The 144,179-nt window shown below is 36.4% G+C and overlaps 1 pseudogene; it reads left to right on the forward strand.

Annotated features, from left to right (window-relative positions):
• Positions 1-125,440: 125,440 nt before the first annotated feature.
• LOC120610171 (uncharacterized) lies at positions 125,441-125,559 on the forward strand (annotated as a pseudogene).
• Positions 125,560-144,179: the final 18,620 nt, after the last annotated feature.

Consider the following 144,179-nt stretch of genomic DNA (forward strand, 5'->3'; position numbering starts at 1 on the left):
ATGGGTTAAGACCAGATATCAGGTCCTACTCAGCCTTGTTACACATCAGTTTTGAAATCTTGGCCAAGTTACTCAACCTCTCAAACTTTAGCTTCTTCATCTTTCAAAAACGATGTCTCTCATTATCTCTGTGAGATAATGTGTAAAAGCACTTAGCAGTGTCTAAAGCATGAGTTAGTGCTCAGTAAATGATAGCAGTTATTGATACGTACATAGTAGGTGCTTGGTAAAAGTTACCTGCTATTATGAAGTCTTTTCTGACCATTGTAGTACATTTTCGTGCTCTCCTATGATGAGCCATATTAGTTGTGTATGTATCTTTCTCTATGTGTCCGTGATATATTTTCTCAAATAGATTAAATGCTCTGAAAGTTTGTACTTACTTTTGACCTTCCAGAGGGCACAGCCCAGCATCCAGCCCATTGTCCCCTTAGTTCTTGGTGATTATTGGAATGGGGAGTCCTGTCCTCCCTGATCCTTTATAATTGTCTCTCTGTTCTATTTTGTTGACTTTAAAGAAAAGAGTCTCTTAAAATGCACACTTGTTTCTCCCTTAATGCTCAGAGAAGGGCTCTGTGCACAGAGGGAACTCCAGATAAGCCAAATGAATGCCTCTTTGCTTGCTGATACCTTACATGAGGAAGTACGCAATCCACCAATCAATTTCCTCTTGATGCAGGGCCCAGATAATACTGCTCTAGAGCAAATAGTTCATCTCTGTGATCTTTTCTGAATAAGAAATTTCATTACAATCTTTAGTGAAAGCTGACCTTTTTCTTCCTTAATCTTTCCATCCATAAAATCAGAATCATAAAGATCCTAGGTACGTCTGTGAGAAGATTGGGAAAATTTCTAGCAGTTGCATCTGGCTGTGACATCATGTGAAAGAGCCCAATTATCAACATTAGCAACTTAGAGGATTGTTCCTAGTCTGCTTTTGTGATTGCCTTCACTTTTGGTTTTGATGGTTTGAAATATATCAATGACTGAAAATTTCTAGGTAGAAATCTCACAGGGTTTCAACTTTTAAAAAATTTATTATTATTTTTTAAATTGGGCTGAATCCTTGAGAAAACAATTCTTTAGATCTCAGTTCTAATGTCACATCTTTGGAAGCCCTCCCTGATCTCCCATTTAAGTCATGTCCCCTATGACACATGTTCACAGTGCCCTATAGTTTTCCTTTACAGTTTTTATCAGAGTTTGGAAATAGATATCGATTTGTGTGATTATCTGGTTAAGGTCTGCTTTCTCCACTGAACTGTGAACTCCACCAGGTCAGAGATGATTTTTCTTAGTGGTATCTGGTACATCATAGTCACTCACTAAAGTTTTGTTCAACAGCGAATCAGTGACGAGAAATGCTCTTTGTGAGGAAAGATTCTTTTGAAACCAGGAAAGGCCTGGTGGTTGCACTCTGTGCTTCCTTGGAAAGCCTGTCTTTTCATTTATAATCAGGAAGACAGGCCGACAGATAACTATGGAATGCAGCTGGTCTAAACTCAAAGAAACATCTTGCTGACACGTGTCTCTAAGCTCTCGGTAATGCTTAAGTCCATGCATTAAATTTCATAAATAGTGTCTGATGAGAAAAGTAATGATTCAGATCAAAATAGGAAAGGAGTCAGAGGGCAGTTTCCAGAACATGATGGAAATCACTGGCTCTTCCTGTAGGACTGTTATGTCTAGACAAGCCACCACGCAGACCATAGAGCAGTTTCACTATTGGATGATCACAAATACTTATGATATCCAGAGGAAACACAGCTCTCCTTTTCTCACTGAGTTTCTTGTCCTTACAAATTGTACCTCAGAAAGGTATCTGGGTATCTGGGGGAGTCTCATCTCACTCATCTCCCCTTTGTCTTCTCTCCTTATATATTTTCTATTCCTCAGCTGCCCCTGAGGGGCCCAGTTCTTTCCTGGTTAGATCCATGCCTCTTGAGATTCTGGATATGTTTCTTCACTTGATTCTGGAGGACACCTACAGGTCTTTAATGAGTGAAGCTATAATTCCTCGGATTCTTCAGGGTAGAGCAGCCTCAAGACAAAGAAACCTTTCTTGCTAATCTTGATCCCTTTCATAACATTATTTTGCTGAAATATTCTGTAAGCAAAGTCTCTCTTTACTCTGCCTACCAGCTGGAGGATATATACATAGAATAGTGTTTCTCAAGTTGTGTTTTGTGGAACACCAGTTCTAGGAGGTATTTACTTATTCCTTCACAACACATAATTAGTTAATATCTACTATGTGACAGGTTCTGTATTAACCATTGTTGATAAGATAGTGACAAAAAATAGTCATGGGCTCTCCTCCCACAGAGCTTCATGAGAAGACAGCTGTTAATGAGGTAATCAATTACATGTTAAATTTTCATGTGAGATAATTTCCATATATATAAAGTGTACAGCGTGGTGAGAGCATATTGTCAAGGGTAGGGGTTTGTAACTTTCTTATGTAAGGGGCTAGACAGTAAATCTGTTTGGTTTTGTGGACCAAATGGTCTTTGATCCAACTTTGAAATTCTGCTGTTGCAGTATGAAAACAGTCATAAAAAACATGCAAACAAACAAGCATGGCTGTGCTCCAGTAGAACATTATTTATGGATACTAAAATTTGAACATGTAGACAAAATCACTGGATGAATGGTGGAAAACTCAATCTACTATCCAACACATTTGGGGTAAGTCTTGGAAGCTGGCTTGTCTAGGATATTAGTCGACACTATGAAATATTTTATGTCATAAAATATTATTCTTTGTTTGACTTTTTCAACCATTTAAAAATGTAAAAACAATTCTCAGCTTATGATCTACACAAAATAGCCCATTAGCTGTAATTTGTCAACCCCTCCTCTAGAGTTTAGAGAAGGCTTTCCTGAAGGAGAGATGTTGGATCTGAGATCTGATATCTGAGTAGGATAACTGGGTAAGGCAGGGACAGTGGTGGTGGTGATAATGGTGGTAAAGTCCAGTGGGCAAGAACCACTTTAGTTGGCTAATGTTGTTGCAAATAAGGAATTCTACAGAGACATAAGGGAAACATCAACACTTTAAAGGTTCTGAGAAGTTTCTGCTATAAAATAAATCTATCTGATTTTGCTTAAATTTGTGTTTTTCAAATCTATTTGTCCATAAAACCCTTCCTGGGCAGAATACCTACTAACATGTAGGGAATGCATTTTTGGAAATGCAAGCCTTGGGAGTCCTTGGCTATAAAGGAACTCCAGAATATCCTGAGTACTTTTACATCAAACAATATATCCATGCCAATGACTCTGGAATCCATGTAGTATTTTCATGTGGATATTTCTGAGAATTTGTGTCTCTTTCTGAGGGTTCTTTTAGCCTAGAATTCAAAATGACTGTTTTTGCAAACAGCTTACATGTGAACTTTCCTGGGGACAAAGGGGTGGACTGTATGGCTCCCAGAGGTCCTTGTCTGCCATTTAACGATGGCATTATAACTAAAAGAACTGAATGTATTTTACCAAATGTTCAGTGGGGAAAACAATAACAGTAGATATTTAGCTCATGATGACATATAGCTCCTCGGGAGAGCTGTAAGAACCTATTTATTTTCAAGTCATAAAATGCTGATTTGAAAATCCTAATATCTGTAAGAGTTTGCCAAGTGCTGTTCCATTAATGCAGTTTCTCCCAGAGCACCCAAGTGAAAAATGGAAAATTTTTGTCTTATATGTATCTATATGTCACCAAATATCTAGAAGTTTTGAGTTGATTAGACCATATATTTGGATAGTAGATTGAGTTTTCCACCATTCATCCAGTGATTTTGTCTACATGTGTTCTCACCTTAAACATGTACATAAATGATTTTTTGTTGTTTTTTGAATACAGGACAGTGTCCTCCATCTAATTATTTAAAAATTCTACTTTACTACAGCCAGAGAAAATTGCGATAAGTTCTGTTTGATTAGCACTTTTTAAATGATGTTTATCTCTTGGTCTGGGATAGTTTTCCTAGGACAGGCACATTTGGGGTAAGTCTTGGAAGCTGGCTTGTCTAGGATGCTAGTCGACACTATGAACTGGAAAATTCAAGGGAAACATTCATGATTACAACCAAGTAACTGGATTTATTCTCTTTTTTTGCCTCAGTGTCTTTCTTTTCTCTCTGTCTATATCTTTTTAATTACCACACCTCAGCCTTGTATCAAAACAAGAGAGAAATAAATACACAATTAGAATCTCTGCTCCTTTGCATAGCACACTTGTAGAGGAAGGAACATTCATTATACATCAGAAATTTCCTGTAAATGGTGTATTTATCTCATTTCCCCTAGTAGAGTTTAAATCCTCATTCGGCCTCTGTGTAAATCTTGCTTAAAGCCATAGAATATTAAAGCTGAGGGGGCTTACAAATTCTCGGGCCAGGTTTTCTTGTTGTCAGAAGAGGAAATCGAGGTATTGAGGTAAGGACAGAACCAAGGCTAGCTTTTATCTCCTGACTCTAACTCTGGGGCTCTTTCTGGTCCAGCTTCTGTTTGCCACCTAGCACCTGCAACCCTTCTGACATGTCATTGATTTTCTATTTCAATGTAATTATTTAATAATCCCATAAGACTTAATTTTAAGAAATATGAGGATCTATCCCCAGCAGAATGAAACAATGATATTCTTCCTCCCACATAGGAGAAATGTCCTAATTTTTAAGCAGAAATAAGACATGCCATTTGACTAAGGGGAGAGGAGTGTGGGAGTGGGAATGGGAAGTCTTTTATAAGTAGCCAGATATCCAGAGTTCTATAAAACAACTGAGCCCAAGTAACAAAGAAACTGCTTTTGCTCTCTCTGTATATATATATGGCTGGAGGAAAGGTAGCCAGTAAGGGGTTTATGTTTATTGGTTAGTGACCTTCTTTACAGTCTTGTTCATGGGGCATCTTTGTTAGGTAAGGTAACAGCAGGTGGGAATAAAGCAGTTAGAAAGGAACAACTTAGTTTAGGCTCACTAATTTTTTTTTATCTGAGAAGAGGGTAAAAACACTTATGCTCCCTGAGTCAGCGTTAGTTTGAGGGAATTGGTGCTCATTTATCCCAAAGGACTTGAGTGCACACTCTGTATATGGTACTGTGCCAGACATTTTAGGAGAATAGGTAAAACAGACCCCTTGTCTTCAGATTAAATTAATTGGTAATTATTGAACGTGGATGTGTGCATACAACTGTCAGATAAAACACAAGATATCTAGGTAAATTTGAATTTTAGATAAATTTTAAATAATTTGTTTTTTTAGAATAAACATGTCCCAAATATTACATGGTGTATGCTGTGTGGGTTCTGTAATTTTATTTGCTGAAGCTGGTACTTTTGCTCATGGATGGGTAACTGGAAGTTTATGATGAAATTCAAAGACTTTATTGAAGTTAAAACTGGAATAAATCTTTGAGATTATTCCAAAACTTTTATTTTAGATGAGGAGAATTTAGGCTTAGATATGTGAGTTGCCCTGGTTCACACAGCTGGGAAGTGGTAGTGCTTGGTCCTCTGTCTGTTTTCTAACTTCCAGTATAATGTAGCACATTGATTTAAGTACTAGAATGTGTACCATGGACTAGTTTTGAGTTGTGTTTAAGAAAGCTTCAGAAGGGAGTTGTGTTTAAGAAAGCTTCAGAAGGGAAGTAAGATTTGAGCTGAGTTTTGAATGAAGATATTGTATAATGGTTTGGGGAAAGCACTCTGGTGGAAGGGCACATGTAAGCAAATGTGCAGAGGCAGGGATACATTTTTGTTCAATGAAGGAAGGAATGGAAAAGATGTCTCTGTGGGTCTAGATCAGTCATTGGTCTAATGGATTCATGTGAGATAGTAATGAAAGCAGAGAATACTGAAAAGGTACATTAGATAGCAGTTATATTTTATAGCAACTTGGCTACAAGTTTAAGGATTTAGATGTCATTTGTAATGCCATAGAGAAGAGATACTAAAGTTTTTGAGAGGGACAAGCCAACTCTATGTCATAACCAAACAATTTTGAAAGAAGGAGAACTGTTTTAAAAACTTTAACAAGTTTCGAAGGTTCTAGGGTTAGTTTACCACTCAGGTTGCTAGGCTGATTATCTTACACTTTTCCTCACACTTTTCACTTCTCCTAGAGGAAAAATAGCAATTTCCCAATTACCTTTAGAAAATGAGCTAATCGTGGGGCATGATGGGAATTCTTCACTATGATTATAATCATAATTCTGGTGGGGGAAGCTGACAGGGAGGGCATCTTATGAGTGTGTTTTGTCTCTGTTTCTGTGCTGTGTGTGTGCCGTGTGTGTGTGTGTGTATACCAAGTGAAATAACTGCTTGAAGCTTCCACAGCAGTGTGATCCAAGGGACAGGTGTAAATCCCTGTCACAAAGGAGTTCAGCGCCAAAGGAATATCTTTATGATTGATCCGTTAAACAAGTGTGATCCTGTCTGAAATTCTTGGACAAAGGAGATTGGTGAGGATAAATTAGTTAATAGGGTTTGGAAGGTCCACTGGCAGAAATCACACACACACAAAATGACCCCCTTGGGTAGGTTTGACTGACTTAATGGCTATGAAATAGGTCTTTTGCACTTTTTAGGAGTTCATTTAACTTAGAAGAGTAGGAGGATTTCTAGTAAAGGCAGACCAAAGTAATTTCTAACCCAGTCCTTAAAGGGTCCAAGGCTTGTCAATATTTAGGATCAGTATGAGGCATAGATTGACCTAAGGAACAATGAGAAGCCCCTCTTTTACCCTACCTTCAAACATCTCCCTACAGACTGACTAAAGGGATGCAAATTATTCTGATTGAGATAAGCATTAGTTATTTTATCAGAGTTAAAAGATTTGACAAAGATAGATGTATCCAGGAGACATGGCTAAGGAGGATGAGATTTCCTGGAAGTTTAAACAGAGATAGAAAGGAGATTCTTGCTTGCTTGGTAAGAGAACAGAGAATAGGCTGTCTGGCATTTGAGCAGAGAGGATGCCAATGGGGGTCAATGGGAGTTGAGTGTGAAGTCTGGAGCTGCCAACTCTGATGACATCATAATTTTCCTGTTGTGGACACTATTTCTCACTATCTTGATGCAATACTCAAATAGTAGATGTCCTCAATTTCCAATTTTCTCCAACCTTGTGGGAACTGTGCTCTGAGGTTAAACTTTACATGCCCAAATGAACAAATTTCTCTGTGGAAGAGTCCTGGATGGGATGGGGAAGGCAAGGGCCCCATTGAGAACTAGGGATGTGAAGGGATTTGCACATTGAACAGGTTGCAGCTGGTGCTCTACTCTAAAAAACAGGTGCCTCTTCTTAATACTGGAGCTGACACTAAAGGGTAAACGTAAGACACCCCATTGCTGTGGATCATCCCAAACTGAACTCTTGAGAATCAGCATCTGCACGTAATTACTTAGGGCACATAATTCTTTTATGGGTGCTCACTTAGTAAAGCATTTACATTTACATTCACAGCTCATTAGCTTGCTTGTGAATTTGATTTGAACATTTTAAGTGGGATTGTTTTTAATCTTTGGAGGCACTATAAACCCACAGTCACGCTCAACTGCCACAGACTGTTGGAAAGAAAACCATATAACTAGTTTGTTTTGCTTCCTAGCAGGAGTTTTATAAGAAAAGGGCTGAACTGACCATGGATATTCTAAGGGGAAATTTTTTTGTTTTTCTTTCTGAGCCCAAGGCTTATGGAGTTATTATGATCGAAAGTAGAGCTTCTTGAAATTCTAAAAGAGAAAGAACGAAATTAAACGTGACTTTTCAATTGTTATAAAAAAATCATAAAATAACAGATCTTTCAACCAGATGTTTAATTTTAAAATAGTAAACATTGCAGACTTTCTGGAGACTGTCAATGGTTTGAAAAGCCAATTCAGTCTCTTCCCTTGGGTTCTCACACTGCTTGGTAATGGCCGCTGTTGGTCATGTACCAGCAGTACATTTGGAAGTGCACCACCAAATGAAAAAAATTTTTTTGAAAACAGATACATTTTGCAATTTATTCATGGTGCCAGGTGTTCCTTAGTTATGCACTTTGTTAAGTGCCTGAGTTAAATGCCTGCAGTGTTCTTTTTTTCATGGGAAAACTACGAAATAAGAGATTTGCTGTTATGCCATGCTTGATGAAGGCAGTTTCTCCTTCAGTGTCTATGTGCATGTTTGATTTCAAATTCAAATGTAATCTTAAGGAGACCTTTCCTCGCCTTAATACTTGGTAGTATGGGATGTACATGGAGGAGGTACAAACTGTGGTCTGATTTTCAACATGTAGTAGAAAAGAGCATTTAATCCCTTGCAACCTTGAAAATAATTTGTTAGATTTGATTAGTGTCTATTTAGATAACCATATGCTTGGGGAAGTACTGGGACAAATGCTCTCCAGAGTTTCTTATCCAAAAGCAGTGCTTTCCATATAATTTTTACTAAAGTAACTTATAGGATTGTTATTAAGAAAATGAGAAAATGGCATTGGAGAAAGCAGTGTTAACACGAGGATCTGGCTGTGTTACCCTAGACTAACACATCAGTGATCAGACCAGAAGACACTGAGAGAAGTTGTAAAAGGTGGAGTCTCTTTTTCTATCCTCCGTCCTCACCAGCCCACAGTGCAGGCCCTAACCTCCACCCAGGCCTGCTGTTTGGAGTAGTCCTCAGCAGTGTTCATGCCTTTTGTTGATCTCATGCCCTCCCTCTAGCTCTGCATCTGGTTCCTTTGACTCTCAGATCATCACACAATCCTCTGACAATCTTAATTTTTTACCCTTTCTGCAACCCTAGGTAGCTCTCCCAATCAAGCCTGGAGACTTCCTCCCTATAGGAGTAGTTACTTTCAGGTACCCTCTGGAAGACTGAAGATGTTCCCAAAGCTTTGGATTTTCCCACAACTCAATCTGAGACTAGCACCCATTTATTGAAGGTCACTTTTTCTTCTTTAAAAATGCAACTACTTCAATAAGAGATTGCTATGGTCTGAATGTTTGTGTCCCCCCAAAATTATATGTTGAAATCCTAATTCCTAAAGATGATGTCATTAGAAGGTGGGGCCTTTAGGAGATGATTAGATCATGAGGGTAGAACCCTCATGAATGGGATTAGTGCCTTATAGAAGAGGCTCCAGAGTGATCCATAGCCCCTTTCACCATGTGAGGACACAGTGAGAAGGTGCTGACTATGAACCCAGAAGAGATCCCTCACCAGAGCCTGATTATTCTGGTGCCTTGATCTTGCACTTCCCAGATTCCATAACTGTGAGAAATAAATTTCTGTTGTTTATAAGCCACCCAGTCTGTGATATTTTGTTGTAGCAGCCAAAACAGACTAAAACAGAGATTCTTAATGTTAGAGACCTTCTGGCTTCTGGAAAATGCTAAAGATACAATTCCTATTTCAATTAGACTCCAAATTGCAGCATAATAACTGAACATCCAATGTCAGAGGTGGTCGAGTCTCAGATGTCATAATAATTGTTTAATAGTTCTCTTATGAGGGTATTTTCCCAGCTTAAAATCACCCTCTTGACCACTGGCCCCAACTCTCCATCCTCAGGAATGGGCCCATGGCTGTCATGTTTGTATAATGTGACCCAACACCTACTTGAAAATAAGAGATTGGATCAGCAGCAAACACCTGACCTAAGCTGGACCACTCAGAATCCCTGCCCTGGGAATTTGGAACCAGGCATGAGTCAGTCTGCATGGTCTGAGAGTATAACTTGGGAAACCAAGACGTGAGGACAGCCTTCTTCTCCCAGTCATGTTAACAACTGAGTAGCAGATAATGTTGGTCTTCTAAGAAATAAGGAAGAGATAGATGTGTAAAAAAAATCAGAGTAAAAATGATGCATGATCACTCTCTGGGTTTCAGAGACACTGCTCTATCTTTGCCCTTGGCAAATTGGAAACATTCTTGTATCCTTATAATAAATTCCCATTTCATGCCTCAGCCAACTCAAGTTTTTCTTTCTTCAATCAAAGCATTAAAGGATTTGATGATGTATTTTGCAATATAATAATTTTCCCCCATGGGTTTGAGTGCAGCCCAAGAGCTCCTCTACCTTACAGTAAAAGATCTCTGTATTTTGAAATTAATAAGGAATAAGGGTCCTTTACTGACAGTTTTGATCAGAAGCCCAGAATTTCTAGCTATGCCAGTGTCTCTTCTTGGTCCCTCTCAAGGTAACAGGCATCCCAAACTCGGCTTGGTCTCCATGGTGATGAAGAGTCCCCTGTAGTATCTGCCGGATGAGGGCCACACAACATTCATGACCGCAGACGTGAGCTTTATGCTGAATTAGTTCTGTGGGGAAGCGTCAGGAAAGGAAGCCAGGCTATTGAGGCTCCTTTTTATGCAATTAATGACTTTTCGTTTCTGCCTACCTTTTTTGCCAGTGCGGCAGAGCAAGGTGCAGAAAACTGCTACAGAAAATTAGCTGTAATTTAGGTAATATCTCGAATGCCCCGTCAGTCACTTGATTATGTGATTGAAAGGAACATTTCATTTGGAGATTTGCAATTTTCTGGTGCTGTTGGCATTACACAATTACGTTTCCTGTCATTTATCACATTGTAGAATACCAAGACAAATTCGCTTCTCCTTACATTTATCATATTACTGAGAAATGTAGAGACAGATTTAGCCAATTGCTTTGCACCAAATGATGCCCCTTGTTAGCTGGAGACATTCAGCAGCTTTTCTGTTCAAAGATCTCTCTTGAACATATTCGGCACCAAGAGGATTTTTTTCCCCCAATTATTTTGAAATTGAGATCTTCCCCTTAACTACAGCATTGCCTTCCAAAAGAAGGAACTGAGGCCTGTCTGCCCTTTGCAGCAGGTGCACAGATGAACTGAGACTGACAGTCCTGCAAAGGGACTCCTTTCTCCTTGGGTTGAAGCAGTGGTGCTGGGATGAGGGGCATTTAGCTAGATGACTTTATGCCTTTAGCTAGGCACATGGCTGGATGAGAGCTTTAAAATGCTTAAAATGCTTAAGTACTTGCTATACTCATCTTTAGAGCTACTTAAAAATTTTTCTCTTTTAAACAAAGATAGCTTAAATATTTTATTTAGGAAGTAGGTAAAGAGCCTGGAGGGCCTTGCACAAATAGCAAGACAGCTGGATTCCTATCCTCACAGCAGCAAGTCAAGACTGATCTGGGCTCCTATGACTGCCACAGACCTGATTTGGGAGCCAGGAGAACCATGACATCTCTGATGCTATTTGTGGTTTGAGGACAGCTAATCCAATCTCTTGAGAGATGGGGATGGTCAAGACCAAGTTTCTAGGAGTTGGAGCAGAAGCCGGAGCCAAGACAATGAGTATCAGCAGTGAGGTAAAGAAGAATAAAGCTCCGTGTATCTGCCTTACACCCAAGGCTGTCTGGGCTTAGGAATGTAGATGAATTCCACTCTACCTCTGCTGTAGGCCTGGCTCTGTTCTCAGTAGCCTAAAACTGAGGGAATTTGATTTGAGCCTTCCTACTATGAGGAATCAGTGTCTCCAGCTGGGCTGAGCTTGGGAAAGTCAGGATGGATTAGACACAGTTCTGAGAGCCCTTTTGTAGTCACCCTGGTACACCCCTAAGGCCCAAAGCACTGGCACAGAGTCCAAAGACCTGATGTCTAGTAGACATAACATCTGCATAGATATCTGGTTGGGTAACATTGGACAGTTTACCTTGCTGAGCCTCACAGTTTCTATACTTTAATGGAGATGGCCTTGGTTTGGGAGGCAAATGAGTCCCTATAGTATTTAAAATTTATATTAAATAAAAAAAGACATCCTTTTTTATTATCCCCATTGCCTTTAGGTACTCTGCTACACTAAAACATGATTTAAATATGAACCCTTTGCTTGGTATTGTGCATTTCTATCTCTCTCTCTCTGTTTTTTTTTTTTTAATCTCTACTCGGACACATCCCATCTAGGCTTTCAGACTTAGGTCTTGGTTGATGCCAAGTCAAGATCTGGGGACAAGCATGTCATTGTTGGTATCCACCCTAGTGACTGGACCGGTTTCTGATCAGTTGTTTGCTTTTTTGTTCTTTCAGTAAACTTGTATCAAACTCATACTGTGTCTCAGTTACTGTGCTAGACACTGGGCATGTGAAGACGAAAGGCACTACTTGCCATCAAATAGCTTGCTATGGTGTGTGCTTTGCTGGAGCAGGTTGAGTCTAAAAAATTATTCTTTTATATATTTGTTTGGAACTAACTCTACAGAATAATAACAAGCTTCTCACATACATGATCTCCTACGTGATCTCATTTAATCATGGAATATATCTAGGAGGGAGCATCATTACACATAGGAGAAAATCAATGATCACATAAATGAAGTGAATCACTCTAGGTTCCATTGTTAGTAAGTGGCAGAGTCAGTACTCACACTCTAAGTCCGTAACTACAGGTCTGATGCACTTGCAACACACTACAGCAGCCTCGGGGCTCAACTCTCAAACACAACCATCTACACACACACACACACCCTTAGAGTTTTTGATATGATATGAATGTTTAATTAGTGATCTTTCCTGAGGGTTGCATGAAGCTGTTAGCAAGACATTCTGCATGTTTTGCCAGCCAGTATTCCAAGGGGCTCTTACCAGAGCTGGGATAACAGATCTGGGTTTCTGTTTCTCAGTGAGATGTGGTCTAGGTGGCAGCAGCTGTGGAGCATCCAGTGTTTAGTGTGGCCATCTGGCCAGGTGTGTGGGGGTCAAGGTCTGCAGCAACAGATCTTGGAATCATTGCCAGAGGTGAAGTATGAACTTCCTCTCTCTGAAGAATATTGCTGGCCATTGAGATAAAAGTAATTACTTGTACCTGCTAATTGAATTCTGAACTTTAGAGTTTCTGACTTAAGTTAACATGACATGAGCCAATTTAAAAATTTAACTTAAAGAAAAAAATGGCAATGAACCAGGGCTTGGAATGCAGCAGGCGAAGTTCCTCAGGGCCGAAGCCAATTTTCACAACTTCTGCAGGCACTGGCTTCCTGTGGAACTGTCTTCTGTATGCCCTGCTTGTAACCTTGGCTAATGCAAAAGGTTACATGACTGTAAGGCAGGAAATTGTTTCAGTTTCATTCTGCGGCTTTTGCCCCCACCTAACTTCTCATGCTTATTTTTAGAGCTGGTTTTTAAAATTTATTTTATATTCATTGCCTTTGAATAATAATAATAACAACTAATATTAATAGATTGCTTACTATGTATTGAGCATGGTTCTAAAAAACATATATAACTGATTTCAATCTTTAGAACTACTCTACTTTACTCAGCAGCTGAGTTAACTGAGCCATAGAGAGGTTAAATAATTGGCCAAAAGCTACAGAGCTAAGAAAGTGGCAGAGCCAGAATTTAGATCCAACTGGACTGGCTCTGGAGTCCCTGGGTTGAGCCTCTCAAAGTATTGTCCCAACTGGAGGTACTGTCCAGCTTCTTCTGCCAAAGACATGCAGTGAGATCTGGTGGCTGGGGTCAGTCTGGACTCCACTGTCTTTTTTTTTTTAACTTTAATAATGGAGGCTGGAAAGTGCTCGGTCTGAGTTTGGCACATTACCTCCTAGCCTAGAATACAAATGTCCTGCATAGCATTCCATTTAAGACCAAATAACCCAGTCTTGGGGAAGAACTGATATCAGACTACAGATGGTTTGACATATGACTTTTGGATTTTATAAAGATGTGAAAGCCATACGCATTCAGTAGAAACGGCGTTTTGAATTTTGATTTTTTCTCGAGCTAGTGATGTGTTGTATGTTCTCTCTCACGAAGGTGGGCAGCAGCTGTGAGCTACAGCTCCCAATCAGCCATGTGATCATAAGGGTAAACAAACAATACTTTACAGAGTACTGCATTGCCAGAGTGTTTTGGATATTGTTTTCTGAGCATGTTTAAGGTAGGCTAGGCTAAGCTATGGTGTTCAGTAGGTTAGGTATATAAAATGCATTTTTGACTTATGATATTTTCAACTATGATGGGTTTATTTGGAAGTCATCTCATTGTTAGTTGAAGAGCATCTATATTGTGTGATTGTTTCAGAGGGGTCTCACGATCAGCTGTCATTGTCCCTCTGTTCATACCCCTTGGTGTAGAACTTGACCTAAAAGAATGGAAATTCTCACTGTTAGGCCTCTCAAGGCAACGTTAATATTGGGTCTTTTATTTTATTTTATTATTTTATTTTTTTTCTCCCTCTTTAATCCACCCCTTCCCCCACACACACTTCTACCCCTGCCCTGACCCATGGTTGTTACCGTTTTCCCTTAAGAACTGGATCTCTGAAGGCAGGGCGTCCCCTCCTACATGCTCCTGGCGTGCACCCGGGGACAGGCGCACCCGGGGTATGGTCTGTGGCTCTACCTTCTGCGTGCAAAGCAGATGTGCTAACCACTACACTATGGAGTCACACCCAATATTAGATCTTTAGACAAGGGTGAGGAAAAAATTCTCCAGGAACATTTCTTTTTTTGTTTTTTCCAAGGACATTTCTGAGGTTGGTGAGTGAGCTGCCTTTAGGAAAGTCTAGTGAGGGATTCCAGGATGGGTCTGCACCTGAGTAGTAACTGTATAAAATTCCCTGTGTGTATTTTTCTCTTTGTGTTGTTGGTAACTAAGGGATAGGACCTGTGCCACACCTGGATTGAAATAAGGAGGAACCATGATTGTCTTCTTCCCTGAGGCCAAAGTGACAGCAGCAGCTATGGCTACTGGCAGAGAACCCCTTGCCTTGTGAAGCAGTCATTTCTTGCAGGCACAGATGGAGGGAAGCAGCAGTGACAGCCTAGTAGGAACCAGAGTCAGGAGCAACCAGTACCCCAAGTGGCCATGGTCATGGTGAAGTCTTCTCTTACTAGTATTCCAGACCCAGTCAAGACCATGTCTGGAATACTGGCAAACATCCCTAGGTATTCTAGAACCTGTTAGGGGAGGAAGGCTCAGGAGAAAATTGGACTTTCTCCTAATTTAGAGACTAGAGTCCTAGAATATTTTCTATCGAAATAAGAATGACAATGACTATCTTCCAAACTAGTGATAACTGAACATGCAAAGTACACAAGTTTTTCTTTCACTGGAATGATTTGGGTGTGGCAGACGTGAACTGATAGAGTGGCTGGGCCTAGCTTGCTCAGTTGCTGAGCTGGAATTCACTGACCATTGCAGGAATTGCTAGGACTTAGTTTACTGAAACCTGCTGTCAGAGAGTTAAAGGTCTTAGAGTTAAGAAGATGCCTGTAACAAAAATATAGTTTTTCTATATAAAAGTATATTCTTTAAGAGGAATTCTCTTTTGGTATTCTCTTACCTTTTGATAAAATTTAAAAACTTATTATTAATAAAATAAAGCTTGGTTGTAAAATTCTGAATGAATGCTCCTTGTTGCTAGTTGGCAGAAGCCTTTGGAGAAGTGGATAATTAATTCTTGGAGCTGCTATTTCCTACCTATAAAATGTCGATAATAATATACCCCTTATGGATTGTTGGGAATGTTCAATCTTAGTCTGATCTTCAACTGAAAAGAGTCTTCATCCACAATTAGAAGAATGTTGCAACAATTTTCTCATTCTAGTAGAAGGCTTTTAATTTGGTCTCATTTGCAACATCTCTGTCTGCTTAAGTCCTGTCTCTTTACCCTGACAATCCAAACTGGTTAAGTTAGACACAATAGGCCACGGGACTATTAATGCCCAAGTTTAATTAAATGACAAGTCTAGTTTTGACAATACTAATTTACTTGCTGTGGGAAAAGTGCCAAACCCGAAGTTTAATTGAATTCAAGTATTACTCTGTTTATTCATCACCTACCAAATGGCCCTGTGTGTGTGTGTGTGTGTGTGTAACGGCGCGTGTGTAAAGATAGGTATGCATACACTAAAAACTATACACATTTGGAATAACAATACTTTTATAGGTCAGGTTAGAGCATAATTTTCATGCATGTTGCTAAAGATTTTATCCCACAGTTTTTACCTCAAACTGTGGGTGGCAGCAGAGACTTGGGAAATATCTTCTTTGTAATTCAAATTACTTTCGAGGTATATTAATGGCAAGAAAATATTGCATTAAGTAATAAGTAAATTGGATCTTCATTTTTGAACTATAATTGACAATATCATTTCTCTTCTCATTCTTGTAGTCAAAAGCGTTAACAGAAGACTATGGTCTGGAACCCTCACTTACATGTCTTTTAAATAGGCTTTTTATTATTTTGGGCCAATAACTTTCCCTTTTACCAGAGACAATAGTCCCTCTCCCTGGAACTCTTTTCTTTTTATTATGCCTTATTGCTTACATTTGACTTGTTGGCTTCTAGGTTTCTTTGGAACATCAAAGTGTGTCCTAAAGCTAATGTTGAATGAGTATATTAAAATTGACCTAGCCCTTGAGTTCTGTGTGCACAAGCCTGTCCCCCTTGATGTGAGAAATGACCAGGTATTCACAGCTTATAGGAACAGAGAATTTACATGACTTTGTTCCTTCCTGGGAAGGACGGGCATACTGGTCTTTTGACTTGGCCTTTAGCTCTAAGATTAAAATGAAAGAGGCAAAATGGACAAGAAAGCCCTCTTTTTACCCATTAAATATTTCTCCTTGAGCCATGAGAGAGTAGGGAATATATGAATGGTGGTAGGATGAGAGAGAAGAGGAGAAAAACAAAGAGGCAAGGAATTAAAAAAAAGAGAAGGTTGTATACATGCATATACAATTGCATATGCTGAGAGATCTTACGTAAGATCGTGTCTCTGTATGTAACACGTACAAAAAGGAATTAAAAGAAAAGGTAAACAATTGTAGTCTATAGTCTAAGGTTGCTTATGATCTACTGTTTGGTGAAATAAGTAGGCTGCATATTAAGAGTATGAGTCTACTTAGGGAAAATTAAATGACCAAAGCTTATATATGTGTTAAAATGCTCAGATGCATTTAGATAAATGAGGATAAAGGTCTGAACAGATATATGCCAGCCTTAATACGATATGCTCTTTGTGACAAGGGGTGAGCAATGTAGTGGAGGTGGTTATAGTGGTGCTGGGAAGATGATTAGCTCTTTATTGAACTTTGCATAGTTTTACCTTGTAAATGCTTATGGACTGGTTTTCATCATTTGAAAACATCACACTGAAAAAATAAAAATAAAACAACCCAGGTGACTCATGTGATATAATTTGATGCATACTTCTCTTCCCAGTCTAAGAGGTTTAAAAAGACTGATTGAAAACAGGATGGCAGTATCTCCTGGGTGAAGATTTTTTCCTAAAAACCAAATGAGTCATCATGGGCTGATTCGAAGATCTTCAATTTCATTGCTATTTATTATGCCTAAATTTTTCACATCAGGTTGGGTTATGCATAGTTATATGTATAATGACTACACATAGTAAAAAGATATTTATTGATCATTTTGCTATTTATTTCTCCAGTTGTAATTCTTTTGGTCCTATGATTATCTATGTTTCCATGGAGTATTATGGGCATTTCTAGTTCTGAAGCAGTCATGGGAAGGACAAATAAGAGCTTATAGGTAACTCAGATCATTTGATTTTGAGCTTCCACCAGCCAAACTCCTCTCCCTCCTTCCCTCCTTCTATCCCTTTCTTAATTATTTATTAAGCACTTATTATGAGCCAGACACTGTTGCTAGATCCTAGAGACACAAGACTCCACTAGCAATGCCTGGGGGTGAAGCTAGGATACTCAGCTCTCTCCTTTGTGGCCTCATTAATGTTTCTCCCTGCAGCCAAGACACTGAGCTCTATTCCCTTTCTCGTCCTAGCCATGCTGCTACTTCTGCAGCTGAGGTCCTATTGCTGAAGCCCACTCACTGCCCTGGACAGTGGCTCTGATTGCTGTTATCAGTTGCTTCTCAGTTTTCCATCATTAGAGTGGGTGGTTGAGCTGCCTTGTGCTATAAAGCTGAGTCCTCCCAGCACCTCTGCCTCCTTGCCTTGTCCTGCCCAGTTTGTAGCTCACCCTCTAGGGGAGCAACATGTCTCCTCCTTCCATGCTAAAGAGTTTCTTCCTTGGTTCACAAACCACTCTGATCTCATTATCACTGTTGTCCTGTATCAAATCCATTATCTTTTCACTCTTAGACTCTCATTATAAATACACACACACACACACACACACACACACACACATATATATATATATATAAAATTTATGTCCGTATACTGAAATATTAGTGTTCAAGTAATGAAACTTAGCTGACAGGGCTTTTTTTTTTTTTAAACCAATAGACCTTTCATTTCAGGTCTCCACTTCCCAGGTCAGGAGGTAAGGCTTGAAGATTAGTGAAATTTGGTATTAGAGGACATCATTTTGCTTTTGTAATCCACTGACTTCTCTTAAACTGGAACCGTTTAATTTTCTATTTCATCAGAGAATAATACTTGTTCACTCCTCTAATTTTCTCTGCTGGTGGAATTAAGAGAATAGGGAAAAATAGTTTGGACTAGAAGGTTCAGAAAAGGTTATAGGGAAGAAATGAAACTTAAGGACGGAAGGATTTGGATTCTAGGCTACTTTAAATTACAAATATAATAATATCAGTGACTTTTATCTAAAAATCTTGACTTGACTCTGCAAAGAGAAATGCCAGAGTAATTATTCCCTTCAGAAATTCACTATTGCTAGACCCCCAGAACTCGAGTGCTATTTTTGAGTAAGCTTCTGGACCCCTGAGTTTTGCTTGAGTGGATGTTGTGTGTTCTGTGAAAGCCTCCATCAAGTGGGGTAGAGTTGGTGAATCCGTATAAGGGTATCAGGTAGCTAGACAGAAAGCTTCAGTTGACATTCAGGTAAAGGCTACATGTCTTGCTGTCTTTCCTTATTCTCCTTCCAACTTGGTAAGTCTAGTTTATAAATTAATCCTAAATCTAGAAAAAGTAAAAATACTTCATATTTTCCAGTCAGGAGAGATATGAATGATGTCTTCTATGGCATTTCAAAGACAATATTTCTGAAGAGGTGGTAGAAGAGGAGGATGTTGGCATGGCAGTGGTAAGGGAAAAGGAAATAAAAAAGGCTAGGGAGCAGGAAGGAAGAATATGAACTCTTCTGGGCGAAGGTGTATATTATTTTCCTCTTTCCAGGTCTGTCATGATCATGGTCTCAGAGAGAACATCTTTCTTGAATGATGTACTTTAATGTACTTTTTGTAGTTCTTAGAAGAAATATTATAGTCACATCGAGCATTTATTCCCAATCGAGGACTGCGCATTTAGGTTCACATGTCAGACTCCAGCTTGGTATGTGCTCATTGAGTACACAGGTGGATGGATTACCTGCGTTATTTAATTTGTGATTTCTCTCTCTGTCTCTGTCTCTCTCTCTGTCTCTCTCTCTGTCTCTCTCTCTCTCTCTCTGTCTCTCTCTCTCTCTGTCAAGTGTATATAGTTGAATTTGTATAAGTAAATCTGTATTCGATGCACTTCCACTTTAATCATTGTTTCATTTAATTTTGGGGGGGATCATTTACTCCCTTGAGAATTTTTGGAAAGCGGTGTACCTTTTCCTGTGAAAAAAATGTACCTATACATCTACATAAACCAAATCTGATATATAATTTCAGCCCATTGTGAACTCCAGAGTGAGAGTAGCATCATGTCAGAAGAGGAAAATCTTCCTTCTATTTGGCTTGGAGAGAGCTGAGAGAGCAGATGGAGTGCCTCAGCAATGACTCATGCTAAATCAGGGGAGAAATAGGGGTTAAAGCACATTGACAGCTCTGGAGACCTGAGAGAAGCATGGTGCCAGGGGCCACAAGTGCTGAGGAACCTGAACCCTGGGAAACCTGAACAGACATGATCTAGCAGTGACCTCATTTCTGCAACCAAAACAAAACAAAAGACTGCTGTAGCCTGTTGTCCACCAAGTTCCTTTTTGACAACCATAAGTGTATTGCTTTGACATGTGGGGAAAGGAAGACAACGCAGGAATTACTCTAGTATTCGGGCCAGAGTAAAATGAGAAGGAAGGAGTCATCTGAGCCCCAGTAAAACTGGGTGAAGCCTGCGCCGCACACCTGTTGGATTGCAACTGGGCCTTTGATATTTTCCCATGGGTAGTTTCACCTGCTGTCCAGGTTTCATTCCATTACAATTGTTAAGAGAATCACAGCTATTTCTTCTCTCTTACTCTTTCTGTTTGTTTATAAGATTAAAGAATGTGTTTCTTATTTAATTTAATTACAAGATAAGAGGTATTAATGATGCTAAAGAAAGAATAGAACTTTCCAAAAGGAAGTTGCCAGCCATATGTCAAAGAAGAGAGAAACAGGGAAATATTTCAGGGCCCATCTGAACGTTTTTTTTCAGAGGAAAGAGTACCCAGTAGTAATATCCCTATAGAAAACTATTTGAGCCTAGTATCCTTTAGCATTAAATTGTACAGTCTACTTCCCCTATTCTAGATGTAAGTCTGCCAACAATGTCCTATAGGCCAAATCTGGCTTGCAGTTGAGTAACTCTGACACAGACCACATGGCCCACAAAGGCTAAAATATTTACACTTTGGCCCTTTACAGAAAAAACTTCTATATTCCCTGTTCTAGATAGAAGATCAAACAGCTTTCTAATATTTTTACTTTTCCTATAAGGGTAGCAGCTACTGGTTAGGACAATGCAAATTTCCAATCTGCTCGATAGTTATATTTCATATCATAAAACTATAAGTTGCCATTCTGGTTCTCTATAATAGTTTCTTGGGAGCTTTGTTAGCCTGAGTAGGTAACCTTAAGTTAAATCATCTCTGGAACACTAACGACTAAGTTTCTGAGCGTGAAATTGAAGATAAGACCAAGGCCTGAGATGAATTCATCAATCCCATGTCTCCTTGGTGACTCCTGGGAGCGGGTGCCACCTGGCATTCTCTGGATGGCTGCTCTCTGGGAATTGCTGGCCTTTCTCCTATAAAGGTTTACAGCTACATTTTCAACTTTTAGACAACTTGCTTTAGCACTTTAGATCAAGCCAGAGTCTAAATTGTTTTGTAATCTACTCCTTCCTTTTGAAAATATGTAAATGTAGCCAATGTCTTTTGTAGTTATCCAAATCGGTGCTAGATGAGAAAAGTACAGTCAACCTGGGATTCTCCAGGGAAGGCTTACAGTTAGACTTCAATTCATTCAGTCCTGCATTTCCCCAAACTATCTCCATTGGCTTAGTGAAGATTTGAGGACGTGTGTTCTTTTGATCACAATTAACTGAAGCGACTATGGGATATTTATATGAAGCTTTTGAAACTTTTATGTACAAATACTAATGGCACCTGGCAGTTTACTTATTGCATTTTAAAATTTGAACAATGTATTATTCATTTTTGGTCAGAAATCCATAATGCATGAACCACCTCTGTTGTATGCTTGCTCATGTACGTGTTTGGCTCTTCAATTCCCGAGGTTATCCCTGCGAACTGCTGCCATCCATTACATGCATAAACACTCCCTAATCACATGGCCTTCTGTGGGCAGTATGGCTTTTTCTGAAGAGCTCAGACAGTTCACAGGTATAATCCTATCAGTTCCTGCAAAATTCTGGAGTGTGTGTAGAGGCAGATGCTGTCACCTGCATTTTACCCCTCAGGGGAAAAGAGACACAGATCATTTGAATGGGAAACAACAAGTTTATGGCCTTTCAGCACAGTGGGACAGGGAATGAAAGGCAGATCACCAGCCTTTCAATCAGTCAACCAATCAGTATTTATTGAGAGCACATTCTTGGCTCAGCATGGGACTAGCTGCTGTGCCACGTCATTTTATGTCTTGCTTTTGCGATTTGGGAGTTCTACCATCTTGAAAAAAATATGTTACAGAATTTTTTTTGTGAATCAGTTGTAAATTGGGAGGGAATAAGCAGGAAGGAATTATGAGATGGGTAAGGTGTATGGGAGGAATAGAGAATTACCTTTTGAAGGCAGTATCCTCCTAACGTGATGATACTGCAGATTTCTTACTCTATCCCCAAGACTGTTTTCAGGGAAATGAATAAAAGCAGCAATATTTCAGTTATAAAATAAGTTATGATGATGGGCAAAATCTTGTGTTCTTAGGTATCTCTTATCCAATTAATTCTCTGACTGACCTTAACTATCAATACCTAAACTGTGACCACAGCTCACCATGGTAGTGATCGCAAGGCTTTCTTGTGCATTTTAAATGCAACAGGAAATTAAACGACTTGATTCTATGCTTTTGAAAAGATGGCACATCTTGAACCCCAAATATCTTGATATGATATCTTTTAACTCCTAGTCACATCTTAATAAGGATACTTTAAGAACAGCATAAAGATGAAGCCCAGAAGACATAAATCATAAAATTATGAGACTAATCAAAAATTATTTTGTATACTCATCTATTTTATAAATGAGAAACTGAGGACCAGAGACATGAAGTGTCTTGGCCTAGACAGCTAGAGGCAAAGCTATGAATAGAAATCTAAGGGTTCTGACTCTATCCAAGTCTACTTCTTCTACTTCTTTTGAACATTCACCCCTAGTGGAGGAAGCAGAGCAATCAAGTTGGTGACCACCTCCTGTTGTTAATTAGTTAATTAGGAAGCTTTGGGAATCCTCTTAAAAGAAACCATGGATCTCTCTTGCTTGCATGGATATTCTTTATTCAGTACTATAAATGTTCTCAGAGACTATGTTTTGGTGCTCTGAGTTTGAGAAAGAGAGCCAGCTTTCCCAGCTTTCCCTACTGCAAAACTCTCAAAAAAAAAAAAAAATTACAGCCATTAACTGAAACCTGGGTTGCTACATTAGCAAGCGACACCAACAGCTTAATGAGGTGTCCCTATACAGTGTGATCAATAGAGAGTTTGGGGGTGGGGCACCATATCTCTTCGGCAACTCACCCGCTTTCTAGAGAAATGCAGAGGACATGGTGGGCAGTCAAAGAAGCAAGGTGAATTAGTGTCAAGGAACATCTTTTATTCATGGGAGCAATACATTAGAGGGAACTTAGCATGGCTTAGTTTTGTCACAGGAATAAAATGAGAACTGGAAAGTTGCCACTTTGTCAAATTGCCATTTATGAGTTTTGCAGTACGTGTTCTGCACTTTGTGTGAAACTATCTGGTTTACTTAAGAGCTTGTTTATGAACTACAGTGTGTACATACCTATGGAAACTCCCCAAAATGAGAGATGGTTAGGTAATTTAGCATTTTCTCTTTTATCGATGAGATGGCTGGAGGGTGTATTTTAAATTCCCCAAACAGTAGGGGTTACTATAGGGAGGATGGCTATTGTTGGACTGGAGACTCTCTCAGCATTTAGTGAGGGACTTACACCAGTGAATAGTGCTGGAAGTTCTCCCAGCTGGCCTGCTGGCAGTTTCAGAACTATCCTCACTCCTGTCAAGCGGTGGCCTAGATGTTAGTATATAGACTGTAGTATGTTTCTAAGAGGCCCTACAGGCACAGAAATTCACAGCCATGCTGGAGAGGTTCAGAGAGACATGGACTCCCCTCCTGGTCCTACCATTCATGTTTCAGTGCCCCTGTTTTCCTCCTCTCTGAAATCATAGTAATGTTGTGCTGACATGGTTGCTAGTGAAATGACATACTAATCCATGTCAGTATACCTGGCACATAGGAGCACTCTTCCGTGCTAAGTCTTTTACCCTTTCAGATTATTAAAGATGTAGTCCTGGTACCAATGGTCACCCCTCTTCTCTGGTAGTAAGATGTTAGCCACTGAATACTTAGCACTAATAGCCTTAGTTTCCTCATATGTAGAGGCATAGCGAATTTGTGTTATCACATATATAACTATATGAGCTTTGCAGAGAGGGAGGGCGAAGGGGTTGAGAGACAATTTATATTCACATTCCCACTCAGTGAACATAAACCACAAAATAAGCATGACATGGGAGGTGTGAATCTGATGTTTCTCCATTGAGTCTCAGTTGCTGCATGCCTCACATGGTATGAGTACTCTGCTGTGAGAAGAATGAGTTTGGTACAGAAAAACACACACATATGTGGTTTATGCTCATATGTGTGTATGTGTAAATGCAAAATATTTGTATGACTATGTTACATACAGATATAAAATGTCTGTATATCTTCCCAACAACACGGCCCTTAAGTACAACCAGAAATACAATGAGATGTTTCATCAGAGCAACAGCAATCTGTTCTAATGCTGTGTCACACTTACTGAAAGATGGCATGCTGTTGTTCAATGAAGAGTCTTCTTTAAGTGTGTCTTCCAAGGTAGTTTTGACTGTGGGTGACTTGTCTTCTCTGACTTTACCATCTAATTCTCAATGAGAAAACTCCAATATAAATGTCTACCAGGCATCCAGGGTTATTGTGAGGATCAGGTGAGATAACAGATATAAAAGAGCTATGGAAAGGTTAAAGCTAGATACAGATGCAAGATACTATTGTTAATAGACTTCTTGATTATAATTTCTTTTTCAGGTTTTGGGTGTATGAACCAAGATGGAATGTTTGGGTCTACTCCTTTCTAAGGTTTGATTAGTTAGCCAAGGCTATCAGAACTCTCAGTGAAAAAGATTACAAAAGATCTTTGGGGAGAACGGACACCTTGCTTTCAGGTGGCCATGTCACTATTATTAGAGGACTGGGATTAGGGTAACCTGTGAGGAATTCTGATAATGGGCCTGAAGTGGAGTCTGGAAATTTATCCTTTTAATTAGCTCCATAGGTGAATCAGACAAATCACAATGAAAGGGAATAAAATTTGTGTGTGTGCATGTGTTTAAATGAACATCAAGAGAAGAAAATATAATCTTTGCATGAAACTCTTGAGAATTAGTTTTCTCTTTTATTGTTAATGTCCTACTCTAATTCCAGTACAGGAATACAATCTTTGAGGCTGATAGTATCTTTTTTCAGTTTTATTGAGATATAATCAACAAATAAAATTGTAAAGTGTACATCATGATGATTTGATATATGTATACTTTGTGAAAGTATTCCTCCATCTAGTTAATTAATACATTCATCACCTCACATATTTATCATTTTTGTGTGTGAGAACATTTTTCTACTCCCTTAGCAAATTTTAATTATACAATATAGTTATCAACTACAGTCATAAAGTAATATATTAGATCCTCAGACCTTATTTATCTTATAGCTGAAAGGTTGTACCCTATTACCAACCTCTCTTTATTTTCCCCACCCCCACCCAAGCTACCAGCAATATTTTTATGCTCTTTTGAGATAAGCCAGATGGGGAAAGACAATGTCTTTTTCATTGATTTATCTCAGAGGCTTGGGTTTATTATTTACTTACCAATTTCTAGGTCTTAGGAATTCCAGGTCCTATTAAGGAGCTTACAACCTATTTGAAAAATACCAGAAAATTGTTATTTGCCAACGTTGGAAGTTTTAGTGGTAATTCGAAAGTTATTAAAAATGAATGCAAAACAAAATAGCACCAATACCTTTTTAGAGATGAGCAGGCTAATGAGAAAAGTAATCATTTGGATTTGGGTAGTTTTGAATTTTCCTTATGTTTTGTATGAGCCCTTACCTAAATCTTAAGACTGTAAATTCTGGGATTTAATTATTGCAAGGCTGGTGAAGTTCAGCTAAATTTTGGCCACTAAGTTGGATGTTTTCAGGGCTTTGCTTTTACTATTGAAAGCTGTTGGTTATCTATGACTCCCCCTTGGTGTCATTCTCTTCTGGACAATTTCTGCAAAGAAAATAGGTGTAATAGTTGTTCAAAGAATATGATTTGAGCCTGACAGGGATTTTGGTTGGTCTCAACAATGTTGACTTAGAAAAAAACAAACAAAACTCAAAACAAAACCTATAGGAAACAGGTACTGTATTTCTGATCCATCCATATAACAGAGCTGAGTGAGGGAAGTGCATCCCATGATGGAAATGATGATTAATAATTAATCTAATGATGGAGATAGAGAAGAAGTGAAGTCACATTATAAGGTAAGGGAAATAAAAGTAGGACAAGAACCCCAGAATAGGCCAGGAACCCAACCAGCAAGGGAAGCAGTATCAGAAACAAGGGTCAAACGGGAGTCAAGTCATGCAACCAGAGTTCTGAGAAGTGTTAGGGCTCAGTCAGCAATCTAATGAGCTTCATAGTAGGTCAGAGCGAGGTACATACCCTGGCTCTACTGCTTGCTAACTGTGTGACTACAGTTGAGTTAGTCAACCTCTCTGATCCTCAAATTCTTTAGCTATAAATTTGTTAGTTATGAGGTGCATGAAAGAGCTGCTGGCATAATTACTATTTATATTAGTATTATTACCATGTAGTTCTCTGCCTCTCTTAATAGGAGACATTGACCAATTGTCCTGAGCATGTGAACGAGGCCAGCCTGAGAGGCAGATATAGACTGGCTGGTTACTCTGCCCTTGTTAGAGGTGGTTATCTGACAGGTGACTACCATGCCCCATCAGTCAAACCCTGGCAAGATCCACCACATTTGTGAAGCTCATATTACCATGCTCCATTTGTCTTAATTTCCTCTGCATCAATACAAGCTTGATTTTCTCATAAATGAAAGCATTTGCTTAGGAATTATTTTCCAGAGGAATTTAACCACTAATCTCTTTCATGATAGTAAAATCACCAGGAAGCCCCCTGTATCAATCAGTTAGGGTATCAGCAGGCAACAGATGGCATACTCAAATTGGATAATTTATGGAGAGTTTAATAAAGGAATTATTTAGAAAAGTGGGGCCAAGAATGTAAAGAATCAACTAGAGATAGTGCGGACCCCTGGGGCCAGTAGCTACCACATACTCTGCCCACCTCAACCTTGAAAAGAGAGGGAGTGGAGAGGTTGTCAGTGTCTAGAGACAGCAAGAGTTCCCCAACAGGAGCTGTAGTCTCTGTCTAAAGTATGAAGACCATCTGTAGCATCCCCGTAGGGAAGGAGCTAAGGAACAAAAATCCAGCCTCATCCTCTCCCCGGTCTCCTTGTGCTCCCTGTCAGCCAAACCCAGGGGAAAGCAAGACAGCAAGGGAGCCTGATGGGTTAGTCTACACAGGGCCGTGTCCTGGGACACAGAGTAGAGTGAAGAAGGATAGAGAGTAAATCTGGAGAGAGAAGTGGAAGATGACCAGGCTCACTCTCTCTTCAAGACTCTTAGCTGCCAAATGTTGCTATGGTAAGCACGTTGAGGTCTGTTAAGTGATAAATGCAAGATATTTATTACAAAAATAAATTCATTGAATCTTGAACCACCCTAGAACTTGATGGCACTGATTTAGAGTCAGATATGTCTTAATTCTACTCCGGCTATACCACTTATTATCTCTTACATACTCTTGAGCAAGACATTGAACTTCTCTTAGACTCATTTTCTTTACCTATAAAATGAGAGTAATGATACTTGTATGACAGAGTTGTCACAGGATAAAGTGAAATAATAAAAGTGAAAATATTTTGTAGTATATATATATATGTATATATATATACACATATATATAAAATATATAATTTTATTTTTATTCTAAATGGCCATATTGCATGCATACATTATAAAATAGTATATATAAAGACTATGCTTGCTGCCCCTCTATTGCCAAAGAATTACGCTCTATTCTGGGTGAAAAATTACAATTCTAGTGAACAAAAAATAAGACACTGAGAACTATGTGGTTTTCATTTAAAATATGACTTCGGTTCTCACTGGGGAGCCTAAAAGTTCCATTTGAAGTGAAGATTGTGCATTAATTTATACCTATGGAAGCCTTGCATGACATTTCTAAATCTGTCTGTAAGATAATGGGTCTAAATGGTTTATGACTTTTAAAAAATCTAATAAGTATAGTAGCTTTGTACCTCAGTGTAATGAGAAAAGTGATGTTTTGGGATATATCATTCCTCATTGAAATGCATTACTGTTTCCCACCAGCATAAATCTGGAGATTTTCTATAGGCTCATTTCTTAAATAAGAGTCTCTGAAAGAATAGACTACATGGGGCTATTCTCCAGTAGCCCTCCCAGCCCAGAATGGTCCAAACACAAATGAAAGTAAAGCCTAACACAGAATGGCCCAGATGCAGGGGTCTTTTGAAGAAGGCATTTCCTCCCATATGGCTATTTCATTGAATTCTGCCTCCCTCTCTCAAATGTGTTTCCAATGCCTGTGATATTATTAAATAGAATACATGTAGCTAGATTTTCTAAAGAGGAGCTCTCTTCATGCAGAACACTGAAAATAAAGCCAACACATGAATCTTAAATGAGGAATTATAAATACTCAGAGTATATTGAGGAGCCCCAAGGAAGGAGAGGTCACCAAATAGGAGACAGCTGAAGAGCAGTTAAGCCTCTGGTTGGTTAAAATGGGCATACTGCTCAAATCCTATCTAAAGGGGGAAATTGCTTAGGGGAATTTAACTAATTTGGCTGCTAGAGCAGAATCTGGGCTCACAGCCCAACTGCCTAGAGCCTTTAGTGCATTGTTCAGAAGTTCCCAACCTTTTTTCCCCCTTCCATATTGACTTGCATCTTGGATGATATTTACACGCTCAATACATACCCAGAGGCATAACCAGGATTTTATTCCTAATGCATCCTATTCCAACTCTTACCAAGGTGGAATACAAAAGAAAGGCATATTATTACAGGAAAAATCATGAATCTGTTTTAATACATATAAACTTTAATATATGAGTGTGGGCATCGAAAAATATGTTGATTCTACTTTCAAACTATCTCCAGGATCTCATTACGTTTCTCTACAGCTACTACCTTAGCCAGAGCCAATGCAGTGTCTTGCTTGGGTTATTACAAGAGCTTCCTAAGTAGTCCCCTTGCTGCTACTCCCTTTTCTCTCTCCAGTTTACTCTCAACATAGCAGCCAGGCTGGTTCTTTGAAAGTGCAAGTTAGATTATGTCACTCCTCTGTACAAAACCTGCACTAGCTCCCCATTTCATTCAGATTAAAAGCCATAATTTTACAATAATACACCCTTTCATTAAGTCTCACCTCCTACTGTTCTCCCATCCACTCTGCTTCAGCCATGAGAGTGAGTCTCCTTCCTATTCTTTAAATATGTTAAAAACACCCTGGCCTTAGGGCCTTTGCACCAGCTGTGTTTCCTCTCTGGAGCAATCATCTGTCAGACTTCTGGATAGCTAACTTCCTCACCTCCTTTCAGCCTTTGTTTAATTGTCTCTCTTTCCTCCAATTTACTATTTAAAATGGCAACTCATTCTATCCTCATGTCCCAATTTCTGATCCTTCTCATCCTATTCCTCTCTCCCCAAAACCCGTAGCATGTATAATTTAACATACTACACAATTTATTTACTATATTTATTATCTTATAGTATATGCTTCACCAGAGCAAGTGTTTTCAATTGTTTGGTTTATGATGTATCTCAAGCACAAAGAACAATACCTGGCACATGACGAATAATGAATAAATATTATTGATCAAAAAGAATTTGCTAATTCATTCAACAGGCATAAACTGAAATATTTACTCTATACTTGGCATTGTGCTAGATGCTGAGGTAGAATGATGAAGATCAAGTTGTATTTCTGCTCTCAGGAAACTCAGAGCCTGATGGTGAATCAGAGACATTAACCCAATGTCCAGAGCAGTGAGTGCTCTTGTTCATTTTCATGCTTATATTTGAGGAACTTGTCAATCTGAGATTTTAAATCAGGAAAGGAGATACTACCCAAATATTGCTGTTGTCAAAAGAAAAGAAAAGAAAACAAAACAAAACCTGGACATTAGTAAGGAAGGACTTTATTAAAGGGAGCTCTTGCAATAAGAAGATAAGCAAAGCCCCAGCTAGATACATCCCAGGGTGAAGGCGTAGGTGAGTAAAACTTATATGCAGAGACAGAGACTGTGAAAGGTGACTATGAAAAGAAGCGGGTACTACAAACTTCCAGGGAAGGTCTTAAAACTTAAAAAACTGCTCATATTTTATAATAATGGGAAAGTCATAGCAGGAAATGTTTGTGGTCAGGCACATGGGGTGCGGTGTGGGCCTGAGATGATTAGGAGAGTGACAGAGAGGGAGTTCTGGGCCTAGCTGTGCTAAAAAAGCCAGTCTGAGGTCATGTCAAGCACAAAGCTTGGTTAGCCTTGTCAGTGTTCATTAGCAAAAATTAAGATTTAACCATAAAACAATTGGTAGCTTATGTTTTCTTTATTAATGTCATTGTTCTCTTTGGGATTACAATTGCTGCTGTATTAAGAGTGATGCATTAAGGTGATTAGAAACAGTATAAATACTACTTTGTTTATTACGTCCAGTGATCCCTAGGTTACCAGCCATAGCAAAAGTGCTTTAAATGGTGTCAATGAGTGTCGAATTTATACTGTGTGTGCTAGGTGGTCTGTATTGTCATAATAACTTTTATCTTCACTGCATCAGAGAAACAAAAGACATTCCCTTGAATTCAGCAGTGGAACTGGATTTTAGAAATCATTACGGGTGTCCATTAGCTTTTCAAAATGGCCTTAATTTTTACCACCCAATAGTGTTATATGCTTGTAACAGACTCCATGTTTGTAACTAAACATTGTCATCAATGCTGTAGTACCAGATCCCTATTGTTAAGCATGTTTTATTGAGGGGTATACTGTGCATATAAACACTATGGGCAAAAGATGAGACAACATCAATTAACATAAAAGTGAATCTGTTCAATGAGCTATAAAACTGATGGTTCTTTTGGAGCACTTTAAGAGTACTGTAACCTGCTACCAAAGAACTGCATTTTTATAGTGAAAAATATTTCTCACTGGAGGCCTTTAACGAAACCACACTATCTTAGATTTTATTTGGGAAAGTTGGTAGCTGCTCTCAACTTTAATCATACATGCTTTGGCCTCCTATAAGTACATCTGGCATTTAGACTGTGAAATACCCTACTGGGTCTTGAATTCTCTGACTTACCGATAAATTCACTGAAATGTGAACCAACATTTAATATAAGTCCATAAAAAAATGTGTCTCCGTTCAGAGCTATATATTTGTTCTGGCTAGAAGAGTACAGGCATACTTCGGAGATATTGCGAGTTCGGTTCCAGATCATGGCAATAAAATGAGTATCACAGTAGAGCAAGTCATAATCTTTTTGCTGGTGGAAGTTCTTGCCTTTCAATTTGTCAAAAAATCCATATCTGTGAAGCGCAATAAAGTGAAGTACAATGAAATGACATATGCCTGTATTGTGCTAGGAGCAGGGAGAAAAGCAGGGATCAGGGTAGGAACAGGAATGAGAGGTAACATTTGAGGCATTCCTATTATGTCCCTGTTGCTGGGCTTACTGCATTACGTACATCATATCATTAACTTCCCACCCTATCTTGTGATGATAGGGCCCTTATTTTGTATGTGAAGAGACAGAGATTCAGAGAGGTTAATTAACCTCCAGGGATGGGTTTGATACTAGGCCTGTCCGATTTGAACCCATGCTTCACCCAATTCCAGCTTCAGTGCTATCATTTGATGTTTGAGCAAATCACATGGTTGCTTTAGTTTTCTGTTTTTCCTCTTGTAAAATGAAGATAAACACTACCACCAGTCCAATCCACTTCACAAAGGTGATGTTAAAATAAACCTGTGTGAAAACACACTGAAAAAGAGTTAAGAACTTTACAAATGCAAGTCATCGTTGTTATAGAATTGAATGGAGTTAATGTAATATAACTTGCCTGATGTATATTAGCTGCTGTCCTTTGGTTAAGGCACACTGTTAGAGGTGGACTCTTAGAGGAGCCCTGTTAGTCACTAAAGATTTAACACAGGCTCCAGAACACATGCTATGCACAGGAACAGAGATCCCACATGCTTGTTAGATGGATGAAAAGTACAATGCATCTATGGTCCACTAACTGAAACTGTTTCCAGATGAATAGAAGTATTTTTAGTAATTTTTTAGTAATTTTAGTAATTTAGTAATTTTTTTCTCTTTTTTTTTCCTGTCCTTTAGTTTTGGAGGGTAAGTGTTTATGACCTTGAGCAAGTTACTTGATCTCTCTACACTTGCATGCCCTTATTGGTAAAATAGTAATAATGATACCTACCTCTGAGGGTTTATCCATTCATTTATTCCACAAATATTCTAAATGCCTGTATGTGCTGGGCATTGTTTTAGATGCTGAGAAAGCAACAATGAACAAAACAGTCAAAAATCCCTATCTGCTTACATTCTAGTGATGGATAAATAAGAAAAATAAGTAGACTAAAGACCATGTTAGATGGTGGTAAGTGCTAAAGAGAAAAATCAAATGGAAAAGGGGAAAGAATTATAGGGATGGGAGGGATCTGCACTTTCAGACATGATGGTGTAAATACTAAAGACCAGTGTAACTCAAGACAGGGAGTCAGGATGCTATCCTGAGATAGAAGCATTTCTCATGTGGTGTGTGTGTGTGTGTGTGTGTGTGTGTGTGGTGTACAGGGGAATTGCAAATGAAATAACATATATCACTTGCAGTAGTTACTCAATACCTGTTGAAGGAATATATGTCTGTAGCTTCTGCAAGGGGAATTATGAATCCAGAAAGAATGACTTTGCAAGTAAATATGCAAAGCAAACAAAATGAAAGCACTATTTGCCCCAAACTCGTAACATTGAGAGCGTTAAGAAATCTGAATGAAATGTCTATAAATCGGTGGCCAAGAGCCAGCCTCCCCCCACTCTCCCTTCATATGCCTGAAGATTTGCTGGCTTAGTTATTGCTCATTTGCAAACTAGAATTCAAAATGGCATTGGGTAAATTTTATGACCTGCAGATCCATTAGAGGTACCAAGGGAAGATAGCTTTTAAGTTTGATGTCAAAGAGGACACTGAACTCCCTCAGTCCTTTGTTTGTAGTTGCTTCTATAATGGAATATTGAGCTTAATGAACCATAGATATGACCAGCTCTAGCACTCATGATTCTTTTCAGTGACCTACTATGACTTTTTACTAGACTTTGAGATGCAAATAGGTTTTAGCTCTTGTTACAACTCTAGTTGATTGGGAGCAACTGGGGCACAGTCCTGATCAATCCTAAAGCCTGTCTGGGCTCATGGGAAAGAGAGCTGTGATGATTAATTTTATGTGTCAACTTGACTGGACAATGGGGTGTCCAGATAGTTGGTCAAACATTATTCTGGGTGTTTCTGTGAGGATGTTTTTGTATGAGATTAACAGATAAATTGACAAACTGAATAAAGCAGATTGCCCTTCCTAATGTGAGCAGCCTCATCTAATTAGTTGCAGGCCTGAATAGCACAAAAAGGATGATCCTTCCCTGAGTAAGAGAATTCCTCCTATCGAACTGAGTCTCACTCTACAGTTCTTGGGACTTTTTGCCTCCATAATCATGTTAGCCAATTCCTTATAATCAATGTATCTACATGTCTATGTATCTATGTATCTATGTATCTATCTACCTATCTATCTATCTATCTGTATATATGTACGTATGTAAATGTGTATATACACACATACACATAGATATATGTGTGTGAATATATATATCCTATTGGTTCTGTTGCTCTGGAGAACTCTGACTAAAATAGGAGCTATGATTAATTAGCAATATCTCCCTGATAGTAGAAGTGGAAAGTGGCGGCTTACATTTTCTAACTCTATAAAATTTCTATGTATAGCCCACCACATAAGAATTAAGCCAAAGTATTGAATGTATTTTATTACAGGCTAGTGTTTAAAGACCAAATTCCCTGATATGAAATAACAGAGGTGTATGTTCTATAGCTTGATAGGAGAAATCTTCAAGGAGAAACTTAAAGTCTGTCTGACATTTGCAAAGCATCGGAGATTTGTGAATGGACCCTGGTTATGTTAGAGATAGACAGTAAAGTAATGGAAAATGGGGATAGATCAAGCTTTGATTTATTTGGCCATTTGATACCACCTTTGACAACTTTGTCTACCTTGACATGCCAATAAAGTTATTAAAATGAAATCCGAAAAAGCGTAAAGCATTAGAGCATAGCAGAGTTTCATTTCTAAGTCATAGTGCCCAGCAGACCAAGAGAAGCTGAGCCCAAGGCATAGAGTGACTGCTTTAATTCTAGGCTGCCACTCACCTCTGCTTGACATTTGGCAATGTATTTAAAACTGCTTTTAAGCACATGAAGGGAAATGAATGGGTAAATAATTGGTTGCCCCTTTAAAAATAGAAAATATCAGGCTTAGGTTTAATTAACTGTCATAAATTATTCTCAGGCTAACTGTTCAGAGGGGAACTACTTTTACCCTTTGCCACCAATGAAGAAAAATTGTCCAGGTCACTTACAATTTCACTTTCTAAAGTAGCAGTATGAGGTAGTGAGTTTCTTATCACTAAGCATATTAAGAGATGATAAAATTTCTGTACTATGTTAGGGATTGGACTAGAAAATTAGCAACATTGGGGTGCCAATCTATCTCCATTGATGCTTTCTGTAAAGCCACACATGGCAATGTTTTCCTTGAAAGACATAATAAAATAGAGCACACAACTCCTTTCTATTTTTGAAAAATGTTGCCCATTTCTTCAAGAACTCACAATTTATTTGAGGGAAATGAATGCTCATCATGGAGAAATAATGGATATCCAGAAGGGAATAGTCTAACTCGGTAATGTTTATTAACAAGGACTATGTGTAAGGACTGTGTGTAAGGCAATGTTCTAGACCTCGTGGAAAATACAAACATCAACACATCATCAAACCTAGTGAAAAGTAATGAGGCAGATTTTCAAATAATTATAATGTGGGCAACAGGTGCTAAGAGATTTGGAAATGATGGAAATAAAATGCTGTGGGTGGACAAAAAGTGGAGGTGTTAATTCTGCATGAACCAAGAGTGGTAGATGATAAGGAGGAAAGTTATGGAAGGTTTCCTGGAGGAGAAGGCACTTGAGCTGAGATTTCACAAATAGGAGGCTTTTACAAGTAGAACTGAGGAAAAGGGCAGCTTACGTGCAGGTAACTGTAATGACGAAGGCTCGGAGTTTGGCAAGCAGCAAGACATTAAATAGGGATGAGATTGGTTTGGAAAGATCATAGAGACTTAAATGTGCAGTTGAAGTAGCTGGACTTATTTTACAGAATTCTGGCAGTATTTGAGGTAGGAAGTAGCAAATTGAGGCTGTGCCAGTAGTGTGGAAAATGTACGTGGTGGATTTGGGGGAAGGACTGGTATCTGGCTCTAAGCTGTTTCCATAGCCCATGAAAATTGTTATTTGGCCTGGAATAGTTTTTTTATGGGATGAAGCAATTGCTATGGAGGTAGAATAGAGAGTGGTTGTAGCCATGTAGCTAGGCACTCAGAATGCAAGCACAATTTATCTGGGGAAATGTTAGTGTAAGGTTTTATTCTCAGGCTGTAAATGAACCCGGAGGACTTGGTATCAATTTAAGTCCTTGGCTGGGAGATGTTTGAAGAACACCTGAGGTGCTGAAAGTGAGAAGTACTGGTCTTGGCCAGAGTATGTTAGACCCTGGCATCCTAGCAATTCCCAATCTTCTTGCTAAGCTTCTAACAAGATGTGGCTGGATGAAGCTGTGTATGCACAAGGCACACGATGATGATTTGTATTGTGGGTTGATTATAAGCTGTCATTGTTGTGTATGTGCGCGTGTAGGTAAGTGGTAGGAATCTAAGAGAAGGCTTGTTTATTGGTAAATTTGGGATTTCCTCAGAGAGCTAAAATGATTGCAAAGAATATTCCAATAACTCAGAGTCCCAGCATTTGACTGTTTTTTTGTAAACATCAGAAAACTTCTGGGGTGGGAGTCAGTGTGTCCAAAGTGCCAAGCAATTGGGATATCATTGTGGTAGGTAAAGGATTAATGTTTGGTTACCTTGTTTTTTTCTTTCTTCTTTTGTCTACCCTTGAATAATCTGACTTGTCTCTAGGTACCTCATTCAAACTTTTTTGTTGGCAAAATGGAGAAGTTGAAGAAGGGGTTTCAGATGTCTCTGAAACAACCTGCTTTCTCTGAAATTTTAGTTGTTAGATAGAAGCATTCTTTAATGTCAACTCCACCATTTGTTACTTTGTTTCACCAGCCAGCTCACATCTGGACCTGCCGGTTTCATATTTGCCAGAGTGACAGCAAAATAAACCTTCACCAACTCTGCCAAACTCACAGGCTGTAAAAGAAAGAAAAAATGATATTTGGATGGTAAAGAAGGAGTAGCGAAGAGGAACAACTAGCTTTGAATGGCAGCCTGGAGCTCAGGTTGGGAGGGGCAGGTACTTAGAGAGTATAGCACAAACACTTGGAGATGGGATGAGGAGACATAGATAACTGGACGAAGCCTTTCTTAGAATGTGCAAATTTGTATAGGGAGATTACAGTGACATAAGTCATAGGCTCAATGGGAGGTCAATCCCTGGGCAATGTAACAGCTGTCATTCTGGTAAGGACAAAGAATTGGGGGTTATGTACTAGGTAGGTTATCAAGGCAAGGACCACATTAGAGGTTGAATTGATGCTGAATAACTTGCTCTGTTTCATAGATTCATCCAGTGGTAAAACTGGAAGGGATACTAAAATATTCTAGTCCAGCATTCTTGTTAAGCAGATGATGACACCAAGGCTCAGTCAATAAGTGGTGAAGTGAAGATTACTAGCACTCTTGTCTTCTCAGACTTATTTGTCATTTATTATATTTCTCACATTTTCAGAGTTGTATTGGAAAGAACAAAGAAAACCTGGAATGTTACTGACAAGTAACTTGTTATTGACCTTTTTGATTATCTCTTTTCTCACCTGTGTGGCCCGCCTCCTAGAACAGTTGTAAGGGTCAATGAGTGTGTGTGTGAAAGTTAAATTCTAAATTGCTGAGTAGATATAAATCACCTTGGTGATGCTGATAATTGATCGTAGAGATTTAACGTTGGAAGTGCACTTAGAGCATGCCCCATCTGGTTACATGCACTGATAAGAAACTTGAGGCCCAGAAAACTGAAAGGACACACATTTAGTGGATATTGCCTGAAATCTTTTCAACATAGGCTTGGTATAAATTAGCTTATAGTATACAGTGAGTAGCAGAGCTGCCCCTAAGATCCAGGTGCCCTGACCCCTAGCTCTGTGCAATGTTTTTTGACAGGTTAATGGTGACTTTTCAGTTTTAGGTCTGAAAATTTCTTTAGGAGTAAGACTTGACTCCATCTAAAAAGTGTCACTTTGACCTCAATTTCTTCATGTGGGGGTGGCATAGAAAGCAGGTCTCTATTTTCTGACTAGAGCTCTAATGTGATAAAGGCTCAGAGGAAACTGGTGGGTTTTCATGGGGGAAGAGACTGGTTCTAGAGGACGGACTTGAGTTGTTTTGGCTTAGATGCAAAAGCATTTTCAAATCGAATCATAAGCAGCGGAAGAAAACCCATCTAATAATTTGCCTCTATCTTCTTTTATTCATAAATCAATTGGATCAATAACTATTTGGAATGTGAAAGCCTTTATTTGGATGCTACCCAAAGAGAAAAGGGAATATTACAACTTTTTTGAAGGAAGAATAGCATGCTTTTTTAAGTTTCAAAAAGGGCAAGAATCAAAATAAGTCTTCTTGCCTTATTCTGGGGATTCCGCAATAGTAGCATGAAATGTGGAGTTTGTGCATCAATTAAAGTTTCTTACTGATTACGTGTTTAGATTCCAGGACCGGCATCAGATGTCATTCAGCCACGGCATGGAGAGTTACTTTTAACTGCAACTTGAAGTTGCCTTAGTTGGAAGAGATCCACCCCCACCTCCCCCCACCACCCCTCAGTTGAATAAATTAGTTCACACTGAAGAGTCTATTTCTGCTCTCATGTTTTCTTTCACCAGCCAAAAGACAATGCTTTATTTCAGTGCGGCCACTTCTTAAAGGTTAAAAAGAGAATTTCCAATCAAACAGGAGCTCTATTCCACATGCCTTTTGCACTTTCTTTGTTTTCCTATATTCCCCATACTTGTGTTATATGTGACTTGTGTCAAGGAATTGTCTTCAAAATATGTCCAACTGCCCCATCCAATCATGGGCTGACAGTATATATCTATCCTTACTGATTAGCATTGGAGAGAGACAGCTGTCTTTAGTAAACCGTAATCTGGCTTGAGTTCAATAATTCTGATTGCTTCTGCCCATGGACGTAAATGAGAGGAAAGGGAAAGATTTAAGCTTTGGTTAGGGCTGACTACAATTAAAATCTACAGACAGATGCTGCTTCCAATAGAGACAAGCATGCTTTTTATAACCAACTCAGATAGAACTAAGTGCTGCAGGGCACAGATTCAATAAAGACCTAATTATTTGGTCTATCCCAACAAGGCTAATCCTTTGTAGGGCCCCAGGACTGAGCCCGTGCTATTGTTTAGGTCCTTGGTACTATCTGAAAGCATTCTTTAACTTGGGAGGTTTTAGAAGTATAATAACTAAAAGAATTAAAGGAGAAAATAACAACAACGCTGGAGGTAACTTTATATAGGTACACTGAACTTTTTGTTTTAGTCTGTCAGCAGTCAATGTTAGGTATAATATACTGGTATTTCTTTTTGTGCTATTCTAGGGTAAACCAACAATACCTTGTCATTAGAAAAATGACTTAAAATCTTTAGCTAGGGGCACTGTTCATAATCCTGTTATTTCTTCCTAGTCAAGTAGAATAGAAAAAAGTACAAGTTTTGCATTCAGAAAGAGCTGAGCTTCCGTTTCTTTATCTGATAAATGAGATAAATAACATATATCTAAGTGTTGCTGTGAGAATTAGAGAAAATACGTAGTTTGTAATAACAGAGTTAGTTGTCACCATTGCCATTATTATTTTTATAATACTTGCCTACATTTATTCTTTAGTATTCCAGTACTTGAACCCCTTGAAGTCTTCATTCAAATGGTAATTTAATTGAGAAGAAAAAGATAGAATATTTGTTCTAAAGAATTGTTGATAATTAGTCAAAGCCCATTGTTCTAAACCAGTGGTTCTCAAAGTGTGGTCCTTGGATTAGCTGCATGAGAAACACCTGGGAACTTGAAAGAAATGCAAATTATCACCTACTGAATCAGAAACTCTGGGGACTTGTTAGAAATGCAAATTATCAAGCCTTGCATCAGACAGACTGAACCAGGAACTCTCAGGGTGGGTTCAGCAGTCCATGTTTTAACAAGCTCTCCAGAGGATTCTGATGTACACTACAGTTTGAGAACCACTTCTCTAAAACCATAAATTCACTGGCTGCAGTTGATCTTTCTTTGTTTGATGCTTCTGAATATATTACAACATAAATATATGCAAGATAGGAACCTCTTTAAAACAAAGTGGGAACCATCTTGCAGGTCTTTTGTGACCCTCTTCTTGATCCTCTCACTGGAAAAAGATAACTTCAAAGTCAGAATGCCTCTTGACTCAGATATTCTGTTGGTGGTATTGTCTTTGCCAACTAACTATGATTTCACATTATAAAGATTCAAACAATGCAAAAAAGAGAAAGACATTAAGGATAGCAGCAATAAACCCCCAAATATTCCTGTCCCTGGGCTATGATTCAGAGAGCAAAGTCTTTGTTTAAGAGCCTGGCTTACAATTATTTCATTACCTATTGTTTGTGATTTATAATGGTTTATCGTGACACCTCTGAAGCTGAGGTCTCTAATTGAAACCCCAAGAGACATGACTATAATAATTTAGTAACTAACAGTGCCTATGATTATCTGTAACTCATAGAGGTAGTTTTTACACAATGTTGGCAACATTCTTCCTTGAATACCCCTCCCAAATGTTTGCAGTTCACTTTTAAAGCATCTGAAGTCCCTTGGTATTGGGAAAAATGATTAATAGCCTCTATTGATTTTCAAAAGTAAGGAAATACGATGGCATGAAGCTATGAATAGGAAAGTTAAAATTTCCATTACACATTCACTTCTTAAAGGGTATTTGGAAATGACTTTCCAGGGGGAATGTCAGTGAGTTTCTAAATATTAAAAATCTTTTCATTTGATGTTTAAAGGTGACAAATGCTCACATTTATATTACTCTTCTTGCTTCCTATGGCACAGAACAATCTCTTCTGAATGTATCCAAACCAGATAAGTTATTCAGAAGACTCTTTCAACTTTTACAGTTGTACATATCGAACTAAAGGAGAAATGTGCATGGATATCTTCTGTTCATTATATGCATTATGTATTTTTGTATATATACCTATAAGTGGTATCTTTCTACACATAGCCTTCTAATTTTTCATAGTAATCCTGGAATACTATTTCTGGGGAATGGGAGTCTCTATTATAAAAGTAGGGGACCAGGGCCCACACCGCTTAGTAATGTCACAGATAATGTCACATTTGCAACTGGAACCTAGGTCTTCCAGTTTTCTCGAAGCAAAATAATTTCTGTGGGACTTCTGTGTTCTCCGAATTATGGGTGTGTCCTTATAGAGTTACTTGCTTCTGTAGTGACCTGGGGTCTTTGTGAGTTCTGGAAAATTATGTCAACTTCTAGGCTTGTAATTCATACCTGCTAAACATACATTTGGATCTCACATCCACATGTTATATAGCCATGGCATGTCTATTTTTTCATATTTATCTTAGAAGGCATTTATTTCTTCCCTACCAAGCCTGGAGTAGACAGAAAACTTTCTTGTAACTTTTTGGCCCATTGGGTGGAATTTTTCTAATTCCTTTTTTTATAGGTCAGGTCATGCTTTAAGAATTCTCACTTTCTGAAGTGTTGTCTTTTCAGCTCCTATCCCATAGGTTAAGACCACAGTATAATAATAGTGAATGATGACCCCAAAGATATATCTATATCTCAGTCCCTGGAACCTATAAATATTATTTTATTTGGAATAGTGTCTTTGCAGAGTGATCAAGTTAAAGATCTTGAGATGAGGTGGTCATCTTGGATTATTGGGTAGGCTCTAAATTGATGGCAAGTTTTCTTATAAGAGAAAAGCAGAGAGATATTTGAGACAGAAGAAAAAGTGAAAGACTCAGACACACAGAGGAGAGGACAATGTGAAGACAAAGGCAGATATTGGAGTGATGTCTCTATAAGCTAAGGAATGCCTGCAGTCACTAGAAGTTGGAAGAAGCAAAGAACAGATTCTCTCTTCAAGACTCCCGAGGGAATGCAACCCTGCTGACACCTTGATTTCAGGCTTCTGGTGTTCAGAACTGTGAAATAATAAATTTCTATTGTTTTAAGCTGTCAAGTGTGTGGTTATTTGTCACAGCAGCCATAGGAAACTAATAAACATGACTTCTGCTCCCTCTAGAGCTTTAAAATCTCAACCCCCAGCCCCTAGGATCTGTATTCAGGCATTATGTCACTTCTGTTCCTATCTCTCAGTTTAAGTCCAGGAACGCCATTTATCTAGAAAAAAATCTCCCTGAAACTGAACAACATGCTGTCCTTCTGCTCTGGATTTATGTCCCCCCGCCCCCGCACACTTTTTTTTAAATCACAGAAAAAAAGAATTTGTTTTGTTTTATATTCAGTTATGTACTTAAGATAGATTTTTAAAATATCTTATTCAAAATTTCTATGGTCATTTGTAGTGAGTAATTGATTTGTATTAAATCAGTCTACTATTTTTTTGGAAATAAGAAGTCCCTGTATTAGTTAGGGTTCTCCAGAGAAACAGTATAATTCTCTGCCGAGAAGTCCCATGATCTGCCTTCTGCAAGCTGAAGGAACAAGAAAGCTGGTGGTGTTATTCAGTCCGAGTCTAAAGGCCTGAGAACCAGAGTAGCAGGTAGTGTAAGTCCCAGGCTGAGTCTGAAGACCTGAGAATCAGGAGTTGCAATGTATGAGGACAGGAGAAGACGGATGTCCCAGCTCAAGCTAAAAATCAAATTTGCCCTTCCTCCACTTTTCGTACTATTCAGGCCCTCCTTAGATTGGATGATGACCACCAGCATCAGTGAGAGCAATCTTCCTTACTCAGTCTATCGATTCAAATGTTAATCTCTTCCAGAAACACCCTCACACAGTCAGAAATGATGTTTACCAGCTATTTGAGTACCTTTTAGTCCAGCCAATTTGACACATAAAATTAACCATCATAGTACTCTTAAATACTTTTTAAAGAAAACTATATTAGCTTATATGATTATCGTGTGAACAAATATTCTAAAATATTTTTGGATGTCTTTGCCTACTTGTTATTTCTTAACAAATTTATAAGTGAGTGTTAGTCTTGAGTTCCAAAGGAAATGTGACTTAATACCTCTTCTGTGAGGTGAAGAAGAAATAGTATTAGCAAGGTGGTCTATTAATTATGTTGATATCTTAATTTAACAACATTCAAGGGCAGTGAAGTGGAAATCATAATGGTTTTGAAAGAAGCTTAAATTTGAGTTATGTCACCAAGGTGGGAATGGATAACTGAAAAGTCAGCAGGAGGGAAGAGAGGAGTTTCAAAACAAATGACTGATTTAATGAGTTTAAACCAGGGCCAGAGTCTTTGGCTAGTTTCTACAGTGTTAATTCAGAGGTGCCAGTAAAATCTTATCAAAAAAATTTTTTTTCTGACTTGTTCACTATTATTTTCATTCTTCAATTTTACATAAGACACAAACTGCAATTATACCAGAGAAAAGTTGGCTAAATGAGAAGGTAATTCATACTAAGATTATTATGACTACTATCATCGAGCATTAGATAGATGCCTGAAACGAGGATGAAGGAAGGAAGCCCCAATAAATGCTGCTTTGAACTGTAGTGATTTCTGCACTATCTCATTTTCTTAATGCATTTGTTATCTATTGCTGAATAACAAATTTTTCAAAATTTAGTGGCTTTTAAATAACATTTATTATTTCATAGTTTCTGTAAATCAGGAATCCAGTCATAGCTTAATACTACACTTACTATTTCATGGTATCTATGGATCAGAAATTCAGTCATGGCTTAATTGGGTCTTCTGTTTTCTAGGCTCTCATAGACTATAATCAAGGTGTTGACCTTGAGTCTGTGGTCTCATATGAAGATTATATTGAAGAAGGATCTCCTTCTAGGCTCAATCACGTAATTGTTGGAAGAATTTGATTTACTCAAGGGTTGTTGGACTGAGGGTCTTAGTTCCTCACTGGCTAGTTGGCTGGAGGTCACCCTCAGTCCTTTACCGAGTGGCCCTCTTCATCAGGGAAAACATAAAAGGAGATCTAGAGAGAGAATGTTAGCAAGATGAAAGTCTCGGTCTTTTCTAACTTAATATCAAAAGTGACATCCCATCACTTTTGTCATATTTTATTCGTTAGAAGAAAGTCACCTGGTCCAGTCCATACTTAAGGAAAGGAGATTATACATGGTGTAAATATTAGGAGGAAAGACTTACTAGTAGCCATTTTGGAAGAATGACTAGTATCTCTATTCAGTCTTAGAGAGCAGTAACATTGTCTAATTCATTTACATATCATCACAGAGTCCAAGCAGAGTAAATTACCCATAATAGAAAAACATGACTAATTATTAGTATAATATCATCTATCTTCTTATATACACTAAGAGACTCATTCATATCTTAATGGACATTTTTTGTGAGTGTCTTCTGCAAATTTCGCCTCATCTTTCAGATCTTTATAAATTGGAATGCCCCTGGGCATAAGATTCTGATTTTTCACTTCTCCATACCTAACTCATTTCTTTGGTGATCTCATCTACTTTTTGCTTTAAATACCACCTATCACTTTCAAATAGATACCCTGACTTTATCTCTGAACTTTATATGTCAGCCACCTGCCTGTTCAACATCTCCATTTGATATTAAATAGTTATCTCAAACTGAGGTGTCTAAAAAAATGAATTTCCTAAACTGCTTCTCTCTTAGTCTTCCTTTTCAGTAAATAACAACTCATTCTTCCAGTTGCTCAGGCCAGAAGTCATCTTGACCTCACTCTTTCTTTCATATTCCAGATCAAAAAAAAACCCCCAAAAATACCTTTGCTTCTATCTTCTGCTTTTTCTACCCAAGTACCAACCAACATTTCTTATCTATATAATTCCAGTTGTCTATTAAATGTCTTTCTGTTCCCACTGTTAGCCTCTTGGTTGTATATTCTCAACTTAGAAGCTAGAGTTACTTATAAAAATGGAAGGCAAATCTGCTCAAAATTTTCCAAATGGTCGTATCACTTGGTATAACATCCTTACCATAGCCTATGAGAACTTACACAGTTTCCCCTTCATTACCTCTCTGAACTGTTTTTACTTTAACTCTCCCTGACTCCTCCACATTTCTAGAAATATTGATCTTTTTTCTATTTCTAGAACATACCAGACCTGCACCTCCAGGTCTTGGCAACTGCTTCTCTGTCTCTGGCATATAGTTCCCCAGGATAACCACATGACTTATTTTCTTACTTTCTTTGGGTCTTTGTTCAAATGCCCATCTATTAGAAAGATCTCTTATGAGCACTCTGTTTGAAACAAAACAGCACTTCCACCTTGATTCTGTCACTCTCTCTCTAATCTTTATTTTTCTTCATGACACTTTCCACTGCCTAATTATCTGTCTATTTCTCTCTCTCTCTCTCTCTCTCTCTCTCTCTCTCCCTCCCACTCTCTCCCTCCCTCTCTCTCCCTCCCTCTCTCTCTGTCTCTCTTTCATGTGCATGCTATCTGTCTAGCGATCTAGCTATCTATCTGTTTATTGTCTGTTTCTCTTCACTAGAAAGTAAGCTCCAGGAGTGTTAGGACATTGTTCACTGCTTAAAACCGACTGGCATAAAGTAGGCTCTCAATAAATATTTGTTGAATAAATGCATGGATGGTAAAATATTGTAGCTAATGTTGACTTTGTCCTTTTAGGTAAATAGTATCAAACTTTATCTCACTATAGAGAGAATGACTGCAAATTCAAACTAAATTGATGTAAAAGGGAATCCAGGCATTTATTGGAGATAGATAATGGCTGGGTGAAGAGAAAAGGGAACAGAGTCAAGAATCCTATGGACGGAGAAAAGCTGTTGGCTTCTGTAGTCAGGATTACTTGGTTATTATACACTGTAAGAACTGCGTTTGCAGTAAGAGCTACTCTTTTCCTGAGCTGGAATTGCAGGGCAACTCTAGGGAATGGAGACTCTGAGCAAAGATGGAGGCCATTTGGGACAAAGTAAGATTGCTCACAACTACACATCAGAAGAAGTGGGTCTGGGCCAGAACAAGTCTAAGCTTAGAGATGTAGGAAATAAGTATCTAGAGATCAGGACTTTCTGAATAGAACATATTATCTTCGAGGCTGGAATGAGATGGTCTCTATATGTCTAGTTACCTGTGATATTGTCTTTGTAGTGTTTACAATATAATTACCACTACTTTCTGAACTCTAGATTCCCTTTCTCATACTGCAGGTCTCAAAACTTGTATTATTATTACCAATGCAGCATCCATACTATTTTCCAGCACCTTATGATTTAAATTCTCTTATTGGCATATCAGCTTCTCTACTTTTACCCCACTCACCATTAAATTCTCAAGGAAATGGATGGAAAATGGAATCTCAGGAAGAAGGAGAATATGATGTAAAAAAGATACTACTAGATAAGATGATGCAAGACAAACTAGCTTTTTCTATCCTGATTTGGAAAGAGAAAAGACAGAATAAGAGTGGGGCGATGAGGTCAGACGCAGATCGCCTTATTTTATCCTTCTTAGGTTGGAACCCTGGGTGGTATGTGTATTGGGGTAAAGGGCACAGTTGAAAGGGTAGTAACATCTAAAAGGGATTTATGAGAATGGCTGAGGATTTTATGAATGCTGAGTCCATGGGAATGAGCTATTGGCACACTTTCCAGCCTCAAGGAGATGCCTTTTACTGGCCACATACAACATGCCTTGGAGGAGGCAGAACACCAGTGGCAGAGAGGGTAGGCTCTATAGATGAGCCGGAGCTGAGACTTCTAGATCCCCACAGTATGTGAAGAGGGTGCAAGGGGACAAAAAGTCACACACCCCACTGAGAGAGCTTGTAGACCAAGAAATGTTTGCTGAATCAGCGGAGTTCTGGATCTGAGAAGATGGATGTCTATCTCAGAGAGAAGGTGAATTTGCTCTTCCTCTACCATTTTTTTTTCTTTTTTTCCTGTTTGGGCCCTCAATAGATTGGATGATCCCTATACACATTGGAGAGGGCCATCTGCTTTACTCAGTCCACCAATTCAAATGCTAATCTCTTCCAGAAACACTTTTATAGACACACCTAGAAATCATGTATTATCAGCTATCTGGGCATCTTGTTATCCAGTCAAGTTGGTGCATAAAATTAACCATCACAGATAGTATCAAGAAATTACTATAAGAACAAGTATAGGAGAATATAGAAGGATGCTGGGTCTCAAATGCTTTTGTGGTATCAGGGAGGCAGAAGCAAAGATGTGCAAGTCTCCAAATAGCATTCTGTAAATTGTACATGAAGGCACTTCTTTGTCTCCTACCATCTGACAATCTTCTTATTGTCTGTCAGCTAGTTAGGATGTGAAGCCCTGAGTTTATTTAAATGGTTAGTAAGAGGTCATATTAATATAATCACTTTTTTATTCCTTTCAAGTAAAGTATTAGCACATATTCTGATGGCTCTAGAGTTCAGGAAAAAGATATTTAACCTGTGTGAGTTGCAATGTCGTCTTGGTGAATCTCAGAACAAGGGAGAACCTGTGATATTTTGTCGGTTATTACCAAATGCCGAAATGGAAAGCGATGATTACTTCTAATAAAAAAATTGAACTGTGCGATTTGTATCAAGGCAGATCTAATTAATATCTAATCCTTAAATGTATGTAATTGGATTTACATATTCACATCTTTGCAATTAGGAGTTGATATTTAAAGGGCATGCTTTCCATTTCCCATTTCCTTTATCACAAAAATCTAGTGGGGCTTTTTGTTGTAGAATTACAGAATCAAGGTAAATACCTTTGCCCGATAACCTCTAATCATGGGGAAAAAAAGATGTTAGTTAATACAGATGCTTTAGGGATACAGAAATATTCATGGTTGATTTAAATGATATTCAGCCCTGACATTCACGATTTATGTTTCACAATGCTCATTATAATTGCAACCGGTTTTATTTTAATTTATACATTGGAAATACTTAAGCATAAAGGTTAAGTTCTTCTCTTCTAAATCCCAGGAGTGAATAAGATTCATCCTTTATAGCACTTTATTCTGGAGAGTGCTTCAACCCTTCTGAACACATCAGGATGCCACTAAGTAAATTACAGATACATAGGTATCATTTAGTCCAGTGAAGTGGCAATTAACCCTAGGGGCCTGGAAGAACTTAAATCTGACTACTAGTCTATTTAAACTGCAGATTCTGTGCTATGTAGTATGATATTCCAGAAAATTAGGCCAGGCAGCTTTGTAGTAATGCCAGGTTAATATGCCCATAAGGAAGGACATAGACTGGTACTGTATGCTCTCGCTCTTAAAAAACACACCTAATTATGATTACACTGTAAGCTACTAGGTCTGAGAGAATTCTTGGATGAACTTTACTCTGTCGATTCATCCTAATCATTAAGTGAGAAAGACTTACTCAGAAATTAAAACATAAATGTCATTAGAACCAAGATTTAAAAAGGAATGATAGTATCCACTGTTGGAGAGCATGAGGGAATGGCAATAATTCCTTGGATTGCTTGTAGGGTGTAAATGGGTATAGCCTTTATAGGAAAATTGGAAAATTCTATCGAAAACCTTAAAAATGTGCTTTTGCTTAGACATAGAAAATTCCTGTTAGAGGAAATTATCAGGAGGAAGCAATTATATATCGTAAAGACAATTGCACTACAATATTCATGGCATCCAGTGAACTCTCCAAAATCTCCAGTAATGGAGATTTATTATATTATTGTATATTTATTATATATTACATATATTAATTATCAATGTATATAAATGTAATATGTAATATATAACATAATATAATACATAATAAAGACATTATATAATAAACATATAATTATTATATAAAATATAATTAATATATTAATATATAATTGATATACTTATTATATTATATATTTGTTATATTATGTTAAATTTAATAGAATTCCATGTAGTAAGGGAAAATGACATGTTGGTATAGAAACAGACTCAAAATACTTTTTAGTAAACATAGTTTAAATAGCTTATAAAAAGTAGTATATAAAACAGTGTATATTATGATAATAAACCAGGATGATAAATTAAAGATCCGTAGTGTTTATCTTTGGGAGATAGGCATATTCATGATTTCTCCACTTATTTCCTGTTTTTCTATAGCTTCAGCAAAGTTGAACTATGAAATGAACATGGTATTAACATGGTATTATACTACTGCAAATAGTAAATTATCTAAGAAAGATATGTCATATAGTACAAAATTTTCTGATAAAATGAGCTTCAAGTCACCAGTGAACTGGTTTCCAATCTTTTTTTCTTTTTAACAGAGAACAATTCTTGTTATGCAGTGAATATCTTGTGTTTTAATGAGCAGAAAGCTTTCTCTGCAATTATTTACTACTTGTTTGAATGATAGTTTAATTTCGATAAGGATATATTATTTTGCTATTCTGTTAACAATTATTGATTGATATGATTTGCAGGTTGGCCATTTTAGTTTTAAAAAGCTTCTTAGACATTTTCTTTAGGTTTTATAAAAGGGCATTACATTAATGATTATAATAAAGTTAATAATTTAGAGCTTTAAATGGCTAATTCATACAAATAAGTCTATTGGGTTCTTGTTTTCACAATAATATGTTTTCATGAGAACTGCTTTTTTATCAACTGACAAAAATACTAATGGTGTTAGTATCTATATATTACAGACTTACTTATTTTATTTAGATGACATAAAATCAATTTAATTATACCCCTTAGAAGAATTCTGAAATTGATATTTGTTCTGGATATGTTAAGGCAAAACATTTGAACTCTAACTTGCTCTTATGCACAGCCTTCTGTAAGTCCTTGATTTCTTTGCTTTTCTATAGAAAAGAGAGCTGTAGTTTTATCTTATTTAAAAGGATCAAGTTGTTTTGTAATTGGAATACATGAGATCATTTCACTGTTTTGACTTGAAAATATTTTGCTCTTCTTTTAGAGAACTAAGGTGGTGGTGTTCCTACTGGTACCTCCCCCAACCTAAAAATGCTGTTTAACTTAAAATTGCTGTTCAGCTAAATAATGTTGAACTGCCTTTGGTTATCCCAATTTTATTTTGTTGCTAGTGAAAATGATGCTAATTGAATCTAACCTGAAAATCAGCACTTTAATTACTAACATCATAGTCTATGTAGGATACCAACTTGGTTTGATCATTCGTACTGCCCATTCTATCAAGTTCTGGATAAGCCACAAAAAAATGAATTTCTTTCTTCATCCTTGAGAAATTACCAAAATAAAAGACTAAATAAAGAATAGAAAGATGATAAAAATTATATTTTATTTATTTAAAACATAAGCCCTACTAATGTGCAAGAAAAGACTAGAAGAAGCTAATGATAAAAACGCAGGCAGTAGAGAAACATGGCGGAGTGAGAAACATCCCCAGCTCTCTCCCACTTGAAACAACAATAAGCTGAACATCTAAAACTCAACAAAAAACACCCAAACTGAACACCAGCTTGTCTGAGCATGGTATCCGTGCATAAGAGCTACCACAAGTCAGAACCCCAGGTGTCCGGCAGTGGACTGGGAGAAATTAAGAAGCTGCCTCTCACAGTCACCGGAGCTCTCTGCAGGGGGAGGGGGAGGGGAGAAAGAGTGGTGAGTTCTCTGAATCGCCCTGCCTGGGAGAGTTGTAAGTTCCACGTGGCTGGTGGCATGGCCCAGTCATAAGGGCAGAAAGCAGAGAAATAGAATGGCAGAGAAACAACAGTTGATTTTTACTTGCCAGCCACAGTTGCAAAACTGAGGCTGAACCACAGCCACCAACCTCCAACCCAGAGGGCCTCTACCCCATATCCTCTGAGACCCATCACCACTGAGCACCAAGGGAATTTGAGCAAATGCTGTCAAGACTATTGTTGACAGGGACTGAAACTGAGGGTAGCAAATGTGATTAAATATCTACAAGAAAATAAAAAAAGCATTATTAAGGATTTATATAAAGCAGGGATCCAAGAGACTTAGATATCACCTATTGGAAACCAAAAGAAAAGCACCTTCTTTGCAACAGGCTAAAGACAGACCTTTATATAATAAATCTTCTTTCTGGAAAAACAGCAGAATACACTTCCATTAATGCTCAGGTGGAGAAATAGTCCATTAAACACCATGAATGATCAAGATGACAAGGCATCTCAGAAAGAAAGAGAAAAATAAGCTTAGAGACATAGAAATATTCAACTTAAATGACAGAGAATTCAGAATGGTACCTCTGAAAAAAGTCAGTGAATTCTGAAATGAGTCATATCAACAATTTCAGGAATTGAAAAGAGCCTAGATGAACAGAGCAAGGAGATTGAAACCCTCAAGAAGAACAGAATAGATCTTTTGGAGATATAAAACACACTGCAAGAGTTGACAAATGAAATAGCAAGCTTGGGAAATAGAGTCGACCAAATGGAAGAAAGGATCAGTGATATTGAAGACAGAAATCTAGAAATAAATCAGAAGGCAAAAGAGAGAAACTGAAGAATGAAAAATAATGAAAGAGAAATGGAAGGACCAGTTGATACCATCAGGAGAGGAAACATAAGAATAATGGGCATTATCAAAGGTGAGGAAAAGGAACAGGGACTAGAAAGCATTTTCAGACATATAGTTGATGAGAATTTCCCAAATCTAAGGAATGAGCTGGAGCTTGGAATTCAAGAAGTCAACAATTATCCAATTATCTCAATCCAAAAAGGCCTTCAACAAAACACATTGTATTAAAGTTATTAAAAATCAATGCCAAAGACAGAATTCTCAGGGCATCTAGGGAAAAGAAGCTGGTAACTCATAAAGGAAAACCCATTGGATTATCCTCAGACTTCTCAGTGCAAACCTTACAACCCAGAAAGGAATGGAATCAAATATTTAAATTATTAAGTGAAGGAAACTACCAGCCTAGAATAATGTATCCAGCTAAGCTCTCCTTTTGATATGAAGGAGAAATTAAGACCTTTCCAGACATACAGAAATTAAGGGAATTCTCCACTACAAGGCCTGCACTACAGGAAATACTAAAAGGGGTCAGCTCACCTAAAACAAAATGACACACACACAAAAACATAATTAGGAGTAAAGTGACTATCAGGCAAATAGAAGCAGAGGAGTGCAACCCTTGCGAAGAACAGGGCATTACAAGCTTAAATAATAAGAAGAGAATTGCTATAGCAAGATAGCAATGAACATTCAGCATATATAGGGACAAACTGAGACAACAAGACTGAAAAAGGAGAATTCAAAGATCTAAATTAGCAAAGAGAAATGGAGATAAGGCACACACAGAAGAAAAGGGATGAATATAAATATGTAAAGGATAGTTTTTTATCTATCTATCTATCTATCTATCTATCTATCTATCTATCTATCTATCTACCTACCTATCTATCTATCTATCTCATCTATATCTATCTATATCTATATCTATATCTATATCTATATCTATATCTATATCTATATCTATATCTATATCTATATCTATATCTATATCTATATCATCTATCCATATTTATATCTATACCTATATCTATATCTATGTCTTTTACATATTTGTAATGGCAACCACACACCAAAGATTCAGAACTAAAGTATATAACATAAAATAAGAAAACCAGAGGCAAAATCCACAAAAGCCAAACTAAATAAAGAAAACAGAAGCACAAGGCCAAGGAAGCAATGGAAACACTGAGCTACCAGAAAGCAAAAAATAAAATGGCTATAAGAAGACCTCATATTTCAATAATCACCCTAAATATAAATGGACTGAACTAATCAATAAAAAGGCACAGAGTCGCAGAATGGATCAAAAAACAAAACCCAACCATATGCTGCCTCTAGGAGATACAACTCAGCTCCGAAGACAAATATAGACTCCAAGCGAAAGGGTGGAAAATGATATTTCAAGCAAATGGCATTCAGAGACAAGCGGGAGTAGCAGTACTAACATCAAACGAAATAGACTTCAAACCAAAAAAGGTAAAGAAAGATATCGAGGGACACTTGATAATGATAAGGGAATCATGCACCAAGAAGACATAACACTTATTAATATCTATGCTCCCAATCAGGAAGCCCCGAAATATGTAAAGCAATTACTAACAGAACTAAAGAAACACAGACCAAAACATTATCGCAGCAGGGGATCTAAATACCCTACTGTTGGATATGGACAGATCATCCAAACAGAAAATCAAAAAGGAAATAACATCTTTAAATGACAACTGGACATAATTGACATTTACAGAGCCTTCTATCCGAAAACAGCTGCTTATACGTGCTTCTTAGTACACATGGAACATTCTCAAGAATTGGCCACATACTGGGACACAGAGCTAGCCTCGACAAATATAAGAGGGTGGAATCATCACAAACCATATTCTCTGATCATAATGCTTTGTAATGAGACATTATTTTATAAAAAAAAAAAAAAAGCAGGAAGAACCACAAATACATGGAGATTAAACAACATGCTACTGAAGAATAACTGGGTCAGGGAAGAAGAAATAAAAAGAGAGGTCAAGAGATACATAGAAATGAATGATAATGATAGTACAATATATCCAAACTTTCAGGACATTGCAAAAGTGATCATAAGAGTAAAGTTTATATTATTACAGGCCTATCTCCAAAAACAAGAACAAACCCAAATAAACAACCTAATGCTTCATCTTAAAAAACTAGGAAAGGAAGACCAAATGAAGCCTAAAGTCAGCAGATGAAAAGAAATTGTCAAAATTCGAGCAAAAATAGATGAAATTGAAAACAAACAAACAAACAAACAAACAATAGAAAAAAATAAATGCAACAAAGAGCTGGTTCTTTGAGAAGGTTAGTAAAATTGACAAACCCCTGACTAGACTCACTAAAGAACAAAGAGAAAGGACACAAATGAACAAAATCAGGGATGAAAGAGGAGAAATTACGACTGATGTTGCAGAAATACAAAGGATCATACAGAATACTATAAAAAAGTATATAACACCGAATTTAATAACCAATAAGAAATGGACCAATACTTAGAGAAATACAATCTTCCTAGACTGAATCAAGAACTGGAAAATCTAATTAGACTGTTTAGCAGTATGATTATTGAAACAATCATTAAAAACCTACCAAAAAGTAAAAGTTTAGGACCAGATGGCTTCCCCAGTGAATTCTACCAAACATTCAAAGAAGATTTTATACCTATTCTCTTCAAACTCTTCTAAAAAGTCGAAGCGGAGGCAATACTTCTCAACTCATTTTATGAGACCAATATTACTTTGATACCAAAACCTGGTCAAGATAACACAAAAAAAGAAAACTACAGACCAATATCTCTCATGAACACAGATGCAAAAAATCCTAAATAAGATACTAGCGAACCGAATACAGCAACATATTTAAAAGATTATACACCAAGATCAAGTGGGCTTCATCCCAGAGGCACAAGGATGGTTCAAAACATGCAAATCGATTAATGTGATACACCGCATAAACAAATTTAAAAAATAAGAATCATATGATCATATCAATAGATGCAGAAAAAGCCTTCAACAAGATACAGCATCCACTTATGATCAAAGACTTAACAAACTCAATATAATAGGAAAGTACCTTAGCATAATAAAGGCCATATATGACAAACCCTCAGATAACATTACACTCAATGGTGAAAAACTAAAAATCTTCCCTCTAAGATCAGAAACATGGCAATATATTATTCTATATAACATTGGAGGCCCTAGCAAGTGTAATCAGGCAAGAAAAGATATAAAAGGCATCCAAATAGGAAACGAAGAAGTCAAAATGTCACTATTTGCGGATGACATGATTCTCTATATAGAAAACCCTAAAGACTCCACAAGAACACTATTAGAAACAATAAGCAAATACAGTAAAGTTTTTGGATACAAAATCAACATTCAAAAATCCATAGCATTCCTATTCTCTGATAATCAAATGCCAGAAAAAGAAGTGCAAAAATAATTCCTTTTTCAATTGCAACAAAAAGAATAAAATATCTAGGAATAAATTTAACAAAACATGTGAAGGACCTATATAATGAAAACTACAAGACCCTATTAGAAGCAATTGAAGAAGATACAAAGAAATGAAAAGATATCCTGTGTTCTTGGATTGGAAGAATTAACATAGCTAAAATGACCATATCACCTAAAGCATTATACAGATTTAATGCAATCTTCATCAAAATCCCATTGGCATTTTTTAAAGAAATAGAACAAAAAATCATCAGATTTGTGTGATAGCACAAAAGACCCCGAATTACCAAAGTCATCCTGAGAAAAAAGAATGAGTCTGGAGGTATCACTCTGCCCAACTTCAAATTATACTACAAAGCAACAGTAATCAAAACAGCATGGTATTGGCAGCAAAACAGACACATGGATCAGTGGAACAGAATTGAGAGTCCAGAAGTAAACCCACATTTATATAGGCAAATAATTTTCGACAAAAAAAAAGCCAAAAACATATAATGGAGAAAGGAAAGCCTCTTCAATAAATGGTGCTGGAAAAACTGGAAAGCCACCTGCAAAAGAATGAAACTAGACTGTTGTCTATCACCACACATGAAAATTAACTCAAAATGGTTTAAAGACCTGAATATAAGACCTGAAACAATAAAATGCATAGAAGAAAACATAGGAACTAAACTCAAGGACCTTGAACTTAAAGAGGATTTTATGAATTGGACCTCAAAAGCAAGGGAGGTAAAAGCTAAAATAAATGAATGGGACTACATCAAACTAAAAAGCTTCTGCTCAGCAATAGAAATTGTCAACAAGGTAAAGAGACAACCATCTGAATGAGAACATGTATATGTGCAAACAATGCCTCCAATAAGAGCCTAATATCCAAAAATATACAAAGAACTCATACGAGTCAATAACAACAAAAAACAAGTGATCTAATCAAAAGATGGGTAGAGGACCTGTACAGACTCTTCTAGAGGGCATACAAATGACCAACAAATATTTGAAAAGATGCTCAACATCGCTAGCTATTAGGAAAATGCAAATCAAAACCACAATGAGATACCATCTCACACCTGTTAGAATAGCTATAATCAACAGGACAAGTAATAACAAATGTTGGAGAGGATGCAGAGAAAAAGGAACTGTCATACACTGCTGGTGGGACTGCAAATTGGGACAGCCACTATGAAAAACAGTATGGAAGTTCCTCAAAAAACTTAGAATTGGTCTGCCATATGATCCAGCAACCCCTCTACTGGGTATTTACCCCAAAGACTTGAAAACTCATATCCGAAAAGATATTTGCACACCGATGTTCATAGCAGCGTTATTCACAGTGGCCAGGACATGGAAGCAACCAAAGTGTCCTATGATAGATGATTGGCTAAAGAAGCTGTGGTACATATATACAATGGAATATTACTCAGTGATAAGAAGAGACGAAATACTGCTATTCGTGACAATGTGGATGGGCCTCGAGATAATCATGCTAAGCGAAGTAAGCCAGTCAGAAAAGTTGAAAATTACGTGATATCACTTATATGTGGGATATAAACCTAAAAGCAACAAATGGACAAACAAACAGAGGCTCATGGACATGGACTATAGACTAGTGGTTACCAGAGGATAGGGAGTGAGGGAGGAGAGGGGAGGTAGATGGAGTAAAGGGGGTCTAATATAGGGGGTTGGGGGATGGTAAAGTGGGTAAAGGGGGTCAAATATATGGTAGCTGAAGGAAACTGGACTTTGGGTGGTAAACACACAAAAGAATATATAAAAGTCAAATGATAATGTACACCTGAATATTATATAATTGTATTAACCAATGTTATCTCAATAAACCTAATTTTTAAAAATTAAAAAAAAAATGTAGGCAAAAGATTTACATAAAATAGTAAAAATGATCAAGAGAAAAATCAGAAGCCAAAAGATTGAAATGGGAGAACAAAATCTGAGATGATTCCCAAAATTGAACATTGTATTTGTCCCGATCTTTCTAATATTCAAAAGCAAACAAGGAAATATAACAGATCACAGTTCATTGTCCATTGAAGAGAGGGATTGTAAACTTTCAGGATAGAATTTTTTTTCTTGCAGCTAAATCTAAGAGAAATTTAATGTATATTTATATCTAAAGGATCCTGAATAATATAAGTGCCCAATTCAAATTCCACAGTTTCCAAGAAGTCTCTGATTTCTCCTTTCCCTTTCCAGTTTCACTTTTTTTTCTTTTCTGTTTTGTTCTTCTATAGCACTTTATCTGTGCCACTCTTACAGCGTTAAAATATTTGCCTTTATTATTGCTATTTATAATTATATTTTGCCATCCCTGTAGACTGTGATTTATCCTTTTATCCCCTTGGGTGCCTTTGTTCATAAAAGTAACTAATATTTGTTGAGAGCTTTTACAATGTGGCAGGCACAGGCAAAGCTTTTATGTACTTTGCCTCATTTTATCTCCACAATACTCATCTTTTTAATTTTCATTTTAGAGCCTTTATTTATTTTTTCCCAGTTTTATTGAGATATAATTGACATAAAATATTGTATAAGTTTAAAGTGTACAACATAATGATTTGATATATTGTGAAATAATTACTACAAGTTTAGTTAACATCCATCACCTCACATAGTTACAAATCTTTTTCTCTTATGAGAACTTTTTAAAGATCTACTCATTTAGCAACTTTCAATTATACAATACAACATTATTAACTATAGTCACTATACTGTACATTATATCCCCAGAATTTGTCTTATAAATAAAATTTGTGCTTTTTGACCACCTTCACCCATTTCCCCCACCCCCCATCTCCTGCCAATGGCAACCACCAATCTATTCTCTGTTTCTATGAGTTCAGGGTTTTTTTTTTTTAAGATAACATATATAAGAGATATCATACAGTATTTGTCTTTCTTTATCTGACTTATTTCACTTAGCATAATGTCCTTAAGATTCATCCATGTTGTTGAAATGGCAGGTTTATATATAAATATATATATGTGTATATATATATGTATGTATATATATAAAAATTATATTGTATATATATTTATATATAAAAATTATATTGTATTAATATATAAAAATTATACTGTATTAATATATTATATTATATTATATTATATTATTATATTATATCATCTCACATTTTATTTATCCATTCATCTACCAATGGACACTTAGGTTGTTTCCATGTCTTGACTGCTCTGTATAATGCTACAAAGAACATGGGAGTGCATATATCTCTTTGAGAAAGTTTCCTTTATATATATCCAGAATTGTAATTGTTGGATCACATGGTAGTTCTATTTTAAATTATTTGAGGAATTTCCATATTGTTTTCCATAGTGGCTGTACCAATTTGCATTCCTACCAACAGTGTATAAGAGTTCCCTTTTCTCTGCAGCCTCATCAAATTTATCTCTTGGTTTTTTTGGTAATAGACAGCTTAGGAAGTGTGAGGTGATATCTCACTGTGGTTTTGATTTATGTTTCGCTGATGATGTCAGACTATCTCTCTGAGTCCACTCTCCCTGTAATATGGTACTGTCTTTGTTTTACCAAAAAGCAAACCATGGTTTGAAGAGACAGGAAATGATATGCCCAAATCTCACATCTTGTAACTGGTAAATTTGAATCTGTGTCTGATTGGCTACAGAGGGGTTGCTCTTAAGGACTATGTCTAATTCGAGGCAATGTTTTCATCAATTTTTTTAAACAAAAACCTATGGAGACATTCTGTATGTTGATTAAAAAATTATTTTCTTCATTCCTGATCCCAATATTTGGGACTAGGAGAAAGGAATTTGGGTGAAGTAGTTTAGATCAAGGGTTTGGATGAATAAGTCAATGATAAAGTAGCAACCTGTTCTGTATTGAACAAATACACTCTGGTCTTTGAACAGTCTCTTAAGAAGCCTTAGACTTCAGAAATCAGGACTACTTTTTCTTATTAGTCAGATTATACTAATATATGCTATATTATCAAATGACCCTGAAATCTTAATGGTTACAACAACAAAGTTTTACTTCATGTTCACATTGAATGTCCATCATGGGTTGGCTATGATTCCACCCTGATGTTGTCATCACTCTTCATGATGGCAGATCAGCTTCTTCTTAGGTCATTGACAACCTGTGGCAGAAGAAAATTAAACATGGTGAACATGAACTGGCTGTAGAAGTTCTTACTTGGTACTGACATGCATTACTCCTGTCCACATTTCACTGCCCAAAGAAAGTCACATGGACACTCTTGAGTTCCACAGGGTAGGAATGTACAAACCTCTTGCAAAAAGAGGTAATGTAAGTCACGTGACCGAAACCTAACATCAATAAAGCCTGATGTATAATCTCCCCATAGGAAGGTATATCCCATGGACAGAAGCAAATGTTTTTTCAACAATAATAAAGTATACCATTTTCTTTTGCCTGGCTATAAGAGGCATAGATATTCTAACCTAAAGATTTGTTGTAAATTATGGTAAAACCATGGCCATTTGATTGGAGGAGGGCAAAATAATATAAAATCATAGTGTCAGTTTCACTAAGGTGGGTGAGAGAATAAGCTGAGGTCACTTTTTAGTATTTCATTTTATGTCTCTCCACCAACCCACCAAGCCCTCCATGCTGTCTGCCAGACCTGACTTTAAATTCTGCCTACATGCTTACCCGTGAGAATTCAAACAAGTCTCTGAGCCTGTTTTCTCAGATAACCGTAACTGTGCTCAATAACTAGCATCAAATTACAATATTTTTCCTAATGTCTAATTGCCACATCTGTTGCTATAATTTAGCTTATTTGTTTGTGCTCAGTATTCAGTGTATATTACTTTGGTAGCTTTTCACATATTTAGAAAGTGTTATGTTGTCGACTCTCCTCCCCTTCCCACAACTTTTCAGGTTTTTTAAACCATGGAATATTAGCCTGTTTTCCTTAATAGATCTTCAGCCTTAATTGTTACATTCACTTACCTCTAGATTCTTTATTCTTTCAACAAGTAGCCAAAAGGAAAGTATAACTAACATATCCAGGAAAATATGAGGAATATTAAATATACAATGGGGAGATAGTTTCCATGCACTGAAACTGTCTACATGAACTTTTGTTAACCATATTTTATTGCTGAATTATTATTCTTTTGATGTTCTAGTTAGCTGAAAATTGAAGCGGGGAGGGAGGACAAGAGAATAGGGCAGTTGAGAGCCAGAATTTACCTCCTTATCGACAGTCTCCTTCTCCTTGGGACCAGAGGCCCCTGAGTGGAGGTCTACCATTTGTTCAGTGGGGAAATCAATCTGCCTTTTGTTCCTGCTTCAAGAAGATGTAACAAAGGCCCCAAACACTGGCTATTGCCCTGACAACTGGGGAATTTGCCTATCTTGCTTGGGTGAAGGCTATTCTTTGTAGTTCTCTTGTGTGTTTCATAGAAAAAGCCACATACAGACTTTTCAGTGAGATAGATTTTATATACAGACAATTCTTTTATTAAATCGACCTAATTCGAATAGACAAGAAATGTTACATCTTAATTCTCAGGGATTTTAAAAAAAGGTTATAATAAACATTTACTTTCCTTGCTGTACATCACTGTGTTTATTGGGCAGATGAAAGTAATGTACCCTGAGACAGATCATTCTTTCTGTTGGCTGGATAAATGAGTGAGATTGTGATCCTGGGCCTGCTTTGACATCCTGGGTCACTAGGCCTCCAATTTAAGGTGGGGTAAAGAGTTGTGATGAAGGAATAATCTCAAAGATTTTGCAGACCATTGATCTAAGGAAATTGGCAAAACATTAAGTGAATAAGAACAAAGAAGAATTTTCATGTATCTGACTGAGCATAAACATATGTAAGGTGATGCTTTAGTATTAGTCATTGATATGGATCATGTGTCTATAGGGAATGGGAATGAGAGATTTCTGCTTGGGAGGCAGAAGCAGTTTATGAATTTGGTTTATGAATTGTCTTTGGGCTGGTTTCTTGGAAAATACAGAACCTGGCAAATTTTATTGTCTACATGGCAGGCATTAAAATTACCTTCTCAAGAAGGCCACATTAATGAGGTGTTTTTTATCTTTCTAGAGGATTTCAAGGGTTTGAGATCTCTCAATAGTTAAACAAAGTAGTCACTGGGTTACTGGGCAAACCTTTGACAACGGGATGCCTACTGCACTGCAAAATGTGAACGAAAATAAACTTTTTTAGTCTATTCGAGCTGATTAGTTTGGTTGGTTTGTTTAGTATTTCTAAACTCAGCTAATATCAGAAGCTTTTTAAAAATGCAGTTGCCCAATGACCTGGGACCCATGGAATCAGAAATTCTGAAGCCGATGAGTTGGAATCTGTATGTAAAACCTTCCTGGATGATTTTGACATCATCTCTCCATGGAAAGTTTAGGATTAGAGCATGTTGTTAATAAAATTTGCCCTGTTCACAGACCAGTTTATTGATGAATAGAGAAACAACAAGCAAACTCACCTAAAAATCCAGTAAAATGGTTCCCTATGTGTGAGCTAACACCGGTTACTACTAGAAGGGAAATGACTTAGAAGAGTAAAAGATAAATTTGGAGCTACAATTAATTTTGACTATCAATAGAAAATGATTATTTCTGAGCAGGACATTTTGGTTTAGTTCAAAATGTTTATTGTCTGCAATTGCCAGACACTGTGCCAGTTTCTATAGAATATAAATATAAGCTCTCTTTTCGTAGAGTTTACAATTCAATTGTTATTTTGAAAAGGTCTAATTACTCTTTTGAAATGTTATGGAGGTCTTGAGGTTATGGGATCAAGACCTATTCTCTTCGGATCTAATAGGTCAAATTGCCTTATTTGGTTGAGTGGAAGGAGGAGAGATCAAAATAACATTTGTTAACATACTCATGGTTGTACAATATTGGTACTCAAAACCATTGACTCTTCTTTGTCTACTTCCCACTTCTTGAACAAAAAGATACCAATGTCCTCTGCTGCTGGACATGGCCATGTGACTCAATGGCTGATGAATAGTTGTGCCATTGCTTATAAAGCTAAACAGGATTTTCATGCTTTGTGTTTAGTGCTTAGCAAAATACACCTGTTACCAAACGTATTAATCTACTACGTTAGGTATTAAGTTAATGAAGTTATAAAATCAAAGACCTTTGTTACCATGATGTCAAGGTTCTAGTAGAATAGAATGAGATCATCTTCCAAACTGCTCTGCTTATGCTTTGAGAGGTGGAAAAAAGCGAAAGAGAAGTAAAACCTATGGTCTTGCATTATTTCCTCACACTTTTATAGAGTGCCCCCCCATCCCCCATATGGAATAAGATTTATACCAATGATAATGGATTTACCAGAGAAAAGAAGGATATTTATCGGGCAGTTATAGTGTTTGATTTATTTGGATAGTTTCCTTACTGTTAGGTTTGCCCAAGGAGGAATGCACAAGGCCGAAGGGGTTCAGCAAGTTTTATTGTAGCAGAGTGACAGACGGGCTGAGATGTAGATGGCGTCAGCCCCGAATGCGAAGGGACCTGAAACTTTTATGGGGCTTGAGGTGGGCTTTTTCGGTGGAAATATTTCGGGCGGGTAAATTCGTGGGGAAGGGAGGAAAGTCCAGGGAAACAGGAGGTGAGCATGTAGCATTGCCAGCCCGGACACAAGATCGAGTTCCCACACAAAAGGCAAGGGAGGAGTCTAGGGATAGGGCCCTCTTGGACCTAATACTTACCTTCTTACTCATTTATTGGGCTTTCTACTCCAGAATCTTGCATTTATTTTCTCTCTTTCCCTGATAAATCTGTAAGAACCTTTGTGTATGCACTTTTCCTTGTTTTGCTTCCCAGAGTGTATTTAGTCCTATATAGTTTTTCCTCATTGTAATTCTTTTATCTCTCCCTGGCCCTGCCCCCTCCCCCCACTCCCACCCTGCCGAGTCCTTGCCGCATTTATTTTCCTCTTTGGCTAAACAGATTCTCTGTCTTTGAATGACATTGCATTTGGTAAATCCATTTAAAGATTTATGTTTCTTCAGAGAAATTCCAATCCACTGAGATTTTACTCCGTAGGTCCTCTGGAATATGCTGGGGATAGCTACTGCTTGTGCTGGCCAATGACTGTGGGCTGTCCCTCTGTGTTTTCTTGGTAGATCTCTTAATCTTTTTAATGTCACTCTGTTGAAATCCAATAGTCCCGTGGGCCTGTATTCTTTGAACCTTTTTCTCACAATGCCAAATTCAATAACATCACCTGGCACAGCCAAACAGCCTCTGAGCTTGTTTGGGTTTCTTTCATTTCATAGTACTTATTGCTTCTGTTTGTTTGATTTCTTGCAGAAAATTTAATACTGGCTATAATCTAAATTTTGCAAAGAAAATTGACTGAATTCAAATTACTTGTGTGTAACAGATACCATCACCCTGCTAAATTGCTATTTATACCAGTAAATATAAACTCAGATGCCTTTGGTTAGGCTGAGTATAATAATTTTAGAACCTCCACCTAATGCATAAACCAGAGAACTTAAATTGAAAACTGAAACTGTGTGCATGAGACAAACTGAGACTCCCTTCATTTTCTAAGTGATATAATGGTCGAAAATATATTACTCGCATCTGCTATATAACATTTCATGAATCAACTTGGCCGGTTGATCGACACAAAATGGGCTTGTGTGAAGAGAAGCTGTGGAACTCAATCCAGTTGATCATAGTCCCTATTTCACCACTGGTGGGGAGAATATCATGAGTTCAGAAAGAAAAAGCCAAAGCTCCATGCTGCACTCTCAGAATAAAAGTACCACTCGGAAAATAGCATATAAAGGAGTCCTAGTCAACTTCTTTGTCTTCCTGTAAGTGATCTTAAGATGTAAGACCTATTTTCTGCCAGGCAGTACCTTGACCATTTGATAATATTAATGTTATCAGAGAAGGTTAAGGAGAATTGTTCCTTTATTCACAACAGCTCTGACACTAAATGTGTGGATTTTCTACACCAAGAAATTTTTTAAGTTTCTGCAGACACCAACTAGGTATCCTACAACGTAAATGAATTCTGACACTACCTGGAATTAGTGTCAGACCTTATATGTTAAGGGGTCAGTACTGCAAGATGGACCGCAACTTCAGATGCCAATCACAGGTAGTGAATCTCCAGGTTACCTATACTTTCGTCTAACTTGGCTACAAATTGGGGGTTCCCACAACTCCCTCCTCAGGTTCAATGATCTGCTACAATGGCTTACAGAACTCGAGGAAACACATGTTTACTAGTATATTGTAAAGAATACAGATGAACAACCAGATGAAGGGGTATGTAGGGTGAGGTCCAGAAGGGTTCTGAGCACAGGAGCTTTGGTCCCTATGAAATAGGAATGCACCTGGCACATGGATTGTTCATCAACCCAGAAGTTCTCTAAACCCCATAGTTTAGGGATTTTTATGGAAATTTCATCATGCAGGCACGATTGATTATTACTCAATCTCTAGTCCCTCTCCCCTCCCTGGAGGATAGGAGGTAGGTATGGAGGGGGTGGGGCTGAAAATTTCAAGCTTCTAATCAAGGCATAGTCTTTCTAGTGACCAGCATCCATCTTGAAGCTATTTAGGATCCCACCAAGGGTCACCTCATTAAGACAAAAGTTATTCCTATTACCCAGGAAATTCCAAGGGATTTAGGAGTCTGTGTCAGGAACCAGAGACAGAGACCAAATATATATATTTCTTATTATGTCACAAAAGGACATTCTGAATTCTTCCTTATTTAGTATAACTATCTAAGAAAGTCCTCACTCAATTTAATCAAATATTTCTATTCCTTCCCCACCCCCCCACCCCCGTATCTCCTTATTCTGACACCATGGTTTTCAAACTCATTTTTATTTGACTTCCAGTGCTCCTCCTCCTCCTCCTTCTCCTCCTCCTCCCCGTCTTTCTTCTTCTTTCTTCTTTAAATGAAGCGCTTTACGTTACAGTGAAGTATGCTCTGGCTGGAGTGGAGTTGAAAGTCAAGGAGTCCCACTTATGCAGTACTCTCACCGTTTTCTTCTTGCAGTGGCTTCTGAAGGGCTCCGTGAAACCCTTAAGGTTTAAAAACCATACTGTTTTTGAAGATATAAATGATCCAAGTGTCTGTTGGCTAGAGGGAGCTTCCTTTCTTATAGTTTGCATAAATTACTTGCTTTTATTTTTTTGCTCCCACTTCTGGCTAAAATGCTAAAAAATGTGTCTGGGATCCCTTCAACAGCACGTTCTGGTGACGTTGGAACATTAGTTGGACCCCAGTTTTATATCTTGCTCTTAAAGGGCTGGTCAAGTTCTCCTGAGATGTGTTTACCAGAAAGAGCCAAAGGCTGAGTAGCAGCTCAAATCTGACATACTGAAAACCAAAGGAAAGTCCGGTTAGGAAATGCCGAGGTACTGACTGTGTCTTAAAGTATGTGTGTATGTCTTATAACTAAATTTTGAAAATAGAGTGAAGGAAATGAAAACAAGAATCTCCAAAAAACTCAAAAATTTCCCCTTTCTCAATCAGGGGCATTTCTACCTAAGTGTTAAAGGATTAAAAATGCTAGCAAATTTCCAGACGTCCAAGATATAAGCTGGAGTCTTGTTTTGTCTAATAGCATGACTCTTCACCACTTTAAAAAATATATAGATGAAAAATCTTCATTTTATATCATTGGTACAAATCCTATCCCATATTGGGGTGGGGGAGCACTCTATAAAAGTGTGAGGAAATAATGCAAGACAATAGGTTTTACTTCTCTCTTGCTTTTTTCCTCCTCTCAAAGCATAAGCAGAGCAGTTTGGAGGATGATGTCATTCTACTTTACTAGAACCTTGACATCGTGGTAACAAAAGTCTTTGATTTTATAACTTCATTAACTTAATACCTAATGTAGTAAATTAATGTGTTTGGTAACAAGTGTATTTTGCTAAGCACTAAACACAAAGCATCAAAATTCTGTTTAGCTTTGTAAGTAATGGCACAACTGTTCTTTTTCCCAGGCTGAACGCCTAAGATTATCTTCTAAACATCTCAGAAAATATTCCAATATGGTAAATTCATAGTTTTATATTTTTAAGGATTTTGTGTGTGTGTGTGTGTGTGTGTGTGTGTGTGTGTGTGTGTGTGTGCTGAAGAGATTTTTAGCAGTCTCAGAGAGCTAATCAACTTTCTCTGCATGAATGAACTTAATCTTCTTAAGCTTATTCCATTCTAGGAAAAACTATGCTTCCATTCTATTTCACATTTGGACCTGTATGAAAAGTTCAACTTCGATACCATGAAAAGTTTTACTCAAAGTGAGTGTATTAGGTGAATTCATTTGAAGCAATAAAAATAAATTCATATTTTTGTTCATTTATTCAATAGCATTTACTAAAGAACCTATTTACTAAATGCTTGATTGTGTGTTAAGTACAATATAGCATTACAACAAGATATTTTATGCCAACATATAATTTACCAAAAAATTTTTCTTTCCAGCTATGCACATTTGATTGGTATAGGAGAGTGTTTAAATGGAAGACTCGATTAAATGGCTTTATGAATAATCTTAAATTATTACAAGGTATTACCTTGATATTTGGCTGATTTGCACTTGTATAGTTACATCCATGGTTCACAGTTGTGTCTGTTTTGATTGGTTAGTTCTTTTGCTATATTGATTACATATTTTGGATCTCATTCCTGACTGTGGGTCATTTTTTTTTTTTTTGTATGAGGAAAGGTATAAGATTTATTTAAAAGGCTGTAGGGCCACTGTTTATATGAGGCAATACTGTTTTCTTTCAGGAAATTTCCATTTTATGGCAATTTAGATTTAATTTAGGGTAGCCATGATTTTTAAATATCTAGAAGAAATGTGAAATCTCACATTGGGAAAAAAATGAATTGGAAAACTCCCCCCAGTACAGTTTTCTTAGTTAGCCCAGTTTGGTTTATTCTTCTTTGTCAGTGAAACATTTCTCTTTATTCTCTCAGTCTCCTTCTGCTCCTCTTCACCAGATTTCCTCACTCCTTTCTAGCATAAAGAATCCTGAATTTGAAAACAAGAAAATTTGCCTCTCTGGGGCCTCACTTTCTTCACCTATAGATTGGTTATGAATGTTGCAGGTATGAATTTTATAGACCTCAAACTCAGGTATGCATAGACTATAACTTCATTTTCCTATTAAAAAAGATTACTTTCCATTTCAAGGCCTAATACTGTTTAGTTGAGAAAATTTAATACTGCTATTTGAGTAGTGTTTTTTTCTGTCATTTCATGCTAATAAATAATAAATTTAGGGTTTTAGCATTCCTTTTCATCTCTCCAGAATTGGTGGCAGGGTAGGTGTGATTATGTGCACTTGGGCATTACGAAGAGTGGAGAGAGTATGTAACTGCTGGCTTGTGGTGAGGTGTTAGCACATCCTGTTTGCCCTTGGTCAGTGACATCCAGACAACTCACAGTAATATTTCCATAGCCTTGGCCTGCCTTTACTCCGATTCTCGGTCTACTCGGGCATCTGTGCCTACTTCCTTCTCATCTTTAGGTCTTTTTGGTTCCACTCACTCTCTTGGCCCCTTCTGTAGACACAGAGAGACTTTTCCAACCTACTGTCCATGCATGATTAAAATTTAAGCTTTGGCTTTTTTCTCCAATATTTTGTTATGTAAAAATTCTAACAAACATAAAATTAAAAGGATTTCACATTGAGCACGTGTATTTATCACTCAGATTCTATAATTAACATTTTATTCTACTAACTTTGACAAATATCTATTTTTTTTTATCCTTCTGTGGTAAGGCAGAATATTAGCCTGCCCAAAGATGACCACATTGTAAAATCTGTGACCTGTGACTACATTCCTCTACATGGCAAAATGGATCTTAAAGATGTGATTTTGTTAAGAATCTTGAGATAGGGATATTATCTTGTATTATGCAGTTGGGTTTATTGTAGTCATAAGGGTCCTTAAAAGAGAGAAGGCAATGCTACAGTGGAAGGGAGTCAGAAATTTGAAGATATTGTGCTTTGAAGATGAGAGAAGAGGTCATGAGGCAAGAAATATAGGCAGCGTTTAAAAGCTGTAAAAGTCGAAAAGATGGAGTCTCCCCCAGTGCCTCCAGAAGGAGAAGGAACACAGCCCAGCTCACTCCTTGATTTTACCCCAGCAAACTTCATTTCAGACTTCTAATCTCCATAACAATAAGATAATAAATTTGTGTTGTTTTAAACTATCATATTTCATTATAGCAGCAATAGGAAACCATACATCCTCCATCTATTCATTCATCCATAGATCCATTGATTAATCGATAGATAGATCCATTTATCCATTCATCCAACCATCCACCCACCTTTTAAAATTTTTTACATATTTGAAAGTAAGTTATAGACAGTACATTTACCCTCCTAGTACTGAAGCATGCCTATCATCAATAAGAGTTCAATATTTGTTGGTAGTTTTTTTTACTTTTGAAGTAAAATAAACATATGATGAAATGAACAAATGTTTAGTGTACTTTTTTATGAGTTGCAAGAAAAACTTAAACCCATGCATCCCAAACCCCAAAGGAGTAGAGAATAAAATCATCGCCCCAAGAGGTTCCCTTTGTTCTTTTCCAGGTTATCTTTGTTTTACTTTTTGCCTCTTTTAGAACTTTATATAAGTGGAACTATGTCATATGCACTCCTTTGTGTACATCTTCTTTCTCTCAGCATGTTTTTGAGATTTATCCATGTTTTTGCATGTGCCAGTAGTTTGTTCCTTTTTATTGCTGAGTAGAATTTCATTACATGAATATACCACATTTATTTATCCAGTAGATGGACGCCTAGGCTGTTTCCATGTTTTGGTTATTACAAATATAGCTAATGTGAACATTTTTGTACAGGCCTTTTTATGGATGTATGTTTTCATTTTCTTGGATAAATACTTAAGAGGGAAATTGCTGGGCAAGTTTAGTTTTATAAGAAACTTCTAGAACTTGTATAATTTTACACTCAATTGCTCTACATCATCTTTAATTTTTGATGTTGCAAGTCTTTTTAATATTAGCTATCGTGAAGGGTATGTAGTCATATCTTATAATGATTTTAATTTGCATTTTCTTGATGACTAATAATGTATGCCAGACTTTGCCTATTAAAGCTAAAGAGCTCAGCTTCTTGTAAATCAAATACTTTGTCATTTATAAACTCAAGTGGCCCTTATATTCTTATACGAGGAAAAAATTATCTGGTGCTATACAAAGTAAAGATGAGGGTTAAGTCCTAGGGGAATCAGTCCTAGGTTAATAGCTGAGAGTTTTTTCCTGCTGCAAATATCTTTTCTCACTAGCTTACATGCTCATTGTGAGAAGTAAATGAGATGATGATTAAAATGTGAGCTGTTATTATTTCAATCTTGCTAAACTATGGACTGGGATTTTTTTTTCTTTTTGGAAAATGTCTCTTAAACATATATTACCACTTCTCAGTCTTGATTTAGGGACTATTTTGGTTACACTAAATAGAGTAAGAAAGAAAAATAGTCGATGCAAAAGAACACTAGATAGTTAAAATTGTCAATGTTTTTAAAGGTGAATTTGAAGAAGCCTGACAGAGCAGCTTAACTGAGAGGACAGAACATTTGTTAGTGTTTTCTAAAGAATGAATATATTGTTTGGACATGGGGTGCTTGTATATTTATCAAAATCCTTTAAGACCTCCAGTTTGGAAGAGATATACTAGCTTTAGATTTCGAGCATTTAACTGAGACCCAATCAAATGGGAGAACACTTTTGTTATATCATCAGTACTGAGCACATGTTTTTTCTTTTTCTTTTTTTATTCTCTTTGTATCTAGATTTGTCTTGACCCTTCTGTATTACAGAAACTCAGCTCTAGGCAATGTTTTACAGCACAAAGTGTTCACAAACCAATTCTATCTTCTGCCAAGTGAAGAAAATTCTGATTTTTAGAGGAAAAAATATCTATATCTATCTCCCTGGAGGGAGAATAATGCATTAGAAAAAATAGAAAGATGTTATTTTCCCTTTCCTTTTCTGACCCCCTTCCGTTTTTTTGGTCTCAGATTCTCTTTGATCTCAACAGGGCTTTTTCCTTAAACAACAAACACTCCTTTATCCATAAGGTCAGCTTCCAGCTTCCTTGTTTAAAGAAATACACTTTACATGTTGAGGAAATAGGGAAGCCAGTATTGTAGTCTTTTCCAAAACGCTTAAAGGAAAACAAAGAATGTATACTAGGAGAGGTTTCGCCATGATTTCAAATTGTTAGATCCCATTACTCAGCTTTGAGGCTATGGTTTTCCTTCTTGTGTGGCAATTTGAAACTTTTCAGTTAACTTTATGAGTGCACTCTGAGAACTCCATGTGATGTGGGCCTATGCTACAGTTTTGCTTATGAAATAAATTTTCTATTTTTAGAGTCTTCTGTCACATTCTGAAAATCTCTTCTCAGCTAAAAATTTCTGACTTTTGATCAATAGTGCATTTCATAACCTTTCAGTTTTGATTTATGCCTATGTTGTGCATACTTAATTGGTGTGTGCGTGTGTGTGTGCGTGTGTGTGTTTGAGGGTGAGGGTAATATCTGGAAAGATACATGCTTTTCTCCCAATTATTTTCAGGCTATTAAAGATGACTGACTGAACTATTTAAAAATTTTAAGAGGGGAGATCTATTAAAAAATAAGTGACCTTGTCTTAAACCAAATGACTAAAATTTCAAAACTGAGACTGAATATCAATGCTAAATATTCTCCCTATATTTTTAGAGCATTCTACCAGACTGAGGCATCACACAAGAATCTGTTTTTTCTGGAATGAAATGCCTAATTGAAGCCAAATTAGAAATATCTAAGTGTAAAATTTATAGGAATTTGTTGATTTAGAATCAAAAACAAAAGTTGTATAGATGTTCTATAGATACTTGTATGTAAATTGATATACAAAATGTCATGACAGAATTTCTGAATTTAAAAATGTGTTCACTCAAGTAGTAGTTGTTTTATCACATTTTATATTTGTATGGAATATAAAAAGTAATGTATTATCTTAAAAGTACAGTTGACATATCCTGTATTTTCAGACATGATTCCAATTCCAACTATTCTGTTTAGTTGTCCCAATAGGAAAACAAGTATTTATTAGATTATGATACAGGAAACATATTGTGGTCAATTGGAAATTAGGGGGAGGAAAAATTAGGGAAATAAATCTGCTTTCTGAGCTTTCAGCTATAAATGAAAATTTAATGAATCAGAGCAGAGAGATGCAGTCCCTTACAGAGGTGCAAAGGCTTCTGGCCAGAGGGACATTAGATTATTACTTGATTGACACTGTTAATGTGTAGTGATAAGTTGTTTAAAAACTCATGTTGGCAACTAATAGAAGGCACTATTTTCCTGTAAGCCTATTTGCTTTCTGATTTGAGCTTCCATTTCTCCCAAATGATAGAAATTTCCTTTCAATCAGTTCAGGTGTCTGCTTCTCTCTCTTCTCCAGGGAGACAGGGACAGGCCCAGAGCACCTTTGAAGGTGGACCAGCACCTAATACCTCATGGGTTAACACTATCTTGTCCCCAGACCAGGAAATTTATCTAGTGTCTGAGACAGAAAATCTTGTCTTATAACACTATATTCTCCTCGATCCATTGCCTGGGATCTATTCCTTCACGCTACAGAGCCAAAACGATTGAAACTCAAAAACCAAGACTCCTTTTCTCTGGACTTTTGCCCTGTCTTCTAATCCACAGAGGCAGCAACTACAAAATGCCTAAGTTCCTGAATGGAGGAAGGTTTAAGGGATAACAGAGAACACTGGGGAAAATTTTACTTATTAACTTCCAAAATATCATGTTGCCATTCATGTAAAGAACGTAATGTGTCAGTGGGATGGTATGGGGATGATGTGGTGATGTCAGTGGGGTAGGTGACTGGGTTGGCTATGGACGGACTGCATAGGAGAAAGACAAAGATCTAAATGACTCCCACGGAACCAATCTCCTGGTCTCTGAGCATTTATCTTTATTACAGTGACAAACACAACATTCTATCTGAACCTGTTGCTCTTAACCCTTTAAGCCACAGAATTATCTCTCCTGTTCTGATTTTACCATTACAAGTAACTTTTAGATAACTTCACTTTCCACATGTCTTTTTGTCGGGGAGACAGTGAGCTGGTCTGAATAGTGTAAATATTTGCCTCACCTGATAGATATGGTTCTTATTTAAAATGAAAATATTGGCTTTCTACTTTATATATAGTACTTCTTCCCTCAGCACTCATGTATTCCACATTTTTGATTTCCTCTGTCAATCCTTGACCTCTGGGATAAAATGCGATTTAGGAGAAAGCCAGATGCTTATACGTGGGTTCCTATGGAGCACCAGGTGGAGAAAACACTAGAATGGCTACTGAATAGACTTCTTGTGCAAGTAAAGGTCAGTTCAGGGTTTTTTAAAAAGTTTATATTTTGTGCTCATGTCACCTGATCTCCTTAGACCAACCTTTGCTGGCTTTTGCTCCCATTTGCTCACTCAGGACTGTAGCCCCTCTGTTATCTTTCCTCCAAGGCTTCTGGAAATTTCTAGCTACATCCGGTCAGTTACAACATGGCACATACCAAGCTGCTTCTCTTACCTGGTACATTTACTAAAGACATTGTTTGGCTCTTAATTTATACAGAATATACTACTATTTCTAAGACCAGCTAGTAGTTATATAGTGTTTATTATATGCCAGGCAATATATTAAGCATCTATGCACATCAGTTTATTCACTTCTCAAAAAACACTATGTTATGGGTTGAATTGTGTCTTCCCAAAAAAGTATGTTGGAGTATTAACCTTCATAACTGAGACCATCACCTATTTGTAAGTAGAGTCTTTATAGAAGTGAACAAGTTAAAACGAGGTCATTAGAATGATCCCTAATCCAGTATGACTGGTGCCCTTATAAAAAGGGGAACTTTGAATACAGGGACGCATATGCATAGAGAGATGATGCAAACACACAGGGAAAATGCCATGTGAAAATGAAAACAAAGATTGGAGTAATGCATCTGTAGGGCACAGATTGCCAGCATACCTCCAGAAGCTAGGAGAGAGGCATGAAACAGATCCTCCCTCACAGCCCTCAGAAGGAACCAACAATGCCAACACCTTGATTTCATACTTCTAGCCTCCAGAATTGAGACAATAAACTTCTGTTGTTTAAGCCATCTGCCTTTGGGTACTTTTTTATGGCAACCCTAGGAAATTAACACAGTCTCTGAGGGAGGTACTCTTAATTATCCCCATTTTACAGGTGAGAAAGCTGAGGCATAGGGAATTAAGGGATTTACCTAGCAGGTGAGTGTTACAAACTCAAGCTCTCTAACTCTAGGATTTATGTTTTTTATCTGTTATACCAAACTGCCTCTTGTCTCTATTCTAGTTAAGGACTTTTCCTTTTTAAAATCTTTTGACTTTCTTTTCACTGCCTTTTCCAGGCGACACTGCACATGTGGCTTTCTCTTAGTCTCCCATTGGGCATTGTGGCCTTGACTTACCCAGAGCTGCACAGTGGTCTGCAGTGCAGACAGGAGAAAGCCTCCCTCTCTGCTGTACCCAACTCTGTTGGAGGCTCTCTAAAGTAGCACTGTCTGAACCTTAGGTTTGGCAGAGTTTTTAGGGAAGCATCACTTTAGGATTTTAATTCCAACTCTTGCTCTCAAGCATCTGGACATGAATCAGTGGGGACAGGGTGTTGAACAACGACAAATAGGAATATTGGTTCACATTAAACTCTTGGTTTCTCTTCATTCTGTTGACTGAACTATAACTGGGTCATATATATGTATGCCACATGTGCACATGTGTACATGGAGAAAAATGTACACCGGGTTGTTGGGTGAGAGATGTGTGTATATGAGAGAGAGGCAAGAAGAGCGAGCTATTCATGATAAAGAGAATTTTTGGGCTATCAACATGTTTATTTAAAATTATGGGCATGTACTCATGGAGGTGTACATAAAGATAGTCACTAAAATGTTAATGGTGATCATTGCAGACATAGAATTTCAGGTGAATTTTTTTTCTTCTTATGTTTCTGTGGGATAAAGGGTAGTTATATTTTTCTTATAATAATAGTGTCTCCCATAAAGAGCAGAAACATGATAAAAGATAATATTATTTTCTTTATTTTGGACTTATGAATTGCTTGACCACAGATTTCTGAATCTCGTTCACTTTTTGATGTTTTTTTTTTCTTTAAAATCAACATGACAATCATAAGTGTGATGCACAGGATCAGTACTTGGAAGAGATTTGAAGACATGAAATTAAATGAATCAGCAGATAAAGAAAATGAAAATGCTCTTTAAAAGTCACATGGTTAGTCTCTCTTCTGTCTTCTTTATTTGGACAAGCTGAGTGACTATGACATAGAACAAGAATCCCTCCTCCCCCACCCATTCATTTTGCTTGCTCATATGGCTCATAACAACTAAAGCAGTCTGTTCAGGAACCTCTGCTCATGTTACTGGGCAACACACACCAGTCTTGCAGAAAATGAATACTGGCAGGTTGTCATCAAAATAATAAGCCCATGGTCCAAAGGAAATAAAGTTGGTGCATTTAATAAACAGTTATGGTACTGTTTTGTACACTGAAACTTCTAACATCTAAAAACCATCATGTTGTATATATTCCTCCATTTGGTATCTAGATTTAGAACATCCCTCATACCTATCTGGCTTTTAAGTCAGTGAATTTTGTAGAATTGTTTGCCAAGTAGCTGCTATGATATGAGTAAATTTATGCAAAAATGAAATCAGCCAGCTAGTTATTGAATACGATTTTTTTAAATGGAATGTACTGGCAGGAGAGATGAAAGGCAAACACAGAAGGTGAATAATAATCTAATAAAAGGAGCTATTATTTTTTCAGTTCAGGGGAAATAGCAATCTATTTTTTAAAGACAAAATTTCAAAAGTCAAAAGAGAAGTAAGATGAAACTTCAATTCCATTGAGACAGAAAATAAGTAAAGCATTTCCAAGGATAAAGAATTATTTGTATAGATGTAATAAAACAGAAATAAATACTTACATTGTTTAATTTTTGTTTAGTTAGATTCAGAAGGTTTTGAACAATAATGCAAAACAAAAATGTATAAGACAGGTTTAACTAAAATTTTTTAAGTTATATTAAGTACCACCTCCAAAATACCAAACTACAGCAAAACTAAGGTTCTAAGAAATGCCAAATTTTTAAGGGAAGAAAGTAATTGTTTTCAGTTGGGCCAAAAAAACCCAAAACCAAAACCAAAACAAAACACTTAGTTTTATAACAGTTCTCTGCTCCATCCAATTTCCTCCAAAAACAAAAAAGGAGTCTGGTACTTAAGGATGATAAAGGCTCAATATGTCAAACTGGAAATTGCATTTAATCTGTTTCATTAAATGAATTTTTCTGTGTGTGTCAGAATTGTCCGAGAATCTCTCTGATCCTTATTTTAAAGTTGAAAGTACTTACCAAGATTTTGTGAACTGCCTAGCTGCTTATATTCCTGCGTCTCCTCTGTCTCAGGCTTTAATTTCTCCATTGACTGCATCTGTCTGACTTGTATATTCCCAGATGTGAAACTTAGCCCCTTCATTACACACACACCCCTGCTCACGGATGCCTCACGCTTTAGAAAAAATTCTTTAGAAAAAATGTGGTGGTGCTCATGAAGGTGACATCTGTGAGGTAGAAAAGAATAACAGTAAACCTGAGGCTCTCAGCTTTTAAAATGTTTTTGACAACCTTCAACAAGTTCTTCTTGGTTTCTCACTCCAATTAGTTGAGGTATTGTTATCTGCTTTCTTCTCATCTATCCCCAGCCCTACGAGCTTCCAGGAACTTCAAAAAAATTTTTTTTCCACTGTTTTAGGTAGAGACGTTCAATTTTCCTCAATTTCAATTCCTGACCTCTGCTCCTGGGCAATCTCACCTAAACTCAGTCCAATGAGCTACAGAAGTAAAGGATCTTCAATTTAATGTCTCCCAATTTAGAAAGTGGAAGGAGCTGTAAATCCAAAATTAAATGTCCTCACTCTATTTTTTGCCATGTTTCAAGTCAATAGCAGTGAGAATCTATTTCCTACTCCCAGTTTTTAAAGTAGAGAAACAGAACTTTGATTCTCCCAATTCCACAGGAGAGGTAAACAACCATCCTCCTCTTTTCCATTTTCTTGGTAACACTGCTTGCAGCAAACACTTTGGGTTCTTAGAAAAGGTTAGGGCTTTTGGCTATGGTCGAGGGGTTGGATTTGTAGAAAGTGGGAACACTTTATTTTCTAATCTAAATCAATGCTTACTACATATGAATTGTTATTTACCCTTGCCCTTAAAACTGAAAAGTAATTACTAGGTAAATTATATAAAATTCACTTTTACTTTATAAATATAATAGATTTTTTTCTTTGGAACTATCTAAAACCATTGTGAGAGATAGCATGCTTCCCTAAGAATAACAAAATTGGAGAAGCTAAAGAAAATGCGACAAAACCAAACATTCTCTTACCATATGACCCAGCAAGTACACTCCTTGGTATTTACCCAAAGGAGTTGAGAATGTATGTCCACACAAAAATCTGCACATGGATATTTATAGCAGCTTTATTCATAATTGCTAAAAATTTGAAGCAAGCAAGATGTCCTTGAGTAGGTGAACAGGTAAACTATGGTACACCTAGACAATGGAATATTAGTCAGCACTAAGAAGATATGAGATACCAAGCCATGAAAAGACATGAAGGAACATTAAATGCACATTACTAAGTGCAAGAAGCCAATATGGGAAGGCTGCATATTGTATCATTCCAAATCTATGATATTCTAGGAAAGGCAAAACTATAGGGATAATAAGATCAGTAGTTTCCAGGGGTTGGGGATGGGGGAAGAGATGAATAGGCAAAGCATAGAGGATTTTTTGGGCAGTGAAAATAATCTACATATTATAATGACGGGCACATCATTATACATTTATCCAAATCCATAGAATGTACAACATGAAGAGTGAACCCTAAAGTAAATTACAGACTTCGGGTGATTATGATATACCAATGTAGGTTCATCCTTGGTAAAAGAATGTTTCATTCTGGTGAGTGATATTGATAAGGGAAGAGACTATGCATGTGTGGGGGTAGGGAATATATGGAAAATGTCTGTACCTTCCTCTCAATTTTATTGTAAACTTAAAACTGCTCTAAAAATAAAGTCTTAAAAACGTCACTATAATACCATTATCATACCTAAAAAGATGGAAGGCAAGGGAGACATTTTAGATTTCTCTTTTTAGTTAGGAGTGGGTCAAGTGAAAAGAAAATTTAAAAATATTTCACTAGAGTATTATTACAATGCACTTTATAATACATTTTTTATGACCATTCTCTGTTACGATTGCATCAATAAGCCAAGCCTTGTAGGGATTTAACAGGTATTTGCCCATTTTTCCCCTCATTCCAAATAAGAAATAATTTTCTTGGTCTAAATTGCCTGGATTGATAGGGCTTCTGTGAAATTGTTTTCCTGATATGTGTTGTTATTAGTTTGGGGGCTTCATATCCCCAAACTTGATGGGAGCTAAACTTCCGGGGATTAACTTGCAGGCCACCCTTTTGGCAAAAGATCCTGTATTACTGTTTTTTGAGTGTTCCCTTCAAGCTTCAGTTTCCAAATGTTTTTTGAGTAAGATGCCTGTTCAATTTTTAGACTAGACTGTTGGACTTCAGAAGTAAATTCCAGTTCCCAAGCCTGCTCACATGTTAATCTCTGGGCAAGCATCCAGTTTTCTAAAGTGGCTTTCTTTTGCTTGTTCAAGGGAAGCAAGGGCAGAAAGTCATTCAGGTTATGGTAGTAAATGGCCATCTTTGGGTTAATTGCTACAAAATAAATAAAATCGTCCTCATGAAATTCTCTCCCTAAAGTCCGTCAATTGGCAACATTATCTTGCTGAAGTATGTAATTTATTTCAAGATTTCCTGGGCTTTTCCATCAGAAATCACTGGGGTTAAAATATTAGATATATTTTATAAAGGAATTCCTTATGGATTACTGAGGATTAAATCCTCACTTTTGGTAGAGATTTTTCTCAAATATCTGGAGGTCCTTGGCTTTCTATTCCTATTTAAGGGCCAGGCATTGAGACACTGGCTGGGAGTGCTGTGTACATAGGGCAGTTTGTCAACTGATGAAGCTAATAATATCTTCAGGATTGGGCAAGGGTTTTATTGTTTTAATCATGTACTTCCAAATACCATTATCTATAATTCTTTTCGTTGGGCCATAGGCATTCTTGGAGAGGAATTCTCTAATTTCTTGCCTGAGGATTATATGTTTGGCTGCCAGCGTCCTCAAGAACCTGAGCGGGGAGAAAGTAGCTGAAGTTGGGTGTGGGTGGACTCAGGGTTTGGTTTGTAGATACTCAGATAAGTCTCTTCATTTCCAATGTAACTTTTCACTCTCATCTTTCTTTGTGTTCAATGTCTCTTAGTTTAGAGCTCCGGAGCCTCTCTGATTCAACTTATCCTGAGACAAAACTGTCTGTCTTCTGCTGGAGTGTGTGGAGTGTGTAAGTGCTCTTTTTCCTGAAACATAAGGAAGTTATTTTTCTTTTAGATCTTTAATTCATTCTTAGTTTGTCTCTTTGTAGCTTCAACTCCTAGTTTAGATATACTAAGATATGCAGGATACATATGTATACTCCTTTATGTGATCCTTTTTTTCTTTATTTAATCCTTTATAACCCAGAATCATTTCTCATCTTAATTGTTAATCCTTTTAATTTTAGAGTCCTTGGTTTTAATCAATTATTAATGTCATAGTTTTTTTTATCTATAAAATTAGGCTAAATTGCTAAGGTCCTTTCCAACAGAGGTTGTGATGTACGAAGCAGGCTAAAAGGGTCAGCACTGCAGTTAGACACCTGGATTCATATCACTGTTCCACCACTGTGTCATCAGTGTTCTCTGGTTGCAAGTAATAGAGTCCAGCTGGGCTTTCGTAAGCTAGAGAATGGGCAGAAAACCAAAGGAGGCCAGCACTAGGAATATCAGCAAAAGTCATACCCCAGAAATAACCTGGTGAGGAAGCCGCCACTGGCGCTGCTGCTACTGGATATTTGTCACCAGCACACTCTTTGATGCCACTGCCATTGCAACTGTGAATAATTTCTTAAGTCTCTCTCCATCTTTGTGATTGCTTGTGCTTGTGCCCTTAGGTCTCAAGGGATGGGGAGCACAAATTTATGTCTCCATTTGTATTAATAAGGGTTCTTCAGAGACACAGAACCAATGAAGTATTTAATTTTAAGAAATTGGTTCACATGTTTGTGGGGGCTAGAAAGTCTGAGATTTTTAGAGCAGGCCAGCAGTCTGGAAATTCAAATAAGAATCGATGTTGTGGTCTTGAGTCCGAATTCCACAGGGCAGTCCAGGTAGACTGGAAATTGGAGCAGGGTTTCTTCTATGCTGTGGTCAGGAGGCCGAATTCCTTTGCCTTTGAGAAACCTCAGTCTTTGCTCTTACGGTCTCCAACTGATGATGAAGTTTACCTATAGTAAGAAAGGTAATCTTTTTTACTCAAAGACTACTGATTAAAGTGTCAATTATATCTAAAAAATTCCTTCACAGCAACATCTAGACTATTGTTTGAACAACTGGGCACCATAGTCTAGCCAAGTTGACATAAATTTAACCATTACATCATTTAATGCCCATTAACAGGATTCCCCCCCTTTAAACATTTCCTAAGTTTAAGACACTGGGTAGGGAGATGACCAAAAAAATTTTTTTACATCTGTCTACTATAACCACTTTACTGAGTGATCTTGGGCAAGGTACTTCCTTCTGTGCTTCAGATTCCAATTCTGTAAAAGGGGATAAAAATAATAACCATATGATTGCTGTGAAGAGTATAAGATAAAATATATGGAAAGCACTTTGAGAAGTGTTTGGAACAAGTTAAAAGCTTAATAAAGTAAGATGCTATAATTTCTTATCTAAACACTGCAATGGAATATTTGTCACAGCTCATATTTGTCCCACAGTGTAGGATATTTGAGGATGGAACACCTGATGGAGGGAGGTGTGATTTGCTTTCATAACCAAAGGCCTTTAATTTGCACACACAAACAAGATACTAATAACTATAATTTATTGAGCCCTTACAACCAGCCAGTTACTATGCTAAATATTTTACATCTATTTACTCCTACAACTCAGTTCACACAATAGTCCAGGGAGGCTTGTGATTCCTCATTTTATAAAGAGGACACTGAGATTTAGAAAAAATATGCTTCACACTCAGAATCACACAACTTACTTGTTGCAAGGCCTGTATAAGAATTCAGGTTTGTTTTTTTTTTCTAAATCCTGCTCTCGCAACTACTCCTCTATGCTGCTTCTACTTCAATCCAGATAGAGGGGTCGTCTCTTTCTCAGCTTCAGTTCTTTGAATGTTACCTTGGGTTCATTGGTCTGGAAAATGAGAATTCTGAGGTCTCCCCTAATCATCAGATTCAGTACACTAAACTCCTGTGAGGAAGATCTTTGTCCTTTACATTAGACATCAGGCTTTTTTTTTTTTGGTTGTAGCTTTGTATGGTTAATACATTAAAAAAAAAAAAAAAAAGTTTAATACAATTTATTGAGTTTTCAGTCAACTCTTGGATGTAGAAAAAAAGAAAATAGAACTAAAAAAAATCTTTCATACAATTAGAACAATTCAAAACTAAAAATTTTAAAATATAAACTATTTGAAATGATGAATAAATTTGGGGACCTATGGAAAGTGTTATTTCATGTGTAGAAAAGAAATGAACTTTTAAATATTACTTAGAAACAGTTTTGAATGTTTGGTAGGTTGAATGCTTCATAATATCCATCATAGAAAAATAAAGATTAAAAATCACATGAAAGTCTTTCATTTGTAGACAAAAACATCTAAGGGCTAAATGTATCTGAAAAATGTCAAGTAGGAATTAGGCTCATTTTCCAGAAGCAATTTGAATCAAACATTTTGTTCCAGAAGTTGAGTCTACAACCAGTTGAAATGGAGAACAAAGCAATTTGGGATGGTATATAGTCAGATCCGGTCTTCTAAAACTTTATTGTATATATAAGTGACCTAAGGATGTTTTCAGGATGCAGATCCTGATTCAGTCGATTTGAGATGAGATCTAAGATTTTATATTTTCAATAACTCCCAGGTATTACCCATACTGCTGTCAATGGACCACACTTTTAGGAGCAAGAGCAAGCTACCAATTATGGTAGTTGTCCAAAATAAGAAGCCAATACTACTCAATAGTACTTCATCCTTTATTGTTTTTAGACAATTATAGCCATTGTGGTATTATACCTTATATCATTATGGTATTATAGCATATTTATAGCATATGGTATCATAGTATACACTGGATACAATTATGGTATTATAGTGTTTTTATTGTTGTTAGTCATTGTAGCTATTATGGTATTATATTTTTGGGAGCCAAAGTTAGAGATAGCTTTTAAGTTAACCAGAGACCATTCTACCTGGATGTCTGAAGGTGAAGGAAGGGAAGGAAACTGATATCTACTGTTCATTCTGAAATACTATTCATACTACTTGACTCGAAATGTCTCATTTCATTCCTATGACAATTCCATGTGAAGCATAGACAAGAACCCCCTTTTACAGATAAGAGAGCAAACAAAGTTTCAGAGAAAGTAGGCTTTCAAGGCTAGTAAGTGGTAGAATCAGGATTTGAACCTTGGTCTGTATGACTTGACAGCCATGTTTTCTCCAATGTATCATGTGCCAGTCACATTTGGATGGCACAACTGCTATTGCTTTTTCTTTTGACATCTTTGGCTATTCTTTATTTTAAAAGTTTTCTTAGAAAAAGAGAATCAAATTCAATTTAAAAATCTACCCCAAATTGTTCATTAAACTTCCCTCTTATATCCTATTTTACCATTTCATTCTGTATGTCAAAATTGTTCTCTTACCCTGCAAAAGGTGCTTTGTGCTGAGCTGACCAACAAAGTGTTATGATTTAAAAACTGATTTAAAAAACCATTCTTATCCTTTCTCCACAAAGGCCCAACTTTCGATCTTCTCTCAAGAGCAATTTCCAATTAGCCCCTTTTTCAAAGCTTATAAATGTTTGGTATTCATTTCTACCCAGGCCCTCTTCCTCTTCCCCAAATAAGAGGCTGAGACCTCTAATCCTCCATTGTCATTATTGTTCTTTTGGAAGTCTTAGTGAAGGGTTTGTCTTTCTATGGTGAAGGTGAAATCAAATATAGTGTATCTCATGCTCTGGCTGTTTTTACACACTTTAAAAACAAGTGGGGTTTTGGCAATTACATTTCACTTGATCTGTGCAGATGAAACCAGATTAATTCAGTACTTCTCCTTATTATTATTATTATTATTTTTGTTTGGCTCTCTTTACCCAGAAACAGAGTTAACATATTTTAAATTAATTGGATAATTGCAGAATCACCATTTTATGAGTTTTCCATACAAATTGCAGCTTATAATAAAGACAAAGATGAACAAATTAGTTATCTAGGACTTTTGAAACTCTTACTTTACTGGTCAACTTTTCCTTAAAGGCAAGCCAAAATGTAAAATCAACAAGATTAAGGCTTCTTGGGTTGCATATGGTGGAAACTTTGGAGACTCATCTTCTCATCCCTCTTACTCTGGGCATATTCTTCTGAGTTAGAATGGTATATTGTATCATGGTACACTGGAAAAATCAAGGACCATCAAGTGAGACAGACCAAGGTTCTAACTCTGACTCCTAAAATATTCTCATTGCTCTGATTGATGACTGTTGGCTTAGGCCAGAACATTACATACACTTTTATCTCAAGACTAATTATTTATTTTAATTAAAATATATGACTTTTGAAAAGTAATATAGATGAATAACTAATAAAAGTACGTATCTGTGAATATTCCTTAGCTAGCATTTTTTTAGAGACCGAGATTCAGCCAATTCTATTTCCTAAAATCAAGTTATAGGGCATTGAGTTAATAGATATTTTAGAAGTGAAGGATAGAAAGATATATGAATTTTGAATCTGCTTGTTCTTCTTTGCTAGGCCTCTATTTAGACTAGGTCTCTAGCCGTGGCATACACAATCTAGGAAATGGGTGTCAAGTGACTAAATATGTGGTATTCAAGATCATCTGCATATCACAGTTACCTGCAGAGCTACTGTAGCCCAGACTTACTGAAGGGGAAAGGAATATGGACCATGTGGCTGTCATTTTAGAAAAATCCAGGGTTACTTCTAATGTCAGGACTGAGAACTGTTGAATAAAAAGCCATTGAAAATTAGTATTTTTATTCTGTATCTTTGTAATGGATACGGGTCCTCAACAAATTGTAAATCTTGATTATTTTTTTATAGATAGGTTCTAAATCAGAATAGATGGTGATAAGACCATGTGGTTCAGTTTTCCTGTTCTGAACACATATGTCATAGGATTTAGCAATCTCTTTAAATTTAATAACACTAAAAACAATATCTCTCATTTATTGAGCAATTACTATGTATAGGTAAAATCATCAATGCTAAGATTTATTAAGCACTTGCTATGATGTTCATGTATATAATTTCTTCTAATTCTCACAACATTCTATGCTGTAAGCATATAATCCATCCCCTTTTTTCTTTTAAATTATTTAATTGAAATATAGCTAACATACACTATTATGTTAGTTTCAGGTGTATACCATAGTTATTCAACATTTATTTACCTAAAAAAAAAGTGATCACCATATGATCATCGTCTGGTAACCATCTGACACCATACAACATTATTACAATATTATTGACCATATTCCCTATGCTGTACATTACATCCCCACGACTTATTTATTTTATAAATGGAAATTTGAGCCTCTATTCCTCTTACCTTCCCCTCCTCTTAAAAAATTTTTAAATTATGGTTGACATTCAATATTATTTTATATTAGTTTCAGGTGTACAGCAGACTGGTTAGACATTTACATAATTAACAAAGTGATTGCACCTGATTAGTCTAGTACCTACCTGGCACTATACATAATTATTACAATATATAATCTCCATTTTTTACAAAAGAGAAAACTGAGTCTTAGAAAGGCCTAGGCTACTTTTCTAAGGCTACACAGGTAACAAGTGTAGAGTTCTAGCTCCATATCTTTATATACATTGTCTCTAATCTTTAGAACAACCCTACAAGATTAAGTGTTTAATATGTACCATCGTTTTACAAGTGAATATAAGTAGCTAAGGCTTTAGTTAAGTAACCAATGTTAGATGCTGGAAAGCAATCTAAAGTCAAGCCCAAATAATGTTTATTTATTATGCATAACATAATTTTTTTTAATCACTTTTGAGGGCTTGAATAGAATTCTTGAATAGAATTCTCAAATAGAATTCTTCCCAAACCAATGTTACTTTGAAAAGAAAAAGCTAGTAAACACTGAGTATAAAAGATTTTATATACCAAAGTAATTGAAATGCTTGTATATAAACTTTGGGGCTTATATAGAAGATGAGCATGGGAGTCGGCCTATATCTTCTGCTTTAAATTTCACATTTAACTTTATTTTAAATGTGTACATATGTTAAGCTATATAATTCTCTGGATTATTTACATTCTAGTCACAGTAACTATTGAAGGATACTGTAATTACAAAGTACAGTTTCCAAGGTGAATGAAATTGCTTGTTCTGTAATAGGTCTGTCGGGGACAGATCTCTGAAAATGCCCAAAAGAAATGCTTGTAAATCATGGTAGAGGCAAATGACATGTAACCCCCTGAGTTCATACATAAAGTGAGAGGTGGTCTTTGATTTGGAGAGAACATTTTCTTCTACTATTTGTCAAACTCAGAGAAAAGATTACAATCAGAAGTACATTTTCTTTTTTGACATTATTTTATATTTCTCATCATAGTGTTAGAAATTGCCTACTTTCTGTCACCTTCATGAGCTACATGAAGAGCAACTCTGGGCAACAGGATGAAACACAGCTATCTGCTATTATCTAATGTCTGCGAGATTTTGTTGTACATCTGAGCAGAGAGCAGCATCTTCCATTTCTACCGTACCATCCTCCTCCTCTCAGCAGCATACCGACATCCACCTACCATTTCTTAGTTCAACTTCATGAGTAGATTTAATGAATGGTGGACTGGTGGTTGAGGTGTGTATGACAGTGTTAAGTATTACAAGTAAAATATCAGCACAGGGAATGCAATTATAAGAAAAAGCTAGCAATGGCAAAGATGTTCACATGCCCTCCCTGATATTATTTTTCCTCCCAGTATAAAATGAATTATTGTGTACAATCAGTGTTTGTCATCTGGCCCTTTTCCGTGTGATCATCACTTTCTATTTTATATATATATATATAATTTTATGCTGGAATTAGGAGATCTTCACTTTTCTAAATTTATTTTCATTTTCACATAAATCTATAATTATATTTCTCTTTGTCCGTTCACTGTCTCATTCTAATCATCTCTATAGGAGAGAAGGAAGAAAGTTAACAGCTTAAATTCCTTAATCAGTTGTTCTGGTTCTTTATTGTTTCACAACAAACTACACTCATGATGCTTATGTCGCATTATTTTGTAAGTCAATAATTTTGGTGAGGCTCAGATGGGTGAGTTTATTCTGCTCTCTGGAGCAGCTGATTTGATGTGGAAGGTCCAGAGATGGCGTCACTTACCTACTTGATACCTTGGTGGGATGGCTGGAAGGCAGTGCTCAGGTGGGCCTCTTTCTCTTTCTTCTTCTCTCCCTCCCCATCTCTTACTTTCCAAAGTAGCCTCCTTGGTGGGTGTGGGTGGTACCTCATTGTGATTTTGATTTACATTTCCCTAATGATTAGTAATGTTGAGCATCTTTTCATGGTCGGGTTTTGCCATTTGTATACCTTTTTTGGAGAAATGTCTACTTAAGTTCTTTGCCCATTTAAAAATTTTTGTTATGTTGTTGAGCTGTAATTCTTTATAAAGTCTTTACATATCAGATATATGACTTGCAAATATTTCCTCCCATTCTGTGAGTTGCATTTTTTTTCACTCTGTTGATTCTTTTCTTTGATGCACAGAAGTTTTTAATTTTGACATAACCCAATTCATCTATTTTTATTTTTGTTACTTATACTTTTGGACTTTTGGTGTCATATCCAAGAAATCACTGCCAAATCCAATGCCATGAAGATTCCCTCTGTGTTTTTTTCTTTGAGTGTTTATATTTTTATCTCTTACATTTAGGTTTTTGCTCCATTTAATTTTTTTACATGATATAAAGTAAGAGTTCAACTTTATTCTTTTGCATGTGTATGTTTAGTTTTCCCAGCACCATTTGTTGAAAAGATTGTCTTTTTCTGATTGAATGGTCTTGGCACCCTTGTTAAAGATCACCTGGCCATATATGTGAGGGTTATTTCTGGGATATCTTCTCTTTTCTATTGTATTGGTTTATATGTCTGCCTTTGTGGCAGTATCACACTGTTTTGATTATTGTAGATTTGTAATAAGGTTTGGAATCAGGAAGTGCGGTGCCTCCAATTTTCTTCCTCTTTTTCAATATTGTTTTGCTCATTTGGGATCCCTTGAGATTTTGCATGAATCTTAGGATGGGTTTTTAAATTTCTGCCAAAACACTGTTGGAATTTTGTAGAGATTACATTAAATCTATACATTGCTATGGGTATTATTAAATGTACTAAGTCTACCAATTCATGAGCATGGGATGTGTTTCCATTTATATGTACCAAATTCTTGACACAAACTACAAACAAAGAGAAAAAAATTAGGGCAACTATATCTGGGAAAGAAATACAATGGTTTTGATTTTCTGCCATAGTGAAAAGGAATATTTGCAGTAGTAAAATTAAATGTCTTCTAACTTTAATCACTGATTAAAACAAAAACATTGCATATTAAATTTATTTATAAAATATTTTCCATTAGAAAACAACTTTTGAAATGTGTAAGCATTTACTTCTGGCAAATAAAATTTATCTGTTTTCTTGTTATTTTCCATAGTTCTAAACTATTCATAAACAGACGTTCTGAGACTTATCTTGATATAGTTATAAACGATGTTTACTAGAAGACTCCAAATCCTTTGAGAACAAGAACAATATCCCTGTTATCTTAGCACTTTCCCCCCATACTCATTTATTAATTACCGAATCGAAGAGGACAAATAAAATTAAGTGCCAACTACTTAATCATATCAGCAGTTTGTCTTAGCAAATATTATTTAATTATCTTACTGGATCTTTCAAATCTATACCCCATTCCAACGGAAAGACTTGTCTCAAGTTCTGTTTCAAGGGAAAAGTTTTAAGTGAGCACTTCGGCATTTCTCCTTATTTTGGGGATAACTAACAGGTTATTATCATTCGCCATTCCTGGGCTGCAGTCTGAAGGCAAAGCAGTATTTGCATTGGTAGTGTTCTCATTTTTACTCAAGAATAATTGCTTCATACTGCTCTTTGGCCATGAAGGAGTTGTTCTTTTAAGTGCCAAAATAGTTTACTTTACTTTTAAATAATTAAAGCACAATTATGAGGAAGAAAATGGGAGATGTACAAATTCTTTTCAGTTATTATGGATACAAATGATACCAGTGCTAAAAGACCAGGCAAACAGGAGGTTTCAGATGAAGAAAGATGGAGCTTTCTAAAAAACACCCTTGTACTTTGTCATTAATAGAAAACAGAACAAAATAAAACAATAAAACAAAGTCTACTTCTTCCATATTGGTTATAGCCTAGAAATTTTTGAAGACTAATTTTTTTAGCCAAAATTGTATTTCTCTTTTCTTATTGCATGATGTAGTAAAATCAGGAGAATACACATAAAATTTTTGAATCTCTCATGGAAAGATCAGCCTTCTCTTCCTATACAACCTTGGGGAAGCACAACTTCCTTAAGATTTTCAAGACAAAGGGATTTTGACAGTTTTACCAGATAATTAATATAATACATAAATGATACCAGTGAAATGCTACTCTCCTTTCCATTTCCCAGAGATGCCCTATATACGAAGTGTGATTTCTCAGATACCTACTGTTCAACTGGATGAGGTCTTGCCATCTTCAAAGGGTTCAAGTAAATGTCTTTTAGAAAAGGTATTAAAAACAATGTTATAGGATATTATGTACCTACCTTTGTACGCAAGTCCCTAAATCATATCACAGTATTACCAACTTCAACAGATACACAAATGGCTCTAAATAAGCTTTTATGCTAAGTAAATGTGAAATAGTTTCCATTTTAAATTTCATCCAGTATATTATTGCAAAATATGAACTACAGTCTAGTATTTTTTCTGATTTCTCTAATTTGCTCAGTTTTGCTCTGGAGCCAATCATATACTTCTAAGGAATGGTAGAATTTGGAATTCTAGTCTTTCTGTAAACAATTAATGAGAAGGGATGTAGGGTGAAGAGAAGCCAAAGGAAGAATACAGACATGGCTAATGAACTGATGGGCTTGTGGAACAAATTGAAGAACAGCGCTCACCACCTATAGAAAGACATTCTGCTTCTCAATCTGAAGGTCTATATTACCTTGAAAATGAATACTCTGAGCTCTTCCTTTGGTGTCTACAATTTATGGTGCATACATTCACTTGCAGTAGAGAACATGGGTCAAGTTTGTGAAGAGTCTAATACAGAGAGGCAAATTTGTTATATTACAAGTTCTAGCCCCAGTGACATAATAGTGACATTCCGAAATACTGTGTTGAGAAGAATTTCAAAGAAAGGTCCAGACTTACCATAAATGAATACTGTGACCGACTAACAATATCTGCATGAGTGATAGAGGGTGGAAAGGTGTTATGCATGAAGGTATTTGTTATCCTTAGTTTGGGGTGCTATGTTAGTTTTAGTACAAAGGAAGAAAATATTCTGAACGAGCAAAGTTCATTGAGAACATACACTTGATTTTGTTCTTTCCTATAGAATTTAAATATATCTCCCTTTAGTATGTTACAACACTTCCTAAGAATTTAGGAGATTGAAATAAAATTTACTTATTTAATTTTGATTGTTGAGGAAAAAATTTTTAAAAATGTATTTATCCCTAAAACCACTGGTTTCTTTTTGTTTCACAGAGATAGTCAAAAGCAGCCTGTGTGTGGGGGAACATTTGGTATGGCCACACTATTTTATACACATTCGCAAGTCTGTTCACACATGAAAAAGTACATACAATGAATGATTTTACTTAGTTCCATTTTTCTAAAGGATGAATCTTTATTTCCAGGTAATTAAATCTAATGACTTTTAATTGTAATCCTCCTAAATATCAAAGAATTGCTTGCACCTTGAAGGTTCTTGAACTTTTTCGAAATTGCCCTTTTAAAAAGGATCATGGGGCAGCTGCTGGAAGGTTTTCTTCTAGATTTACAACTCAGGCATAGATTTAAAGAGAATGTAATTACCAGATACAATCCCTAAACAGAATTGAATTGCTTCCTGAGTGCCGAGCTTGTTGCAGGTTGACCTTCAAGGGAACAGACAACACTGCAGCTTTGTGTCCTTGTTAGCTTTCAGCAGGATCCAGAACTCCCATTCGCCCCCGCTTTTTCTAGGCATGAATGGGACAGAGAAAGCTGGTGTTGCTTGTCCTTTGATAACTGACATCCACCTGGTCAGAGGACCAGAAATCCTAGTTATCATTGCTTTTCCTTAAAAGCAAAACAAAACTTAAAAGAGCAATTCTGAAAGATCGTCAGTAAATCACTTGTTCTGAAAATTGAGCCAGTCCAACAACTTCTAAATTCATCACCTATTTTTGCTTCTTGGAAGAAAGCAAAAATCATTTATTGTCCTTGAGGTCACAGTGAAAGATTAACCATAGAAAACCCTAAATCAGGAAATAAGATCTCCTCTCTGGGTTAGTTCAAATTCCAGAAATTGTCAAGTCTAATTCCTCTGCTTTACTCTGCAAAATAAGATTTCTCCACTAACAGGTTTTATTTGTTTGTTTTATTTCTTCACCAATCATTACATGTAGTGTTAGTTCGCTATACTCTTTTTTTTCTTTTTTTAATCTCTGGAAGTAAAACATTTTGGTATGTTCAACATCCTAATTAGTCCCTGGATAATTAGCTGGTGGGGTGGGCAGAAAAATTTTACAGAAATCTGTTGGCCAGTGGAATTTTCAGCCAGAACTTTTAGCTCCTCCCCAACCCCCATGTAAATATGCTTACATGCATGCTTGCATGTATATCACACACACAATCCTCTTGATTCCTTCATATCATACAAAGGAGCCAAATAAAATACAATGCCTACTAATATCCAGGCTTCTAATTGCTTTTCTAAGGCAGAAAATGAGGGCAGATAAGGCATTTGTAGTAATCAGAATAGAGAATACTCACTCACCTTTCCTTTCTGAATTGTAATCATTTCTGCATACCTCACTCCTTCCACTACCACTGCACCCTTATATCATTTCACACATATTTAATAAAAGTAATTGACCTTGTTATTTGTGAATAATCATTTTCACTCTCTTATACAAACACAGAGCCACACATACTCTTAGAGCTTTTTTTTTTTAACTTGCAGTGTACATAACAAAATGTGAGGCATCTGACAGGCAGCCTACCACCTGTGGGATCATTTTTAAACAGATGGTACAGTAGCAAATTAGTTCAAATGTAGACATCACAATATAATCCTTGAAAATGTTCATAGGTGTGGATTATGACAATCTTGATGATCCGGACCCATTGGTCAGTTGGTTCTGGTCAGAGCGAAATGATTTGCCTTGTGACAATTTAAAAAAAAAATAGCAACTTTCTATTTTGGAATTAAAGGTAGCTCTTGCAATTAGGAAGGAATTTTTCATGCAGATTCTGTACACTTCATCCTTTCTGGCATTTGCATTGCTTTCTCTTGGCAACCAGCTACTCCTTACCAACCTCTGTAACAGATTACTGTAGGCTCTTCACTGCCTGGCCTCTGTCCACCTTTCCCAATGCCACCTCTCCGCACTCGGTCCTAAGCAGGTCATGCTTCACCAGGACTGATCCACTCTCCAGATGAGCTGTGCTTGCTCTTGCATTTGTTTGGGCCTTCACAGATGCAGTTTGTATTCTAGGACATCTTTGCTGCCTTGCTCAATTGGAAAATTCCTGTTTATCCATCTAAATGCACCTTATGTGTTACCTCTTCTGTGAAGATTTCCCAGATACTCTTTATTAACTTACACCAGTGAGGCAGAGTAAGGAACTTGTCTTCTAATAATCCCTATCCCACAGTATTGAAATTGTACTTATTTTCCTTCCAGACACTATGAACTCTGAGAGGGAAGTGGCCGCTTCTTATCATCAATCATTTCCAGCACCTAGAACAGCATAGGGCATATGTTATATTGTCAGGAAACATTTGTTGAAAAAAAATTAGATTATTTTATAGCTGTGCTGAGATTGTAAGTTTCTTGTGGGTCAGGACCATGTTTCATTCAGTTTCCTCTACATAAAACAGCTGAGTGACTTTACATAAGTACCTAATTAATGTTGCTGCATTTAGTTGTGAGGAGGTGAGAAAAACATAAAACCAGGAGTCAAGAGAATAGGGTTCTAGTCCCTTCTCTGCTGACAATTCCATAGGCAAGTCAGGATAAGTAATATAACTTTTTCGAATATCAGTATTTTTTTATGAAAAATGGAGGAGGACCACATGTTTTTTATTTACCTTATAGGCCTCTCGTGAGGGTCAAACACATGTTCTAGGTTGAGAAGTGCTTCGTGAAGAAAATGGCGGTATACTATAGTGAGAATGAATTCGTGCTCTGAAGTCAAGCTACCTTCACTACTTTTTGGCTGTGTGACCTCGGGCACATTAGTTAACGTGACTGAGCTCCAGTGCCCTCATCTGTAAAATGGGGATAATGATAGTATCTACCCCGTGAGGTTGCTGTGGAGTTTAAATAATTTGTGTAAAGCATTTAGTACAGTAACTATAAATAGTAAGTCTTAACAAATGCTAGTTTTTAAAAATATGGTTTAATAATTTATATAAAAACTGTTATTAATTCTCAGTGATGAATTATTGTTCTACTCTTTAAGACCAGGAGAAAGACAGTCTGTGAGATCTGAAAAATAGTATGCCATACTCTTTCTTCCTCTTTCATGGATTCTCCTTTAGCCAGCTTTAGACTCTGTTGTCACAAGCAAGATAGTCCATAGCAGATACAGTAGATTCCCTTTCTACAGAGGGCAAGCTATTTGGATAGCACAGGCTCTAGCTCTGCCCAGTTTTCTCCGTGAATCCTCAGAAATATCCCTCTTTGAGGATAAGAGCCTTGTGACATAAAGAAAAAACTATATCTAGGAAATTCCTGGGACTGATCTATTCCCTTTTGACCTGTTGTTGCTTGCCACCTCAGGTCCCAGACAACTGCCATAGGCAGCTCTGACTTGTAAAATTTCTAGGACTCTTTCCACTTTCTCCAAGCTTGGAAACAGCTTTAAAGAGAAAAGTTAATCCAAAGCAAAATTAACATTTGTTAATCGCAAGACTTGAGGACACCATAAGGCGATTGAAACAAAAAAAAAAGTGAAATTCACTACCCCAAAGGTCTATTTGTTCTGGCCCATCACAAGAGTCTTCTGTGAGCTATCTGGCTCCTAAATCCTGGCTTAGGAGAATTGTCCCACTCTCTCCCTCAGGAGACCCTTTGATCATGTCCCCACTGCTCCTTGGAGTTTAGATTCTTCTTTCCCTGGGGTGCACTGGAACACAAACTTGCACATTATCTGGAAGCTCCCTCATCTTCACCTGTAGGTTAGGGTGTCCTCAGTGTTGGGCAATATATTCTCCAAAACTCAAATCACTCAGTCTTAAAGTCTTCAATGTGTGGGACATTAGTCTATTTATATTTTGAGGAAAAAAAAAGAAGACTTAGCAAATCACAGTTCTACCAAAGATACCCCTATTTTCTATCTCTGGGCAAAAAACACATCTGCATGTCTCACATGTCTCACTGAAAGTTGTCAGTTCTAAAATAAAGGGAGGGACTTAACCTAAGATCACATTCTATTTTACTTCTAAGTAGATACTGCCTGTGACCACTGTACCCTCCCTGCCACTCGATAATCTTTTATTTTGAAATAAAAATTCAGAATCCATCTCCAGAAAACAGAAAAAGTTACTGGAAGCTTTAAATGAGCAGTTTGTCACTCTTTCATTCCTCTAGTAGAACAAAATTTTACCATCAAGAACCAGGGATAGTGTTAAGCAACTTAACCTGTCATCTTATTCTGAGTAGAAAGATAAACTTGGTATCAATTATTTCCTCATTTATTCTTATTCAGAAATGATTTTAGATGGTCCTTAGATGAAAAAAAGAAAATGCCTGAGGAATGTTTTTAAACACTTTTGCCATTTGAGTATACCCCACATGACAGAAAGTGCTTACATACATCCTTTTTTTTCCCTGATATTCTTGGGAATTTTTTAAATAAGATGCATCGGGAATGCTGAAAATAATGAGATCTGCCAGTAAAAGCTGTTATTCCCAAAGGAAGTCTTTGCATATCAGGGGATAATCCTGATGCTAACTTTATCATTAGGAGAAGATGAAAAAATATTAGTGTAAGATGTTATTTGCCAGTAAAAGAAAATGAACTCTGACCCAGGAGTGGAGGGTGATGGGAGGGGTTTGGATTCAAATCCCAACTCTGCCATTTACTAGCTGTGTGAACTCGAGGAGGTTTTTAACTTCTTGTCTAAATTACCTCCTCTGTAAAGTGAGGCTAATGGAAGTAACTGCATCATAGGGTTGTGATGAGATTTAAGATAGATGGTGTTCATAAAGATGATATATATGCTGATATGATGCCAGCATGAACCTCAATGCTCAAAATGCCTTCACAATTAATTATTGACATCATTATTGCTGCTGCTGCTGCTGTTGTATTAGAGTAAGGAAAATATCTGGCCCAAAGGAAAAGAAACTTATTGTTGTGACTAGTAAGACACTCTCCCTTTCTGTGATCCTTTCAAGTCCAGTTCCATTTAAATATCTCATGGGTGGAATGTCCTGGAATGGGGTAAAAAGTTCCTGCTTTGGAGGAACTTGCCTTCTTCCCAGAATGCTTAGAAAACAAAACAAAATAAAGCAAAGCAAAACAAAACAAAACAAAACAAACAAAAGAAACAAACAGAAAAAAACAACAAGGCTCTTCTAAATCTTTTGGAATTGGTTCATACCACCTTGTGGCTATCTCTTTTAAAATTCTACTTTGTATTTTTTTATGTCCTTTGAAGTTCATACAAAACCAATATGTAGAAATCAGCTTTATGAGTATTGAATTTCTACAAAGTATTTCTGTTTGGAATTCAAGTCTCACAGAGCACTGATCCATGCTTTTTTATTACTATTAGAATAAATGGATGTGGTGCTTTATAATACTTGTTGAATAGTGGCTAAAAGACCATGAAAAAGCCAAATAATCTAGGAATGACTGTCTTAAAGTCCCCTGGGAAGGAGAGGAATGGCTTGCTAAGAGCCTTTAAAGACCAACAGGTGCTAAGAAATTTGTTTTGACCCATTAAATTTATACAGGCTTCACAGCTTTCAAGACTCTCTCGCTGTCTGCCATTACTGCTATCTGAATGCTAGAGGCTGGAAATGATTAAGTTTTCATGCATATATTAAGTGAGTAGGTGATTAAAATGAGAACAAATAAGATACTTGGCGGTTCCACTCCGGCTTTTGCATTGTTACTGTTCAATACTGTGTATGACCAGCATTTTTTTGTTGATAAGAACAAACACCAGAGAAAAAGGAATGGAGTCTACCACCCTTGTGGAGTCCTGGGGACTTGGGAGAGGCCCCTACTCCAACCTACCTCAACTAGCTCTGAGTAAGTGAACAGGCACAAAGGTATGTATCTCTATCCTGAGTTTCAGAAAACCTTTCCAGCACAATAATACCATCCTGATGAGGGAGGCTGCCAGAGGAATGAAGACGCAGATGCAAAGCAGTAAATAAGAGCCGGGCTTCCTGGGTAGTAAGTCATAGAAGGGCTGTGCTAGGGAGGAGGTGCCATGAGCAGGATAGACATTAAGTCTAATAAAGTTATAAATGTTTGAGTTTTTTAAGGGACTGTATAACTGGACTGCGGGCTCCCATTATGGTAGTGAATTGTGTGCTGCATAAACCTTTGTCTACACTGCTGTGTAACATTGCAAGATACAGCTGTTGAGGCCCTGGGAGCAGATGGCGGATGGTGGCCAAACACTTTCTAGGAAGAAACATCAGGTTTAGAATAATCAAAAAAAAAAAAGTTTTCATCAACAGTTGAGATCCTTTATATTCACTATTCCTCCAAATATAAACTCACAAAATTAAAAGGAACTAGAGAAACTAGGTAAATGTACTTCTTTTAAATGATTGGGGCCTAATTTCCTTTAGGTGGGCACACTGGCACATAAACAGTGATAGGATATTAAATCTTGCAAAATGTAAATTTTAATAATTTTTGTTTTCAACAATACTTTTTTGTTGTTGTCGTTGTTTGTTTGTTTGTTTGTTTTGGTGCCAAACTCTACCTGAGGAGCCTTGGTGAATTTCTCGATTTGGAAAATGGATTATACCATCTGTCTTAGTCCTTTAGGGCTCCTATAACAAAATACCACAGACTGGGTAGCTTATAAACAACAGTAATGTATCTCTCACAGTTCTAGTGGCTGTGAAGTCTAAGAATGAGGCATCAGCATCACTGAGTTCTGGTCAGGCACCTCTTCCTGTTTCATAGCCTGTGCCTTCTCCTTGTGTCCTAATGTGGTATAAAGGGCTAGGGATTTCTGGAAACTTTTTTTTTTATGAGAACACTAAGCCCATTCATGCAGGCTCTGACCTCATGACCTCCCAAAGGCCCTCCCAAAGGGCCTAATTAGCTCCCAAAGGCCCTCCCTTCTAATGCCATTACCTTTGGGGTTTAGGATTTCGACATATGAATTGGAGAGAGGGAGAGGTTCTCATTCAGACCATAGCACCATCTTTTCACCTTGGAGAGAATTCTGCTTTTCATGAAAGCTCATCTAAGGTAAAATAAAGTTCGAAAATAGGGAAGATGAGAATTAACCAAATAGGGTGTTAATTTTAGAGAAGAAATAAGTTCAAATGCCAGAGTGAAGAATAGAAATGAATATAAATATATTTTCAAATTGGCTGTAGACTATATTCAATTTTGTATTAAGCTCAGACATCATAGTTTGGTCACAAATTGGTCAATGCTACCTCATTCTCAACCTTTCACTCCGGATAGAATTGCTTATACAGCCAATTCTGGGAACAGGGGCTGGCTGGCATAAGCTATTGAGTGTGTCCCATCTTCTAGCCATAGTGACAGGTAAAGAGATTCAATTCAAATTAAACAGTTGCAAGAAAATGGAGGTATTCAGAGGGTTATTTGGAGGTCTGGTGTAAGTCCAAATGCATATTCAGACATCGATAGTGGACTTGAAAGTTCAAAACATTTAAGTTCCCAGGCTATTTAGAACAATAATAGAGACTTCCCTCATGCCTCAACTTTCATAATGTTAATAATTTTAGCAGCTTGGTTAAAATGACTCCATTTTATATAATCCTTGTTTTTACTCTTTCCTTCGCTGTATAGTGTTCAATGTGACTTCTATAAGCAAGCATCGAAAATTCTAATGAAAAAATAAAAGACAAGAACATTTACTCAAAAATGGATACTGATAACTCCAGTGCTGGTGAGAGTGTGGACAGAAGGTACATTATTGGTAAAAATATGAATTGCTGTAATCTTTAAAAAATTTTTTTAATGCATATATTCTTTAACCCAGAAATCCAACTTTTAGGAGTTTTACAACTAACTATAATAGTAGGTAAGGACAAGAATGTTTGCTGCAGGAAATATCTGAGAAGATTTGAGTATTTAGCTTAAGAAGAATATTTGAATAAATTATGGATTAGCAATATTAGGAACTAATATATTGACATTAAAAAGAACGGTTTATACCTATACATATTGACCTTGAAAGGTATGTATGATGCATTAAGTTAAAAAAAAAGTGAGTTGTAAATTGATATGTAGTACAATCATTTTATTGACAAAAATGAAAAAAATTCTATATAACTGTGTTTTCTTGTCTATGTTTATTTATGGGCATTGGAAAGATGTGGAAGGATTATGTTGGTTACTTTATGGGCATGGGATTGAAGATGAGAGAAAGATTAATCAAAACTTTCTGTCCCTCTATATCATTTGATCTATTGCAGTGAATACGCATTACTTTTGAAATAGAAAGTGAAAACAAACAGGTAGGCAGCTGAAGGTGTATAAAAGGTCCTGGTCATATTTTTTTTTGTACATATATTAGTCTTCCTAGAACTCATGTGACTTTGAGTCCTTACAAGTATTACAAAATGAAACAGGTTAAAATTGCATAGGGATCAAAAAATGGAATTAATGCGTATTACTCTATTTGTTTTTAGACATTTGGTTGGTTAACCCTACATAGGTGAGATATTCGGGTAGTTGCGAAATACAACATGATGTCCGCCATCCTGTAAAATCATGTAGTGTAAAAAAGAGAAACCTGATCTGCTCTCTAGCAATTTAAACTTTCAACTGGGCAGAATGATGTGACTGTACTAGTGAGGATAATTAACTGATGAATAAATCTGTGAGAGGTTGAATTGCGTCTCTTCCAAAAGAATATGTGTTGAAGTCCTAACTTGCCGTATCCGCGAGTGTTATTGTATTTGGAAATAAGGTCTTTGTAGAAGTAATCAAGTTAAGATGAGGTCATTACTTGATGAGACTGGTATCTTTATAAGAAAAGGGAAATTTTTTACACAGTGAAAAACACACAGGGAGAACTCCATATGATGGAGGCAGAAATTGGACTGATACAGCTACAAGCCAAGGAATGCCAAGGATTACAGACAGGTGTAAGGGTTCAGAAACAGGCCTCCCCAAAATATGCCATTTTGGCATATAAATTATTTTGAGCTGAAGGCACTCAAGACCCTTCAGGCACATGAGAAACTTTTACCTCTTCCTTAAAGAATTTAAATTAAGGGCCTTGCCCATTATTAAGGTTTTAACCAGAAATAACTTTTTACGGCCTATCTGCAGGGCAGGGGAAATTTCTAATTGCTGAATATCTGCTCTTCTTATTGTCCTGCCATGACTTTCTTCCCCTCTGAAGCCCTAAGATGAACCTTAGCTCGGAATGTCATATTCACCTCATTTCCCCTTTCTGTCTTTGAACCTTTCATGTATGTGGGGTCTCTGACTCTCTCTCTCTCATGTATATGGGGTTCCCATACATGTGTATATAATTAATTTGGTCATTTTCTCTTGTTAATCTTTTTTACATCTATTTCATTATTAGACCAGCCAAAAGAACCCAGGAGGGTAGAGGAAAGTTTATTCCTCCCTTGCACAGGTGACATCAGAACTTGAGAAAGGCATGGCCCAGATTCTCCACTAGAGCCTTTGAGAGAGAATGGCCCAGCCAGCACCTTGATTTTAGACTTCTAGCCTCCAGAACTGTGAGACAATAAATTTCTCTTGTTTAAAGCCACCCAAATTGTGATACTTAGTTATGGCAGTCCTAGGAAACAAAACCCAAATACATCACCAGAGAGAAAAGGGGAAGAATAATTAGCATGGCCAACAAGAACACATGAATTGCCCAAACTACATAACCAGTTATTCAAATATTATAATTAATGATATTTTGAGAATACTGCTCAAGAGGGAGGGAGGGGAAAGAGAGAGAGAGAGAGGAATAGAAAGGGAGAGAGAACTCTGAAAGAGTGTGCTACTTTAGGAAAATTGCATTGACATTTAATTAGTATTATATTGGATAACAGTTTGAAAAGAATATTCAAAACTTCAATAATTGGATGAAGATTTGCAAAATATTTCAACCAGATCCAGACTGACTGACAGTTTGCAATTTTCTGATGTTTGATAATCAGCTTGCTTGCATCCAAATATTTTGATGTTGTTTTCCTGAACCAAAAATCTGGTCATAATTTTCAGAGTAGGAAGGAAGTTTTCTAAATATTTAGGGAGGCAACAAAGTGGTGAGGCTCAGAGCAGTAGGGAGAAAAATCATGAGCATGGCGGTTGACAAATGGGTGGGGTATGGGCCATCAGTGTAGTTTTAGACATAGTTTTAGAAGGATGTAGAATTTTCCTAAAAGTGACCATTGTTATTTATTAAACATATTATCTTTGTATTTTAGTTACCAAAGCAAAAATGTATACATTCCATAATATTGTAATCTTCATCTACTAATGTTATTGCAATTTTTTTTTTTTTTGTCTGTTTGCTTGCTTTGAAGCTAGGGCAATAAATACTTACTCTTGACAGTACTTAAGTGCACTGACAAGTAATTAGTAATAAAAGGATCATAATTATATAAATATGGGGTTGGGAGTAGGGGTGGTTTTTTTTATCAAGATAGTAATCAGTTATTGTTAAAGTGCTTTATAAAAGGCACACTGAAAGGTTGAAGGCTAGTATGCTGTGTGCATACTTTATGAACTTCATACTCTATGAACCACTCTCAGTGCTAAATGTAGAAAAGTCAGTCCAATGAAAATAAGCAGAAGGGTCATGTGGCAGTAAGAGTAATTCTGCTGAGTGGAGAGAAATCCTACTAATTTGATGTTATCTGATGGACCAACTCAATCCCGAGGGCTCTGTCCTTATCCAATTACAGACTAGAATAGGCCACCTACAAGGAGTACATTTGCAGTTTTCAATTCTGTGAGTATGGAATTCTTTGCACACACTACTGGATTTCTTTCAAGTAATATTTCTCCCCAAAGTCACAAGTCACATCAGCATAGCTTCCTATTACAAATGAACCCAAATAACTTAAAGAATATTTTAGGAGCACTGCTACCCAGAGGAATATAAATAGACAATCACAAAGCCTTTTTGTGATGTGATGGTCTCAGTATTTAAATGGTTTGGAAGTATTATTTTTTAAATTAAAATGCGGTCCTTAAACTTCTCCATCTGGAGTTCCATGAAAGAAACAGTAAACAGCTCCAGGGCTGAAGGGAAAACTGGCTGAGAAGAACTCACTAAAAGCCAGGACTGTACTTAATGAGAGCGTTTTTTGCCATTACAAGATATTCATTGACTTTAACGTTAAACCCCCTGCATAAGATGAAATGTCACTGACCTTAAGTAATTTATTCAATGTGTCAAAAGCTTAGCTTGAAAATGCCCTTTCTGCAGGTTACAATCAGGTGATAAAATTCCCTTAAAACACTGCAAAACATCTCAATAACCTGGAGAAACATTTTTTTTGGATATCATTTATAGGTTTTGAACTTATCTAACTACAGTAAAAAAACCAACATAAGAAAATTTAACATTGATATAATTCCATATATAATCCAAGTCTACAGTAAATTACAGTAATGGTTCTAATAAAGTCTTTTATAGTTATTGTCCCTTCTGGTCCAGGATCCAATACAGGCTCACATATTATATTTAGTTTTTTTTTTTTTAATTGGAATAATGCCTCTTCTATTCCTTGTCTTTATGATCTTTATGACCAGGTTTGCCTGATGTTTTTTGCTTTGTTTGGCAGGAATATAATTTAAGAGATGTGCTCTCAGTGCATGATAGGAGGCAAATGGTGTTTGTCCCAATATTGGTATGTTAACTTTGATCACTTGGTTAAGGGAATGCACACCAGGCTTCTTCATAATGAAGTTAACTATGTTTCTATCTGTAATTAGTCACTTAATTGTAGCAAAGTATTATTATCTAAAATTCAATAGAACATGAAACATTGCAGTGCATCGAATAAACAACATAAATTATGAAAGAAAAGTAAAAGTTTAATTTGTCCTGAAAAAGTATAATGTTACAGGTTTTATTCCATTGTTGTTATTAAACCAGAAACAAGAAGTTAAAATACAGTGGTGAGCAGCATGTCTCAGAGGCTTGTAATCAGAGTCCTGTGATGAGTGTGTGTGTGCGTGTGTGTGTGTGTGTGTGTATGTGTATGTGTGTGCGTGTGAAGGAGAAGAGAGAGTGCCATCGTGGCATGGTGGGGAGGGAGTGGTTAAGATTTACCTACTCCCTACCGTACTCCAAGTCTACTTGCAAGTTATCGTTGCTGCCAACGCCACAAGACAGTCTGGACTTCAATTACCTCGTCTGTAAAACTAGGATATTAGTTCTTCCTTCTTGGGGAGAGCACAGGAGATGAAATGAGACATTTACTAAATGCAGTGTGTGTGCCAGGCACTGGCATGTGGTGGGGCATTTAATCCTCCCGTGAGGAAGGTACTGTCATCACTCTCATTTTACCGATGAAAAAATGTGGGAAAGGTGTGAGATGAGCAATGTTAAAGCAACTTGCCCAAGTTAGCAAAAGACAGCCGGAATTTAAACCTAAGGAGTCTGACTTCAGAGTCCATGTCTTTAGTGTTATGGTTTCACCTGATTGTCTGCAAAGTATTAACTCTCTTCATTAATTTTATTTTACACTCTTGCTATGTGTAGAATAATAAAAAGTCATGTATCAAAGATCAAGGGACTGGGACATATTAAGAGACTTTTATAGGGTTGTTTATCACATCCCACCACCCTTTTCACCCTTCCAAAGAATAATTTTTGCTGTTTCTCAGTGCCTCATTTTCTAGAACAGTGTTTCTCAGCCTTGCACTACTGACATTTTGGGCCTGATAATTCTTTGTTGTGGGAGCTGTTCTGTGCATAATTGAATGTTCAGCAACATCCCTGGCTACTTCTCAATAGATGCCAGTAACACCCAGCCTGCAGTTGTGACAATCAATTGTAAAATGTCCCCTAGGAGGGCAAAATCATCCACAGTTGAGAGCCACAGCCCTAGGTCATTGTTGGTTGAGGTTGTTGAGTCACCTAGCACTGACAGTTCAGTGTCTCTGACCTTAGTGGCTATGTAATCCCAAGCAAATCAAAGCTACTCTGGGGCAAATTTCTTTGCAGTTAAATAAATTCTATTTTTTAAATCTAATATACATGCCTCATGTGGACTAAAATGAGAAAACAATTCAAAAGTTTTTAACTCTTCTCCTACAGCTGTTTGAGAAGCAAACTATTACTGCTTATTTTGAATAAGCAGTGTCTGGACTACAGTCCTACCTGAGACTCTGCTCTAATCCTCAGTCTACCTTGGTGCCCTTCTTTGTGCTTCAGTTGTCACAGCCTGCAGGGTGCTGTCCTAAATCAGAAGTTATAAATGCAAATGCTGACGGGTCCAGGCAGCAGTGTGGAATATGAAATCAGCTTGTGAAAGGCAATGATACTGAGGCCCGTATAGAACCCAAAGTCAGGGCCCTGACTAGAAGCTTTCAAATTATATTTTTAAAACTCAAAGGCATATCTAGACTACATTTGGCTTGTGGTCAGTGGGTTAGGGACCTTTGGGCTAAAATGATTTCTAAGATCTCTTTCAGGTACAGAGTACTTCTTTCTGCTAGTTGAAATACTCTAGTTGTTCACCCTATGAAAGTCTTCTAAAACTATAGATATACGATCTGAAAATGACCAGAAAGTTTACAGATTTATTTATAATTCCTAGAGAGTGTTAGGTTACCCCATATGCAGATTAAGCTAGTATTTTAGGCACCAGCAAATTATGTCAATAATCCTAGCAGGGATATTGAAAATTAAAGCTAAATGTGTTTGTTTTATTGACTAACCAAGTAGCTCTTATTATAGCCCCATGTGTGATGAGAGTATTTTGTGCCATCATTTAAAAGATGTCAATGGAGATACTTTCATGTGTTCATTCATTCATTTATCCCATCAATACATGTTTATGTAGCACCTATTCTTTACTGCTTTACCTGTGCTGGCTTAATGTTTTTCTACAGATTTAGCGGTACACATTGAAAGAAAAAGATTTGTAGAATATATAACTGAATAGCTTGTTTCATTTTTGTGCATGAAGTTTCACTTTTACAATAAGCTCTGCAGTATCATCAAGAACCAAGTACAAATATTCGTATTTGGTTAAAGGGGAACAGAGGAGAGATATGTAGATCAATCACCCTCACGCAGGCCTTCACCAGAGAATGATTCCTGACTGTGCCAAAGCAGGAACCCAAGAGTTAATTTCAGAAGGCACTTAAAATCTGATATGAGAAATTTTTCTCTATAAAAAGAACAATATCCTGAGGCAGGCAATTATCTGCTGAAATGAAAACAGAAAGACAAGCCATAGGATAACAGCTAAAACCTCAAAGAACAGAAATATTTATCAGTGGTAATTTTAAAATAAAATACATAAAATTAATCTCAAGGTCTTCTAGGATTTTCTTTCAATTTATTTCTCTTTTTTGGCAAAAATTCTGCCAACCTGAGTTGTGGGCAGTTTTACTAGTGATGTAGAAAACAAGGGCCTGTCCTTTTCTCACAATTATCAGGGAAAATTGAGAAATATTCTTTATTAGAAGGCCAGATATATTTCTTCTGATGTATCCTGACTTTCTGGAATGTATGCCATTTCTAAATGCTAAAACATAAAGAGTGAAGGGGTGAGGAAGCTATGACTAATCGTGTGTAATTGCCATAAATTGAAGATGCACACCAGGGTAGCAGCAGTAATTACTTCTGAGGAGTTTATTACCAGTAATTTTAAACCCAAGGGGACACCGATGAGGTCAGTTTTCCATGTACAAGCACAATGACTGGTAACTGGAGTTAATGACCATTTGATGGCTCCTGGATAAAGCCTGGGAGAGGGAGAACACTTTCCATTGAGAAATTCATCGAACTGCAGCTGTGGAAGTTTCCTTAGGGATCATACAATCCAATCTCCTTGTAGTATAGAGAAGAAAACCAAGGCTTCTAGTAAAATTACTTAGGTATGTATAAAGCTTGATTTCCCAACTCCCTCCCAGTGCCTTTCTGCTTCTTCAGGTTGCTTCTCAAGATGGTCAATTGCCTCTTCTCTTAAGACAGATTCACACTGGGAACTCAGAACCTAATTAGATAACGATATCTATCTGGCATTCATAACTCTAAGCCTGAAATTCAGCCCTAATCCTTCCTAGGTCACTCATCTGACTGCTAATTTTAGTGGCTGTACCCCTAAACAAAGCATTTGTTGTGTAGACTAAATTTTAAAATATAACAGTGGTCCCCAATCTTTTTGGCCATCAAGGACTGGTGCTCCTATGAGAATGTAATGCCTGATGATCTGATGTGGAGCTGGGGTGGTGATGCTAGCACTGGGGAGCAGGAAATAGAAAGGTGAAGCTTCACTGGCTCACCCGCCCACTGCTCACCTCCTGCTGTGCAACCCGGTTCCTAACAGGCTACGGACTGGTATGGTCTGTTTTCCGGGGTTTGGGGACACCTGTTATAGCAGACAGAAGGCTGAAGTTTATGTTAAAGTTTTTCTGTCCTGAAGACATTTAAATCATAGCCTCTGGAACTTCAGAAGACATTCATTTTACATTTTTCCATTTACTGAGTGTCTTGACATCTCCCAGACTGATTACGGGACTCAGTGGAGGCTGACGGCATTTTCTTTTTCTGTCTAATCTCTTAGAATCAAAGGTACTCTCCTGGGTAATCACAGCATCACAGCCTCCTTGGACTATTGGATTTTTTTTTTTATCTTAAAGTTTATTAATAATATCCATAAAACAACATCTAGGACTCCAAACATGTTTATAAAAAATGGAAGTTTGCAAGTCAATGTTAGATAAATTTTAGTCTGTTAATATTAAAATAAAAATGGAAGATCTCAGGAACAATTTAAAAATCATTGGTTATTTATATTAAATCATTGAGAAGTATGAAATGTTAAACATACTGAATAAACATATACTGAAATTTAAATGCTATACTGATTTATCATAACCTCCTGAATTCAAAAATAAGAATTTTTATGTTTTTATTGTGCAATTCTACAGTATAGAACTGTTGTGAATGATTTATGTAATGTTTTATAGATTATAATGTTGATACATATGTAGTAGAGAGATTTTGAAAATTCAAAAACATATAAAGAAGGAAGTAATGAAAAATCACCCATACTAACAACATTTTAGAGTATATCAACACTTAGAGTAAACCAAAGCAATAAAAGATATTCGAAAATTAATTTAGCACATTTTACTTAAGTTACTATCATAAGATTCCAGCCTGTATAGAAGAAATATATAAGAATTACAACTATGCTTTGTTAAGTAAACCTATTTGTATGTAATTCATACTGTCTTATAGAGGATTTAGGATGTTAAAGAGTTACATAAAAAGATAAGATAGCAAGTGGAGTGAGTAGATAGAAGAAAAATAAGTATGGGATCATCAAATGAAGGTGACAAAGAACATCTAAAATGTTAGCTATAGGTGGCCACATATTTAGGTCTAAGAGTTCAAGCCACTGAGTTGAAAAGAGAAATTTGAGTGGTTGCATGATTCATAAAATCCATAATCTCTTATATGCTGTATATAGCTCATGTATATATGTGTGTGTGTCGATATTGACGTGTGTGTGTGTGTGTGTGTGACTATTGGCCATGTGTGTGTGGTTTATATATATATATATATGTCCCCTTTAACAATGATATATATTGTGTGCGTGTGTGTGTATTGGTTATATATACATATATGTGTATATATATATATGTACATACATATATGTATGTACATATATATAACCAATATGCATATTGGTTATATATATATGTATACATATATATGTACATATAACCAATACACACACACACTCATATATATCTCCTCTATCAGAGTATCCTGGATAATGTACTTATGATATATGTGATGATGAGCTTTTCTTTAAAATGATCCTTTGATAGGGATTAATGATCTCTCACCAAGAAATAATTCATGAAAATCAGTTCTGCTGGAAGAAATGGTTGACGGTGAGGGCCAATATAATTGTCTAGGTACTTCTCCCTAGCTTGATTCCTAGAGAGTGCTAGGTTACCCCATGTTCAGATAAAGCTAGTATTTTAAGCACCAGCAAATTATGTGTCAGTTAAAAAAAGAAAGGCAATATCTAATGAACTTATCCAATCAGAAAACCAAGAAAAAGGAGATTTTTAATTTTAGCATCATCATGTTTTATGTAATTTTTGAAGAATGATTTATTTCAAATTGCATATAGCAGGAGGAGATATCATAATCTCAGTTCTTATGGCCTTTAAAGTATTAACCTGACCCTGATTCAGGGGCATATTTTAGACTATCTAGAGAAAGCAAAAATACTTGTTCTTCCAATTGCACCGATTATTTTTCTTTCAGTAAAATTTTGATAAATACTAAGTGGCAATGAGCTTGAGATCCCACATCTCAGCAAGTAGCAGGAGTGTAGCTATCATCAAACTCATACTCCTTAAGAGACCACAGAGCTGGAAATAGAAAGGTGAAGGTTCGTGCCACACTCTGCACTAAGGGAGCCAGAGGAAAGTCTCCATTAGAAGGACTAGTATTCTCTTTAGACACTCTTTGAATTTACTGTATAGCATAGATTCTTTAGGCCTTTAAGTGTTACCTAATAGAACATGTCCATTTATTTTGCACTAAAAAAATGTATATCATGTATAACTGTATATCTCTGATGGTTAACTTTGCATGTCAACTTGACTGGGCCACAGGATGCCCAGAAATCTGATATAACATTATTTCTGGATGTGTCTGTAAGGATGTTTCCACAAGAGAGATTAGCATTTGAATTGGTGGGCTGGGTAAAGCCAATTGCCTTCCGCAATATAGGTAGACATTTTTCTATCCTTTGAGGTTCTGAACAGGATGAAAAGGTAGAAGAAAGTTGAATCAGCTCTCTCTGCCTGACTGATTGAGACATTGGTTTTCTCCTGCCCTTAGACTGGAACCTACATCATCATTGGAATTTATACTACCAGCTTTCCTGGGTCTCCAGCTTGGCAGATAGTGGGACTACTCAGCGTCCATGATCACATGAGCCAATTCCTTATAACCAATACACACACACACACACACACACACACAGAATCAATGAGATCTATCATCTGTCTGCCTATTATCTATCTATCTACTATCTATCTATCTATCTATCTATCTATCTATCTATCTATCATCTATCTATCTACCTATCTAAGAATACATAGATATAGATAGTTAGATATATCTTATTTATTCTGTTTCCCTGGAAAATCTTAACAGTACCTCGTAACTCAAAATATAGCTATATAGTACCACAGAACCCAATAGTACATCCTGGTACAATGCTCATTGCTAAGTACTATTTACATTGATGGGACAAAGGAGGGACAATATATTTAATGAAAAGATAAAAAATATCTGAGAATAATAAATCATGCTATTATCAGAGCTGAGAAGAATTAAGCTGGGAAGGCATTCCAAAAGATATAAGTCCTTACATGCAGTTTTACATTTAAAATGTTATATCACATGCTGATTGACTAAATGGAGATCAAATGTTCATAAATTTGACTGCTTTTCTGATTTTTCAAATGTGAACATACATAGCACTAGTATCAAACTAAAGGACCATATCTGGGTTAATATTTTACATAGGTATATTTATAACTATCTCTTGATCATGCGTAAAAACACACATTACTAAAACCTGTTTGGAGAAAAAACTAAAAATATTAACTCATTTTTTAGAATCAAAAGGGTTTTTATTGTCTTTCCAAAGTCACCTCTATTATATTGAAGTTAACATCAGTATTCAACTAATGATGCAGGACCTTAAAGAGTTATTTGGGAATACAGTCATGAACCACATAATAACATTTTGTTCAACAATAGACCTCATATATGGTTGTCCCATAAGATTATAATAAAGCTGAATTTCTTATAAGAAATGGAAATTATAAAAAAATAAATAGTTCAAGAGGATTTTTTTTTTCTCTGACTAGAGCAGTATCTATGGGGCTTAGCAATAGAGTCTCTCTCACTCACAGCACTTCAATTTTGAGTACATATATTACATTCCAATCAGTTAGCCCACTAACATGTTTTAGCACAGAAGAGCTTGTCCCCACAGTGCTACATATTCAGATCTAGCTTAGTGGTCTTCGGAGTTCATTACTGTAAATTCTTTGTTGAGGATCTAAAGATCCTGTGCAAGGACACAGTCTACAGGAGCTGCCTTAACAAGTACTAAGTGCCACTACCATGTTAATAAAGGATATCTGCTAGTGTGGTGCCAGCCTGTTGCTGCACTTTGGAAGTAGTATAAAATTGTAATGATGTAAAGCATCAATAAGTTTTATTTCTTGCATCAGTTTAATGCCCTCTATGTCAGATAGGGTCAATGGAACCAAAAACAAATTTTCAAAGCCAAAATATTGAGTCTTCAGTTCTATACTCTTTCCATGTGAAACACACACACACACACACACACTCTCTCTCTCTCTCTCTCTCTCTCTCTCTTTTTTTTATGAGTACCACAATGTTCCTTAATCTGACCACTGTTCAAACATGCAATAGCAAAAACCACATTGCCATGATAATCCACTGTGTTCCCTTATCTCTCCGTTTTGATTTCTTATTCTTACTGATCCTCAGGCCACCTTTCACTCCTTCCTGACAGTCATTATTATGGAAATCTACGCCTTACTCAGTTTCTCCTCAATATTTCCAATAAATCTAGATCACAGCCCTGTGCATGGAGCAGCATTGAACAGCTGCAGTGTTCTACTTCTGACCCTGTCAGAAGGAAGCAGGGAGAGAGCTTGTGGGACAGTGTTCACAAAATCTGCAGTAGTGTACGATATGCCCTAGGCTTTCACATTCACTCATCATTCACTCACTCACCCAGAATAACTTCCAGTCCTGCAAGTTCATGCATGGTAAATGCTGTATGCAGATGTATCATTTAAAAAAAATTTTTACACCATGTTTTTATTGTATCTTTTCTATGTTTAGATATGTTTAGATACACAAATAATTTCCACTGTGTTACAATTGCCTACAGTTTTCAGTACAGTAACATGCTGTACAGGTTTGCAGCCCACGAGCAACAGGCTATACCAACTCTCTGTGTAAATACACTCTATGATGTTTGCACAATGATATAATGGCCTAATAATGCATTTCTTAGAATGTATCCCCATCATTAAGTGCCACGCGACTGTAGCTTATTCCACAGAAGCTACCTGGAACATGCCCATGGAGATGGAAAATCTTAGTAGAGAACTCTACATTTGTGATTCCAAAACAAAAGAGGTACCATTTACCAGAAAACAGCAAAATACAAAACAGGCAAATAAAAGAAAACAGTTTTCATTAGTACTCAAATCAGTTGTGTAAATTTGATACCATTTGTGTTATGTATTGCCTTTGCTGATTTGAATTCCTACTGCCTGCATAGTAAGTTAAACTAGGTTGGCAGAGGGGCACATATCTTTAGTCCATTTACATTTGGGTCAACGACTGAGTAGTTAATTTGTTGCTATTTTGTCAAGTCAATTAACTTGAAAAGATTCCATTGTCAAGGAACGACCTGTTTTTTCATTTGAAGGTCACCATATACAGCAGAGCAAGAGCAGCTTTGATGGTGCGGCTCGTGGGTCATTTTATATTTAGCTCTGTAATTGGCTTTTCTTCTTTTGCTTTATAAATTGTGTGAAATTTGGGATAACTCAGGCTGCTGACTCCTTTGTAGGCTGGATTCATAGATCAGAAATTCTCCCCTTAAGAGTGAAAATATATCTATGCTTGGCTCATTATAGTTGCTTATAGGGTCAGCCTTACCTGGGGGGTAAGTTGGAAGTCACTGATGTTGGTGCGATTAAAGAATAAAAAGAAAGCTCCCTTGGCCAGAGAGGCAGAAGGAACACAATCTTTGTGTGATACATTGCATTAAAAAAAAAACAAAAAACCTTAGAACCTCAGTTTCTTCATCTTTAAAATGGGAGTAATGATCCTTAATTTTAGAGTTATTTGTGGATAAAATGCAATAATAAAACAAGTGCTTTACATATAGTAGGTGCTCAATAAAGAGAATGATTATATCCAGGTAATTATTATCTCTACAAACCTGTAGCCAGTCCTAGAAAGGACTACCTCTGATTGAGAAGTCTATGGAAAGAATTTCACATTAAGCCTGAGCAGTCATTTACTTCTCTATATGAATTCACCTATATGATCCTTTCAACTCAGCAGCAGGGAGGAGAACTCAAGGATAAAGTTAGTAGCCTGGGGCAGAGTTCAGTGTCTGATCACTGTGATAACACTTGTTGACAAGAAAGAACAGAGAATCATGGGAGAGATAGAGATATAAGGTACAGGAGCTGACAGAAGCTACTTTTGATTCAGGAGGCAGCAGGAACCCACTTCTGTCTATGGGCTGAAACCAGGACAAGTCCAGGGACACAGCCAAGGGATCAAAGATCACAACGAGCAGAGGGTCAGGTGGCACAGCATGGATGCAAAATTAGAACCGAGCTAATTAAGCTGCTAGTGCCCATGGTCTGGAGTTGGCCAGGGATATTGAGAACTCCATCTTGCAGTGCAGAATAACTTAAGCCTCAAGGCCAGCTAACTGAGGCCAGGCTTTATAATGGAGAGAAAGGAAGGCACTGCTGTCTCTTGGGGGGTAGGGGTAGGGAAGGTTAGCAACCTGTTAAAAGGGATAGCAGGTGCCTTGTGAGGAGAATTTTTTGCCCATTACACCTGCTTTGTCCATGAACTTGTTATTCTGTTCCCAGGAATTAGATCCAGGTTAAAGTATCGTTTTCATTATATTCTATAAACTAGAAATCATTTGAACAATTCAGATTAAATCAGCCATAATTTTGTCCTTTGTTTAATCAAATTGAGGGCACTTCTCTATGTCTCCATTCACAGATTAAGGAACTGATTTATATTTTTCAGTTTTAATAACTTTTGGCTTTCAGACAATGATTGGAATAATAAAAAATTTGATTTCATGCAGAAGTGATGGGAGGTTCTCATAATCGATATTCTTTTTCAGCATCCATCCTACAGAAGGCTGGTCCAAGTGGTGAGTCCAGATATAAATCCACATTTATTATCAATTAAAGAGGGGAAAAAAGTTAGATACCAAAAGAACAGATTGATAAACTCAGATTACGAAAAGTCAGACATCATTATAGCCTAATTATGTGATATATATGTGTATATGTGCATGTATATATAATATTACGTTTATATATTTATGCAAGATACACACACACACACACACACACACACACATAATAATCTTTTTATCGTAAGTTCCTTATGGTCAAGACCTGTATCATCTCTTAGTTTTGAGTGTAGTGTTGACATATAATTATAATTAGCAAATGTTTGTAGAATTAATTAATTACATCCTACTTTATACGTAGTTAGTAAAAGTAAACACTCAACCATAAAATGCTTACTGTGTGCCAGGCATTATTCTGAACACTTTACATATATTAACCTGTTTTAGTTTTGTGAAAAAGCTGCAAAGTAGGCACTATTACTATCATCACATATTACAGTTGAAGAAACTGAGACATAGAGAGATCAAACAACTTGCTCAAGTTTGCACAGACAGCTAAAGGCAGAAGTGGAATTTCAGCCCAGGCAGTTTGGCTTTAGCGTTTGTATTTTTTAACCATTATGCCATGATATAGAGATATAGAATTTGATGCCGTGATGGTGCTGAATTGGTCTAAAGGGGACCCCTGCAGTAGCCAAAGCCGGTTGGTTTATGAGAATCCAAATGAATAAAAATAAGTTTCTGGCTGCCTGTAACTTCCTCTTGTGAAAATACATAGAAGTCAGGTATGGTCCAATTTCAAATACAACCTATGGCTCAGACACAAAATTCATTTTTGGAGCTCTGGGGTGGCACTTCAGAAATCGGTATCATCATCCAGAACTGCCAAAACTGAGGTACAGTGAGGGTTTGTGAGGCTGCTGATACAAACTCATATGGCATGTATAAAATGACCCTGAAGCCATATGTGTCTGGCACAATGCTAAATGATTTACAAGCATTGTGTCATTTTAATATTACCAAATATTCAAGAAGTTAATGCCATTACCTTTGTTTTTTAGATGGGGAAACTGAGGCTCAGAGAGGTTAAATAACTTGCCCAAGGGCACAGAGTTAGTAAGTAATAGAGCCTGGATTTAAATCCAGTTCTCTCTGACTTTAAAGTCCAAGCTCTTACACACTGTCACGTCCACACTTGGGATTTATTTGGCATGATGTTCCATCTGGCACACTTTGATAAGTTTGGGAAGAAGTGGAATAATAACAGAGGAAAGAAAGCAAAGTGTGGAGATGATAATTTTTGATAATAGATGAGATCTAGTACAATTAATACTTATTAAGATTCTATATGAAACTCAAGTGTCATTTTTAGTCAAAAAAAATATGGCCTAGGGCAAGGGAAACTGTGATAATTACCTTTGGTAGTGACTCACAGTTCTTATGTCCATGGAACCAAGTCTTCTAGAATCAGTTCAGTGCTTTGGGACTCAGGAGACTGATGGAGGATACTGGTCTCAGCCTCCTGGCTCCCAGCTAAAAGGGCAACATAGTAGCATCTCAATAATTTTTTTTTAAATGGATGCCTTCTCTGTTGCAGAAAGAATCTAGTGTAACGTTGGAGAGGGAAGTGTAAATTTGGATCTGGGCATAGTTCATTAAAGTTCCTTGACTCAAAAAACAGCTTTCCATAAAATTATCCTAATCCTGTATGCTGGCTGAGGTGTTGTCTTCAGATGTGGAAAGGCCTTTTCCAAGCAAGGTTGTCCCACCCCACCTAATCTAGGAAGAAGCTTTGCCTAGGCAACTGAGGACCAAGCAGTTACCCCAAGTTCGTTCTCAACGAAAACAAATATACAGCTCTAATAGACTTGAGAGAAGTCTGGGGAATGGTTAGGGCATAGCTATGACCTTTTGCAATGGACATCATGTGGTACTGTCTTCATAGACATATCCTTTCTATTTCTCAGATTTCCTTTTTGGGGTATGTGTCAGGTGCTACTCTTGGTGCTGAAAATATGACCCTATAATGCTGAAACTTAAATTCAGATAATATTTTAGAGTTTATAGTACATTAACATACATAATCTCGTTAAGCATTGGACTGGTTCTGAAAGTTCGAAAGGGTATGCATGTTTGATCCTATTTTAAAAGTAAGGAAGGCGTGACCCTCTAGTATTCTTCAAGTTGTTACCTGTGTTCTAGGCTTTGTTCTTTCTCTCTTTAGTTTCCAAATTTATGAAAGTTTGGTGATAATGCCTTTTCTACCCACCTATTAGAATTACCACGTCATTTTCAAATTAGGCGATTGATGTAAAACAAATTAATAAAAATAATTTTTTATACAATATGCAAATCCAGCTTATTAGAACTCAATATTTAGAATCACTAATTTAAAATCAATTTTCTACTGCTTTTCATTTCCTTTGTCTATTTTTTCCACTATGATAGAGTAAGCTGTACCAAAAGAATAGTGTTCCAAGTCCCACAGCTGTAAGTAGTAAAAAGTTATGGCCAAACCACAGTGTTTATATAGAGGCACCATCTAAGTGTCATGTTTCTCTTCATCTAAATATTTAATTGTCTAACCTAATTTAAGAGAAACCTAAAAATGTGGGGCCACATTATTGCACTAATCTTTTGTGTGGAACATTGTGATAGCTGTGTCTACGTAGGACAAATATCTAACATGTTTGAATAGGCAGTTTTGTTTCCCAGCAATATACTAGACACGTAAACATTTATAATGAAAAATACATATGCTTATAAGGCATGTGTGCTTACTGTAGAAACACTGTAGTTAGTAGATTCTACATTCTAGCCTCTGAAAAGGAGGAAAAGGAAACAAAGTGTAGAGGTAGTAATTTTTGATGATAGGTGAGACAGAGTAGAATTAGTTCTTGTTAAGATTCAAATGAAATTCAAGTGTAATTTTTAGAGTAGTCCAAAGAAAGGTCTGAAAAGTTTGTGGAGTCCCTAACTGCAGCTTAGGGTTTTAAATTCTACAACTCTATCTATCTTCATATTCTAAGCTTTCTCTTTATTGCCAAGGTTTTTGAAAGAGAAATAGAAACTATGTATTTCTACTGTCTCGTTTTCCATCCATTCCTCAGTGAATTCCGATCTAGCTTTCTTCCCATCATCCTCTTTCCAAGGTCATACATTAATTCTTAGGTGTAAAACCAATGGGCACTATTGAATTCCTGTATTTCTGATGTTGCTGCAGTATTTAACACTATTTATATGTCCTTCTGAAACTGTCTCTTCCCTTGGTATGTATGTTTCCCTTTTGTGTTGATTTCTTTTCTGGATGCCCTGATTTAATCTTATCACTGAGCTCAATTTACTTGCCTACTCTTTAAAAGTTGATGATGCAACAGATCTATTCTTGACCTTTATTTTTTTTTATTCTCTTTACATTCTTATTTATTTCCATACCTTCAGTGATTACCTCTCTACTTGATGACTCCAAAATTTCTACATGTCTTTATCCTAGACCTTTCTCTCCCATTACAATCCTGTATAGTTGTTTATTGAAACTGTATAGCTAATTACTGAAAAATTTCATGTAAATATTCCATTCATTCATCCATATGTCTATCCATTTATTCACTTACCATAGCTTTTTGTATGTCCCACAAGCATCCTAAACTAATGTGTCAAAACCAGACTATTCACAAAGCAACTGTTTCTTTTTTATTTTCTATCTAATGCCTATAAATGTTATCTACTCAGTCATACAACTTTAAAAAAAAAAACTGGTGATTTATTTGATTCATTAAATTGGAATCTCTGGAGGGGGAGCCTTGCTAATATTATTATTATTATTTTTTTTAACTCTCCTCAGGCATTCTAAGGTGCATCCAGGGTTGAAAGATCTGCTATAGATGGATCAGTGCTTCACAAATTCTGATGTGCACAAGAATCATCTGGGAGCCTTGTTAAACTGCAGATTCTGATGAACTAAGTCCAGGTTGTGATCTGAAGTTCTGCATTTCTAACAAGATCCCAGGTGATGACAGATACTGTTTGTCTGTGGGCAAACTTTGAATATAGAGACTCTAGATGATTCTGTGATAATGTCACCAGTCCACTTGCTCTCTCTTTGAATTTTCTTGGTGAAATATGTGACACATTCCAAAGATAGAATGTGAGTTCTTTCATCTATGCTTCTAGCAACGCACTTTTTGTGTGAATTAGGTATTAACTATGCCTTTGTCTTTTTTTCTCTGTACAGCATGTTCTAATCCCTACTTTGAATTAGACATGTAGCAGGCACTTTGAGTATGGGATTACAAGAGATACTTAGAGAACCAAGTCATTTGACACACTCTACTTATCTTTCAAATTGCAGTTCAAAGTCATTTTACTTTGAATTAGAAGTTTTTCCTTTGTGTTCCCATAATGCCCTTTGTTATCTCCATCAAGGCACACCTATGTTATTGTTTTGTAGTTTTCAGTTTACGTGACTGTCCCTCCATTAACTGTGAATTCCCTGAGAATAGTTCTCTATAACTTCAGCGCCTAACTCAGTGCCTGGCACCTTGAGGAATCCAATAACTTTCTGCCAAATTAATTGTGGCTGTTTTTGAAATTTAAAGATGATAAATGAACTTACATAGACATCAAATTATTTATTAAGCTCTGGAGCTGAATGCATCATTAGATATTTTTCCTACCATGATCTAGTCAGATCAGTCAGCAATTATAGAGTAAATTAGGATTAAATATGAATAGAGCAATACAATAGGGTGGTTTCCAATTATTTATATTATTTTATTCCTTGATGTTTCACAGGCCATCAACTTAAAGTTTCTTGTCCATTTTAATTCTTAAATATTTTGAGGTTCCCTAGTAGACAAAGTCTATAGCAAAAATATCATAGGAGATTTCAGTTTTCTAAGAAAAAAAGGCTTAAAAGAACACAAGATTTTATTTCAAAGATCATTCTTTGTTAACAAAACAACAATTACTATCTGCCTAGGTAATAAGGAATAAAAAAAAATAAAGGTTCACTCATGATGGTCAGTGGTGCCTCAGCTTGTCTTTATCTCAGTGATGCTCTGTCATGACATCTGGCATTTGACACCCTTCTCGATGTTATTTAACTTGGCTTGGGTGCCTCATCACCTTTCACACAATGCAGGCCATCATTAGCTTGAATAAGTAAAAGTTGGATAAGTCTTTCCTTTCCAAGATGCTGTCAAGAACTTGAAGGGTTTGGAAAGAATTTAAGTAATTTGGATAACTTTACAAACTCTTTATTGAGATTGATCAGATTAGACTCTAAATAAAGATTTTTTAAAGCAAAAGATTCACAAGAAAGCAAGTTTTCAAAATGGTTTCTTTCAGAAAAATCTCATAGCTAAACTTGTACCTAATCTTAATTTGTTTTATTCAAGAAATTTACAAATGAAGTAGATTTTTAACTTCTAGTCCCTTCTCTCACAATGAGCTATTAACAATACTTGCAGTCACTTAATATTATCAAATTCAATACCTTCAAACGAAAGGGACTATTAGCCAAAAACCTAAAGCAAAAGAAAGATCCATTGAGATTGACACTTCATTTGTTTGGATGAAATTTAATTGGCTTGAATAAAACTGAAATGTATCTCATCTTATAGTCATTTAAAAAACTGAACCACTTAATTGATGACTTAGACATGGCTTTACGGTTTCTTAAGTTCAGAAGATAACACTTAATTTCAAAACTTTAATGTTTCACTTAAATGCAACCAACCAGTTTTCTAAATAGTCAAAAAAATAAAGGTGCTTCATCATTCACAGGCTCTACAAGCTGTTATACCTTGGGCTAAAAATGCTATCCTTCATTAAACCAGTTCTTATCAAGAAAATGGCTGTGAACATACTCTTTTCTGTTATAATATAAACTCTATGAGAATGGAGTCCTTAGACATTTTTGTTCAAAGCTCTATTCCAGTTCAAAAACAGTGCTTGGCTTATATCAGACAATAAATGTTGGATGAATTTGAGCAATAAGTGCCTCCTAATTCCCACTTCAGGGCACTGTTAATGAATGAAATTGTTTCATTCTCCTATATGGAACTACATTGATTTACAAATACAAACCGGAAAGGATTCCATTTTCTTTTCTTTCTAGGCTAGTGAAAGCCACTTTAAGAAGAACCACATTTTCAACCCATCCATCAAAAAAACTGATGTCCCATTTTTTTTTTTGTCACTATCCATGGGTCCCAAAACTCTGAGGCTAAATTTCCAGAACACACCTTGAAATCAAGGCTTTCAGGATCTTCCAGAAGTTGCCCATATAACTTTCCAGCGACACGCTGCACCACCCTTTTCCGTGTACTCAGTGGTCCTGCCATACAAGTTTTCTTTTATCCACTAAAGTTTTCATTTCTCTAGATGTTCCATTTGGTCTTGCTAAAAATAGTTTCCATTTCTTCCTCATTTTGTTCATGCTTTTTCTTTAAATACTTGAACATATTTCTAATAGCTGTTTTAACATTGTTGTCTACAAAATCCATTATCTTTATTATTTTTGAGTCTGTTTCTACTGACTAATTTTTCTTGTGGTTATGTTTCATATTTTCCAACATCTTTGCACTTTTTGAATGGATGCTGTACATTGTAAATTTTATATTGTCAAGAGTTTTCAACTTTGCTTTGTTCTGTTAAGAAGGTAAGTTACCTGTGGTCCAGTTTGACCCTTTTCAGGCTTATTATAAGTTTTAGTGAGACCAGTCTAGTTGTCACCCTTATTCTAGGATAATTTAGGTCCACTACTAAGGTAGACCAGCATATGGTCTTCTTTTAGTTTTTCAAGCATGTTACATTCTTTCTTGCCTCTAGGTTTTTGGCACATTCTGATTTCCCTGACTCTGGGTTAGTTTTGTCCTGTTATATGCCTCCATCATACTTTGAACTTTCCTTTCTTAAATTAAATATGCAATTACATATTTAATGAATGTCATTCCTGTAAACTCCATGACAACAGGGGCAATTAGCACAATATACAGACATCATTTCACACCAAACAAATGAGGCATTTCAGGACTAGTGCAGAGATAATTATCCTAATGGGGACTTGGTCAGTGAAAAGGTGAGTCAGTCAGGCAACCAATATACGTAGGTAGTAGAAATGCCATTTTTTTCTATGCTTATAATTCCTTTTCCTCCCCTACACTTCTTTCTGAAATTCTTTCTTTAGTTCCTGCTGAATGAGTAGTCATTCATTTGATCCCATCCTCCTGCTCATAACTGGCCAGACTGGGGATGGACAAATATTATAAGTCAATCATATTCTTTATTTCAGATGTAATTGTTAGGTTGTGCTTTTATTCCTTGAGGCAAAACTATCCCTTTAGTGGGACTGAATCATTGGACAATAGGCCCAATAGGAATCCTTGCTGTCTGGCAAACATGATACCCAGAGATGTCAATGAGGCTTAGGATAAGGTACCAAGTCATAGCTCAGGCACAAATGAAGAAAACAGGAGCCTAATTGTAGAAACTCAAATTCAAAGTCAGAATAGGGTCAGTAGTAAATGGAATGAAAGCTTACTTCCTGGTCTAGGAAGGCTCTTTTACATTCCAACAGATTAGAAACAGACTTTGTCAAATAGCCTGGGACATGGAAAATCCACCAGCTACTACAGCAGGAATTGTAGGTGATCCATAATATTAATTCCTAAGTGGAATGATCTGGGAGATATAGACTCAGTAAAATAAAACAGATACAGAATTGTTAAAGGAATTAACAACTAACTTGCTTATGATTTAGTAAGTAGTCTGTATACAGAAATTCTAACCAGTTCTTCAAGGTCTCCCATTTGTGTATTCCACAGATCATTTTCCTGAAGTTAACATAAATTCTGACTTCCCATTTTTCTCCAAACCCAAATATAGGAAAATGAGTATATAGCTCTTCAACTAGTACCATGTGGATTATACAGAACAAAACTGGAAATAGCTTGATTAAACTTTAAAATCTTCACTGATTTCCTTTTAAGCTTCCTTAGCATTTGAATCACTTAAAAAGAAATCAAACTTCTTAGTACACAATTTTTAAAAATGTATATTACAAACACCAACAATTTATCATTTTCTTAGCAGACAGAAGTTTCCTGAATGCCAAACTTTTTATTCCAGCTTTAGGAGATTTCTTAAGCAATGATGCCCCATTTTTAAAGATATTAACATTTACTTTAACATGCTCAGAAACATATATCTTGTCATTCTAAATTGGGCCTTTTTTTTCCTACTGTCTCCTGAAAATGGAGAAAAAAAGTTGATGAAACTGAACAGTTTCTTTTTTCTGTGAATGAGTAGCGCAGTTTGGAACAGACATGAACATTAGTAATCATCTGAAGTCAAGGACAGGTGGGTCAGAGAAGCCTAATCAGAGTGGCAAAAATGACTTCCTTCAGAAAATAATGACATTTTTGTGCCCTTTCATATCCAAATAGTGTGTAACTTGGCATACCATGTCTGTTCAAATGACAGGCAGCTCTCTGTCCTTTAAAAGTAAATATAGCTCCTCAGCTCTAAGTTTAGATGGTAAGTAATAGCTCTCATTGGTTTGCTGGGTGATAAACCAAGGCCTTTGGAGTCATTGTGCACAGAATGCAGTCCTGGTTGGGTTTTTGGCCAGCTTCCCCACTGCCTCAGAAAATGACCAGCTGTCCCTCAAGGTGGCTTAAAGAATCAGCTTTCTGATGACTCATCCAGAGGTTAACAATTCTAATAAGCGTTACATCTGATACAGTTCTTTGGTGTCATCACTGGCCTTAAGTCCACGAAAAGACAGGCTTTGAAACTCTGGCCTACTGACAGGAAATCAGAGGGTCACCTTCTCCCCTCCAGTCAGTTCACAAGAGAAGAACCAAAAAATGGCCACTTCACAGAATCCCTTGTATAGTGCTTGCATCTTTCTGATTTTCTCTCTCACTAGATACTTTAGAAAGCTTTTGGAAATTGCATTTAATCTATTCCAAAAGGTCACAGCAACAAAGGTTTCTGCTCCATTGCTCTATCCATAGTTGGTCAGGCTTTACGGTTTCAATCTCTGTGGGGTTTTTTTTTTTTTTTTGACATCAACTGTGCAGCAGTGAATGAAAAATACTGATGTTCAAGGCTGCAGATGAAACAAGACAAACTGTTTCTTTGTGTGTATAAGGTTGTATAGAAATAGAGTTCCCATATTTTCTGAACTGAAACATCAGTTCTGTTAGCTGACAAATATGAGTGACCTCATGTTGACAATGGGACAGAATATTTGAAATCAATAATGTTGCGGACAACTTGGTACATGTGGTTTCTGTACATACAAGGGCTTGACTTCATTTAAATCTAGCAAAAGCTAAATGACTACTTGCATGTGTTAGGTTCAAAGCCCAGATAGACTGTTACTGCATGTTATTGCTTCCTTCCCTTCTACCATCAGTCTCTGTGTGATATTAAGTAAGAGTACATAATAAAAGGTAGCTTTCAAAGGTGCCCCATTTCCTTAGCCAACCATTAATAATGGGGAAACACAATGCTTGTTTGCTCAACAAACATAATTGAGCAGGTTAATGAAAAACACATTCCAAATTTCTCTAAGTAATGATCTCACCTTTATCTCTTGAGTCACCAGGGACGGTTTGACAAGCACATGGCTTAGGGTACTCAGCGATATGAATTTAGTTAATCTGCTGGGTTTCTTTCCTGAGGAAACCGTGCAAACAGTGCTTTTCATTTCAAATATGGCTCAGGTTTTTCAAAACCCCAATGTTATTACAAAGGTGAGAAACAAATTGAGAGATAAAGAGTTTGCGAATATCGGCCCCTTGGACTGATGAGAAAGCTAAAACACACTGGGGTTATGTGGTTGATTCATACTGCTTATTGGATTAGAACAACCAGATCTGCCTTGCTTTTTGTCAATGAACAATAAAATTGGCAATAATAATGTGCACTAAGTGCTTTTCATTAATTATTGCAATCAGTTCTCACCATAACCCTGTGAGCTAGATTATAATGTTATCCCCAGATTTAAGGCAATAAAGCTAGAGATCAGAGAAGTTAAGTAACTTCTTCATGATCACGCAACCAATAAGTGATGGAACCAGGATGTGAAATTGAGCAGTTTGCCCAAGTTCTCTGAGCCTGTCTGGTCCTTAGGCAACTACTTCTTAACAACACATGACAGGACTGCAAATACAGCTTCTCCAGAGAGGTTTTTGTCATAGTCTTGATTCCTTCTATGGTAAGCATTATACTTTGCTTTCCATTATATACAGAAGGAGCTCAATAAGTGTTAGCAGAATGAGTTTATTTTTGTCTTGATTTAAGAGTTTGCATTCCATTGTGAGCGTAGCAAAAAGGGCAGACAGATACATAAGGTGCGCATGTATCAGGCTCAGTAACTGCTATGGACCCTGGGAGGAGAGTATAGAGAACCTGCTGCCAAATGCTAGTCTCATAAAAGGGGCAGGTCAGGAAATATTCTCTGAATGTGGGTCAGCGGAGTGGCATCAGAGCTATATATGGTCAAGAAAAAAGTCAAATGCCTTCAGTTACTGCTAGCCTTCCAAAATAGCAGGTGTGGCCAAGAGGACACAATGAACATTGTTCTTAGCTATAAGAAATTTCTCAGTCCAAACAGTCCTATGAGAAAATTTAGATCCCAAATGACCTAACTGCTAGTTAAACTTGCCTTCAGTCAGAATTAGAGGTAAAAGTAGGTTAATTAGTTAATTTATTTGTTGCTATTTTCTCCAGAAGCAGTAAATGCATTTCTTATCATCACAATAAGCTCACTCCCAAAACCCACGTGAGACCTTGAGATTCATCAAAAGCTCTGATGTTTGTCAAGAAATATGAGCCTCAAATTCTGTCCATTAATCTCTCTCTGGATCTGAGGGCATGTTATTTTATGGCCCATTATGAGCAAAATGTACCCTATGTCAGATGATATAACTAATCACTGAACTGGAGTTAGTTTCTCATTAGCCTAATAAAAAGACAGTCCCTGTCTTTTAGAGACACAAAGTTAAACTTTAGGTCATTTATTTCCACCAAAGCTTTGATAAATTTCCTGTTCCAAGGGGATTTTAAAAAGTTGCTGTTGATAGCCCTGAGAAATGAAGTTGGGGACATCACCAACTCAGGATGAAGAAAAATGACTTCTCTTGGCATTTCAGTGACAAACTTGCTTTTCATCTGGCAAGGAAGTTCAGCAGGCTTGTCAATGGATTCTTTCTTAGAGGGTTCTACTATGAGCTTTGCTGCTCAGCCCAATTACAGTATGACTGTAAGAAAGTCTCTATTTCCCAGTGGACAATAACTAAAAGTGCAATACCTATATTTTTTTGAGCGAATCATGACAGCTCACATGGCATTTAAGGGGATAAGGGTACAGAATTTTACATATCAAAACTGTCTAGTAAAATCCACAAAGTTCAGAGATAAATATTGATGTGCTTTGATTATACTAACTAATAATTATAATAGCTAATGCTACTCTACTGAAAGTTTACTATATACCGAATACAAACTTATTTGATCCTTACAATAGCACCAGAAAGTAAGTACTATTATTATCATACACATTTGGCTGATGGGAAACTGAAATATAAAGAGTTGTTAATAATCTTCACCAACTTCACACAGCTAGTAAGTGGCCAAGGTAATATTTGAACCCAAGAAATTTAGATGAAAACAATATACACTTACCCATTATGCTGTATTGCTTATTTTATCTAGAGATCCAGTTTATACAAACAAATGGCCCTCAACAACAACAACAACAACAACAACAACAACAACAACTGCAATAATTGACATTTAGTTAGCACTATGCAGGGTACTTTTCTTTTCTTGCTATACACGTTTTTGTGTTCAATCCCCTCTACAATCCTGAGATAAGTGCTATTATTATCCCCATTTTACAGAAAAGTAAACCAAGACATGTGAAATATGAGTAACATGCCTTCTGTAAATCAACTCATAAGTGGTACGAGTGGCATTCAAGTCCAGGTAAGGCAAGGCATTTTGACCTATGCCTCCTAATTTATGTTTATGTTAAATGAAGCAATATTTTGAAAACTGGATTCCAATTATTGGATTCTTAAGTTTAATAAAAAAAAACTTTTCTTACATTGATCATATATATATATTCCAAAACAACTCCAAAAAGCTTTCTTCTATAAATTAGGTATCGTCTAATAGCAAGCAAAATGGCCAAACACAAAAACTACATAAAAAGAATCAAATTAATTGTCCAAGAAAGACAAAGTGGGCCTTATCTAATGACCCCTATTAAAATTATAAAAGTATAACTTCTAGAGAAAGAAGAAATATAGTGACAATGTTCTATAACCTATATTTTCAAACAGATGGCAATGCAGATAAACATATAAATTCATGTTTAATGGAATTTCTTTAAAGTTTTTGAACATATTGTTTTTACATAATCTTTATTACTTTTCTACTTAGTTAGAGCCAAATGTCAAATATATTGTCTTTTATTTTGTGACTTAGATTTCTTTTAAGGAGAACCTATTTAAAACGGTTGTTGATCATGTCCCTGATAGACACAAACCCATCAAATTATAGCTATGTGTGTGGGTCTTCATTTTCAAATATAATAAATATTGCTGCTCAAGTACTCCTATCTTTAAAAAATAAAAGTCATGAACACTGGTGCTGCTAAGCATACTTGATAATCATCAAATGAAACATACCAATCACATCTTTTATTAATCACAATATGTGAATATTCCAGAGTTACACCAAGTGCTAAATTAAGAGTTAATTATTGCTTTACGAATGGAGTTGATTTAGATTTTGGTTGTTTCAGATATTAAGCTTCTCCAGGTATCCAAAGGCACTTTGTAACACATGATCACATCCACAACTTTTTCAGTGTAAATGACAAGACCAATAGTATGATGCTGTCCTCTACATTTTCTTTCCAACTATAATGTGAAGACATTATATACAAAGACGTGCTGAATGAAATGTTAATGTTCAATTGTCAAAATTCACTGGGTGACGGAGATTAAGCTAGGCATTAAGGAAATTGGTATGAGCACTTAAACAACTCTAGCATGTGGATCATTACAGGAAAATTAAAGAATCCAGAGTTGGAAATGACCCCTTATCTATCTAATTCAACTGTTATTTATAACTGATGAGGAAATTGAAGTACAGAGAAATTCATCAACCATCCCTAGGTCACCTTGAGACTGAATGTCAGAACCAGGACTAGAACTCAGTTCTATGGACTCAGTTTTAAAAATCTGCCTCAGTTGGAAGGATGGAAGCCTGACTCTGAAGATACCAGCTTTACTTCAGTAATTAATCTTGTATCTATTTAATTCCTCGACCTTGGCTCATCAAGAGTGGAAACAAGATGTAAGCCCTAAATACAGGCTTTCCTGTACAACCTGATATATGCTGAGGCTATGAATTAAGAATGACGTAAATGAAAAGTTTGGAAATTAAATCATGAGAAAAACCTGGTGCCTGTAGATTCTCCCATTAGCAGTATGACTTTAAGAAAGGTTTTAAATTTCTCTTGTATTTCAGAGATTAAATTAAAATTAAGTTTTATATGTAGCTAGACTACTTTGACCAAGTAAAACACTTTTTTTTCTGTCTTTGCTGAAATTACAGCAATATTCAGGGAGATAGCCTTGCCTACCTCATATTACTAAAAAGTTCTAAATGGAAGCTGCACATAAAAATAAGAAAATAAATTGTAGAGCAAGAACTGCTCTAAGTATTTATCTCATTTTTTTCATATTAATGGTATAGTATGCAATTTTTATTTATTTATTTATTTTTTTTGGTATGCTGTTTTTATATAAGAAAATTTAAACCTACAAAGGTAAGGAAGTTGTTTGCAATCCTATTGCTGTAAGGCACGGAACGAATATTCAAAATGTGTTTTGCAGAACTCCAAAACCACATTGAATTGTCTTTCTGAAAGCAGTGAAGCAGGACCAAACAAAGTAGCAAAGCAAACAAAGGAACACAAAGAAATCACAGTATACCATGACTCAAAATTACGAAACTTGGGGCCATCCAGTGTTATTTATTATGGGTCAAGCTCAATAGCCTTTGAGAATATCTGTATCATAACAGGGTAGGATGGTTCTCAAAATGATGACCTAGAATCATCAGTGAAGAGTAAATTCTGGTCTATGAATTTTATTTAAGAAAAAACATAAAGTTCAAAATCAAATGTGTTAAATATAAGCTTATCAGGAAATCTTAATTATATAGAATGATTCATTTCCGGAAGGTTCCAGGTGGCACAATACTACTATTAGTAGTTATTTCCATAAAAATATCTTTGCTATTACTTTGGAGAAGAATTAAATAGACTGTATTTTTTTTTTCAGGTGGCAAGTTTAAATTTGAGGCTTAATCGATGGTCTAGTCATCCAAAATGCTATATCCTGCTTTTCTTCCTGTACTTATCCATAGAGTTTATGAGCTGTGTTAGACCTTTAGAGTGGATAGCTCAGTTGAGTGGTTTGTCAGAGAGAAGTGAGTGTTGTATTTTTTTTTCTTTAAGTTTAGTGGAATAATGTTCATTATTTAAAGTTAAGGATCAAGGTCCATCCACATTGCCTAAACAGTTTTGTCATCTCTCCAAAGAATTTATTGGTGCATCTAAATGTGTTCACTATAGATTTTCATTAGTACATTAACAGAAAATGTGAAAGTATCTTTTTAGAATGCTAATAAATTAGAGCTCTGAAGTTCTTATACAACCCCTGCCAACTATAATAGAAGATAAATGACAGTTTTCCTAGAATTTCATCCTAGTGGAAAATAACAGCCTGTTTTGCCTCCTGTCTACAAACCTGATCGTATAATTTCAAACGTATCCAGCTAATTAGGCCATCTTTTATTTAAATCTTTCATACCCCTTTCATTACATTTGATAGTTTTTGAGAAAACAGCTGGAAATTTCTATCAATAAAAACAGATTTTATTTTATTTATTATTAAAATTTTTTTTATCTGTGTATGCCAGTATGATGTGCTGCAAATCATTTTAAAGATCTATACAAGCTGGGCACATTGACATTAACATAAAAGTAGAACCTTTCGCTTGCAGATATTAAAGTATTAAATATTAAAGTTGATTTACTGACAGGTTTAGAATAAAAGACAGCTGAAATAAGCTTTGAAAGTGAAAGTAAATTGGATTATATTGTTTGTGGTGTGAGCTGACTGGAGTAGAACTAATTTTACTTCATAACAATAAAACAAAAATGAACGTTGACATTAATTGTCCTAGTCAGTAAAGCAAAGATCTGACTACTTAAGAAATTAGTGCAAATAAAAGTCTATGACCATGACACCCTGAACACATCTGATCTTGTCTGATCTCGGAAGCTAAGTAGGGTCGGGCTTGGTTAGTACTTGGATGGGAGACTACTTAGGAAGACCAGGTGCTGAAGGTGTAAAAGAAAAAAAAAATAGTGCAAATAAAATTCATAACATCTCTACGGGTCTGTGTTTTACATAGAATCAGGGAAAATATTAACCTTAATCCCAGGACAAAGACTTAACTGTATATTTTTCGTGGTTTTGGAAATCAAATAATTAATCAAATCCAGAGATAAGTCCTTAGGCAAAGTTTGAACTGCTGTAGAAATTCCCTCCTAGGTCTTTAAAAAGAGAAGAAACAATAGATTGTTTGGAGATTCAGAGTAAACCAAAGAAAAGGGAGAGAAAGAACTAGTAAGAATCAAGTGCCTAATCTCTCTCTCTCTCTCTCTCTCTCTCTCTCTCTCTCTCTATATATATATATATATATATATATATATATATATATATACACACACACACACACACACACACACACACACATACATACACATCAGGCACTGTTCAATATGTTTCATATATGGTATCATGGAATTCTTCCAACCCACTTTGAAAAATTATTATCATCCCTATTCAAAACACTCTTGTTGTCAGCTTTGTTTTCATCCATCTCATCCAGTCTCGCCTTGTTCCATTTTTCATTCATCTACTAGATAAACTTCTTCTTTTTGGGGGGCTTTGTACATACTATTCCCTCTGCCCTTAACAACCTCACTACCTAAACCACTACCTATAATCCCATTCTTCAAATGGCCGGTTCCTTTCATCTTTGAGTTCTTCAACTATTTTATTTTGGGACAGAACAAAGAAAGTCTGAGATGCTGTGGCTTAACAATATGGAATTTTATTTCTTTTTTATGTGAGAGCCCAAAGATAGATTGGTGATTGTTAGAGAAGGACATGAAGAGGGTGCGACTGCCAGTTGACCCACGAGTTGCACTTGGGCTTTTGGAGATTCCTCGTTTCCTCTCCTGTCCTCGGAATGTGCACTCTGCCCACTATTCCCACTGTAGGAGCCATTTTCAAAAATGCAGTCTTGAGAGAGCAATGTGTTGAGACCATCTGGACAGTATGTGTGACTGAATCCAGTTAAGGTTTGTACGTAAACTTTTAAGATTCTGGTGGGCAGGTGTGGAAATCTACTTGTCTTGCAGCCGCCCAAAACAAGTCTCCTATGTAAGTTCCTGCCACTTATCAATCTGGAGTGGGCAGCTTATTCTTCAGGCTCTCTTTACCCCTTGTGTACAAGAGCCTGTTTGTGAACTAATAATAATCCAAATGTGGTAGGCAGCTCAGCCATTCTCACATATGATGTATTTTTAGGTTCAAGTCTTAGCGTGTGCCTCTCCAGGGAAAAAGATGAAGGGAGTGCATATCCAACTGTATTGTTGCACTTTAAAAATTTGTTACGAGGGTAGATCTCACGTTAAGTGTTTTTACAATAATAATATTAATAATCATAATTAATAATAATAACAATAAACAATACCTAGATACCCAGAAATGGCACAAATACTTCTACTCATATCTCATTGACCAGAATTTAGTCACTTGCCTATTCTTAGGTGCCAAGGAAGCTGAGAAACAGAATATTAGCTGGAAAGCCATGGCCCTAGTTAAGACAACATTGAAATGGAAAAGAAGGAGACCCATTATAAGGGAAGATATTTATAGTGTAGCATAGGGTTTGGTTAAGATATCATCTTTGCAGAAAATCCTTCTTTGACCACTTCATCTAAATAAGTCTCTCATATTATTTATATTTTTCTTTATCACTGAATTTTTTTATAGCAATTATAATGTTTTGATTTTTATATTTGTGGTTACTTTAAAATTTTATATCTTTTTAAACCTTAAATGTTATGAAAATATCAGTGTGTTTTATTTTCCATTACATTTTTTATTCCTGTGTGCCTGATGCATTAGATATAAGAAAATCATACTTAGAATGATAAAATTGTCAAATAAATGAATGAAAATCCAAACAAATCTCCAGACAGGTAACATCTCAAATCAGATGGATTTATTGACCGGAAATTTGAGCAATTCATAGGCGGCAACAAAATTAACTTCTAAAAGACCAAGAAATACTCCTAGTGCAGTGGTATCTAAAGTATCAGTCAACTGTCCATAGTGAGTTACAAAATTCATTTGTTGAGTCATAAGCAGTATTAAAAAGAAAAGAAATAGAATAGAACTGAATAGAGCAGATAAAAAAATAAACAGAGAACATTGCATATGGTTAGGGTAGGTATTGTTTCATAAAACTTTAATTTCGGGTTTATGTGTGTATATATTAAATGTGTATACTTCCTTGGTCACAAGGTAAAATGTAATTATTACTATTAATAATAAAAAACCAAAAGTTTGAATGCTGCTGCCTAGTGCATTAGAAGAGTAGGCTCAAAGATAAGGTAGATATGGGAAGAAAAAAACTTGATCTTTATAGAGCTTAATGTGATCTGCCTCACAGGCAGGGTCATCAAATGAGTCATCAAATGGTGACTCATTTCTTTACCAATTCCATGATTTTCAATTGCATTGCATCTTTTCTAGGAATGCACTATCAAAGTATGTTTCAAAGAAGAGAGGAGTGTGTGTTTCAAAGAATTGTTTCATCTTATGTCATAGTGGTCTATTATCTTCAAGTATGAAAACTTCAAAAATAACTTTGAATTATCATTGAACTTGAGAACATCTTTTTATTTTTGAAATTCAGATTACCTAGAGAACTCAGGTACTTGCTCTGGTGTTTGGTCCCACTTACTTGATCAGTGGTTTTTTCTAATGTGCTTGCCTGTGAGGATCCCATGTTTTACTTAGATCAAAGTTTAATTGTCCCTTTCGAACTCTAAATCAATGTGATTTTGCTCTTTTTTGACTTCCTATGTTGCCAGTAGGTTTTTTCTCTTTCTCACTTCTTTCTTACTAGAGCAATCTGAAATGAAAGTAGTATTCATCTATTGACCTTATTAAGATTTTATATTGAATTTTATTCTTTTAATATCAATACAGTGTTTTTCTTCTGGCTCCATCAATTTTCATGAGATTTACCAGCTCCTAAGCATTTTATAAAAATGTATTCCATGGATAATATCAGAGCCAGAAGAGTGATAGTCCTCTGAGCGTATAGCTTATTCGGAACCTAACCTGCTGCTCTGCACACACACAGATCTTTAAAATCAGCCATGAATCATGTCTACCATATGCAGGAAGTGCAAAAAAAAAAAAAAAATTGAAAATGGCAAAAATAATTCTTTTTAAAAAATCAGTTTCATTTGCTATTCCACTGAACAAGGACTAATGGACTGACCCTCTGTAATAAATGACCAATTGGAATCCTGAAATGACTATCCAGGCTCCCTAAAATGGACTGATCTCTCCCACTCACTCACCTGCACCAGATGGGTAAAAAAAACACCACTCCCTCACTATTCCATTCATTGGAATTCAGCCGGACCACTACCAATTTGTATATGCCTCATTGCTTTCAGATTTACTGAATCTTCAGTCCTCTTTCCTTCTCAGTTTTGCTGAGAAACACATCCAATATTAGCAGCTAGTATTTATTCAGTGCTATGTTACAGGCATTATGCCTGATTTAATCCTCACAACAACCCACTGAGATAATTACTTGAATTAATTATCCTAAGACTTAATGGCTTGAAACAACAAAAATTATTTATTATCTCTCATGGTTTCTGTGGTTTAGGAATTTAGACATTTCTTAGCTAAGAAATTCTTGTTTAGGTTTTTACATGTCATTGCAGTCAATTTGCCTGAGGCTGGAGTTAACCTGAAGGCTTTTTCACACTCACGAATCTAGGCCTGGACTAATCAGCTGAGATTCCTCAGGCATATCTCTCTATCTTTACATGATCTGTTCACAGGATCTCTTCAACCTGGTGACTTCAGATTGGCTAGACTTCAAGGCACCTGTCTCTAGAGAGGAGGAGAAAGAGAGAGAGGGAGGAAGGGAGGGAGGGAGAGACATAGGAAGAGAGAAGGAGGGAGAGAGAGAGAGACCGAGAGAGACAGAGAGACAGAGAGACAGACAGAAGTTGTTTTACCTTTCCTAACTTAGTCTTAGAGGTCTTGCAGTGTCATTTTAGCTGTATTTAATATTTTTTTAGAAGCAAGTCACTAAGACCAGTCCATATTCAAAAGGATGAGGACTATACTTCATTCTTTTATGGAAGAAACGTCAAAGAATTTATAAACAACTCTTAAAACCACCACATTCTGCCCTCTGGCAACAAATTATTTGTATTCTTCCCACATCAAAATATACTCATCCCCTCCCAAGATCCCTCAGAAGTCTCATCTATTATGGCTTCAGGCTCAACTTTGAGGTCTCATCTCTGAGGTCATCCAAATCATATTCTTAAGTATAGCACTTCGAGTACAGTTCTTCTCCATCTGTAGACCTGTGACCTCAAGACACAAGTTATCTTTCCTTGTCACACTCAACAGATATTGGTGGAGCAGGCATAGTAAAACTGCTACAGACCTTCCTGTTCAGAAAGAGGAAAAAAGGATGGCATATAGGAGTCACTGGTCTAAAATCCTGTTTATCTCATGTTGTCAGTTCCTTAATTAGAACTCAGTCATAGTACCTGGGAATGATTGTCCAAAACTCTTGGGCACACTTTTCATTTTTCATAAGAAATGGCTAGTGTTTGCAGCTATTCTTGCCTGCTTTCTGCTTATATTGATTTTGGGGTCTGTAGGTCTCTTCATTTTTACTGTTTCTGTCCTGTTTCTGTCAAATTGACAGTGTTTCCATTGATACTGTTCTCTTAAAAACTTTATGGGCCTCTTATGAATCTTGTTGGATTCACTCTATTGGTCAAAAGCCACACCCACAAATCTCATTGACATAAACTTGTCCCCCCAGGCTTCCTGTAAGATAGCAATAAGGGAGTATACTTAAGATTACTAGAAACCCTATAGTTTAATAAAGAAAATCTACAAGATATGTTCTTAAGATCATTAGAGGGGCTTTAATTTTTCAATTTGAGGCACCCATCTTAATTTTTCTGAGGTTATAATTTTTCTGAAGTTATAATTTTTCTGAGGTCACATACGTGGTTGCATCTTTATATTATTTCCTTGTAACACCCTGCAATTGATCTTTTCCAGGAACCCATTCTTGATTTTAGCATCATTTGCCATATGATGGACTGAGACTAAAAAAGTTTTATTTTAAAGTCCAGAAAGTCCTGGCTCCCTTATATATATTTAATAGTTATTTCATTACTTAATCTCTGTCCCTTTACACTTTACTATAGGCTGCACATATACACGCAGACACACATACACACACATACAAGTCAGGGAATTCCTGTATTGGATCATCCACTTTAGTATTTACATTTTCTATTTTCTGCCTTGCTGTAGGCAATAATGCTGCTAGATTTCCTATCACTACAAAATAATTGTTCATTTCCTCCACTTTCAATAACATTTTTCATAATTTCTTTTAAGCTCTCATAAACATCTTTTTGGTTCACCAAGCTGTGGCTAACAGTTTCCCCAAGTTATTCCAGTTTCTTCCTCTACCTAACTCCAAAGCCACATAATTTAGATTTTATTATAGCAGTACCAAAATGTAGTGGCTTAAAATAATAATAATAATAATAATAATAATAATAATAATAAATTTAGTTTTGCCCACAAATCTGAAATTTGGGCAAAGCTTAGTGGAGTAGAGTAACCCACTTTTTCTCTACTCAGTATCAGCCGAGGTGGCTTGAAAGCTGGGGTGGGAATTATTTGAAAGCTTACTTATGCATATGTCTGGCTGGGAGGACTTGAATAGGTGGGGCTGGGGTAGCTGGGAGTCTTTAGATGTTTCTCTTCAATTATCCCCATGTAGTCTCTTTACCTGGTTTCTTCAGCATGGCAGATTCAGTGTTTATAGACTTTTTACAGCTCAGGATTTCTTAGACACAAGTTTTAAGAGAAAGAGAGAGCTGAGAAGTTGTCTCACTGTATCATCATTTATAATTAGCCTTGATAATCATACAAGGTCACTTTTGCCACATTCTACTCAGTAGAAGCAAGGCTGACCCACAGTCAAGGTGAGAGGGATTAGATTTAACTTATTATGGGAGAAATGTTAAGTAAATTACAGATGTATTTTAAAACTACCACAGTACTATTTATTATTATTCTCATTTTTTATAGATGAGGAAACTGAGGAATAGAGAGATTAAGAAACTTGTTTAATGTTATAAAGCCTGCAAGGGTCAGAGCCAGTTTCAGCCCAAGCTCTGCCATGCTCCCATGATTCTCATGGACAGTTTGACTGTGGACCCAATGGGGATCCTGTTCCTGGCTTTGATCATGGTCACTGCCTCCAGTATAAGACTTCAGATGTTTTCCTTGGTCTGAAGGAACATCTTGTACCCTTCCCAAATCGTGACCATCATAAATTATGTGTGACCATCGTAATTTATTACACTTGGCCCTGCCCATCGGGGAACGGTGGGTTAGAAATTAGATCTATCACTTCATCTAATACATTTGTTAAGTGTCAATTCTATGCTAAGTGTATTTGTAATCATGAGGCACTTGCTAACATGTAAAAGATAGCATCTGACTTCATGGTGCTCATAGTCTAATGAAGGAGGCAAAATATAATAAGAAAATAACAAAATAGATTGGTTAAATATAATAATAGACATATGTGCAAGGTACAAAGGAAACTAAAGCAAATTATTTCTACACTGAGTTTATAAAAGGCTTACTAGAAATGGGAATATCTAAACTTGGATTTAATGTATGAAAAGGTATTCCCCAGGTAGTCTAGAGTGGGAAAGGGCATTTCAGGCAGAAGAAAGAGTAATTTATTTGGTAATTTATTCACCAATAATTTATATATTATTGGTAATGTATTTACCAATTTATATATGTATATCTGTTAGTGCATATATAAAAACGTTTCTCTAGATTTTATTCTAGGAGTGGAACTATTTAAATATGCTTATGCATATCTTTGCAAGAATGTCAAACTACTTTACAAATTGTACTAACTTGCGCTCTTATCAGCAGCGTATGAAAGCTTCTATTGCTCTAGATCCTTGCCAACATTTTGCATTGTCAGATTTTTAAAATAATTCCAATGTGTTGGATGTGTAACATTTCCTCATTGTGTTTTTATTTTGAGTTTCTTTGATTACTAATGAAGTTGATTGCTTATTCATATATTTAATGGTCATTTATTTTTGTGCGATTCCTGTTCAAGTTTTTTGTTTATATTTCTATTGGGCTTGGATTTTTTAAATGATATGTTGGAGATCTTTATGTATTCTGAATATGAGCTCATTTTAAGCTTTAAAATATACCCACCCCATATTTTGTAGCTTGTTTTTCATTCCTTTCATGTTGTATTTGATGAAGCGAGACATTCTTAGTTTTAATTATAGTCAAATTCATTTGCCTGTTTTTTTTCCAGCTTTATTGAGATGTAATTAACATTTAATATTGTGTAAGTTTAAGGTGTACAATGTGATGATTTGATACATGTATATATTGTAAAGTGATTATCACAAAAAGGTTAGTTTCTTCTTTAATTTCTTTCATCGGTGTTTTATAGTCTTTAGTATACAGATCTTTCACCACCTTGGTTAAATTTATTCAGAAGTTGTGGTGATTCCACAGAGTAGTGGTTAGCATGTCTGCTTTACACGTAGAAGGTCCTGGGTTTGCGCCCCTGGTGGAGCCACGGACCATACCCCAGGTGTGACAGGCCTCGAGTGCGCCAGGCCCTGGGTGCGCCAGGCCCCGGGTGTGTGCCGCGAGCATGTGGGAAGAGGCACCCCACTTTCAGAGATTCAGTTCTTCAGGGGAGACGGCAACATCCGTAAGTCAGGGGTGGAAATGGCGGGGGGTGGATTTAAAAAAAAATTTATTCAGAAGTTAATTGTCTTCAATGCTATTGTAAATAAAATTTTCTTTATTTCTTTTTTAGAGAGTTTATTGTTAATGTATAGAAACACAATTGATTTTTGCATCTTGAAACTTAACTGAATTTCCTTATTAGTTCTAACAGTTTTTTGGTGTAGTCTTGAGAATTTTCTTTATATAGGATCTCATCATCTGCAAACAGAGACAATTTAGTTCTTCCCTTTCAATTGGATGCCTTTTATCTATTTTTATTGCCTAATTGCCATGGCTAGAAATTCCAGTGCTGTGTTGAATAGGAGTGCTGAGAATAGATACTCTTGTCTAGTTTCTGATTTTAGAGGAAAAGCTTTCGATCTCTCACTACTGAGTATGATATTAACTGTGCACTTGTAACATAGGGCCTTTATTAGGTTGAGGTATGGTCTTTCCATATTTAATTTTTTGAAGATTTTTACCATGAAAGGATATTGAATTTTGTTAAACGCTTTTTCTACATTTATTGAGATGATCATATGATTTTATTTTTTATTCTATTAATATGGTGTATCACATTTATTGGTTTGTATATATTAAATCATGCTTGTATCCCACGGATAAGTCCCACTTGCTCATGGAGTGTAATCCTTTTAATGTGCTGTCGAATTCGGTTTGCTAGCATTTTGTTGAGAATTTTTGCATCCGTATTTATCATGGATACTTGCCTATAGTTTTTCTGTAGTGACCTCATGTGGCTTTGGTATCAGGATAATGCTGGTCTTTGGTGATGTCACATTTACGTGATTCTTTGTGACCCCGTATCCTTACATTAGTATTTGTGCAATTGAAGAAATATTCTCCTTTTCCGGCCTTTCTCAGCCATTAAGTGAGGTTGCTGACTTGTTTACCTGTCCTGGCCTTAGGATAATATTGCTTGGCTCTCCAGCATCTCAGGCCAGGCTTCCTGGGCAGGACCGGTGACTTGCTTCCCAGCTTCCCAGGTGTTGCTTGCTCTAAAACGTGCTCCACAGCTGGGATGGCCTGCTGACTTGAGACCCATCCTCGGCATAATTGCCAACCATGTAGCCTAGCCAGAAAGTGTCACCTGCTCAGCTTTGTGAAGGAGCTGAGCCACTGTCTGGAATCTCTAATCGGGTGCAGAGGTCTGTAGGAACACAGTCTGCTAAGATCCATGGTAGGTTTTGTGAACCTTGCACACCCCCGCCCCATCCCTGTCTGATTCCCCCAGTTATTCTCATGGCACATCATCTAAGTGGGCCTGCCAGAAAGGGTCCCAAAATGCAAGGGAGGCTAGATGTCCACCTTAGGTTCTCCTTTTCCCACTAGAGAAATTGTAGGCCCAAGGCCAGGGCACCTCGGGCCTTGGGGAAGGGGTGATACAGTCAAAGAGAAACCACTCCTCTAATGTAGCTTTTCTTAGTTTTTATGACCCAAAGGGTTGATGCAGCCTCACACCCAGTTTCTGGGATTCTCACAAAGGTGTTTTGTCTATGGATATTTGCTAGTTGTTTTTTTTGTGAGAAGAACTGAAGTCAGGAACCAGCTATTTCTTTATTTTTGTGATGTCATTCTCCTATTTGCCTGTTTCTTTAAGATTAGAGGGTTTTGTTTGTTTCATGTGTGTGTCTTATTTAAAAAAGCTTTCTTACCATGGGGCCATAAAGTATTCTCCTATAATATTTTCTAAAAGAGTTATTATTTCTACTTTTTCATTTATGAGGTTAATAAACATGAAGTTGATTTTTTTGTTGGTAGTGTTAGAAGAAGATCTAAAATTTTTTTTAAAAACTATATTCCAGTTCACTGCAATGACAGCTATCAGTGATACATACCTGGGATTTTTGTTCTGTTTCTCTGCACAATTACTGTAATTACTATAATATCATCATATGATGTCATATCTGATAGTTATGGCAAGTCAATCCACCTTATTCATTTTCAGGTGTGTTTTGGCTATTTTTTTGTTTATTTCACTTCCATATAAATTTTAAAATCTGTTTATCAAGTTCTACAATCTAACCTGCTAAAATTCTGATTGTGATTGTATAGAATCTATAATTTGAAACATTTGACAATTTTATAATATTGAAACTTTCAGAAACATATTTTATTGGATTTTTAATTTCTCTCTCAACAAAGTTTTATGATTCTTAAGTTTTTATACCTATTTTATTAGATTACTTCTATTTATATATCATGTTTTTAATGTTAATGTACTCTTTAAATTTTTATTTTCTAAATGTTGCTGCTAAATATAAATACAGTCGATTTATGTCTATTTGGTTTGATTTAGTGTTATATATTTCTCTGCTAAGATATCTTATATTCTCATTTATTATAGCATTTAAAGAAATCTTACATGTACAGTTATAATTTTTGCTTTAATGTACCTATCTGATCATTCCAGCATCTGATTCATCTTGGGAGTAGCATCTGTTGATTGACTTTTCTCCTGAGATTGGGTTATATTTTCTTGGATCTCCATATGTCGAGTAATTTTGGTATATATAATGGACATTTTGAGAGTTATGTTGTGGAGATTCTGAATTTTGTTACATTTCTTTAAGACTGTCAATGTTTTAGCATGTGTTATGGGCTGAATTTTGTTTCCCCTCAAATTTCTATGTTGAAGTTCTTATCCTCAGTATTTCAGAATGTGACTGTATTTGGTAATAGAGTCTTTAAAGAAGTAATTAAAGTAAAATAAAGTCATTTGTGTGAGCTCTAATCCTTTATGTGTCCTTATAATAATAGGAAGCTTAGACACAGACATGCACACAGAGATAAGACCATGTGGAGACACAGGGAGAGGATGACCATCTATGAGCTAAGGAGAGAGGTCTCAGAAGAAACTAGCTATACCAATGCCTTGATCTTGGACTTCCAGCCTCTGGAATTGTGAGAAAATAAATCTCTGTTGCTGAAGCCATCTAGTCTATGCCACTTTGTTTGGTAGCTGTAGCAAACTAATATAATAGGCAATTAACTTGGCTAGATTCAAACTAAAAATTATCATGCCCATGGTAGCTAGTAGTTCAGATCTTAATTTAGTTATTTAAGCCTTAGCTGTAAGATGCTTTCCATTTTCTCCATGAATGAGTGGTTCAGAGGGTCTGTCAGAGATTTAGGCACAGTTTAAATACAAAATTTGGGGGTACCTTTCAATGGCTTTTTCCTTCTTAGGTCCTCCATCTCACTCCTGGTGGTCCTGAGTTCCTTAGACTTTTTTCCCAGTTCTTTTGGTTAGAGGCATAGCAAGCTTTCCATTAGAGTTTTAACTGCCCTAAAAGAAAAGCCACAAAGAAGGAGACTCACTCCATGCTAATTCCTTGCTTCAATTTTTGTTCTTTTCCAAATCCGCCTAACTTTATCCAGTCTCTAAAGGCTTTAGGTCGTTGGGTTCTTAATTTTGTCCCGAAGTTATAGCTATTATTTGCAGGGGCATCAGGTTGTTAGGCACTCTCTTCTCCATATTGGAAGTGAAACTTGCATTGGTTTTTGAATACTGATTTAGAATCTAACTACCTTTAGAAATTTTCTTAGTGATCCCAAATAAGTTATCTCTAAATTTAGGAGGTGTTTTTCTTTTGGGAAAAACATAGAAACCAGAAGCTTATTGACAGTGAATTTAAATGGTAAGAGTGTTTTGACTTACTGTACGTAGCTGATATAAAAGATTTTTTTTATTGGCCTTTATGATTTTACCAAAAAAACATTCTGACTTTTTCAAGATCAAGATTGTTTTCTTGATCAATATCACATAGTTTAGCTAATGATATTAAAGTTGCTCACTTTTCTACATGAATCTTAAGAGAAACAAGTCAATGAAATATATTCCTTTTTACTTCTTATTTAGAAATTAAGAGAAAAAAAACAGTGAGATAGGGGTGCACATGTATGTGTATTTGTGTGTTTCAATGGTTAAGTAAGTCCTGGTCACTGAGGCTTATATTTTGGAATCATTTTCATTTCATTTGGATGATTCTCTGAGACCTAGCACTATTTCTTTATTTCCTTAGCTCTGTGAAAAAAGGAAGCCTTCACAGGGGCCCCTAGATTAGGAGGAACATTTATTAACATGTATTTTTTAAACATACTGATCCTGAGGAAAAACACAGAAAGATCCATAGATATCTACTATGCAAGATCCAGGGCTGCAAAAAGTATCAAGACTGATGTTGTTTCCTCAAGCCCCTTTCTGCCCTCTCAGTTAGCTAAGATTACAGTGTATTCAGTATTAGGCAAATTCGTATTCTTAATGACAAAAGTGGTCTGACCAGTACAGGAAGGAGTAGTGAAGAAGGATTATTTTATACCTAAGGCCAAATAATCATCAATATCTTATCATGTATGTAAGATTTAAGTCAAGCAAGGAACGTCAAGCTGCACTGGTCAAGGTACCAAAAGCAATCCTAAGCATTCTGTCACTTTGGCAATGACTGTCAAATGAAGATTTTTATCATCAACACCTCAAGGATGGATTTGTATGGCGCTGGAGTAGAAATCTTCTTACCTTACCTAGGCCCTTACCTAGGAAGACTTCAAGACAAAAGTTTTTCTTTTTCTCTTTTTTATCCATGCAGAAGCCTTTAACATCTATGCTTTGGAGAAGTTGTCAATGATGTTTAAAGGCAATATATACTCCAATTCATTCATTAAGACTTGAGAGCAAGAAATCTTAGTTCAGAGGAGGAGATTCCTTTTACATTAAGATTTTTATCTTCAGTTGATGCCAAAATCTGACCATACTGGCCCTGATCTCAGACCACCAGGCTCCAGAATTGTAAGAAAATACATTTCTGTTGTTTAAGCCATCAATAACAAAAACAGCAACAACAACAAAATTTCCATCTTCCACTAGAATCTAAACTCTATGTGTGTTCCAGGAATACGTTATGCTTATTCCTGTTCTCTCTGTCTCTTCTACCTGAAATATTGCCTCTTTTTTTACCCATATATTTCAAACCAACATTTTCCTCCTATATCTATACTATAATATGTCATGTAGAAATTTTTGAAAAATGAGGTACAGATATGTGTCTTGGCGAGGAAACATAATGAAAGCATATCATGAATAAAAATAGAATTGTGGTAGAAGTAAAATCTTATATATGTACATATAATGAGGAAAAAAGACAGAAGAGTACAAACCATATTATTATTAGCAGTTATTGCTTGAAGAGTGTGATCTTGGGGAGGAAATTTACCTTTCCTTATATTTATGTCTTGTTTGAATTCTTAAAAGTGTATGCATTGCTTTTGTGAACAGAATAAAAGCTAGTTAAAAGAATTTAAAAATTGTATTTTATCCACAAATCTTTCCTTGAAAGTAATCTTAAATTGCTAACTTGTACTATATACTTCTTAGATTTTATAGAAAGTCTTTTATTATTTCTTATTTGTGTGTAGGTCTTGCTTCTCTCTTCAGGTTGCTAATAGTCTTGCTTAGGACAGATGTGTAATACTATTCTAAATCTTCTCAAATTCCCAGAAATGGATTAAACATATTGTATGTTCTCAGAAAACATGGAAGTATTGAATTAGCCACAGAAAGAACAGCATTTGGCTTGTAAAAATCAACATGTATTTACTCTCTAAGTGTAAGGACTATGAGTCATCTCAGAAGGTTGGAAAGCGTGGGAAAGATGTTGGTGCAAATGGCAAGGATGAATAGTCTCTGAGCTCTTGGCAGGAAAGGTTTTTTTTTTACTGGAGAAAGGACCACTGACACATGGCATTTTTGATTACCACAATAGCAACTAGGTGAATGCAGCAGGAAAAATGTTTTAGGTAGGTTAATAGGTGTCTTTCTACACTCCGTTGGGGTCTGGGAGGAAAGAGAAAGATAGCTTCTCTTGAGGAAAGTTCTGCCCTTTTCCCTCAAGTTCTGAGGCACTGCTCATCCACAGGCTCTCTGCCCTTTTAAATATATAGACTTCCTTGCTTCATCTGAAATATATATCCCCTTAAAAACACTCCCATCTCTTTCTCTCAGGACTACCAGCCTACCTGACTAATGTGAGATCGAATCTAGCTAAAGTCTGTAATTTTTGAGCTTAAATTTCATGGGCTACTTTCATCCTCAAATTCACCCATACTAATTGTCTTCTGGAAGCCTGGGTGAAAATTAATATCATCATATACCAGGGACAAGCAAATGGTCCACAGAGACATGTAATTTTTTACCTTGACTGATAGAAGAATGGATGCTCAGTAACAATATGGAGGAATGTGAGGTCAAGATTGAAAAATGAGTCTGAAGACAAGCCAGGTTGAAAGCTTTGATCTCTCTCTAAAGGTTTCATGCATGGAAAGAGATGAGGTGGCTATTTTAATGTCTAGATCAGTTAGACTTACTTCTCACATGATTACTATTAAGCTGTTTATATCTTGGAATTTATCTTGTCTTGTGCTCTCAGTCTTTCTCCCTAAGGAACTTGGACAATGTCTTTTTTTCTCCCCAGACTAAGCAAAAAGAACTCCCCTTTTACAGGACTCCCCAGAGACTCTATAGACATAGGTGATTCTGTCTCAATAATCTAAGTGTATCCTCTCTTTCTCCCTCCCTCCCTTCTTCCTCCCACCCTCTTCTCTTTCCCTATTCCCTGGCTTTGGTGTGTTGAAATGTGGTCTTCCTAGCTTCTCCAAATCTTAAGTTCTCCCATGTGAGTCTCTCCTATTTGGACCCATTCAACCATCATTGTATTGGGTGAGGATCCTTTGCTCAACAGAAATTTGCTGGGCAATGATCTAACTGACTCAGTTATAAAACATACTCCTCCTCTTCCTCCTCCTTTTTTTCATGATCTCTTTGAGAGAATATCAGACTATCACCTTCCTAGAATAACGATTCTATTTGGCACAGAGACCTTTAAGCACTCCCACTGTTTTGTGGTTGATTTGGGAGGGAGTACAGGGTGATAACTTGAGAATGATCCTGTGCAGGCAAAGAGAAAAGAAAAAAAATATATTTGAGGCTAAGTGGGAGTTAGTGGGTTTCTTGATTATACTCATGCTTTGAAAGGCTGAACTATCAATATGAATCTGCGGGGAGAAGGAAATCAAAAGGATTTTAAGAAGTAGTTATAAACAAGTGACAAAGTTCCCAAGAAGGCTTCAGAGTTCCCTTTGCATCTTCTATGAGTTATTTTTACGTTTCAAGCCAAGCCTGATCAACTGTGTGTGGATTTGGCCAGTGTATTGGGTGAGTTAGCATCGGTAAGTTTCCTGTCAGTTGCAGTCTCTTGTCAAAGGAGGTAGAGACTGCTATTTCATGAATTATTTCAGTCATTTTCAGCTTTGTTTATTGGCTCATGATCTAGCACAATGATTAGCTTAAGAAAAGAGGAATCATTGTTGAATCGTTGCTATGGAGAAACCTAGTTTCGGACTAAAGATACCCTTCTCTTAGAGTTTTGCACCTTTAGGAGCCTTCAAAGGATGCCATAAAAATTTCTACAATGTTTGTTGGTCTCTTGGGCTGGTGTCTTGGGATATTTGTATAATTGATCATATATTTCTTAGCAAAAAAATTAATTTATTTTTTCCTATTTGAGCTTTTCAAGTGAATCACAACTGACAGTATTGTTAGTTTAGTTTTCTTCCTTCCCACTGAGGGTTTTACTTTCTTAGAACTTGACTCCTTTTTTTTTTTTTTTAAGATATTTGACTTTTTATTGACATAAACTAGTTTTACCAGCAAATTTCACCCTATTAAAGAAAATCACCCATTCCTTCTTCACTTGCTTAACATTGTGTTTCTGCTGTTTCTTTCTGCCTCTGGGTAATTAAAGCCCATTATTTCTACAATTTGCATTTCCCTCAGTTTCTGAAAAAAAAATGATTTAGGTGAGGTAAGTCTATCATTCTGAATCAAAACAAAACATTTTTTTTTTCAAAAAAGAATTAGCTAATTTGAAAAGTTAAACTTAAAACTGGTTTTAGAGGTGAGATTATTTCCATTGCATAATTTTGAGCTAATCTTAGAATATTTAATGATTAAATTCTCATTTGTGGAAACCCAAGATTTCTTCTGTAGAGTTATCACAAAACTCTGATGTTATCGAATAAAAATCTCAATTAGATTTTTTTGAAGTTCCTTCAAGATTGTCATTTCCCTGTTCAACTTTATTAACATCCAGCTTCAGTTACAGATATACTCAACTTTCGGTAATTTATTCTATTGAATAACAGTAATATTTCTTGTGGCACATGTGAAATATTCCCTGGTGAGCTGGCGAAGGCTCTAAATTTGTAAGATTTGGGTTATAGACCTAGTGTTATAATTACTGGTAGACCACAGAATTCATTAGCATTCTTGGTTTTCAGCCAACAGAAACTAATTGGCTAATTCATCTAAAAGGATACTGAATAATCTATAGAGTCAAAGTAAGAATTGAACAATTCGGTCATGAGAAATTAGTCTAGATGCTAAGAAGCTTTAGGCACTTAGATAGCAGAAATGAATGGACAGTCTTTTTTAGGGTACTGCCAGTAGTATTCTCAGATCCAACTACTTCCAATTTGTGTATTAGTTCAATATTCTGATTCCTAGCAGATTGAATCTGATTGACTTTGCTTAGTTTCATATGACCAAACACTGTAAGGGGTGATGGTGATGGGTCTTGATTTACAGTACCAAAATGACAAAGAGAAAGGTCGGTACTGAAACTAAAATACATAGGAAGAGATGCTGACCAGATCAAAACAATATATGTTCACTTCAGTCAGGTACTAGCCATGTAAGTATGAACAAATAGTCTCCTCAGAGGCTATTTTAGTTTATTTTTTCATTTGCCAAATAAAGAAAAAACAAATTCTGTCCTGCCTTTTTCATAGAGGTATTAATGAGATATGTTTAAGTGAGCTATCTCATTGAATGAGAAAATGATATCTAAATGTTATTTAAAAGATATCTAAATGTGCAAACACATTGGAAATTGTACAGAGTTTAGATATTGCAGTATTTTAATTTCATGGTGGGTTTTTTTTTTTTTTTTGCAGGACGTTGTAAAATGTTTATTAAAATCTAACATTCTCACCAGTACTATATTTTCTGGCTCAAAATATGACTATCCTATGTTTATACAGATCTCTGCACTTTTAAATGCCTAAAGTATTTTTTAAATTAAGTTTATTGGGGTAACATTGGTTAATACAATTATATAATATTCAGGCATACATAATCTATTGACATCTGTATATTCTATTGTATGTTTACCATCCAAAGTCCAGTTTCCTTCAATACTATATATTTGATCCCCTTTACCCACTTCTCCTTCTCTTATACCCTTATATTTGACCCCCTTTATCTCATCTACCCCTCCTCCTCCTCCCACCCCACTAGTAAACAATACTTTATAGTCCTCTAGTAACCACTAGTCTATTGTCCATGTCCATAAGTCTCTGTTTGTTTGTCCTGTTCATTTGTTGCTTTTAGGTTTATATCCCACATATAAGTGATATTATATGATTTTCAACTTTTTCTGTCTGGCTTATTTCGCTTAGCATGATTATCTCGAGGTCCATCTATGTTGTCACAAATGGCGGTATTTCATCTCTTCTTATGGCTGAGTAATATTCCACTGTATATATGTACCACAGCTTCTTTAGCCAATCATCTATCGTAGGACACTTCGGTAGCTTCCATGTCCTGGCCACTGTGAATAATGCTGCTATGAACATTGGTGTGCGAATATCTTTTCGAGTATGGGTTTTCAAGTCTTTGGGTTAAATATCCAGTAGAGGGATTACTGAATCATATGATAGATCAATTCTTAGCTTTTTGAGGAACCTCCATACTGTTTTCCATAGTGGCTGTACCAATTTGCAGTCCCAGCAGCAGTGTATGAGGGTTCCTTTTTCTCCGCATCCTCTCCAACATTTGTTATTACTTATCCTGTTGATTATAGCTATTCTAACAAGATGTGAGGTGGTATCTCATTGTGGTTTTGATTTGCATTTCTCTAATAGCTAGTGATGTTGCGCATCTTTTCATATATTTGTTGCCCACTTGTATGTCCTCTAGGGAGAAGTGTCTGATCAGGTCCTCTGCCCGTTTTTTGATTGGATCATTTGTGGGTTTTTTTTTGTTGTTGTTATCGAGTAGTATGAGTTCTTTGTATATTTTGGATATTAGGCCTTTATCAGAGGTGTTGCTTGCAAATATATTTTCCCTTTCGGATGGTTGTCTCTTTACCTTGTTGACGATTTCTTTTGCTAAGCTTTTGAGTCTGATGTAGTCCCATTCATTTATTTTTGCTTCTTTTGCTTGCCTTTGAGGTCAAATTCATAAAATCCTCTTTAAGTCTAAGGTCCTTGAGTTTAGTTCCTATGTTTTCTTCTATATATTTTATTGTCTCAGGTCTTCTATATATTTTATTGTCTCAGGTCCTTAATCCATTTTGAGTTAATTTTGGTGTGCAGTGATAGACAACAGTCTAGTTTCATTCTTTTGCAGGTGGCTTTCCCGTTTTCCCAGCTCCATTTATTGAAGAGGCTTTCCTTTCTCCACAGTATGTTTTTGGCTTCTTTGTTGAAAATTAGTTGTCCATATAAATATGGGTTTACTTCTGTACTCTCGATTCTTTTCCACTGGTCCATGTGTCTGTTTTACTGCCAATACCATGCTGTTTTGATTACTGTTGCTTTGTAGTATAATTTGAAGTCGAAGAGAGTGATGCCTCCAGCCTAGTTCTTTTTTCTCAGGATGGCTTTGGCAATTCAGGATCTCTTGAACTTCCATACAAATCCGATGATTTTTTGTTCTATTTCTTTAAAAACTGCT

The sequence above is a fragment of the Pteropus medius genome, unplaced genomic scaffold (assembly GCF_902729225.1).
Source record: "Pteropus medius unplaced genomic scaffold, Ma_sr-lr_union100, whole genome shotgun sequence".
Taxonomy (NCBI): Eukaryota; Metazoa; Chordata; class Mammalia; order Chiroptera; family Pteropodidae; genus Pteropus; species Pteropus medius.